The sequence below is a fragment of the Symphodus melops genome, assembly GCF_947650265.1.
Source record: "Symphodus melops genome assembly, chromosome: 11".
In the NCBI taxonomy this organism is placed as follows: domain Eukaryota; kingdom Metazoa; phylum Chordata; class Actinopteri; order Labriformes; family Labridae; genus Symphodus; species Symphodus melops.
In genome coordinates, this window is record NC_136701.1 from 9983521 (window position 1) to 10092197 (window position 108677).

Sequence of the window (108677 nt, forward strand, 5' to 3'; positions counted from 1 at the left end):
TGCTGTAAAAATGCCCTCCCTATTTGTACTTTTGTGTTTTGAAAATAGATCATGACAATTTAAAATTTCGAGCTATATTAAATTATTTCGATAGAAAAATGGAAATGACATGAACATTTTTAGTGGGTAAAAATTATTGAATGAATATTTTTTTACTTTCCATTACTAAACTCTAAACTAACTATTCACATAACCTGCCTTTAACTGTTTTGCTGAAAGGAATATATACATATTTCATGTAGTCAACTCAATCTCATCTGAAAAAATTTGTATTAAGTATGTTGCCCCATTGTGCTTTTAAGTTCCCTCTTGAAAGTATAAAAATAAAGTATGATGTAGCACAAACAAATGAAAAGTATCTTTTAAAACTTTCCTAAACTTTTAAAGATGTGCAACATGTTCCCCCTGATTTACACAGGGAATAAAATAGAAGATTTAATTGTCCCTCTGTGGACCAACACACTGGGTATTACATTACATCAGTGTGCAACACAAACATGTGAATAATTAATGTGTTATTAGGTGTGACTGATGTTCTCCAAAGACGTAGTCTCTGAGGTCATTAAGAGATAAGAATCTGTAAGCAGATCAGACGCGTTACCATCCAAGTTTTTAGTATTAATGAAGGCCGAAATAATTATGTAATAAGCCTGCATAATATGTAGAGAATGACCCTTAAAAAAAGTTTGTCAAAAAAAGGTGCCATATGAAAAACTTTGATTTGATTCAATTTAAAGACGTAATCATTAGAGTACAAGAGGTGTCTAAATGGATACAAGACTAGCACTATGAATATGTGGCTTTGTTTAGGTCTTATGATGGCATTGTCCATCACATTTGTAAGACAAGAGTTAAATACTGTTTCTTAGAAACATATTTATGAAAACATTCATGATGAAAAGTGGAGAAACATTGGAAATCCCTCATTTATCTTTCACCATTTAGACATTAACCTTTTCAACTGTCAAACACTAGTTCCTGTTGTCAAATAGACTATTCCTGTAACCTTGACACGTACTTAATGTCCAGCTGAAGTTGCCAAAGTACCCGGCACAGACTGATGATTGTAAACAGCCTACAAACAGCTGAGCCTGACAAACTGGGACTAAAGTGATCACTGTAGAGAGGATAATCCAATATGACTGAATTAGGGTTAAATACCTTTTTGTTTGTTTTTTAGCACCAACAGGTCAACCAAACACAATACAAATTTGATCCTCATCTGTATAAAATCATTATAACTTACTTTGCAAATAACAGCCCTGACGTTACCTGTGTCATGTTTAATAAGCAATGTAAGAAAATGCTTCCTTTGCAATCGCCAAGTTCTAGGTGTTGTTGATTGCCCTTGTTGGGTTGATATCAAAACCCACAACTGTTAAAACCCAACACTGAGATTACATAAAATCCAAACTTTTGGGAAAACCCTAAATTGAGGTGGAAGCTTTAAATCAACACTGGGTTGAACACTAACTCTCATGCTGTGTTGACATCAACAATGATGAAATCCCCCTCCAATGTCGGATGGATGAGGTATTCAGTTAAGATGAACATGGGGACTGACATCAACCTGCAAAACTGGACTTTGACATTTCACTAAGCTCCAATTTAAATGGAAAACTATTTTAGGAGGAATATAAAGTTTGGGTTCCAGTTATTGTCAAAATGAAATATGAAACTTTGAAAGCCAGCCACTAGTTGATGTCAAACATCAAAGTGGAGTTGATATCAAAATCCGACATCCAGTTGAAACCCAAACCAGATATCTAAACCCGTCATTAGACTGATGTCAAAACCCACCATAGGGTTTGATGGTGTTGAAATCTAACTTCCAGTTTAGGTCGACAGCCAACATCTTGGTGATGTCTGACATCAAGTTGACAACAAAAACCCAACATTAAGTTGATGACCTCCAGTTGATATCAGAGAGCCAATGATCAGTTGATAGAAGATGGCCAATTGCAGTCAAAAGAGGATGTCAACTTATATCAGGAGTAGATGTCCAGTTGGAATTTGGCAATTCAACTGTGCTTTTAATTGTTGGGAATTAAGATGAGTATAAAATAAAAAAATAGCTGTATCCATTGTTGTGTAAACAGGCAGTTAAAAGTATTCCCAGGTAGTAGTTCATGACTTTATGCCAATTCTGTTCCCTGGACCTTCTCCATCAGCCTCACTGTTTCCAATGTTTGTCACTTGTAACTGTTTCAATTCAATTTTTTCACACTTTAGTACCTCCGCAGGTGTACAATGATCAGAAATGGCCTTTGTGAAACACTAAGGTGGACAAAACTGGATACAGGGGGTGCAGCAGTACGCCCTGAAATCCAGCATGTTGAAGTGTTGTACATGGGTTTCTTTATTTTTTTACTTCCATTTATATTTTTCCTCTAATACTTACACGAAAGGGATGCAACTCTCGACAGGTCAGAGATTTTGTATAGCTGTTGTGAAAGAGGGTTGGAGTTTTTTTAATGAATCCAACCAACTTTTTAGGAAGTACTTATTGTTCTTTGCTAAAGAAGTTGTAAACAACTGTTCCACTGCTCACAATTATCAGTGGAGGGTTTTGACTTGTTATGATAGGCATGATGTCATGTCACAGGTTGCTTATAAAAGTGAGATAATGAGCTAGAGGTTAGATCACTGCTCAGATGTTTAAAACTCCATGTCAAATGAAATAAGAAGAACTAACCATTAAATTGTAAGTTGTCTCAATATACAAAAGAGTACTTTATTACACTTTTAACTACATTGATTTTGTCAATCTCTGAGGTATTTCTTTTTTGTTATTGTGATGCTTTTTAATCATTGTGTTACTTTTCAGGGGGTTTTCAGAATTGAAAAGTGTATTCTTTTTAGTTCAACATTTATTTAAAATATTGTGAGTCTTCATGTAGTTTATTTTATCTTCTCCTCTTTGAATTGTACATGTGGTACCTTTTTTGTTACCCGTCTTGTTGGCATGCCTTGCTATTACCTATGATGTGTGGCAGTATTAATTTGCCATAAAGCTGTGCCAACAACTTGCAGTTTGGAGGAAAAAAAGTAATTCAGCTTTTCATGATGTCAGTCTGTTTGTGTGACTTTTACAGACACTGTGTGAAGCTGTGGCCATGAATGACTCATCAGAAGGGACTCAAGTGATACAGTTTCACACAACTGTCAAAGTTCTGCTCTGCTTGCTGCCATGTCTGCTCTTTCTCTGTGTTAACCTTATCATGCTTTATGCCCTACTGAAGACTCCTCTCCTCCTGGAGTCTTCCCGTTATGTCCTGTTTGGTCATTTGCTCTTCACTGACTCCCTGCAGCTTTTTCTCGCCCTGTTGATGTACCTCTTCGCTGTGACTATGGTCACAATGTTCAGTTATGTTTGTGTTATTATAACTATGCTTGCAGCCATCACTTTAAGAATGTCGCCTCTGAATCTGGCTGTGATGTCTTTAGAGAGGTACATTGCCATATGTTTCCCTCTGAGGCATGCTGATATTGCCACCACCAGGAGGACAGGCATTGCAATCGCTGTAATGTGGACTGTTGGCTCAGTTGACTCATTCGCTCAGCTTTTCCTCTTTGTCAGTCTGGAGAACACAAGCGTCCCCTTGCAACGGTTCTGCTCCAGACACAGTGTCTTCAGACTGCAGATTTACTCCACTTTAAACAAGGCCTTCACCATTGTGTATTTTTTATTAGTGAGCATTATTATCATCTGTACATACATAGCTATCATGATAACTGTGAAGTCTGCTTCCTCTAAAGTTCGTCATGCCAGTAAGGCCCATAAAACTGTTTTGTTGCATCTGATTCAGCTGTGCATCTGTCTCACCTCAACTCTATTTACGACGATAAATTCCAGCAGCCAGTTAAACAGTCCTCCTGCAATGGTTGTTCATGCTCAGTACGCACTTTTCGTGGGTCTGATCATTTTCCCCAAGTGTCTGAGCCCTCTCATATACGGCCTCAGAGACAACACCTTCAGATATGTCTTGAAAAACTGCTTCACCTTTGGCTGCAGAACTACTTTTAAGCCATTTCCAAAGGGTGGATTTTAATACAATTATTTGTCACTTACAAAGTCATGCTGAATGTCAACTTTCAATTGCATCGGGTAAAGGCCGCTGCTTTGTCTTGTGTTTATTATTTGAATGAGAAATGTGATAGTATGTGTAATTGTGATTAGACTCAATTGTGATTCACAATTGAGATTAGTATTTATATATTTATATTATAAGTAACAAGAATAAATAGCAGAGCTGTAAAGTCTAAAAATAACATATTTTGTACAGGTTGTCACCCTCAATTAAGTGTTTAAATTATGTTTAATATTAAGTTAAATACAATGCAGGCTTTAACTTAAAGGGGGGAACCCTGCAAACATTAACATTAAGCTAAATATTTATGTACAGTATGGCTGTGTTGCTTCATAGTAGGTATCACAATGGACAAATAAACAAAAAATACGTTTGTCATCAGTTCAGTCATTTAGAGAAAAATAACACAAACATCTAACAATTAAAGTTAATTGGTTAAAATTTTAGAACACATTTTCTGTTTTATCCTTAAGGGGAAACAATTTATTTCCCAGATTTTACACACACTCCTCTGTTTGCTGCCTTATTGTTTATTTAATGCACATCGAAGTCCATGTATTGTGATGCTTTGGAATATGAAAAAAATGTAATGTATCATATTTTGTTCAAAAACAGTTCAATATTTGATTTGTTTGTAGCAAATCAAATGCAAATCAAAAATGTGAGAACTGTTCAAGTTTGATTTTTTAGGATGAAAATAATTCATCTGAATGCTCAATCATAGTATATACACATTTTAAACAGCTTGAAAAAGAGCGTTAAAAAAGCGTTTATCTCAAGAAATTTAACAGAAATAATGTGTTTTTGTCGGCTGTCAAACAGGACACAATTAATTACAATTATAATGTCTGCACTTTTTGTACAATAAAAACATTATGTCTCCCTTTCATCTCTGGACAAGTTTGATTGCCTCACACGCATCATGTTTGTTAATGATTGTTTTAAAAGTTAAAAAGTAAGTGTTAAAGTAAGAGTAGTTAAAGTAATTCATCATAATGTAGTTTGAATATGTATAGTTCATACTTTCAGCCAGCAGATGTCACTTTAGGTTTATAAATCAACAGGACAAACTTCAGCTGTTGAGCTGTGGTATATACATGACAATTGTGCATAAATGACAACTAAAAAAAAGCTTACATGTAGTTTTAGAGCAGGAGGAAAAGGAATGTATAACATGTGATATTATGGATCGCCCCTTCTTTCCCACAGTCTAGAGGGACACTTGTATAGAAAAATATGCTGAAGATAGAAAGCAGAGAGAGACCAATTTATGTGTGTAAACAGAGAGGGAGGCTGAATAAAAGAAGGATCTGAGCGGGAGGTGGACTAATTTAACCGATCTTTACTCTGCCACAATCTTGAAGCCCTCTAAATACCTCTCGGGCCTCGGTGAATGAACACTTGAAGGGTTGAAAAACATTCCAGAGAAAGAAAGTACCTGGTGACAGAGAGTAGCTTTAGTTAAGAGCAGATTCTTCACGTACTCTTCCAAGAAAATGGATTCTTGTATTAAGACAACTTTATATATGCCAAAGGATTATATGCCTTAGGTTCAATAAGTGCAAGTTTCATATCCACAGATTTTTTGATTTTTGGTTTCAAAGTTTATTTCTCAGTCAAAAACATAAACAAGAGGAAGAAACATAAAGGCAGAATAATTATCTCTGCCTGTGTATTCAGAATGATATATTCAGGCATTTTAAAGCATTATCAGCTGTGTACTTTGGGCTTTGTGCAAAAACTCAATAATATTAAAAACATTGCTCTTCAAAAATAAGATTCTTTTACTAGTATAAATATTGCACAATGGAGGGGATAATTCCACAAATGCAAGGAAGATATAAAGAAAAACAGTGCAGTAACCTCTTAGAAAAGTATGTTGTTACTTCTTAAACTGTGTAAATAAGCATTCAATCTGCATTAGAAACTACAATTATAGTTTAAATAAAGTCTGCAAATAAAGGACAAAGAAAATACGAAACGGAGTCAAATATTACAATATAGTTGAACTCACTATGTACAAACCCTTTTTAATGGAAAAGTTAGGGGGGACACTATAATGTCTTTATATGTCTGTGAAGTAGAAGAAGTCTCCATTTATGTCTTTTTGTCCTCAACTCTCTCTCCATCATCAGAGATTCTGTGTCATATCAGCATTCAGCTTTCATGTTGCACTCATAAGATGCACTTCTTCCTTACATCCTTACAAAAGGCTCATGCACACAAATATTTGCATTTTTACAGATGAATGGGACTGTGAGAGAGTAATTGTATCCCTGCTGGCTCTCCAGAGAACAACACTGAGATTCAAATTAAACCAGTGACCCGGTTAGCTTTCTGTCAGCATGAGGGGTGATATACCCAACCCCCATTTCACCCCAACAAAAATGCTTGACAAAGATGAACTTGTTACTGACCTCAACCAGCAACTCAATTTGCATTGATAAAGTCTTTATTTGGCTAACTACCAAGAAGAATGACTTAGGAATTACCAATTTAAACATAAAAAGAGAAAAAAATGTTATTTAAATCACAATTTGTGATAAGTGAGAACACTAGTGATCATGATGGACCTCACCAACATGCATTCCTAAATACACGTAACACTTTTTAAACCTGGGATCTAAATGCAGTAATCTTATTTTATTTTTCTCAGTGAAATTTTACCAGGATGAATAGTGCAAAGGTGACCTGGAAAAGGGTAAATCAATAGTAATAGAGTCGTCTCAGTAATGTTTGTTGCCATAGCGCCACCTGTAGGCTAGGTAAACATGCCTTGACAGATTTCTCAAGAGTTGACAAGGACATACTCATGATTGGAGTCGCGTAATGGTCTCACATGGGATCAGACACTTATTCCAACGTTTTCCTTTTTTTTTTTTTCATATATTCTATTGTTTTGACAGGGTTGCTCAAATGTACGATTTTGAGAATGACAATGTTTGTTGTCATTTTAATAGCCTGATGAATATTCAGCACTACAAAATAAAACAAAAACACTGTGACTGTTTTTTTTTTTTTTTTTTTGGACCATGGTTTGAAGGTTGAAGATTTTCTGAAAAAAAAGGTTTCTCTCATCGAAAGTTTAAAAATTAGCCTATAACAAAAAACTGGCCCCTTTATCCCACTTATTAATCTGTCCCTCTTGATAATTTATTCTAAATGTCAATACAATTTTAGTCTAATTGAAATTAATTTCAAAATAACCTACTAATTGACGGTAAGAAATAAAGGCTCCCTGTAAATCGTTTCGTACGCGTAAAATATTATATATATTCAGAGGTACCAAGCAAAGAGCTAGGCATAAATTGATTTGATTAATCAATCTATGTCGGGTTATCAACAGGGATGACGTAATGTGTATATTAATGGATTGATCCTCAAGGGTGACATTGCTGGTGGGTCTCGAAAAATGAGCGTTATGTTTCATTGTCAGGTGAGCTGCCTCTCCCCCGCTCTGTGCGCAGTAGATGGTATAGTCCACATGCTGGTCGGAGTTGTTGCTGAGGAGGTTCCTCCGTTCGGCACATACCGCTAAATTGGCGTGCAGCCTGCTCTTGTGTGCCGAGGCAGAAGACTGCACCGCTTTTGAAAATGCTACCGTCTACTCACCGGAGTTGCCCGAGACTTAAGGGCCGGGTTGCATTACTTTACCTTTTGTGCAGTATCGCAGGTGAGTCTGTACATTTTGTATGGCAGTTTATTTGTCCTACACTAACGGTTCAAAGAAGTTTTCTGCCTCGCGCATCCTGCAGACGTTTAACGTTGACGAGTCTGCAAAACCAACTGTCATTACGTGCTCAAATGGTGGATTATTTTGTGTTTTAAGTTTAAGAGGTGTGGCAGGTGGCATTTAAAGACCAAAGTAAACTTGGGAACAAGTTCACTTCCCACGGCTTGGGAGTCGTAGCTAGCCGGCGCCTCCACCGCGTCCGATGGTGTGACCAGAAGCTGCCATAGAAACCGTGGAGGAGCGCGTGCAATAGTATTTAATGTAACGTACGCTCAGCCTACCTACACTCGGGCCATTGCAGAGTCTGAGGCAGCCATATTAGCTCTACAAACAGTTTTAATCTTAGTAACCTGGCACAGGGATATGTGTGAAGCAGACTAATTTTGCATTTTTTAATAACTTTCAATTTATTTCAAGTTTCTTTCGTGAAGAAGTCTTCAAACGTCAGCAGCTCCCAGGTCGTGATGAATGAGGGTGCAGGGAAGCAGTGAAGCCCCAGTTCATCACTATCCACCCACAAACACGACAACTTTATACCTATTGTTGAATTAAAAGCTAAAACTTATGGACAGCAGTTAAGCTCTTATTCTTGAGACGAAAAGCATAATTGAAAGGTAGTTGGTTCAAATCAACCAGTAATGACTTTGGGGAACAGTGATATGTGAATTGTATTACCCTGGGTTTCCATGCAGCCATATTTCTCCTACAAAATAGGTGAATGCAGAGAGGAAAATATATGTTTAAGACCTGTGAGTTTAATGATGAGCTGCTATCAAGTATGACAGGCAAAACCAGAGCTGGCACTGTTCAACCACATAACCTAATGACATAAGAACAAATGACCCTACATTAAAACTTGCTATGTGAATGCTCATGATAAGTCTATAGTTAAGTTGTGCTTTTAACATGAGATAAAGCCCTGCTGACCAATGACTGAAGTGAAGGACAGTCTTGTTTTATCTGAAGATAGTACAAAGATCCCTAAATGGCCCAAAATTACTTCTTTTTTTTCACAGAAAGCTGTCGGCCTCTACAGATTTGAGTCAACTCAACTTTTATAAAAAAAGTACAAAGTTTTTATTTATTTATTCTCAGAGTCTCGGTTGCACCTTAGCCACTCGATAATGTAAAGAGTAGATAATTTTAGGACTTTTTTTTAACTCCTTTGGTAAAGTCTTGACAAGAACTAGTGACTGTTTACATCTGTCAGGGAGTTCTGGTTAAGAAGCAGAGAGAAAGGTGCACCTTATGTGCTTTCGTGTAAGACTTGGGTTCCTCTTTACAAGGAGGCTTGACATTGTCCGTAGTCACGCCCTCATAGCTCATCATCTTTCGGTCTTGACAAGAAACTCCCACAGTTTCCCTTTAAGATTTCATACTTCTCATCTAGATGGGAAGTGCCTTGTGGTGTATCAAAGCTACATGTACCTGAGACCATTCAGTCATACTTGGAGTTTGAAGCTCATATGGTTAAGTTGTATTGCCGTGTTTTTTGTATTGCTATGTTGCAAGTAAATGCAGTATGGAGTTCTTCATTGTTTCTTGATTGTTAAGCAAGTGAAATTAAAATTCTGAGGAAATTGGGCCATATTGCATGAATATGATGAATACATTTGGTAACTGATTAGATAAATCAGTTTGACCTCAGAAATATGGTGAGTATATTTGGGTTCTAAAAGTATGAATTAAAGTTATAACTTTATAGTTTCACTCATATGTTGAGAAAAACTCTAATTAAAATGCATACGTTGTTGTCGTTGCTCTTAAAAAAAAAACGTGTGTGGACTATACTTAAGATTGAAGAGATACTAGAACATCCAGCAGACCAGTGTATTCTCTATAATAGTGGCCCTATTTGTGATCCATTTAAATTAAAGTAATGTAATTTGATGGTTTTGTCAAAAGTCAAGTAGGTTTAAAGGCCGGAAAAATGTCAAACAAAAGTATCATCAAATCATACATAAACGTTGGTTTTAATATTGATGGCGGAGATTGCACGGTTTAAGACACTGTAACTTGTGTCTGTTTTTTTTTTCTTACTCTTTACCTCAAGCGTTTTTGTTTTTTTTAATTGTCTTTGAAATCTCATACAGCCGCTCTCATCTTGTTCATGTAGTTGAATGATCACTGTTCCAGCATCTTTTTATTGCTGCCCTCTGCAGTCAGCTAGAAACACGTTTTCCCAACTTTGTTGTGATGCACAGTTCAGGGAAGTGTAAAACATGTATGGGGGAAATGTTGATCTGCACGTCTGATAATCTGAATGGTTAAACTGTCATTCAGTCCTCCTGTCCTGCCCTGCACAGCTGGCTTTGCCACATACACCCTCATCCCTTATGTTCTGATTTCCACTTTTAACAAGACAACCTGCCCTCTGGCAAGACACCCGTATTAATATACTTGCTGCCACATAAGTGGTGCATGTGAAGGTAATATTGACTAAAGTGAGAACGAAGTGAGAACGAGCAGCACAGTGTCCCCAGGGAGCAATGTGTCCTTGATGCCAGGATATCTATAATCTGTTTTCTGCTCTGTGTGTGTGTGTGTGTTGGAAAGACACATTGTGTTGCATTTGCAAACCAAACTGAGTGGGTCTACTGAAGCAGCTCTCTTTGAGGACAGAAATATTGTAAGAACTTAAAGCAGTTTCTTCTCTTTGTCTGTGAAGAACAAGAGAAACGTTCTTCTTGCTATGTCAAGATAGGCTGAATATAAGATCAGATAGACTCTGCCCTTATTCTCATCACTTTCTTATTCTGAGTTAGAGAAAACGAGGGCATGCTTGTGTAAGGTTGTCGTCATGTCACCAATAAAAGTTTAATACAGTCCCTATACCTCTTCCATTACATATTCAGTGCAGTACAAATTCGGCTCTCCTTGCCCTTAAACTGCTGCGAGTACTGACTTTTACCCTAACTTAATGTTTACGGCGGGTCATAAAGTCAGGTTTCTTTTAGGCAGAAGACCACTCAAAGCATTGTGGTGTAGTACAGTGGTTGAGTCTTTAGCCACATTTCTTAAAAAATGCATTATTTTTAAGTGCAAATGTTATTGAAAGGAATTAAATGTTGATGATGTATTTGTTTCAGTCTGAGTTTTCCCCCCAAACATTTATTTTGTCACTGTCCATCAAGTACCTTTTGCCGTTTGTATTTTTGTAGTCACTTGCCTGGTTTATCAAAATGAAGTCTGTTCATTTGAATGAGTTCTCACCTCTCTGGTTCCTTACATGTTGCTATATAAATTTTAAATATAAAGTTTATTACATGTCCACTTGACTTGTAGTGGAGATTCTCTGGTTTTGGTTTTAGCTTGGCTTTTCCCCATCCCTTTTCTTGCATATTAGCCTCACTCCTCTTTTGTGGAAGTAGTGAGCTGTTTGCACAATATGTGGGTTACAAAGACATTCTTCAGAAAGATTCACCTCCTGTGTTGTTTAACCCTAAACTAAACTTTAATTTCAAAATATCATCTTCCATTTCTCTTCAACTAGCGTCAATCCATCCAATCATCCTTTCTTTTTCCGATTTGTGTTTTGTCAGTTATTTAACTCCACTGATTTGTGGTCGGCGATAAGTTAGCTTTGAATGTCATGTGACTTGATTTGCTGATTATCAGAATCTGATTTTATTGCTAAGTACACATACAAGGCATCTGTTTTAGTGTATCGGTGCAAAAAATGTATAAGGGAAATAAAGCCAAAATATCATGAACGTAGATAACATAAAAAATAAAACAATTAATGAATGTATAACATTTAAAAACACCAACCAACTCAAGCTGCATGTTAACATTTTGGGGTTGGATGACTTTTTTGGACTTTTTCAGCGAAAATGGTCTTTTTCTGATTGGATGGTTCATGTACACACAGTGTGCAGTGTATGGCTTTAACAATGAACTTATGAATGATGACAACTTGATCACAGAATAATGCAAAGTTTGCATATAGCTCTCAATTTTTCTGAATACTACGTACATACTAGTACCTTTTTATGGGTTTGGCATTTATCCCAGGAAGAAATTCAGTAGTTAATAATAACTCTACCGAATAATTAAAATAAAAGATTAATAGTTAAAATAAAATTGGTGATTGTTTACAAAATAACTTTGGGGGACGCATGGGAACCCAGATTTAGATGTGAGAATTATTTGTATTTTTGGTCTGAACACACTTATTGAAAGCAAACATGTTATTATATAAACGGGATGAAGAATGGTGGAGCTACTGAGAAGTGTCCTTGTCTTAGTTTTGGTTGACAGTTGTCATGCACTGATATATAAAAACCAGTGTTTGTTTAGCGTTTGCTTTTTTTTTTTAAGACATCTACGAGTTTAAATCACATTAACTAGCCGTAATATCTAGATCAGATTCAGTGATATCCATAGCCACATTATTATCAAGCATAGATTTATTTTTGCTGGAATGCACCATGCTGAATTTAAGTTTAGTTTTTTTGGTGCATGTGAAGGTAGTAGTTCATCTTTGTGTCGGATAAGCTTAGCATACGGTGTTAAAATATAGCTTTACAGTATTTCAAGTTATTTTGGAAACAATCACCAATTTTATTTGAACTATTTTCAAGCAAATTTCTCCTTGGGATTAATAGTCTTTCTGCTTCGGATTTTTCCAACTGTTATCTTCACTTCATGTAACGGTTTCATAAAATCTGTTACAGGCTTCACGGGTATGTGATGGAGGACAGACTGTACAGTCCGTGTTCACTGGAATAAATGCACTTTATTTGATGCTAATATTAGCCTTCAACAGTGCGAGTTAGCCAAATTAACTGGGTGTCTTCCAAAGATGGGCCTTTAGTGCAGAATTCCCTCCGTGAGTTTCCACAGTCACACTGAAGTTGGCAAATGAAAAGTAAGAAAAGAAAGGGAGAATTGTGTACTGTATGAAGAGCAAGTTAAGATGAGAACGAGTTGATTTGGTGACCGCGGACTGTTGAACGGTCAGAATCTTTTCAGGTGTTTTTGCTCATGATGTATGGATCTTATCTTACAAGAAAGTGTGAGAGGGAGGGATCTTTTAAGTGTAAATGCGCACAATGATAACTGCTTGCTTAAAAAGCTCATTGGCATTTAAATTAAGTTTTCAGACGCACTGACAAACATGTTAGGATCCTTCAAATTGAGACATACCGTATGAATTGTGTAAACTTGTAACTCATGAGGACTTCATGTTTCGGCCCTCGCTTTTGTTTGTGTGTATTTTAGTGAAACCGGTGCACAAACCTAAATGGCACATGATTCAGGAATAGTGCCTCCGCAACATTCACAGCTGAACATCTCCTCATTGTGGCACTGATATCCGCTGCCCTTTCTCAGTATGAGCAATACGATGACTCATGTTGCCTTCTGTGCAAACACTATGCTATCAAGAGTTGATTGAAGAATTGGCTTGTATATACAGTAATCCAGTCCCATGTGGGCCTGACATATAATCAGTGTGGAAAACTTTGTGACTCATTACATTTAAGAATTGGAACAATAAATAATGAATTAGAAGATAACATTATGACATAATTAATGGGTCACACTTCAACAGTTAAGTTGTTACACCAGTTTGTTTTGTCATTAACTGGAAGTCCTGAAATCCAATCTACTCTCTGAATCAGTAACAAACACAATGAAATGTAACCAGAAAAAGCTTTTTCCTAATGACAGGGTTCTCAAAAAATGTCAGCGTTTTCTTTTTGCAGAAACATGAGTAATATAAAATAGACATTCAGACTTCATAGGCTGGTGGTAAGGAAACAGGCTTGGACCAATATTGGAGGACATGGCCTTTTTAGAGGGAGTTTGGCCTGAGAGAGGGCTGTTTCTGGCAAAACTACAATAGAATATTTGCAGTCAATTGCCAAGAAACGCAGCAGGTTTTGATTTATGATGATGTCTTCCTGCTGGCAGCTTGTAGCAATTAGTGATCTGGTTGAAGACTTTGGCAGCCGAGCAGTGTTATTTTGTCTTTTCTAAATCACAAACATAATTCCGCAGTTTTTGTGCATCGGCATCCTGGGGATACATTTCCTCTCACTTGTGTTTCATATGTGACTCTCCTCACTCTCAGCCCTCTTTCTCTTCTCTCAGCGATGATGTCATCCTCTTCATGTTAGCATATCTCTTCCCGTCTATTTTTTTTTTCTCTCAGTCTGTTCCCTTCATCTCCCCCTGACTCTCCTCAACACGATGTCGAGCTCTCTGCTCTCTTTTGAGATTTGCTGTTTCTCGGACAAGTGCGGGTGACAGGGTGCAGGGGGTTAGTTATATTTGGACAAAGGATCTACAGACAGTTCTTTTAATAATTTAATTTAGGTCAGAAGGAGGAAAGCAATAAAGACCAAACAAATTCTCAGTCACTCTGTCAGCTGTGTGTTATTTGTGGAAAACCCAGAGCCTGCTGTGCTGGTATCAAGCTTTGATCCCAGTCTGATTCCTGCAGATGTCACATAGTATTGAACTTTAGAGATATGAAATTGTCTTAACGATTGACGTCAGATGCAACACCAAAAATACTCACTGATGCTGTTTGTTGATCTCTTACTCAGCATTAGATTGATCACTCATCCACTCTGGTAATCCCAGCCAACATTTTCAGAATAGCAAATGTAATCTGTGCCACGTCTACCCCATATGATCTCTCAGTTATTCCGAATTGTATTTTTTCAAATTACGTTTTTTTTTTTTTTAAATATTTTTGCAGTCTTTTTGTAATAGCAGAAGTCAGAGGGCCCTAACAATGACTTGATCAAAGCAACTGATAATGAATTGCAGATGTATTCTATTTAAATCCGATTCGGTCTGCACTTTGTATTTGGACTTTTTCATTACATATGAAAACTGATCTAATGATTATTTTATTGGTTTTTAAAATGTGAAAAAGAAAGTTCTGAGACATGCACAGAACCCAAAGATTGGTAATGTTTTTTTCTCTTTCTTTTATAATGCACTGCCAAAAAAAGGAACTAGCATTCATTTTTTTGTAAATAAAAAAAAAGAATGCTGCCACAGTCAGCTGTTTGAACTGAGAAGAAAGTAATTAGCAATGTTTCTAATAAGTCAACGTTTCTTCACTGAGTCCACCTCACTTGTTTTTATGCTACCTATGATCATTTGTATTCACTGCTAATTGTGTCTGTCTATCCCGGCGTTGAGAAGGCGAAAAACGAGCACGAGAAGGATTACATTTTAAAGATATGACCATAATCCAGTGTCATTATTTTTTTCAGTGCCATAGTGTTTCCAAATTACACACTGAATACCTTTTGTTTGAGGTTAAAGATTTTGCTTTTTGTGCATGTGTCCTGCAGGTGTGTGGGGCAGTCAGGTTCTGGTTCCTCAGCGAGTGAACGCTGTTCTTGGGAAGAATATGACATTGGACTGCAGAGTGGAGGTGGGCACAAACCTTACCCTCACACAGAGTTCCTGGGAGCGCCGTCTGCCTTCAGGCTCCGTCACTGTGGCCGTCTACAACCCTCGGTTTGGCATTTCTATTCCTCCAGAGTTTATACACCGCCTGTATTTTCGCTCCCCCTCCTCCCATGATGCCACCATTGTCCTGGAAAACGTGGGCTTTGCTGATGTCGGGATCTATACCTGTAAGGTTGCTACATTTCCTCTTGGAAACACGCAGGCCTCCACCACAGTCAATGTACTAGGTACGTATAAATGTTTGAACACATTATTCCTCATTTGTAAGTACAACTCTTACTAGAATGTATTCCAGGTGCTCCGGTAGCTCACCTGCCAGCAGGACTTGAGCCGAGATGAGAGGCTTAGTAGGTGAAAATATGTCTCATTGTGAGCATCTATTTAAATGTGCAGGAGTGGGACAATTTTCTTCTGGATCGGTGCCTTGTATCCGCTGTTTGTGGGGTTGAATTCTGTAAACCTGGAATAAGAAATGTGTGAATTGGTAGGCTAATGTACATACCATACGTGTGACCTTGTACAGCATGGGATACTGTTGTTTGAAAGTAAGTGCACTTCAGTATCGAGGAAATTTAAAGCTGGCTATTGCAGAGCTGCTTCGAGACTCCAGCTGAACATTTCAAAGTAAAAAAAAAATTTCACCCTGCACGGTATGGTCAAGATCCCACCACGGAAAGGGTGCACGTTGTTTTTGGCTCCACCTGTAATAATGAGTCTTTATCGCAATGACCTGGCTTCCATTCACACACACACTGTTGCAATCATGCTAAATTACAGTACAGGACAAGTTTACGAGTGTGAGTGCATCTTGAGTTTGGGAGGACCAAAAAATCTGACTACATTAATCTCAGTGCATTAACAGAAGTATTTAGTAAAATATCAGTAGTTGACAAATGCAGAGAAGTTACCAAATTGTTTTGCTCCACTTTACTTCTTTTATTTTTTTTAATTCGAGATAGGACAGTGGATAGAGTGGGAGACTGAGAGAGAGAATTTGGAATGCTGTATCAAAACCCAGTCTGCCCACTTGAAGGATCATACATTGGCGTGCGCTCTGCACCCCCATCCACTTCACATTTAAAACGAAAAGGGCAATGACTCAATACATTCATAGAAACAATAATATTGAAATTTGAAAGTGGGTTTGACCTCCTTCACCTTCTGGCTTTGAAAGGATTTCCCTCTGAACCTTGGGTTATATAAGATTTTCTAACATACAGAAGGTGTTGTGTCGTTAATTGCTTTGGTTTGCTTTGGTTTCCAAAGTAATCAGTAGAAGAGAACAAAGAGAAATCCAAAGAAAGCAGCGGTAATGTAATAAGTTAATCATCAGCAAACAGAGATTATTTACTGGATTACATTAGTGCATGAACTAACAGACCTGTAATCACAACCAGGGTGAAATCTGAATTGTAATGCAAATGTTTCTGAAAAATCCTCAGAAGAGTCTTACCATTTTACAGTGCCATCTCTGTTTTTCTCCGGTTACCTTTGCTGACTCACAGTGGAGCCGAAGGTGTACGTGTCTGCAGGTTCAACCGCCCTGATCGATGGTGGAAATGACACTGTGGTGGCCACCTGTATAGCTGAGCGGGCCCGTCCCCCAGCTGAGGTGTCCTGGGAGTCCAACCTTTTTGGCCAGTCAGAGGTGCAGCTGCTTGATGAAGCCAACGGCACAACAAGCACACAAGTGCGTTACCTCTGGCAGCCCACGCGGCACATCCAGGGGCACGCACTCACCTGTGTGGTCCGGCACCCAGCTTTAAACAGTGACTTCAGGATCCCTTACCAGTTAAATGTACAGTGTAAGTGGTGTGTATGTAAGGGGGGGGCTATGTTTTGGAAAGCCTTGTGGTAAATGTCAGGCCAACAGTTAATGTGTGCATAGTCTACATGATGAGATGGAGAGGAGGCTCTCCCTATTCTTTTTCTTCGAGCATAAAGCTGTGCAGAAAGTCAAAGAGAAAAATCTCACAAGTGTATATATATCTATATATAAGTATATATGTCCTGAAGTTTTCCTTAGGCTTTTCTATGTCAGTACATGGCTGAGTATGCCCTTAAACTGTCAAAATTAAAAATGTATTCTGTCAGTGGGTACATAGCACATCGGGGCAAAAGTGGAGGTCTGGGAACAAGCGGCAAATAAACTTGGGAAATGAGTAGACGTGCTCTTTGGAAAGTTTTTTTAATGCTTGACAAAAGGACATTCACTTGGGTTGGACTCGTTCAATGCACAGAGAAAAGCAGAGGAATCGTTTTACAGTAGATCAATATCCATCAGTCTGTAACGTAAACATCCTCATGTTAAAGCTAAAGTAAAGCATTTTGAGTTTCATACCCAGCTATCATCAGGGAAACGCCACAGAACAAACGAAGCACAGTCTACCATGCCTGTTAATATGGATGTCTCAATGTTTCTCCCTCTTTGTAGTTCCTCCTGATATCTCAGTGGTGGGCTATGATGGAGACTGGTATGTAGGTCGTGAGCATGTTCAAATGACGTGCAAAGCCAATGCAAATCCACCATCTCATCACTTCAGATGGATCAGGTGTGTATATGTGTGTATTGTCTGACAGTTTGCTTTTATTATCTGAGCTGAAGTGGCACCGAGCCAAATAAATACAGATGTCTCTTCTCAATATTTAGGAAATATTCTGAAAGATCTTCCTTTTACACTAAGTCAGTCAGCGGCATAAAGCATTTAAACATCACATTTAGTAGTTAATACTACAAGCAAAGACTACACATAAGATTGACAATTCAAACCATGTTTAAGATCTCATTTTCAAATGAGCTTTACTCACTTGAACCATTAGGTAATCATTCCAGATGAGCATTTATCATACTCAAAACGAGGGTGTAAATGATGATGCATGTATCGGGGTGTCCTGGCATGTCTAAATGATTCTTTCTTGTGTGCCTCGTAGATTGGACAGTGAAATGCCAGAGGGGGTGGAAATACTGAACAGCACTTTGCTCTTCCTGCGTCCCCTCCAGCGGAATGACTCCGGAGTTTACAGGTGTGAGGTTGCCAATGACATCGGCCTCCGCAGTCGGGATGTGCGCATTCTCATACAAGGTGAGCAGAGAATACACCGCTGACTCCTACTGCCATCTCATCCCTTAGGAAGCTCTGTGCGTGCACATACGTCATACAGGGTATCTCTGCTGTGACATTGTCCTTCAAGCTGAAATGTGACACTGTATCACTCTGGTCCATACTGTACGTATACTGACAGCCTGTCAAGCATTCCCTTATGGTGCAGTGTTAGCACTGATCATATTTGACCCTTTTATTTCTCCTTAGTCGTATGCTGCATAGCCTTGATTAACATTAGGTCTCCAGATGTTGAAAAGGGAAATTCTTGCTGCTACATACAGCTGCTAATATTTAAGGTCTCTTTACATCAGGGGACTCTGCCTCTGATCCCGTCTTTGCATCTGTAGTCTTTTTCACATGTTCTCTCCTTGAAAATTTCAAAATAATTTCAGGACAGACACCTAAAATCTTCCTGGGTTCTTGTGATATGAAGGCCTTCACCCCAACCCCATACATCCTGAATTATCCTGCTCTCTCATTGGTTAACCCTGACTTCACACAAACATTTCCCTAGAGGCTGGCAGGAAACATTTGGGGATAAGTCAAGGTTAAAAATGTAGCCGTTTGCGTTAACTAATGCAGCTCACCCTGAACTAAACATCAGGAGTTTGGTGCAAGTGTGAACCCCCCCCCCCCCCCCCCTTAAGTGTGCAGTCTCTCTTGTGCATGATGAGCATGTTCCTCTTGTTTCACAAAATCAGCTTTGTCTGTGCTCTCTTTAAATGAAGGTTTGATTGTTTCTCTTTTACAACTCTCCCTCTTCCTGTCTGTGATTCTTTTATTTCTGCATGTGTCATGCAATATGAGGCAAAGCCTGCAGCCTAACTGTGAGATGATGTCCCAGATTCATAAAACATTAACTAGTTCTTTTCAACTCCTATTTATTATTTATCATCCATATTTCCTTTTCCTTTGAGAGGACCTGTACGTGTGTTTGTGTGTGTGTGCGAGTGTACACATGTTGATGTACTCTTGGTTGTGCGTTTGTGTGTTGCTGTGGTTGTGTTCACATATGTTGGTTCATTGCCTCTGCATGGATTACTACGAATCTTATACGAGAGACTACAAACCTTGGCTTTGTGTTGGTCATGCCTTAGATGCTAATCTTTTCATCACATCTGGCCTGGCAACAAGGTTAGAGTGGCAGTGTAATTCTGCAGCACCATTAAAGCTTTTAGACTCAGATTCTTTCCATTACTCGAGCTCCTTGTGATTATGGCTTTTGGCTTTTCTGTTTTGTGGGCATCACCACTAATCCAGTTCAATTTAAGGTTCCAATACTGGTGTGCAGAGATAGCGGGAAGGCATCATTATACTTGCAAAACAGGGTGATAAATGCATATTCTCATGCAATTTAAGAATGCAAGATACATTTTTTTTTAACATGGAATTCAAAAGTCTTGTTTTGGAAGCATAACCCTAACCCATGAAACCCTTGGATGTTGTGATCCTGACGGCAAAGTTTTAACGTTTGACAACCGTTTTAGTGCTTTTAATAACCAACAGTTATTTAGATTGTAATTGTGGTTATTAACTTTGACAGTTGCACTTATCTGCATTTTTAGGGACGTTGTGTTACACAGATAAAAGATTTTCTGCTAACCCAGAAATAAATCCCACCTGTAACAAAGCTGTGCTCATGTGTTCACAAGCCGTGGTGAAAATCTTCCCTCAACATTTCTAAACAGGCCCTTAGAAGCTCTAATGACTTGAAACTAACTGGTAGAGTGAACTTTACTAACATAATACTCAAAGTAATCCTAAAACGCTTTTTTTTTTATTCCAGTGTGAGTCGAACACTGTATGCCCCTCAATTACAATATGTGAGTTAACTGTTGGAGAGCAGCGATCACGCCCGCACACCTTGTCCTAACAGCACGCGAGCATCACCCAGCTTCAGATATCGGCTAACCTCTCTGCATCCGTTCATATTGACCTCTTTCCAAACAGTGTGACGTGTTGCGTTTGTATTTAAGGTGGACCAACAAAAAAAATCTGCTGAACAGTATGGATGAGCATCGTGAGAAATCACAACGCTCCAAGTCTCGTCAGTAAACGGCTCGCTCTGAGCCTTATAAAGTTTTTCTCTGGAGTTAACATAAGTCAAAGAACACAGATAATATTTAGCAGCACAATGCTAACAAGCTCTGCTGAGTGAGAAAAGTGTATGGTGAAGGAATTCAAACAGAAATGGACAAACTGATGTTGTCCCCGATGTTGCTCATCTCACCGGCACGATGTACCCGTGAGATGATCTGCTTGAAACACTGGCTCGACATGATGCAGGTGTAATGCGATTCTGTAACTCTACTGTCATAATTTACAGTAAACATAATAATACGTGAGGAGAAAAGATGAATAACACTGCAGCCCTAGTAACATTCAAAACTTTGCATTATTCAAAACCTCTTTTATGTGCAATCATTCCCAAAGTTAAAAAAAATCCAGCCAGGCAACTCTTTATTGATACATGTGACTGCAACATTCAGTGTGCAATAATAAATGTGACAAGATAGAAATGTAATGCCTTTTTTATAATAAAAAAAATTATAGAGTATGTGAGCTTTTGTAGGTCACGTGACTTTGTCAGTTTGATTTCTTGAATGCGTTTATAATGACATATCATGGAACACAGCCCTGAGTCTTGCAAACTTCAGAGAAACAATAGTTTCAGTTGTTTGTAGTTTTTTCCCTCCATGTTTGAGAACTGTTTTAGTTGTAGTCCCAACCCACTCACTCCTGTTTCTAGTCACAGATTTCTTCAGCAGATGTTGGTTTGCTCTTGCCTTGCCTTAAATAAATCACGTCTATTATTTTTCTGCGAATTAAGGACATTGGACACCCTTCACACAGTAACTTTATAAACCCTAACAAGGATATTTAGGGTTTGATCAATTTGTCCATTTCCTCAATCTATCAGGAAAAATTCAATAATATAAACAATATAACAAAATATATATATATATATATATATATATATATATATATATATATATATATATATATAAATAAGAGTGCATATTTCAACCAGTTTTAAAGAAATTGCAATGCAAACCTGAACCTGCTGCAAGAGTCTGTCCTTTAGATGAAGTGGTAGTTTAGTTTATGGTTTCTCAACCTGTCCCTACTTTAGTATAATGCTGATATAGTTGGCATTGACGTTCTCTGCTTTTCTGTCTGTTCGTCTCTCCCTTCCACCCTCTTCTCCCCTCTCACCCTGCTTCCCTCCATTAGATCCTCCCACCATGCCTTCCACCATTACTGCTCCTGTCCTAACTGGCTCCGCCTCCTCCACCGTTGTGGATGAAAAGGGGCATGTCCTCCTCAGCTCCCCCACACTTGAAGCCCTACCAGAAAGTAATCTTGGTTCCATAGTAGGTGGAGCTGTGGGCGGGGCCTTGTTCCTGCTGCTGCTGCTGTGTTTGGTGGGTGTGTTTTACCTACGGAAACAGCAGACCTTCCATGGGGATTACTACACCAAGCAGTATCTGGGAAACAACGACCTCCAGAAAGCCCCCGCACAACACGAGCTCCACCCTACTAAAGCCGGCAGTAGCTCTCACAAACGGGATCAGGATCGTGAGGAGTGGGGCGACCGCCATCTCAAACAGGAGCGTGAGCGTCATCTCCACAACAATTATAACGGAGAGGAGTATCCCGCCAATGGATACACAAGGGCAATGAGGGAGAGTAGTCATCACAACAACCATCAGCAGAATCACCACCGTGAACACGCACAGTATTCTAGTCCTCGGCAGGCCAAATGCACCAGATACCCTCGATCACCTAAACCTCAGGGAAACGGCTCCCCATACATGTCAGATGACTGCTATGATAGCGGCCCCGAAGGCGACTATGTCTCCCACAGAGATGGGTCCGTCATCTCACGTAGGGAGTGGTACGTTTGATAAACTACACGGTCCTGCCGGAGCAGAAATATTACAAACGTAGGTTTAGTTTATGAAAGTGTGTGTGTGGGGGGGTGGGGACAGTTTCTCTTCTGTAAGCACTTGCACACTTTTACTTCTCTCAATTCAGTAGTTCCTGTGTTTTGTACAAATGTTTTGGTCGATACTTGAGATATAATGTTTCAGTTCTTTAGAGACTGTGGACTGCACGGCCACTTTGACTTTAACATTTACATGCCTGGAGACGCTGGCATGTCACTAGTTTTTGTGTGTGAAGACTAAAGATCCTGATGTACTGTCTCTGCCTTACTACGTGGACTGCCAATGTATTTAGTATAACTAATGTCTTACCTTCAGTTACTTGGTCTCTCTGGGGAGTACGGATCACATATTGCTGTGGTCCAAAAAGGTTTCGTTGTTTATTTCTACAAAATCCGCCTTTTCAGACATACAAATCAAGTCTCATAGATTTGTTCAAAAGACCAGGAAATATGATTGGCTGACATTTAGGAATGTTTGAGAATCCATGACTCGAAGTAAATGCGGGATTTTCAAACAGGTCTTTTTCTTTACCCTAACCCAGACGCAGAGGCACATAGGCTTATTCTAATTCACACTAAAAAGATTAATCTTGCTTGAAAATCTAAATTTTCCTTCACAAGTAATGATAAGAAAACATAATCAAAACTTGATCATAAACATCCACTTAGTTTGTTTTCCAAGGCAATGTCTCCACTTTGCTTTTCTATCCCAGTTTCGGACTTTTGTAAGCTTGAGGATATGGCCCCTAATGTCCAACCAGTTTTCTTTAAAACTGATGGACTAGAGCACAAACCTTAAAAGCATTTCAACACCATGTCCTCGGCTCATCCTCTCTTCCCAAGAGGGAGGGCAGAGCAAGAACAGGCAGGGAGGCCCAGGCACAGTCCTCAAACAGGCTACGTTACGTAACAGTCGAGACTTGTTATGCAAATGTGTTACAAATTACTCCAAGTCTAAAAAAGCTGAAATATCAGGGCATTCGTTTACTTTTTCAGTGGGGAAAAAGTTTCAGGTGAGTGGTCCTGTCCAGTTCGCCATGACTCTCCAGTTGGCTAGCAGATCATAATGGTTGCGTTGAGATGTTGCTCTCTGGCACCATACCAGAACTCTTGGAGGTTCAGGAGCGGGGCCTTTGTTAACAGCAGGCTACAGTATGACAGCCACCATACGCTGGCCTCCTAGTCACAAAGTATTCTGTTACACAAAGAAATCATTGAAAAGTGTGGCCAGTACACACATACCACTAACAACCACCGATGGACTAATTTCACTACTCTGAGTAATCCTTAGAAACAAGACACGACTGTGTCACGATTACAATCTGAAGCATTAACAGGCTTACTGTTGCTTATCCATGATTTCAGCTGCACTCTCTAATCATGTGCACCCCCTCTTTAAACATTCATAATTACTACCATTCTGTCATAAACAAAATGTTTTGTAGACATATCAGGTCAATGGTGACAGACATTATTGTTGCACTGATCCTTAAATCCCACGCTCACAATTATCTACTAAGTTACTATGATTGAATGCCCCCGTGTTTATACTTGAGAAAGAGGATTTCAGGCTAGTTTTATAATAAAAAGCTGTAGACGTTTGTAATCAGCCATATTTTGTAGCTAATCATGAGATCACATTGGAGGACATACTAGTGCTATGATTGTACTGAGGGAACAGTGATAGAGTCCTTGTGTTAATGTGCCCCACTACTTTACTTTGATGAAGTTTCTTATAGACTTGAAGATGTCTTTCAGTTTTATATGTGATCAGGGAAGGAAAAAAAATCCTAGTATTTCAACACAGCTTGGACTCCCCTCATGTATTAACCAGACAGCATGGACGAGAAACGACAACTTCTTCCATGCTTACCAGTATTTGTGAGTACATGCCAACTCTAATACAACCGACATCTACACAATATTTGCAGCCAGATGCCAAATATTTGTTCAACTTGTATGTATAAATATGATGACAGTGTTGCTGACTAGCTAAAAGCATACATCTATATATATCAATGGCTAACGTATCACTGGTGTGTACAGCGTCTTGTAGACTGAATTAGGAGTGAAAAGATGCTTTATGCCACTTTTTTAATTACAGTAAAAGATGTCAACATGGGAATTTGTTATATTATGAACTCTCAATTCTTTGTCAGGGTGTGACTTGTGTGCAGTGAATAGGCTGCTGTTCTCATATAGCGAGATATGATAATGTGCCACTGTTACATGAAGAGAATATGACCCCTTTACTACAATCACTGTTGTTTCAAAAGGTGCAGAACAATAATTGATTTATGTTCCAGAAAACTGCTTCCCATTCCTCTCACTATCTCTACAATGTCTCACTTTTTGAACCTGCTGATGTGCACAGGTTTTGAGTTTTCCTTCTGCATAAAGCAACATTTCTGTGCAGATCAAAGTTTCCTGGGTGAAAGCATGATATAGCTTGCCTAAAGAGATGCTTGTTTGAAAAATTATTTGGGGGGAATAAAAAGAAAAAAGTTTTCAAATGATAAAATCAAATTTAAAGATCAACCATTTTTTGAATTGACATCTCAGAAATGAGATACTGCTTCATGCAAGCGGGATATCTACTTCTTAGTGACTTGTGATGATTTAATAGATGTGTCCATCTTTCAGCAACCTCATGAGCGTGGAATAAAAAGCAAGGTGTTGGGGTTTCATGTGCTGCTGTTATGTTGTTCTCAGCCTCTCTGCTCACTTTCACATGAGTGCAGAGACAAATGGGAAGCACAGCCGCTAAACTCCTTCTGTTTGCTTCCCTGCCCTAAAAAGGAAACGCCACTAATCAATATCCTATTTTTGCCTGACACATCAGTTTAAAGCCCCACTACTGGGTAGATGCAGTTCTTTTATACTGTCTGACATTTTGTTTTAAGATCAGTCATCCATAGCTTTATCTTCACAAAAGTATTCTTCACTTTGGGTTCAGTTCAACTAGTGCCTTAGATACCTAGAAGAATAAATGACAGTGTTATTATTGTTTACTTAGGGATGTAAAAGCAGGTTCTGTTGCTTGATCAGATGTGTTCTTGTTTTTTGTTTTTTTCACTGCATAATAACGTGCCATATGTACTTTCCTGGAAAATATCTGACGCAGTATATTTGCAAACCTAGAGGCATTAAAACCCAAAAAAGAAAAAGCTTGAATGAATTTTGCTGTAAAATGAGTTAAATCATGTCTTCACAGGTGTCTGTGACAGCTTCTTTTGTTTCTGTATTATCACTGTTGTTAAAAGGAGTCACATTGTCAATGATACGCACCTTGTGTTCATGTATGTTCTTTTTGTATATACAGAAAAAAAAATGTAAGTTTGGAGAGGGAGAAAAAATATTTATGTGAGTGACAACAGTGATCATTATTTTGTCATCTTTTTAAGATCCTTTAGTTTAATAAAGCACCTTAGCACCTGTGAGTTATTTTCTCTGGAGCTTTTTAAGCTTGCAATTACTCCGGCTGCTCGCTCGCTGCTCCTCTTTGTGCTTCTATAAATGACATCATCTCTAACTCCCTAATGCATAAAGCCTACCGCACACACACACACACACACACACCCCAATCCAGTGCGCACATGTGGAACGCCGCAAATGACGTAATCCGAATTCATGTTTCCTTGATTCACCTTATCTTCATTAGTCTTTAGTGTCCAGAAATGCTGTCACTGTATGTGGCGCTTTCGTTCCTCTCTACTGGTGCTTCTATAGTCGTGGGAGATCTGACGCCTCGTCACAAGTCCTAGTTTGCTTTGTTTCAGGGAGAGAAAGACCCTTGATTCTCCCCCACAGCTTGTCTCCTTTGTCAATCCCCCCCCCCCCCCCTTTCTCCCACTGTCTACCAGTTGGTAAAATTAAACGCTGAGTGTTTATGTCTGGCCCAAAGTCCCTACTCTGGAGCCCATTGACTGTCCCCATGGCAACAAGCTCATCTGGAGCTGCTGATGGAGGCTGTCTCTTCCTGCAAGCTTTACCTGGACACAGAAAGCAGAGGGAGAAGAATGTAGCTGACGGGGGGGGGGGGGAGTTTGAACTCTGCAGCTGTGAAAGGCAGAGAGAGAGAGAGAATTAGCCACTGGAATTGAAAATGGCCCATTACGCTCTGCTGCATTCACACAGCTCTTCAGGCTGTAAGGACATAACACGCCAATGTGACCTTGACACCGTTTAGCTTGGACTCCAGGTCCTCAAGACACGTTTCCTCTAAAAGTCTTTAGTTCAGCTGACCTCTGTGTCTTCAGCAGTTCAAATGCTGGTCAGAGCAGTTGTTGAGATTTTGACCTTGAAATCAGGGAAGGCTGAGAAAAGGGAAGCAGCACAGAGTTATGATGTCATTCAGCTTGCTTAAAATTAGTTTGATACACTCGTGTAAGAGATCAGTGGATTTGCTTTCTGCCTGCAACACAACAGTTTCCAAGGATACTTTTCACAACACACAAAGGAGTGAGCAAACGTCTCTGTCAGCGTGGAGGGACGCAGCGCTGAGACTTTGATAATAACTCCTCAGCACAAGTGGGATCAAATGGTCTCGGCTGTTGAGCTGAAAATATTGAAAAAGATATCGGGAGGGGAAAATGACATACCACCCACTAATCTAACCTTCGTCACCCGCTTTGCTGCTACACCAGCATCTGCTCCCCGAGGGATCTGCTGCTGGGCAATAGCATGACCCCTTGACCCTGCTGTTAAAGTTGTTGGGGAGGGCGGGGGTTTTGTCCTGCCGCCACGAGCTCCCTCACTTCTCTCTACAGTGAGATGTGTGCTGTTAAATTCATGATGAGCCCGTCTGCTGCACTGACCTCCAGTGCATCAGCATGCACTTTCCTTTCCACAGTGGTGATGTGCATGTGTGATAAAGTGCTGAAGTAAGAGACATAATAAAAGAGGTTTGCACTGGAGCCAGATCTCCATCTGGGGCCAGTTGATCCACCACTAACGCCACTAATCCCAGTCCCACTCAGAGGGGATGAAATTTGAACCAATGAAATGTTTATGCTTTATTTTGACTCCTTCCCTTCAGTAGGTTATATTTTCCCACATATTAAACACACGTGTAAGACACTTGTGCTTAAACCTTAAGATGCTCCTGTGCATGCATGTGGTGTTTTTTATCCCCCTGTGCAAAAATCTGTCACAAAGCATTAAAGTCGCCAGCTTCATGAACTGCATTTTTAAAGGCTTTTTGATCAACTTGAGAGGCTCTTGTCATAGTTGAGCAGCTATCAAAGGTGATCGAACGGTTATTAACTGTTAGAGGACAGCTTGAAGGGAGAAGAGAGGTGCGGGGGAGGGGGAGAAACAAAGGAAGAAGTGGCTTTGAGGGAGCGGGTGCAGAAGTCCCAGTTTGTTCAATCTGCATCATAATTGAAAGGTTATTTAAGATTCTCATCCAAGCACATTATTGATTTTGTTCTCCCACCTCAGCAGCTAAATCAAGTGGAATTGACCATCACGCACTTTGATTTTTCTTTACTCTATCACCTTTCGTCCTCGTGTTCCTTCAGTCCTACAATCACAGTTTTTCTTATTACTGCTGAATAGCCAAGGCTGGTTGTTCGAAGAGTTTAATGCATCTTAGTCACAATTAATCCTAATCCTCCTCTGTGAACATGGCGCACAGGCAAGCATATGGTCTAACAAAGCTAGTTTTCCAGACTTCACCAGAGCATCTTGACACACACAAACACAAAGCATGTGGAGGACAATAGTGACACAGCGAGAATGGAGGGAGGTGATGATTTGAAGTGATTGATGAGTGAGTAATACGGTTTTAAGAAGCACCACCTCCATGTATGTAGATTGATCCGCAGCCTCATACTTAATCTTAACTAACATTTACCTCGACAGACTTTGACACTCCATTCACACGTCCATTCAATAAACAAGTTTGATGACGATTGCATGACCAGATTACAATGTTTTATTATGTCAAATGTATCATTAGAATTTGTGTTTTCTACTTTATTAAGTAGGTGACTCAGGTAAGATACATAACTACTCTCTGCTGGCTGTAGTGTTTGACAAATATGAAAGTGGTATCAACCTTCACATCCAAATTTTAGCAAGTTTCCAAAACTATCAAACTATGTTCAGTTGAAGGATGTTTGTTTTTTAAGTGGTGCTGTACACACCACTGGACAAATCTTTTGATTCATCTTATTTGAATGCATGTTTATTTCTAAAATACATTTTTATCTAAAGAATAATTCTTAAATGATTGACTTGTTTTGTTTTAACTTATTCTAAAATGTGGAAAATAGTTCAAATAAAGAATAACTCTTCTGTTAGTAGGTGTAACCCAGATACAGCTTACAGTATCTATTATAATTATATAGAATATTGTATTATTGATAATTCTGTTACTGTTGTCTAAACTTTTGCACGGTAGTATAGTCAGTGTCTGCAATTCTACATGGCAGCTTGTATAAAAGTGCACCACCTTCAGGAGAGGAAAATAATAGCAGCAGTTGAGCCCTCGTGGCATCTATTCATAATGTTTCCCCCTTCAGGCAAAATATTTAACAAAGGGTACATCTTAAACACTTGGAGCTTTTTTCATTTTTACTGTGTGTGCATCATAACCCCTTTCCCACAGGCTGCTGGAGTTCAGACTGTTATACTCCCCTGTCTTTGTGAAAGGTAGGGCTGCAGAATGGTGGAGCAGTGGGTCTCCCCTGGGCCAGATGTAAAGGCGTAACTGACATGAAATGCACATGGAAGAGGTGGCTTGTGTGGCTTTTGTGTGTGTGAATGTGACAAATGCTATTTACATGACTTCCCCCTCTGCTCTTGAAATACTTCACCCACTGGGACAGTAATTAATTCATCAATATACTGTCAAAGGCAGATCCACTTGACTTTTTCGTGTGTAATTTCCAAATTACACACAAAAAACGTGGCAGTTTGGCCATTAAGTTCATATTTCTCAGTATTTCATAGATGTATTCAGTTGCATGCCCATGGCTTTAAATAAATAAAGTGTTGGTTAATCATTTTAATGACAGCCTGGTGTAACATTGAAATATTCAAAGGCTTTCATGGTTTTGGTAACTGTTTCCCCCGTCCTCTCTCTGTCCAAGAAATGTAAAAGCTGGTTGGCAGCACTCTTCTTTTGTCTCCAGGGTAAGAAAACGAACAAAAGACAAATGCATTCAAAACATTTGGTACTCTTCAGGACACGCGGTGCTCCACTTAACAAACTCCTGCATATTGCAAGTATAAAACGTAGGAAGTCCAACCTCAATAATACCTTGTTCTCCCAAAACAAACAGGTTCAGATTCACAAAGCACCATCTGAAACCTTGTTGCCTGCTAAAAAGTTAAATTGTGACTATTGCAGAAGCTGAACTCTCCTGTGTATGTTGACAGTGATTCAGTTTGCCCCATCACTTACCAAAACCAAAGCTAAACATGACGGCCTACAAATTCATAATGACCTAAACGAAAACAGACCTGACTCCATTTGTTTATGTTGGCTTCGTTTGGTTCGTAATAAACTAAATGTCTCTCTCTTCTTGCTCACAGAGCAGTCCCAGGCGGAGAGGTCAAGCTCAATCACTGTGGCTGGAGCGGTGATGGGCGCGGTCCTCGCCCTCTTCCTCATCGGCATCTTTCTCATCGTGATCCTCACAGCTCGCAAGACTCCACCCAATGCCTTCTCTGACAAAGTGTAAGTCTGACAAATAATTCATGGTGCAGAACATGCTCAGCTGGTTAATTAATGACATGATACCTTGTGAGGTTGACTGAAGCCCATTTGTTGAGTTGCTCGTCTCTCCCATGGAGCGCACTGTCGTGGTGCGAGCACGGAGGCTGCAGGACAAGGTTGAGGGGTGGCAGATAATTGCTGTCTTGGCAGCAGGCCGCTTGTCCTATTTCGTTCAGAATGTCCCTATATACACCCGCTCTTGTTTTCATTTTAGAAAGATCAAGTATGTTTGAGGTTGAATTATTCAAAGCAGGAGTGACTGACTTTAAACTCTTTGTCTCCGTTAGTGTGTGTACTCTTTGTGCTCTCTGAGCTGTGTATGTTCTGAATAACAGAGACTGCGGTTGAATGACAGGACAGGACAGGATCCTTTATGTGGTCTGGTGCACATGAATGGAACCTTGTGGGGTTTTTTATTGATTACCTCTGTTTCTTTTTAACATGTTTACATGTACAGTGCAATACTTTTCCTGGATAACTAAAGGTTAAATTAAAAAAAAAAAAAAAAGCTGTGCTTTATAAGTGTGATTCTGCTGATTAGCCTTGTGCCACAAACATACCAATCCTCATTATAAACCTGTGGAGCATATCTGCAAGGTTGCAGGTTGATCTTCTCATCAATCCTTGTTAGGCACACTGAGCATGCTCAGTACAGGCACACACAATTACAAGTAAGTGCCCACCTTGGCAGGCAGCTGGATCCTAGTTAAATGTTTTTTTAGTCCTTAAACATTTTGCTCAGGGACTCCTGAAATACGAGGTACATGTACCAAATAAGTAAGTCAGTTAAGGAGTGTAAAGCACAAAGCTGAGATCATCCAAGAATGTCCACGTGAATAAATTTTGTTTTGTCTTCAAGGTTTTGGATTACCTCCTCTATTGTTAGCGCTGGTATTCAGTCCAGTCTGATACTCCCTCCTCTGTAAAATTTAGCATCCTGATTTTACTAAGAGTGACCCCTTCAGTGAAATCTGCATGGCTTTACTTTCCATTTTTTATATCTTAGTAAGAGTGAAATGGCCCCCCTTTGGATCCTGCTGACTGAAAACAGCATGAACTGAGGGGGGGAAATGTTCAACATCTGTGCATGGGTGTGGGCCCTGCATCACTACACTGACACTCTACAGGACGGGGACTTACAGGACCACGTGTTGGTCTGTGGTCAATGCCACGACAAACTTAGCATCTTAAGTGTGACCGTGGCTGGAAGTCCCAGTGGGATGACGGAGGGGGGCGGGTGGACACGGGCATCATCATCACACAGTGACACATGCACAGGACATCAAGTCACCGAGAGCCCCAACTGTAATCTCTTACTGCCTCTCATCTGAACTAAGAAAGAGAAAGAGCAGCATCAGTGATATACAGTGTTAGAAAATCAATGTCTGTCGGGACACCATTTTATAAATGGTCAAGGTCAGTTTGTAGGTTTAGGTTTAGTAGTGGAGGAGGATTTTAATGACTGACAAAATCGCTCTGAATTTAGCATCTTAAAATGGTTCAGGGGAATTCATGCAGTGAGCGATTATATAGCAACTGTTAAATTATTTGAGTTTTCTGTCTATGATGTAGTTGATATGGTCATTGTCAGGGGATCCCTTGACTTAAGGAGACACTGGAGAGGTTTACAAGTGTACTTGTATAATGCTGGTAGATGAACGGGGGGTAGATTTAAGAATATGTGTATCCTGGTTTATCCAGGTGCATTAAAAACACATAGTACTCTAACTTTGCTGTCCCATTTCTAAAATTCCAAGGATAAATCGTGCCAATATATTCTGTCAGAATATTACATCTTTATTTAGATTTTATTTAGAACAACTTTTATAAAAGACTGGTCACCATTGAATATGTAACATGGTGGTTACAGTTATAACACCTATATATTTCTATTTGTTTGATGAGGTTTACATATATTAAATGTAATGTATAAGATGTAACTAACATTTACTTTTGGTTCAAGTGTACCTTAAAAACAGTTGACATTAAGCTTTGGGACATTGGTGCTCATCGTGAGCCGGTAACTTTGCTAAATGTTGTGCTGCGTTCATGGTGGATAGCAATTAGTAGCACTATACAAATGAAGAGGGATTCGTTCATTCATTACTACTACTTGTCTCACATGGAGAAAGCTGGTTAAGATAAAATACTGAATCTTACCTTTCTTGTAATTCTACAGGATATCATGGTTTGTTTGGGTTTTTTTGTTGTTTTTTTTAGTTTGTTCAATGCTGATGATTATTGATTATTAAAATGTCACACCTCACATTTGTTTCACATCATTATTGGTACAAAGTTATTAATTTTTTAATTGCTCAGATAACCCAGATGGCATCACTATAAAACCATCGGTTGTAGTATGTGACTCAGAGGGCTTTTCATTCACCAGCCTCTCTGAATTTATCCAATAATTGGATTTTCACCCAGCAGAAAATATCATTAAACTAATTGTTTCATGCTGCTTCTTTCTAATTACACACTTTTCTCTATCTGGGGTTCCTTCTGGAGATTCTCTCTTCATTATTATTTCTCTTTCTCCTGCTCTGAAGGATTGACCTTCCTCCGACACACAAGCCGCCTCCTTCCCACTGCGGGAGAGCACCGGCTGTTCCTCTGGGTGTCCACGCATCACAAGTGGCCTGGCTCTGTCAGGTAAACCCCCCTCTTTCATGATATCATGTCAGTACAGCTTTATCTGAGTCATGTTGTATTTTTTACTACACCACAAGGATAAGCAAGAAAGAGGTAAAAATCTATACTCTCTGATGAATGTAGGCCTACTGATGTCTTTATGAAGCAGGAACTGTCATAGTTTGACTCATTTAATATGTAAGATCGTTCAAATTTTAATGCGTGTACTCAGCTCAACTCGAGTTTTCATCAGACATCACTTTTTAGTCTCACCTAAGAGGTCTAAAGAAATATCTTCATCCTGGTTCTACTCAAACTGACATGATAAATCAGATGAAGATATATGTAATCAGTGTTTTCTGCCTTGAAAGAGCAGCTAGCGGATGTTTGATAAGCTGTCTTATAATCTCTGGTGATTTCTATCCTGCAGAATCGTGTGGCGGAGCGCAGGTATGAGCTAACTGAAGGGCAGAATCCAGCCGCTTCAAGGCCAGGACCACCGGCAGCAAAAAAACCACCCACTCAGCAGCTGTCCCGCCTGGAGTGGGTGTGTCATCAGAGTGGGACGGACCGGGTGTTCATCAACCACCGGGAACATTATGTGTGACAGACATCCTGAACACTTTACTCTTTCCGAGCAGCGTTGAGTGTAAAGGCTTCACATTATTCACTGATCCAGCAATCCAGATGCTCAAACAAATGGTAGCACTTGGGAACAGTGTCCCCATTCAAGCAGTCTTCACACATTTTCATTTCTTTACGTTAGTAATTCATATGTGTGTTAAAGGATTAGTCCAACATTTGAAGATATATGGGAATCACTCTCTTGCTTAGAATAATGTGAAAAAAGATATTTTGTTTGTCTGTCAATTGTGAAGTATTATCTCAGCTTAGAAGACTGTGCCAAGAAAACCCTAACCAGCAATCCAACAAGACTCCTTAAAGTTCTGCTCCTGTCCAAGATGTAGTCCAGCATGTATATATACATTTTCAAGATGATATTGTCGACAGTTTCGATTTTGATTGAAAACTTACAGGTGACACATAAAGAGCACATGTGACAATCAGTGTAAGGCATATGTTCAGGCCTGTTCTATTAATTGGTAAGCTTTAATAGCGTGAACATTTTTACACTTTTTAACCTTGAGACAGAGCCAAGTATGTTGTTTCCCCTGCTCCCTCTTTTTGTACTAAGCTTAGCTAGCTGTCTCTAGTTTAAAATATCCAGTACAGACATAAGAGGGGTATCAAGCGTCTCATCTAATGATTGGGGAAAAAAGGGTCTCCTGTTATTCCTTAAATATACCGTATTAATCCATATTGAGGTAAGACACTCACTGCCCTCTAATCAGCTTGTCCGCTGTACATAAGTAGACGCTAGAATAATTTAACTGAAGGTCATAGTAATCATAAATACACCAACACTATTTTCCTTTCTCCTCTGTTCGAGTCAACATGTAAGACTATCCTCAGTCATATCATCAGACTAAACTATGACAGATCTGAAACTGTTTTGGTCCACTGAGACCAAATGTACTAACTGCCACACGGACCATGAAGGGATTAATTAAGGTGTTTCTGTCCCAGTTCTGTTATTTGCTGTTTTAATGTTATGACAAAATGCTTTTTGACAGCAGAAATTGCAGATTTGTAAAAATGTAAGTGTCGTCGCAGCGTCAATATAATATGTAGAATTATAACCTCCTACTAATCAGAGAAACTAGTATAAAGTTTCATCGTGTCAACTGTAGAAAATGTGGTGAAAGACTTGTGGCAAGTCACATATTCACTATTTGTTAAAGTTCAATGGAAGTGTATTATCAATACTTCTGTCAATATACCATGTGTGACTTTTATTTTGAAGATCTTGAGGACTAACAGTTTGAAGTGCCATATTGACATTTTTGTGGAATTGTCTCTTACAGTATGAAGTCTGCTGTAGCTTTACTAGATTTCAGCTGTTTTTTGGATGTAAAATAAAAAGCATGAACGCACGGTCCTAATGATGTGCTGTCAGTAGATAAACAGAGCTGTTCTCACTCTTGAATTCAAAAGCTCCAAATGAAGGTGTTCAGTAACCTTGTGAAAGTAAACGGTGTAGGAGATGGGAGCTCTGAGTCATCACATCCACATGTGGAAACAAGAGGAAGTCCTTGAAGATTTCAGAGAGTTTGAATTGACGTGTGGAGGCATTTTGAGAAGAATTCGTCTCAAGGTCACAGTCACATTGTATCCACTGTGACTCTCATTTCAGGGACTTTTTATAACTACAAACAGTTTGTGTAGATGATACAGTGTACAGCATGTATTTGAGGAGGCAGGGCTTTTGTTATGTAGACACTAAAGGGATGGCGAAGCTGTTTGTCCGGATTCTTTTATTCCTGCACATCAGTGGGTGATCAACCAAGCCTCTCCATCATCCTGAGCGTGCACAGCTGATACTCTCTTAGAGTGACACCTAGTGGATAAACATGTTATTACAGCCCCGATTGTGCATTATAATTCATTGATTTATTTGGGCTTGTAAGGCCTTAGTTTGTTTTTAAAGATAGGATAAAGGTAGAGAATTAAAGTAAGCCTCTGTACAAAGGGCATGTTCACTAACCACAAGGCTACCAGTGCCCCAATATTTAGATTCAAAGACAGTAAATGTGTGTTGTCCAGACCAGAAGATGTATTCATTCATTGATTATGTCCAGTATGTCACAGAAAGTTTTTCATGTTATCATATTTGTCACTTGAGTGACCCTTTGCTGTTAAAATGTTCTTAAAACAAGAGTGTTTTGATCGCCTGTTTATTCAACTCTATAAGGAGTTTTTATCAGTTTGGGTTATGCTACATTTCTCAGAGGTTAAATCATTGTGGCATTAAGGAGAATTTAACACAATGAAATGAACATTCCGGCAGATTTCCCCAAAGCTTCAGGCTCCTGATTAAGTACATGCCTCTTCAATGCTAACATTGTTAAACGACACTTAGCCTCTTCTGTTTTAACTGGTCAAACAGCTGCAGGTAAACAGATTCTTTCACAAAGGTCTCTATGAAGGTAACACATAGGCTAACAAGTGTGAGGTGGTGATTAAGATAATGTAGGAACAGAGTGCAAATCTAACTCGTCTTCACTTTTCGTGAATCACCTTTTATTGGGGCAGGACATAAGAATAGTAAACGATGATACAAAATAATAAATAAGTTTAGACAAAAGTCAAGCTATAACAAAAGATAAAAGTCAAGAGAAAGAGAATGAAGTTCAACCTCATATTTCTCAACTGAATTATGATTACAGATTTATTTTTCTGCACATATTACAACTGTTTTAAGTGACACTTTGAAAAAAAAAGTCACAGATGCCAACTCCACATCAACAGCAAACATAACATGAAGTGTTTCTGAAGTAAACAGTTGAATGGACAAAACTTTGATGGACCAGTTTCCAAAATTACAAAAAAAAAAAAATGTGCTTTATACTTTTATAAGCAAACTACAGTATCTGAAAACTATCTGAAGATGTGTCTGTTTGCATGCCCTTTGAGCTGGTGTGTGAGGTTTACAGTATCAAAATACGTTTAATAACTTGTAATTCATTAAGACATGTTAGTATGAATGCAGCAGTGTTATAAGTACTGAAACATCGGCCACTAGAGAGCACCACATGTTCACTCGCATCAACATGATATGCTGCAGCAGCTGGCTGCCAAACAGCTGCATTAAAACAGCTGCTTGCAATTTATTGGCTCAGGTTTGACAGTTAAAAGGAAACAATTAAATAAACAAACAGTTTACCAAGGATTGAAGGTTTTATCACATCCTGTCCTTATTCAATAAAATCAAATTTATAGTTACCTACTTTTTTTAGTCTTTGTTTTTTTGTTTTCTAGTGTGGACTGACAATATATTTACATATAACCTCCATGTTTAATAAATAACTTATGGACACTTCCATGGAATTCTTGAATATCTTATTAAATCTTTCTCAAGTGGATGTTTTAGTAATTGTTGTTGACCTTCATTTCCTTGTAAATTGCCCTTCAAGTACTTTCTCTTAACAAGCTGTCGGTAGGCTTTTTAATATTTAAGATTGTTATTTTGGAAAGACATGCCCCTGCAACTTGAAGACTTGACCCTTTTTGTTGAATAACCAGCTTGTCTAATGTCAGTTTATTAATTTTAATAGCCTATTTTACAATTGGCAATGAAATCTGAAGATTGTCATTTTGTCTACTTAATTGTCCTTAATTGAGATTATAGCTGAACTGGTTTACACAGTTATGCAACCAAGACAGTGTCGCTATTACCCACTTTGCCCTGTCAGAGGCAGGACTTATGTTAAAACCAACTATAAAGTATTTTTGTTACATCAATAAAGCATTTTTATTTTCTGAATACTTTAAATAGTTCAATTTTCATAAGACAGGTGCATAAAAAAGTAATGGACATTTGCATGAACTAACTGACAAATGGGACCAAAACGTTACAAGTTAGACATGTAGGAATTTGCATGCACTTTTTTAAGTACTTAAAGTACTTTGAACACAATCTTCTTTGTGTGTCTATAAAATAGCAAGCTAACGTTGCCATTTTCTCATTTTAAGTAGATATGGTTGGTGAAATGAGGGAACATAATAAATAAGATATTTGTTTGTGAGTTTTGTGCACACGTCACACTTTAGGCCAGCCCTGCACATGGTAAGTCATAATTATGCAGGAAGGAAAATATATGTAAGATTTAGGCTCAGATAAAGGAGGAATACAAACTCAGATAAAAGTAACACAAAACTACTGATCGTTGCATTAACGTTTCTAAACGCAACTTGTGAAATAAGAGATAACTCCCAGTGAGATTGAATCAGCCATAATCAATATTTTTGCATTGACAACAGTTTAGGACTACTTCTTGTGAAAAGGGTGCTTAACCAACTCTATTTGACTCTCAGCACTCAAAAGCGTTGTTTTCAGATGCCGTTAACCTTATTTTCAGCTAAAACTTTTAAAAAATCTCACTGCACACTACCTGTTCAGCACAGAGCTGCAGAAAGAGAACATTTAGCAGACAGAGAGAGATTTTCCTCAGGAGTCCTTGGTCACAAAAGGAAATGGATAAAAACATGTGAAACAAGTGAACATTTGATCAAACAAACGCTAGGTGAGCTCCTTGTTGGCTAAGTTAGCTAACTGTAACAACTGTGTCACGTTTGCATGTTTGAGAAACAGTATAGGCCTACGGCTCAGTGCAGAAAGCTGCTACTCTTATCGACAAAAGATTGTGACATAAAACAGTGTATTTTTTTGTCACAAACAAATGAATGGTTGGTTTGTTTGGACATTTTGCATCCCACTGGAGCTTTACTTCGCTAAAAGCAACAGGAAATACCTGTTGTTTTTTTTAAACTTTAAATCTAATTAGCTTTATCAGAAGAAAGGGAATCTTAAAGTGTCATATTTAGTAGTTGCTGCTTAGAAAGTTTTGCTAATACTTCTGTTAATTAACAAAACAAGCTCAAAACAGTTACTGTTAATAAATGCAGGACATGTTATGTCGATTTGATTGTATGCAGCTTCTAATGCTCGATGCTAAATCATAAAAGGAATAACGCTTCCTTGCTTGGTTATGAATAATTTTGCAGCTCAACAGGAACACAGTGCTCACCAGTTATTTAAAAATAGACCTGTTATTAAAGAGAAAAAACATTGTTATTCTGTGCTGTCCCTGTTTGGAGTACACAACAGTGTGACTGGTTATATGAAACGCAGCCCATAAAAAGCATGTCTGTAAATACAATTCTTCAGCTCATACACTCTCTTTTCTGGGGTGAATGGCAGCTTTGTTTCAGCTGTCAGGAAACATTAAACTGTGCTCCGGTAAACAAACATCATGGTGGAGAAACGGAAATGAGTGGCCCCTCCATCGGCCCCACAAAGGATTAATCATACTAACATTTTCCAAACCCTAAATTTCTGGGTGCTTTAAGGTGCAAAGAAGTTACTTGGACTTGGCTTTCTGTTTTGGGGCAGGGGCAGCAACTGGTGCAGCTGATTCAGGGGCAGGGGAAGGTCTTACTGAATGTATCAGACCAAGGAACCTGCATCAAACAAGACAGTATGAAAAGTCGAAAGAAAATATATGAATTTATAAAGCATAGGTATTATTAAGAGCAAATAATAGAGGAGCAAAACATGAGTAGGTTACTTACATGTTTTTGATTCTTTTAACAAAAGCTTTGACCCCTCTTACCATCCTCCTTATCCGCAACTGTGACAGAAAAGACCGAAATGTCGGTGTAACCAAGGCCTTAATGTATCATATACGGTAACAGAAAAACATTTTCTTTTTCAATTTCCCTCCATAAAAATGTTTTTCCTGATCACTAGATGCCTGATGTATTTGTTGTATAGGTATACAACAACTACACTATAACATTTTTATAGTTTCTCTAAGATCAGTTGATGCTTGACAAACAGTCTAATGACAATAAAAAGTATCTGGGAGAGCTCTCAGAGCAGTGGCAGACCTTCAACACATATAGTGAGGGAGAGCAAAACAAAACACAGCCCAGTAAGGACATAACACTCACCTTCTGCTTTTTGTACAGAAGAGGAATGGAGAAAACTGCAATTACAGCTGGAATACAAAGACAAATGGGGAAACAAAAGTTATGATATTGTGATCTGTAGAATGAATGGTTAGATTTGATGAAATTGGATTTTTTTTTTTTTTGGGGAAGGCGAAATCACCTGTTATCACCAAAGTCAGTCCACTGGTAAGGACGCCAACATAGCTCAACAGATACAGGAGAACAACAAACTAAAATAAAGAGCAGACACTCATGTTGAATTAAACAAGAAATGAATGAGCCCCTGTGATGTTAATGTGTTGATAGTACTGCTGATCCTATTGTGAATCAAAATCACACTCTATTGTTTCTGTCAATATTTCATCATCACAATCAGACCTTAATAGAGTCGATAATGCTCTCGATGAAAAGCAGGCGTTTGATCTCTGTGATGGCGAATGCAATCAGCAGCACCAACTCCTCCACCAGCATCACTGTTTCCTTTTCTGTCAAAGAGCTGTCATTGTCCAGGTAAGACCTGTGGAGAGGGACACATATTTACTGTAGAGCATGTACATTATCAAAAACTCTCGATGTATCTGCCAAATCTATACTGCACGTTATCCAAAGACAATGAGGCCGTAGATTTAATAAGTGCAACATCACTGAGAGTAAAAGTGCAGACGCATTCAGTAGTAGCTTCTTGATGGAAAATATTCCTGTGATTTCTTATTTATTGTGGACAGACTCACTGGAAGGGGTGCACCCCAGGGTTCCAGCGCAGCATCTCCAGCAGTTTATAGTAGAGTCGGAGGAAGAAGGTAACACTCATAACACTAAGACAGATGTATGAGAGCACCGTGATGGCACTAAACTGGAACACACTGGCCAAACTGATCACCAGCCCTGTGAACACCACACCAGTCCTCCTCATGTTCCGCCAATACACCAGATCCACAACTGGACAATGTGATAAACACAGAGGAGAACGATTAATGATCATCTTAGTCATTTTCAGTCAATCTCAGTTAAGCAACATTTCTACATTTTCAAACATATTATATTGAATGTAGTTCAATTATTATTCTAATGTCAAAAGTTTTTATTCTGAATGATCTCCGAGCAAAGCAGCTCTTTTATTTATCATCTTATATAAGTCACAATGACTATCTGGTAACACCATGTGCTAGCTCAAAAGTCTTCTTTTGTTAAGAATAAAACACTTTTTGTTGAAATGTTATCATTGTGAAAAACTAAGCCACAACATGACATAGAAAAATAACTAAAAATCCACAATTATTGATTTTAACAGTTTAAGCACAAATTATATGAGGCTATTTTCTTGGAGTAAAAGAAGATAATTCAGGTTTAAAAGTCTTTGAACGCATGCACTGCTTTTGAAAATTCAAATTACTTTATGAATAATAAATCAAGGAACAATTACATGATGAGTGATATGAATGATATCCCACAGTCAATCTCTGAAATATCACAGGAGACTCTTTGTTCTTGTGTGAATCTCAAGATAATTTACTGGTTAAATCAAACACTCAGTAATGTTACACATAAACAGACAAACACAATAACATACATTAGTCAGCTTTCATAATCAGCTTCCCAGGCTTTTTTTTTTATAAATGGTAATATTTATTATATCAAACTTGACTGCACTCTAAAGATAAATAAGAGCCACTCATACTTGTGTTGCCACTGTACACCTATGAAGTCATTTTCCAAGCATGGAATGACCATAACCCAACACTCATTCAAATAACAACAAGAATATATAATCAATATAGCTCTCATAACACACATCAATCTTTCTTATTGCACTTTAAGAATGGACCAAACATTATTCCGTCAGCATTAGGGTCTCATTTAGTCGAGTCCAAGTCCTTCCATCTGTCCACAGAATGAGAGACATGCTGTACTCAGTGCTTGACTGCTCATCCTATAAACATTCACACCTCAGCCGAGAGGAATAAATATATCTACAGCTTCACTCTGACTGACTCGCTGTCTCTTTGAATTCTCCTGACTTAAAGCTGTCTGTGTTCATTTCCTTACATTTGTTCGCCATTTCAGCTGCAGTCCTGCCCGCGCTCCTCTCCTCCTTCACTTCCACTGTAAGCTTCCACTCAAAGCTTTTTTTGGCCACACAGCCTGGTCAGCAGTATAAGGCCTGGCTGGCCTAATTTTATCCTGTATTGGATACCCCCTGTTTGGATTCACAACACACACACTCACTCACACACGCACACATACACACAAGCACTCACAAACACTCAAATTGGGAACCTGAGACATCAGCATGTACTTTCAGAGACTCTTAGGGTTCCTCAGCCCAGTTGGTGGCTAACCTGCATCTAGAGGCCTCACATGCAGCCAGGTCAGAGAAAGAAACAGGTTTTTTATTTCAAATTTAAACTCAACAGGGTCAATCAGGAAGAAGAACACCTCTGTCTGCATGCTCCTTGTGTATGCCACAGTATTCTTGACTGACTAATGAATCTTTAATAAAGCTGGATTAAAGATTTTTATTTGTCACATACTCATACAGATGTGCAGTGAAATGTAAAGGCTGTTCCGCAAGGTCAGGCAATAACAATTAACCCTCAATTGAGTAATACACATATACAGTAAAATAGAATATATTGTAAAAGATTAAAAGGAATTATTTAAATGTACAAAATACAAAATATAGAATATAATACTGTAAACGGTGTAGGGTGCAAAGTGTCAGTGTGTAAAGTGTAAAAAGTGACCAGGGTCTAGTAAAATGTAATTTAAAAAAAAAAGGATTATTGAATGTACAAAATGTAAAAATATAAAATAATGTAAACAGTGTCCGGGGTTACTTCATTCGTATTATTTAAAAAGCATGCATCAAAGGTACAAAGGCCTTTTTGTCCAAGACTAATTTAAATGTATCTGATGACACTTTTAGAGTTGTTCAGAATAAGACAGGGAACTCATGCCTTAGAGTCTCAAGACGCAAGATGCATTTTGAATCTGACCCTTTTTGTTTTTGACATTACCATTGAGGTAGATATTCCTACATGGCTGGTTTATGTGTTCAGTGCAATGCAGAAACAAATATTGTCTTGTCTTTTACACACATTCAGGCACGAGTGTCATGCAAGATCACTGATCAGCAAACAATTCTCGCACATTCAAGCACTGGAGGCTATGCAGTTAAGTGTTCAATATCTTGCTGCATGAAAACAAAAACTGTCTTCATCCATGTGTAGCTATAGGAGGAGCTGAATCACACTACTAACTATTCCATAGGAGGATTACTACATTACTACTTGGATGTCCACAGCCATCCTGGAAACAGGTGCATCTATAACAAGCTCTCTCAGGCATTTTTTTGTGCTTGGTCACAGATGCTATAGAAACAACATTTTTCGGTGGGGAATAACAGAGAGAGCTGTGGTGTGATCGTGGTTGATTTCACACATTTAATCAGTTATTTGGGCAACTGTGCCAGGAAATGCTATAATTATATTTGTGGTAACACGTATAATCATGTAAAACCCAAAATCACATTTCTGCTTGTTCAAACAGAAGAAACAGTTTAGACATGGAATACGCCTGATGACACAAGCTTATAAAGGGATCCATCTTTACTACCAAACAAAGTAAATCTGTAATAAACTAATCAGAACAAGATGAGATTTTGATGAACTGTTAAAGACGTTTAATGAAGCATTTACACAGATTTTAAGAACTTTTCATTCAAAGGCTTTTTGTTAACTAAAATAATACAAACGTTTTACAGTGCAATAAACTTGACAGACATAGTCTGTCAATGAATGATGAACTGGGAATGACTTATTGATAATACCAGCTTTTTTATACCCCCAGAATGTTGAAACATGTGCCACATTGAAAAGGGTTGTCTTTTTTTGGTATTGGCCCCAATATGTAAGGCGCACTGTACACAGTGAGATCATTACGTGGAAAACACAAAATGAGGTGCGTTTCTCACTCTAATACAATTGCCTCCCTATCTCAAAAATCACCCACTGAGGACCTCACAATGTCCCTAACTTATGGTGAGTGGTGTATTATTTCCACACAAAATATCGCTATACTATACTGTATTGATTGTTTTCCCTCACCTCTACAATATATGCTATATAGCGTGTCATAAAAGCTGTTTAACATAATGCATTATACTATAGTTTAACCTCATGGCTTCAAACTAGGTTTCATTTAATAATGGGATCTATTTGAAACCTGCAGAGGCTCACAGTTTATTGTCTTTATTTGCCTTCTTCTTCTGTTTCTTCTCATCACACAATCAGCCTCACACTGCATGTTAAATGGCTGACAGTCCTGTAATCCACAGCAGTCGCAGCCCATAATCCTGACTGATCAAATGTTGAGATTACTGAAGAAGTGGGAGGGGCGGACAGAGAGAGAGGGTGAGCTCAAACATGACAGAGACATTGTAAACCAGGCAGGGATTGGTGAACATAAATAGCCAGCCAATCAGAGTACAGGAAGGGGGCAATAACAAGGCAAAGAGAGAGCTGGTGAAACAGGGACTAGCGATGAAAAAGCGAGGGAGAAAGTGAAATCACAGCAGCACGGAGGAGAGACCTAACAAGGAAGAGAGCAAGGATGAGTGAAGGAGAGAGTGCTGAGCAGTGAGGTCTCCAGAGAGGAAGAGGAGACGAGAGGAGATGAGCTGGGAGAGGAGGGTGAGCAGTCAGCACTGAGAACATCCATCAGCTCAGGCAGCCATGCTCTGAGCCCTGGAGCAGCAGGGCTACGCAAATACAGCTCAGGCCTACCATCAGGCCTACATCAGTCCTCCATCCCAGCCACAAACAGCAAGGCAGGGATAAAAGAAGACTCGCCTCACATCAGCTGAGCATCACAGCCATGAGGACAGCCAGGAAGGGCAACGTTGAGATGCCTGCTTTCATGCGGCAGCTGGTGAAAGAGACGGAGAAGAGGGTCAGCTCTTTCTTCAAGGGGGGACGTGGAGGAGCAGCAGAAGGGGAGCATCCAGGGGAGGGGGAGAAAGACGAAGTCATCCCCAGCCCTTACCTCGACCGTCCTGTTCTCGACAAACTCGCAGAGGAGGGCTGTGCCCGCTGGGGTCTCACCTACGCCCTGGGGAGCATGCAAGGCTGGAGGGCCAACATGGAGGACTTCCACAACTGTGTTCCACAGCTGGGAGGAGAGCTGGCCGACTGGAGCTTCTTCGCTGTGTTTGATGGTCATGCAGGAAGCACAGTGGCACAGTACTGCTCCCAGCACCTTCTGGGTCACATGCTGGCCACAGGTGAAAGAGATGCAACTGGGAATGTATTCTTGTTCAATTAAAGATTGTACAGTGTTGTTAGAGTTCATGAAATAATGCAATTTTCTGATCTTTTGTAATGATGCTGGGTTACGTTAAAGATATGTTATTCCTGAAACTGTTTCCTTCCTGATGAAAAGACTTCAACAGCGATCAGGACTGATCGTTTCCGCAAATATGTTCCCTGTTTTGTGGTGGGGGTTTTTATTTTGGGGGGGGGCTGCTGGGTGCAAAAGTAACGCTGTGTCTGTTTGTGCACACAGGTGGATTGATCCCAGAAGACGACCCTGTGAAGGTGAAAGGAGCCATCATCGAGGGCTTCCTGCAAACAGACAAGCACCTACATTCAGTGGCCCGTCGAGAAGGTTGGGAAAGGGGGGGCACCACTGTGGTTTCCACTCTTATCTCACCGTATTACATCTACTTCGCCAACTGTGGGGACTCAAGGGCCATGCTCTGCAGGTCTGGGCAAGTTTGCTTCTCCACTGAGGACCACAAACCTTACAGCCCGCTTGAGAAAGAGCGAATAGAAAGCGCAGGAGGCTCTGTGACCATCCAAAGGATCAATGGCTCCCTGGCAGTGTCCCGTGCTCTGGGGGACTTTAGCTACAAGGCAGCCGAGAACAGGACACCCAGCCAACAGATGGTGTCACCAGAGCCAGAGGTGTGTGTGGTGGAGCGTTCACCTGCGGATGAGTTCCTGGTGCTGGCCTGCGACGGCGTGTGGGACACCATCAGCAATGAGGATCTGTGCGCCTTCATCCACAATCGGCTGCGTGTCTGCACTGACCTGAGAGATGTCTGCACTCAAGTCATTGACCTTTGTCTCTACAAGGTCAGAAACCTCTTCCAAAATTCACAGAACATGCTAAATGAATTCATTCATTTAATGACAAAGCGACCCAGCACTTTATGTATGTCTACATGTGAAGTCATTTAAATGACAAACTTATTTAACTGATTTTATCACAAAACATTATTTCACAGTAAATCTGTGTTACATCATTTTTAATGGGCTGTGGATTTTATGTCACAGTTTAAGGGATTAACATAATCCTTTATGGTGTGACTGTGTTGACTTCATTTTTGCTGAATGCGAATGATGCTTGGGTCGCTCCGCTCTCAAGAAAAGACCATTGACCATTTGACCATTACTAAACGCTAAATCTTCATCTACATGCATGTTTAACTTTTACAAACTCTTTGAATAACCCAGTCCAGACACGACTTCTCACGTCTCTAGGAGTTACAAGAAACGTTCATGGGATGGGACAGGAAGGCAGAAAAAGATTAATAATCAGAGTACACTCTCAAATGCTGTTCTTAAAACTTTTTCAAACAGAATAAATTACTGAAGTTAACTTTGAGATTGATAGTGGTATTACCTTGCCATATTGTTTACGCTAGACTGCTGGAACAGTGATGAAATTTGAAATTTAGCTTGTTTTGAAGTCTAAGTTTATCAAAACTTTTTTTTTTTTTTAATTTATCTGAAAAGAACCTCTTTTGTGGCAAAAAGCAGCTGATTTACTCAGGCCCCATTGTCCGTCTGATATAAAGCTGAAAAATGCACAAATGAGAGTCCTGATAATGAACACTAACGTGTGAAGTTGTGAGCTGGGAAACAAAACAAGCTGGAAATGAACTTTGAAGGGGAGTCATCTGTCACTGTGTGTACACCCTTGGGGGGCTGTGACTCAGAGGTAGGGTTGGAAGGTTTGGGTCTTGATTATTGCATATATTCTGCTTTAGTGATTAGTGATACAATTCCCTCATTCGTTCATATTCTGTTTACAGTTATGGCTCACAGAACCTCAAGAAGAAGGGAGAGGAACATACTGTACATTGTTTATTGTTTATCTAGAGTCAAATTAGAGCACACCAGGATACACACGGGCCACATGTGCACACTGTCCTCTGTTTGGCTATCATGTCTATCATGCCCCTCTTATGTAACGGCGCTTCAGCCTGGATATGCTCAATGACCTCAAAATGTCACTGCTTCTTCCACACTCCACTTATTTCTTCCTGCTCTGCTGCGTCTGTGTGACAGTGCTGCACAAACCTGCGGTTGAAAATGATGTATTTCTAAATCTGTTCACCTAGGATGAATTAATGTTTGCTCTCTTGACATTTGTAAGGTCAGCCATCATTACTCACCTCTGCTGACGCCGTTCTGCTCCACAGGGCAGCCTGGACAACATCAGCATCATCCTGCTGTGCTTCCCTGGAGCCCCCCAGCTGTCAGCAGAGGCGTTACACCAGGAGGCCGAGCTCGAGGACCTGCTGGAGTCCAAAGTAGCAGGTGTGCGGGGCGCAGTTGACACACAAATGCTGCTTGTTCTCCTTAAAGAGTGCTGCATACAGCCTTCAAGGAAATTCATTTACTTATTGTATCAAATGTAAAAACAATAACAAACAAATATTTCTCCTTACGTTAAATATTTGTAATAGGTTACTTTATTCTTGTCAACATAATTCAATGAAAAATTCTAAATCTAAAGGATTTATGGCTGACAACAAAATCAGATACCCTGTTTTATGCATTTTGTCCCGATTCAGTAAATATTGCATAAATAAATAACCCGAACAAATTCTTAATTTAACCCTATTTGAGAGATTTTTTTCCAAATACTGAAAGTGCCCTACTGTGTACTAAATCCTTTTGAAAATGAATCATTATTATACTGTTAATTTTGGACCTTCAGAGGTTTAGAGGAATTGATTTAAGTACATAATGACTGAAGTCCTATTCTTTAAACCGTCTGTGAAACATAAAAGCCAGACCCTTTAAACTCGATTAAATGTTTTTCTTTTTATGACCAACAGAGATTTATGAAGAGCTGTGTGCCAGGGGTGAAGATCCAGACTTGTTGTCAGTGCTCACTGTCCTTGCATCCACTGTCATTCCTGGATTACCACCAGGGGGAGGCATACAGAGCAAGTAAGAGATACAGAGCAAATGATTGTGCGTGCTGTGTCTCTCCTCTCAGTAGTTGAATTGAAGTCACGGTTCTTCTTTTTATTACAGAAGGAACTGCATTATTTCTGCTTACTACCAACAAAGAGAGATGCACAACCCCACACTACCAAATGTAAGTAAAGCTACACATAAATACCATTCTGACCATTTGAAGATAAGTAATTGCCTTATTTATGAAACATCTTCAACAGTATTTTCTCTGTAACATGTCTGTCTAGGGCCTGTAAGGATACCGAACAGGCTGCCTGGGATTTAATCTCCATGGATCCATGGAGGGACTATTATTAATATTGAAAAAAAAAGTGTTTTCTTCATGTGTGCAATTTAACAAAAAGGGAGATTATTTATAGAAACCGTTGCCAGCAAGCAGCATCTTGTTGTTATGAATGCAATGCAAAAATAGATGAAAGCCTGTTACATTTTATATTTCTAATAGAAGAAGATTTTGTAAAACTAACTCAGAGACACAGATCCAGCAACAAATCTCTGCCTCATATTCAGTGAACAGAAGCAACAGATGATCATTTCAATGAAAGTCTGTTAGATTTACACACTACTGTGAAATGGCATATTTCTGTTGGCTAGATAAGGTGTATATATATATCAGTTAGTATATTACATAGTGTTATATTTTAAAGATGATGTTATGAGAATAGATTTAAAAGAGTAGAGTTTAAGAGTACTTTAATGATTTTGATGATAAAAGTTTGCCTTTCCTTTACAGGAAGGAAAAATGTCTCAGTGCTAGCTAAACATGAGCATGTAACAACACATACCCATTTGATTAAGCAGGGAACGCTAACAGCTGCTCAGCTGACTGGAAAGCACAAATACAAAGACAAACAAACACTGATTAAATGTTCAATTTTAGTCATTAAATCCTGACACATACTCACACTCAGTCCAGAAACAAATACATTTCATGCAAACTATTAATCCTCTGGAGGATGTGTTTTTACCTTTAAAAGTGCTTGTTAATGATAAACATGTGGATTAAGATTCAATTGGTCAGAGTGATGTTTCAAAAATTATAAATCAGAATCAGAATTAATAGATTGTTCAAACAAAGATTTAAACCACCTCTCAGATTTCTTTGTGAATAAAAATGTAACTAAATTCAACCAAAATCGTAAAAATACCGTAAAATAATTTTCGCTGACCAATAAAAAGAAACATTCAACACTGTAAGTTCTACATATATATACATTTATATTAATATAAAAACATATTTCTAAAGACATTCTTCATGATGGTGTGTATAAAAATGTGTTCTTTCCATAAGTTGAATGATGTACTGTGATGCCTTATTCATATTTTATATCGTTGATAAAACTAACAGCATCAGAACGGGTCAGTTTACCTTCATTGTTACATTGTTTCAGTTATTTCCTCTGTATAGACATGTTATATGTAAGTCAAAACTTAAATAAAGATTATTTGACTGATGACTTGCAGTACTATCTTTACCCAAATTAACGATTAGTCCTTTTCTTTTGAGCAAAGAAAGTTACTGAAGCGTGGTCACTAGAGGAAAAAGAATATCACGTCCATAATGCTGTAAGGATGAAGCATTTTACAGATGATGCATAATGGATTGAAATGGATTTTCTTGCAAAGTAAAGGATCTCCTCCAGCTGACCGAGGAGAGCCTGAATATGGCACTTTGTTCTGTTGACGTTATCGAGCTACTATGTGCACACCACTTGTTGACATAAGGACATCCTTTACACGTCAGTTTGATTAGACGCGCTCCACTAAAAACCCTGGATCGCTACTCTTCCATGATTACCATGAATTTCAATGACCTGCATTGATGAAACAAGATGGGTGACTCGTGAGCAATCAACAAATTAAATACATCTCTTTTCAAAGCTTGTGAGCTCCTTAAGAAGCACTGTTGAATACAAATTACATTTTAGATCTTTTATAGATGCAGCTAGTGCTCTGAGAAGAGACTGTATATATTTGATTTCGTCCTGCGTGTTCTCTAACATCGACTACCACCGCACATCCACCATGTTTATTAAGGAGCACAGAGGAAGTGTGTCGCTCTCTTAAATCAGCATTCTCCTTTAAGAGCTCCTTCACTGCGTCTTCCATCTGATTGCTTTTGCATAAGCCAATCACTTGAAGACATCAGACCCCTCTTCACAGTGATGTTGAATTCTTTAAACTGTGGTCATCTCGTTGCTCTCGCTTTCTAAAAGGAACAAAATGTAGTCAGTTATTTGATGTCCTAAATCGATGCTTGGGATCTACTATTTTGGACGTAGACTTCCACTGCAATGAGGTGCTAACTGGAGAAAATAGGTGGGAAAAGAGTTGGGTTTTTTTTGTCTTACTAAGAGGATCTTACACAAGATTAAATAGGACAGAATAAGGAACTAGATGCCAAAGCAGTTTACACAAGAATAACATCTTTTTGGTGCTACCTATCGACACTGGTTTCCTGTAGTCGATTATTCATAATTGCCAAAGCCCCTACTCCACCAGAGAATCCATTGTGATGTCCGTAGCTCTGTCGTGGACCCTGATGAGCCGTTTCGCTCAGCTGTTTCTGCAGCAGAGCGAGAGATACCTTATTGGACACCATGAATTCATTGACCGAGATCATCTCTCCTGAAAGACGACGGCCCACATTAACCCCATCATTCACTGCTCCCGCCTCTGTCTCACTGTCACATACCGTGTCCACAGAACCCTCCGTGTAGCGGTGTCTTCCAGTGGGGAGGTGGGAGGAAATGGGCTGCACAGTGTTACGTTTAAAGCGTTTTTGCCTGAGGTGTGCAGGCAGACGTCTGTGGTTGTGTTTTTTCTTGAGTGGGCAGAGGCAGCAGAGCCTCCAGCAGCTTGGTGCAGAGCAGGAGCAGGTCTTGTGCCGACTCTGGCAAACAAATTTACCCACAATCCAGTTGAGGGTCTGCTTAATGATAATAGAAATTACATTGAAAAGTGAGTAGATGCAACACACCCCCATTAAGATGAAAAGGCAGTTCCCAAGACGGTAAGCCTCCTGAGACTCGTACTGCTGTCTCTGACTGCTCACCAGGTCACCAAAGCCAATGGTGCTGAAGGCCACGAAACAGAAGTAGAGTGAGTCCACGTAGCTCCAGTTCTCCATGGAGCTGTACAGGGTGGAGGCGCTACATGCAATCACAATTGATGCCACACCCAGAATCAGCATAACATAATAGACTGACGGCTTCCAGCCTTCAAGACTGTCCTCCTCACTGGATGATTCCTCCCGGCTGGCCACCACCCCGACTCCAGCACACTTCAGCCTGCGCTCGTGACACCAGCGCATGATGTAAGCCAGCATGGTGATGATCCTCTCTAGGAACAGATTGAAGAAGAGGATGGTGGCAGCACAGCCGATAAGACCGTAAAAAATTAGGAATATTTTCCCAGCGATGGTGGCAGGTGTGGTCATGCCAAAACCTGGAAAAGGAAGGTTAAAAGGTCATGATCAACAAAAAGCGCCATTTTGGAGTTGATCACTTTTAATAGAATTGAACTTTTTTAATTTGCATATAAAAAAAACAAAATAACTTTAACACTTACCAATAGTGGAGACCACTGTGCCCACAAAGTAGAACGCTCCGGAAAAGTCCCAACGGGGCCTCAATGTGTCCACTCGGATCCCAGCTCCATTCGCCTCCTCATACTGCCGCAGCAGTGTGTGCAGGGCACCCGGGTGCACCCTGTATCTCCTGGTGAAGTTGTCCAGCTGCTGTTTCCAGAGGTGGCGGGCTCTCAGTTCAAAGGGGTGCTCCAGGGCAGAGAAGATGGCTGCCCCACACAGCAAGTAGAGAAGAATGAGCCCGGCCAACAGGCAGAAACGGGCATTGTCTTCATTCATGGGCGCCCGCGGGCAGCAGCAGCCGCCTGCAGCCCTCCTCTGAGCCATGAGTGGTACTGATATTCCACTGCAACAGCATGCACGACCACTGCCAGTCACACACTCACAGTATGTGTTGCATGCGCAACTCTATACACAACATACACATACAAGCACTGTTTCAATATAACACTCTAGGTTTAAATGCAAAATACATTTGGCTATTGCACAGAATTGAAAGCAAAAGATCTCTTGAAGACTAATTGTGCAGCTTTTAAGACATTGTTGCCTATGAGAAAACAAAATAAAACATATTTTAGTTTTATGTGTACAAGAATATTTGGCCTATTTTATTTGCACTTTTATAAGTTGTATTATATCTGTCTTTCTATACATAAAAATAGGTCTCAATCTTAATGAAAACAAAGTAAGCTTTGGTTAAAACATTATTTAATAAAGAAAATGTATGATTACAAAATTATTTCTTGATAACAAGTTTATGATTATCAGTTAATGTACACATAAAATAGTGAAAGTACAAGAGACATAAGGTATTACCTGGTGTTGTCCCCCGAGCGTCGTATGTCTGCTGCTCTCCTTCCATGGGTCTGATCAACAATGACCAGCGAGAGGAAGCCTCTTGAGGATTTTTTTTTTTTTTTTCAAACTGAAAGGCTGACTGATGTTTCATCTGTTACACAGTGACATCATAAGTCCCTGCCCACCCCCTCTGTCTTTGAGCTTACTCTGGCTGGATCAGTCATCTCCTCCACTATTCCTCTCTATTTAAACTTAGTTTCACTCCACACTAAAAAAAAAAAAAAAGCAACAGGTGTCTAAAGGTTCACTTTGTATGACTGCTCCTTTAGGAATTGATTTACATCCACAAATTAGATTTACAAGATTGTATTAAAAATCAGCACTAAATGGGATTCTCTTCTGTTGTATTCAGTGATGGACAGTGGTTTAAACAGCAGCTAGGAACAACAACATGATGCTGGATACATGTAAGAGCAGAAATGTTCCCTTTGGTTTCATTAGCACTGACGCTCCCAAGAGCAGGGCCCGAGACCCGCTGTGGTGGGGTATGGTCTCAGAAGCTATCAGACTGTGTTTGTACTGTGCAGCTCACCTCAGAGGGCTTTTTGTTGTTGCTGCAGACTGTGTGGGAGGAATTGCTGAGCATGACTCGCCCTCTCTGTCTGCTCGTCCCTTTAATCTCACGAGGGGCTGCAGGTAAGGGCAGGGGTTTCCTCTGTCTTCTGTTTGATGGCTGAGTGACAGGAGTCGACAGGTGTGGAGGACAGAGAACACATCTGGCTTCATCTCACCATCAGCTCTGCATCAGGTGTTGAACTTGAGTGTTTTTAATATTGGGATTGTTCTGATAAAGCTTTAAAACAGTCATATCCATCTCTTTAACGTGACATTTCACTGACTGTATATTCTCATGTAGCTGGCTGAGGCACATCAGTTAACTGTTAACTACATTATTAATTTACTTTTTGAAAAACAGAACATCTCAGTGACAGTGAATACAAGATAAAAATTAAAGTAACAGTTCATAGTAGTATCATCCTCTGTTCAGTGGTCTTTTAATTGATAAAAGTACATAAACAGTAACTATACATCCGTGTTCTGACACTTCTTATCAAATAGTATTCATTCATTATTAGGTTGTTCCTTCCTTAATAATTAAATTCCAGCTTTAAAAGCGAGCATCTACATTACATATTGTACCAGCTGTGTATGAAGTGTCACTGTTCACATGCCAACATTGTCAACACGATTTCTGTTTTACCTTTTTTTATTTAGAATACAAACATTTATTACTTTGTAGCAATCACAAAGTTCAACACGAGATGATGGGAATGTGGCAAAGTTGTACATTTTCCTCGAATGTCAAAATCAGGGTGACGTTGGAGTAAAAGTCAGAGGAGGATTCTTCTTCGCGTTGGTACAAATGTTTGTAATAAAACAGGAGTTTGAAGTAGTGTAATGACAGGCTCACATTGCCATCCTTGTTGCTGTGCTGCGAGCTTTGTTAAAACAATTCCCATATTTTAAGCCCCTCCTCTAAAAAAGCAAAAACACAAGTTTGAAATTCATTTTAAAAAGCTCTTAAAATAAAACCTTTTACCCAATCATTTTAGATAATAAATGTCACTTATTCTACAAAATGTGCTCGATTTAAGCATTATCAGATAATAATAAAAAATAGTGGGGCAGAGGGAGATATATTTATCTCCTGAAATAATGACTACCTCAAACCAGCATGGTCAGAAGTCTGCTGCTTTGGCTCACAGTGGAGCTGGTTGTCAGGTTGGCTGGACGCGCCACGCTAATGCCCTTTTGATCATTGTTGTGTGCCTAATAACTGAACTAATGTGGAATGCATTTTTTTGGAATACAATTTTGCTAATGTGTTATTGCAACTAATACCATCAAATCAAAATTACATTTCTAACATCCTCTTTTTTTTTCTTCTAAATATTAAGTCCATTGTGACAATTCTGATAAGTCAATCATTTTCTGCAGGCTACCCATCTGCAATCAATTTGGCCTTTTGAGTGTTAATGGAAGGATTAGGGGATCCAATTTCAACAGATTTCCAGACCGGAGTTTAAGTCACTGGCAGCATATTGGACAGTATATCAATGAGGTTGTCCAGACCCCAGAGGTAGCCATCTTCTCGATTGCCCTCCACCCAGGGAGTGCGATGGTCCAACGTGCGCTGTGGCGGCAAGGCGGCTGTCTTCCCGAAGTCAATCATCCACACTCCTGTACTGCCTGTCCAGTCATGAACAAACAACAAAGAACTGCCCACAACCTGCACAGATACAGCCGTTAGAAAAAGGGTCTACAGCTGGATAGATGTTTTTAATCATAAGCCAAGTCAACGAACATACTTCAAAAACTAATGACTTGAGAAATCATGTTCTTAATCTAACCTCATGTGATTTAAAGAAGTCTGATGCTTCCAACACCTGCCGCAGCTGCTTCAGTCGTCTCAGATAGCCCCACTAATAGGACAGGAATGAGAGTTTTATACATGAGAAAAGAAAAAACAAATGCAAAGGTTCACTGAAGGTCTCACTCACCAAAATGGTTGTATTGGAGTCAACAAAATTGTCAAGAGCTTTGATCACTTGTTCTCTGCTTTTGGTCCTTTTGAAGTTTGTGTGGCATTCTTCATTTGCCTTCTGTAAATGAAACACAGAGATACATCAATGTATGGCATGCCAGAGGAGAAGCCATGCCTTGTTGTTTTTATATGACTGTGAAATCACAGGGCGCTGATGGCCTAGTGGTTAAGTAGCGGCCCATGTATAAAGGCGACAGTCCACGAAGCGGGCAGGCCAGCTTAAAATCCGACCTGCGACTCCTTTTACAAACAAGTCATTCCCCGTTCTCTCTAGAAATGTTCCATCCACTGGCCTATCAAAAAAAGACTGTGAAAACACACTTTTTTGTATCATACAAGCATCAATGACCTGACACAACCTACCCTGAATCCTTCGATGCGGAAACCCAGAGTTGTAGTGGAGCTCAGTGTCTCCCTCCACTGCATGTACCTGGTCTTCAGAACAGCTTGCTGGGCTTTTTCCTGAACGGTTGGCGCCTCTGGGTCGACGGCTACCATCTTCTCGTACATGTCTTTACGAGGCTGGGGCCGTTCTCGAGCGATGACCAACTCCTCCTCGAGGTACGTGCTGTATGAAGGTCAGTTCCTCATTATTGTGCAGGAAGCATATTGATGATGCTGAAGACTTATTACATCAATGAGGAACATACTGCTTTAATATCCGCACCATTCATTTCAACTAAGTCAAGTATTTTCATTAAAAGTTTTTTTTTCTTTTCTGTCAACTGTAGCTTAACCAACCTTATACATAATGTGTATTTAGGGAAGCGTTTTCTGTGTTTTATAATGTTCTATAAGTTATCAAGCCAAGCAAGAGTGAAAGCCTGTTAAACCACAACTATTACTTAGATGAAAGTTTTTCTGTACAATTAAGAATTGCATAACTCTGTTTGCTACTTTAGCAAAGAGGGAAACTACCTTTTTTTTTTTTTTTTAAAGGACTTTTAACGGCACTCAGCTAAACACACTGCCGTGTTTGAACATACCGAGTGCCCATCTTGCAGTCCATGATAGCCGGTGTGTTGAAATGAGTCAGCAAGTTGTCCATCATGTTGTAATCTTGCTTGTCCCGCTGCACCACACCGTGGTAGGCTGGAACAAAGGGCCTCAGAGAGTCCTCCATCAGCCTGAGGTAGCATTGCTGCTCCCCTTCACAAAACCTCTTCAGCAAGGTCCCATAATCCCCAACATGAAAACTTCCTGTGAAGACAAGCAGAACCAGACACACACAACTTAATTGTGGTATTTCAATAAAAAAGAAAATGTATTATATCAGGATAAACTCCTTGAGGAGTATGACCTCATTTCAAGGGGCTCCTAATAAATATAGGGATACAGCACATTTAGGGGTAACATTTAAGAAAAGTGAGGTCTGAAAACAGAAAAAACTAACCTGCATGTCCAACCACTTGCAGCCACTGCTGAGGTTTCTTTGGAGTCATAGGAGTTATAGCTGAAGTCCTGACACTTTGTTGTTTTGTCCATGCAGAGTTCTGCATCAGAAGAACAGAAAACCTCAGTCAGTCATTCTTTGCACACAGGCAATCCAGGACGCTCGCCTCGGTTACCTGTGTTTTTACACACAGGCAGCAAGAATCTCAGACTTCAGACCCTGTCACTCGGTTTTTTACCTTTTGAGGGAACAACGTTTCCATGGAAACAGCCCTTCACTGAAACCAAGGGAAGATATGCAGGGGGCAGAGTTGGCTCTCAACTTGTGAGTTTATTAAACATTTACAGGACACACTTGTTTTGAACTAAACATGTATTTTTAGGGGCGCAGAACAAAAGGACATCAAAAACGGAATCTTCTTACACAAATACACAAACGTTTTATAGGTAAGAAAAATGTGTCGGCCATGTGGTGCTCTTGATAAAACAATATGATTAAAAATAACAAACTTTAGAAGTTAGCTGACTCATTACAACAGTGAATTATATGCTTATAAAAGACTACACTTCTTTATTACAACTAAACTCGCATCTAACACTATTGTTTGCGTTGCTTCTTTTACTGTAGTTGTTGATACTTCTTTATCCTCCATTATTACATTCCAGGAAAGCCTTTCCAGGCCTTGAATTAAAGGTTGTTTCCATTCACAACCTGTAGGTGGCACTATTTTACTTTAGTGCTGTCGAGTCCTCATCTGATATTAGTAGAAGAAGAAGAGGCGGGAGCGCTAGACCAAACAGGAGAAGAAGAATTTAACGGTTCCCGGTTGTTGAACCGCTCAGGTTTCTCCGGTTCAAGTAGTTTACACTTTATTTGAGATTTATTTAAATCATCAAATAACCGGCTCAGTCAGCTCCAACTTACAATTCACCTAGCTAACACACCGCCGTGTGTTTCCAAGGAGACGCCATGTGTTGACATCCTGAGCCGTCTAGGATCTTTAAGTCATCAGCAGGTGTACTACAGGTGAGTTTCACATCCAGATAGTTTAGGTAGCTGACTGTAAGTCGAGGTAATGAACCGTCTCTAACGACATTATCCAAGATAGCTAACCTTAGCTAACTCTCGCGAGCTCAATGATGTTGAAGATACTGCAGAGTCAGTTATTAAACATTTTATATTTATATATAATGATTATCTTCTTAGAGTGGACACCTATATTAACATTGGCGGTTTCCAAAACGAGAGTAAACAGATACCTCAGCCCTGTAATGTTACAGTCAGTCTCTCTCTCTCTCTCTCTCTCTCTCTCTCTCTCTCTGTCTCTCTCTCTGCTCGGTGAAGTAAAGAGAGAAACGTGACAGCGTTACAACATAGATAACATCAAACTCTTACCTCGAAAAACATTACTCAAGAAGACATTAAACAGCAGAGTCCTCGACACGTGATGTGATCCACCTCACTAACAGACAGTACCTGTTTTCAAATAAAAAAAAATGATGATGATTGAAAAGCACCGTGTTAACTCTTCAGCGCCCCTATCGGTGTGTTTGTGTCAGGACAGGCTGTGTAGCTCCATCAAGGTACAGAGAAGCACTTTGTTCATGTAATGATCATAGACGGTAACGATAAGATAAATATCAATATAAAGGGGTTATGCATGCTTTTGTTTGTTGTTTTTTTAATTTAATTTAACTTTTATTTGTAAAGGGGTCATGAACAATATTAAACATAAATGTTTCCATTTAAAGTATTGCAGCTTAGAGTTTACATCTGCAGTGTCTCGGCAGGCTGTACTTCTTGTGTATTGTGTAATCATATTCACAGATGATTTTTATGGTATTAAACAAAAAACGTTAAATCTGTAAATGTAATGTAACTAAATGTAATCTTGACGTCTCTTTCTGGTCTGACATCCACATTATTTAAAAATCCACTGTGTTTACAATGAACTGCTTTTGGTTCTAAAAGGAATCTGATTGTTGTTATTCAGATCAGATTGATGATCAAGCCTGAAGCAGCCTCAGGATTCGCAGGATTGTGTTCCCTCGGACTCGGAGGGATGGAGGAGGTTTCTGAGGTGGTGGAGGAGATCGTGTTTCGAGGAGTGGAGTTTTCTGTGAAGATCGAGGTGGAGAAGAGTGTGCTGATAGTTGAAATCTCAGACTCAGTGACAGCTGATCAGTGGAGGGGTGAATTTGATCCAGCATGTAAGTAGCATGCATGTCTTATTGATTTAAATTCCTTTGCAGACGCAGATACTCTCTCAAACACCTACATTATTGTTCCAGACATTGAGGACCTGACCCGCAAAACTGGAAACTTCAAGCAGTTCCCTATCTTTTGTAGCATGTTGGAATCAGCTGTCAGAAAGGTATGTTTAAGGAGCAATTACATACTAACACAGAGGTGGATAAAATTCACACAAAGTCAATCGTGAGCTGAAAACGGACACAGATAACGAGACAGTCATTCCAGTTCAATGTTTCCACTTGAGTGAAAAATGCCCAGTGTCCCGAGCTGCCTCGTTCCCTCTCTGCTAGTCAATGATGCACAGACACGAGAGCCTGCAGGAAAATATAATAAAGTGGTGTCAATCTGGGTAGATTTAGAGAGAGATTGTAACTGCACTTTCAGGTCACTATAAGCACAATATATGCACGAGACAAGTTGTTCATCCAACAGGAGTTTTGTTTTGACAAAAAAAAAAAAAAAACACAGACCAAACTTTTGTTTCTGAGCAGCCCTTTATATCACATTTGATTGTTTTTAGAGATTTTTCTGGAAAAGTAAAACATAAAAATAGGATTTATCCATCATAAAAATATTTTTAATACTTAAAATGAATTATGTTAGTAAAGTCTCACTTTATCTCTTCTATTTTTTTTCTTTCTTTTTTTTTTTCCTCTATTTTTTTCAGATGAGTGATTCTGTGACTCTTGACCTGTTGACCTATGCAGACCTGGAGCTGCTGCGCAACCGAAAAGCAGGCGTGGTCAGTCGTCCTCGCAGCCATCAGCAGCCCTCCGCTCTTACTGCCAAAAGATATCTAATTCTTATTTACACTGTGGAGTTTGACCGGTTGGTACTTCAGCTGAAAACATCAAATATTGGATATGTAAAGATTTTCTTCGGTAATCGTTTGTTTTGGTTAACTAAAAGGTTATAACTGTCGAGATCTGCTTTTCTAATGAAGGATACACTACCCTTTACCTCTACCTTATGCGGGGAAGCCGGACCCGGCAGCTCTGCAGAAAGAAGTGAGAGCTCTGAGGGCTGAGCTCAGCGCTGTCGCCTCTCATGGACTTAACAAATCTGCAGAACTCGAGATCCAGAGGCTACGGAAAGAGTAGGTTCTATTTAATTTCAATCACTGTGACCAACGTGAAGGGATCTTTTTTTATTTTTTTATTAAACGTGTTGTACTGGTTCAAGGCTTGCCCTGGTGAAAGAAGAGAAAGCGGCTTTGGCTAAGGTTGTGGAGCGACTGACGCTTGCAGGAAGTGGTCCAACATCTGGACGAGAGGACTGGAGGGTTCGAGACGTGGTGACGACACTGGAGGAGCAGCTCGTTAAGGAGCGGGCCAAAAGTCAACGTTCAGCGAGCAAGAGAGGCCAAGAGCAGCGCCTGCTGACTGAGCAGGTGCAGCCTCCTGCATTTCGGAGCACTCCACTGAGCTCACTCGTTTTCTTTTTCACTCCGCTGATTGAACATTTTCTTTTTCCTTGCTAGTTGGAGGAGCTGCGAGCATCAGAGTGCGCTCTACGCGTTCGTGTCAAGAGTCTTACAAACGAGCTGGCTTTACTACGGAGAGGGTTAGACAATCTAAGCGTGTACTATATCTTTACTTTTCCTCTCTCTCCATTCACTTACAATGTTAAGTAAAGATTTGAATTGAATGTTCCCACTTGGCTCACACCTTTTATCGTTTATCCTGCAGCAGAGTGACTCCTGCGTCTGGCCGCCTCAGCTACCGAGTCGACGGGGAAGTCTATCGCTCGGTCTCCCGTGAGAGAAGTTTGGGGTACGGGACAGTCAGGGCTCGCTCTGGGTCCAGAGATCGCATGGAGAACAGAGGTCAAAGGTCGGAGGAAAGAGGAAGAAGAGCGGACTCCTCGGGACCACATGCTCGTATACCCAGGCCGTCACCTTCTCCCACGGGTACTGTCAGCTTTGCCCTGCGCGTCTCATATCATTCTCTTTTTGATCTCACGTCTCCAACCATGTGTCTCACAGGGTCCCGGGGACTACGTTTTGACCCAACCGCGTACATCCAGGACAGACAGCGCAGACTTAAAGAGGCAGAGCAGAAGAAGTTGGTTTCCATTCTTTCTGTTTTGTAGTTTGCAGGTGTTTGATGTCGAAGCTGCTGAGATGAACAGTCTCTGTTTTTCTGTCAGGCAGAGGAAGGTACGTAGAGAAATGCTGACCTCACCTATTGTCACTGAGCGTGGGCGTTCACGCTCGAGGGAGGCGTATCCTCTGATGGGCCGGGTCAGCAGCAGAGGCAGGAGTTTATCTGTGGAGCGCAGAGGGAGCAGGAACTCCTCTGAAAGCTCATTGGTGGATATGGAGGAAATGGCACGAACTCTGTTCAGGTAATGGGGATGTTTTCTTTTTTTTGTTTCAGGTCTGTTGTTTTAGCTGTCTCTTCAAATGTCTGGGATTTTGTGTTTACAGGGGAAGAAAACAGACCTACAATGGACCCAGTGCAGTGAGTGACTTTGTCAATAATGTAACTGTGCTACACCTTTTTATATCTGCTCTATCTCACATCACATTACAAACGAAAGTTGTTTATTTCCCCCTGTATTTTTGTTTAAATCCAACAACATGATCGAAACAAACATTTTAACAATACCAATTTCTCTGCCTTGTCCAAAACCGCTTACCGGTACTTTCATACCATTTAAACGACGTCACATTGAGCAGCGTTCTCTTCTGTTGATGTAGGAGGGGGCGGCGGCCCTTACTAAACTGCCATGTTTATGAGGACATTCTTTCTGTGTGTTTGAAAAATGTCGAACTTATTCTGCTCTGATTTTTTTACTTTTTCAACCAGGCATCAGCACACAAACAAAAACTCCAGTGGACAATGTGAGCTGTAAGGAACATGTCCTCAGTGCTGATGTGTTGAAATAGTTTTTGGATAACAATGGCGCTCTAAGGCACAGAGGAAGATGCTGCTTTATAACCAGCTTCCGTATTACAAGCTGGACTAATCAAGCTCACTTTATTGTGGGTTTGGGGGGTTTTCAAAGGAGTTTGTTGGCAGTAAAAAAAGAAAACCATAATACTGTCAGCTTTATCATCAAAGTGTGATTTATCTCTTTCCAGTCAAGAGACCCTCTAAGCAGAAAGCCAGTATGCAGCACTCCAACACAGAGGATGAAAGACAAAGGTAGTTCATTACAAGTTTTTTTTTTTTTTTTTGTGGCAGTAAAATGATTTTCATTTCTGTAAACAAATAAAACCCAGCACAAAACAACTAAACATCCGTTTACATGTGCAAGCAGCTGAGAGCTCCATGGATACAGGTGCTGAGCTGTCAGAGATTGATGCCAGACTGCAGGCGCTCCAGGACTACATGAGAGACCTCGATACCGGACACTAACCACCTCTGCACAGCACGCTGCTCAAAGCAGTTGTGGATTCAGGAAATCTTGTTTGTTTTTTTTGTTTTTTTTTTTGTCACATGCACAGACTGAAGAGGACTTTGATCTTCAAACATGGACGATGGATTTACTGTTGTAAATCAGACGTTTAAATAAAACGACAACAGCCGGAGGGTCAGACCTGAGGAAACAAGAGCCATCCCTGTGAAGGACTTCTTTTTGTGGACTGAAATATTTTTTTTAATATACAAAGTTTTTATTAACTTAAAATTGTAACTGTGTCTTTTCCTTTTACACACCTCACCAGCCCTCTAAACTTGTAACATGGATGTTAAATCTGCCAGTACCTAACTCACTTGAAGTATCCCTATTTTTAAAGCACATTGAATTGACACTAAGAGTTGCATTCTTTCAGGTATGAACACCTTTTAACGGGGGGGTAAGGGCATGAGCTCTCTCCTCTGTAAACACACGCAACACATTGCAACAAAAAAAGTCGACTTGTGAATCAGTGGGATTTTGCTTTACTGTGCCAACATTTTAGCTGTTACACCTGATGTGATAGTCTGTTATCCTTTCCCCCAGTGCATGCTGGGATACACTCCAGCTCCTTGTGTTTTAGTGCACTTTCTCACTCCTCGCGTTGCCATTGTATTTCTAGCATTTTATTTGATGCACCTTTAAAGAAGTTGATTCTCACATTGAAACTGTAGAATTTTCTGATGTTTCAAGGTACACATTAAACTGGAGCATAAAAGTGAATTATCCTGGACCCTCAAAGATCAGGTGTGAATCACACACTCCTTTGTGTTTGTGTTCATGAATCCCTTTCAAAGTGATTGTGCATACATGCATATGACTGTTGAGTGACACTCCCCAATTCTGTATGAAATGTCTCATGGCCATGACTGTTAACTTTCTCCACAGTAATGCCCTTTTAACAACTACAAATATATTTTATTATAAACATCCTGTGTGTACAGATACTTGAGTTTTTTTACGGCTCTAAAATGGTTTGAACAGTTCTCTGATCGAGCTTGAGGGCAGCCTTGAAGTGTTTCCAGCTCTGCAGCTGGCTCACTTTCATTAATTAACCGATCAACTTCCGGGCCACGAGCTCTCCTCCCAGGGGAGCGACTCTGTGTCGGAACAGCTGCTCTGCTTCTGAGCAAATCGTTAGGGAGATGTGGAGGCCTTGTTCTAAATATCACTTATTAACAGACTGTCATCCCCTAACTCCTGCAATCCTCATTCGTGCACGGCCTGCTCCGACCTCCGTGGAAAGAAAGTGTGGACAACAGGAATGTGAGGACTACAAAGGAGAAATCCTCCCTGCATCTGCGAATCAAACTCGTTTTTATTGACAAGTACATTTATGAGGAATTTGTCTTACTTTCATCACATCTAAACTCGATGACTGCGACAGCATTCCCTACCATAGATCATTGGCAAGTCCTCAATAAACATCAGTTCCTCAAGAACTCTGCTTAACGCATGCTTACCCACATCCACTCATTTGATCAAATCAGACCTTTCATGCTAAATTTTCATTTGCTTGCTGCCCCATATTAAAAAAATATTCAAATTTGGGATTTCTGGCTAAATTTACAAAAGAATAGATTTCACAGAATTCTCAATGAAAATTTAAAACAAGAATTTCCATGTTTCAGAAAATGTCCTGGAAGAATTGTGAGCATCAAAGTTGTACTTTACCCAAAGTTTAAAAAAATTCTGATGGCAGTTTGTGAAAGTTGTCAAGAAATTTGTCTCGGTGTATTGGTGCAAAAGAAGAAAAAGGCTAAAATAACAAGTACGTAAAACGAGAGCAATTACCAATATATACAATAGAATTTTAAAAATGTTAAAGAATAATTTAAATATAAACAAAGTACAAAGAGTGCATGAGAGAAAATAAATTTGAAGTCCAGTGGGTCTTATCCCATCTCTCCCACTATCACAGTTCTGTTAACATTGAGTAAGGTCTTTTACCTGCTCTTTTAAAAAGAATGATTGAGAGAAAATTAGAGCTAAAAATATATATTCTAAAATACTGAAACCTTCGGCTGTGACGATACAGGTGGACTGATGAACAGATTGAGCTTCATGGATACTGGTTGAAAATGTCGAACTATATTGTATATTGGAAGTTAGAGCTTAATTTTTACATTTCAATGGCACTTAAGTCTCATTGTAACTCACATAGGTTCAAAATTAGAATAATGTGCATATGATCAAATGTATTTTCCCTTTATCAAAAACAGTTTAAAATCTCATCTAGGAAATTAATATAATACTGTAAATGAAACTTTGCCCCTAACATGGCCGAGTCTTTTTGATTGTTCACAAACATGGACAAAGAAACAAGAATTTTTCAGTTGGATTTATTACAAACATTTAACAAAAACATTTAAAATTCATAAATGTAGGAAATTGAAGTCCAGTCATTGGTAAGGCATAAAACTTCCAGAGTGAACTCTGACACGGATGTTCTTCTTTTAGCATGATGCAGCTGAATAACTATGTTTCTAAGAATATTTGCATACCCTTCCAAAAGCACTTAACCCTAACCCTAACTTTTCTACGTATCCTTCGTGTGTTAAAGTGCACATAGCGTCACATAAAACATTCAGTGCATTCTACCTCTGCTATAATAAAGTACTAGAAATAAAGTCTAATATCATCTGTTGTGTTGTTTGAATCACATAGCTGCCCAGCATTACATACATTCAGTTGGAGTGTTAACATAAGGCCACAATTCTGAAGTGAAAAAACAAACAGCTCTCTCCTCCCACTGAAAAATGATTTTCTAGTTCAGGTCTGTCATCGCTGGTTCACTGTGTTTACGGTCGACTGCATCGCTTGTTGTCTTCGTCTGTTCAGGATGGCCTGAATGCTGAGTGTGAGCTGTGGAGGGATGTGATCAATGTGTGAGATTTGGTGATTTTTCACACGCATGTTCATACACGAACGCACTCAGACTCATTTAAGTGACTTACTGTTTGTTGTTTTGAAAGGATCTCTCGATAAAAGGATTGCCTGACTTGCATCTCGTTCTCTTCAGACAATTTCAAAGTTAGAGCTCTGTTTTGGATCACGGCTTCAGGCAGCTGAGGAAGCTCTTGCCGCTGTGGCACAAAGTCATTTTTACAAACACATGATGAACAAAGACAATTCTGATAAAGTTAACCGACAGCATAGGGCTTTGGTTTGGTATTTCGTTGTATTGTAGGAAATGTGACAAAATACACCAGAGGATTCTCATTGTCAGCTCTACTGGTAGCTTTTATATCCAGGAGAGAAGCAGTGCTTCACAGCCATAATGAAATTGATTATAACTTGCCCCTTAAACTAACTTTAGTTGTCAGTCATGTTCTTAAGACGATGTGATTTGTGTTTTTTTATTCATATTTTGCAGCCATCTGATTTCCAGAAGCATGTTATCTCGTTTTTTAAGAAAAGCAGAACTGAGAAGTTTGAGGTAGACTAATGTTCGTTTTTTGCTATTACACTGATGCCAGACTATTACAAAAATATATGTAATTATTATTTTTATGGAAACTTTTGTTGTGCTACTATTGGAGGTGTTCAAATATGTGGATTAAAAACTCAACTGTTCAAAGGAAAAGCTGGAGATCTGTCAGATAAACATGTATGCTGAGTTCTACTTCACTCTACTTGTGCTGCTTGCTGTCGCTCCACTATTTCTGTTACAATCGTTATTTCATCGAAAAATGAAATTAGAAACAACATGAATAGTGAACAATCTTTGTCTACACTACAGCTTCAACTGTATAAACTCAGAACACTCAATCAACTCTCTTGATGCAGTATTAAATCCAACTGTAGCTGTCAGGTGAGGCCTTAATGACCTTTTCCAAGATGTTGGTATTCCTTATAAAATCTGACATTTTAACAAATGTGTTACAACGAGACCTCCGGTCACTTACCGCTTGTAACATGTAGTGCTCAATAGTATGAGACGTCATCCTCTGCAGAGACAGGAAGGACGTCGACATGCTTGCTCTGCTCTCGTTCAGTCGTTCCTGCAGAGAAGTTTTTATGTTATGTACTGCATAAAACATAAAAAACTATATTTACATAAAATGATATTTATTAATACCAAAAGCTGTTCATTGGTCATCGTTTCCAAGTTTTCCTTGCTTAAAGTGACAGAAAGATTGGCGGTGTTTGACTGGGGAAGAAAGGTGAAGGCACACGTTAACGTTTGGTTAATACATATATATTATACATACATAACACTTTGCAGGAAGTCTAGAGATTGTTATTTCACTAGATGGAGTTGTGATTGTGATGATTGAGTGATTGAGTAACCAGTTGTAATTGATTGTTTGACTTTTTACCTCAGCCTGATACTCGGCCCAGGCAGCGTTGCGCTCCGCCTCACTGAGCTCTTCCTCTTGCTTATGGTCCAGCAGAGATTCGTGCTCGTGGAAAGATACTATCTGGTTCTTACATGTTTGTAAGAGCTGTTCCAGGACTTTGTCCTAGGAAACAGAAGCAAATAGCCAGTCAATCATAGCATGTATGTTCTGAGGCATCAAAGCACAAACCTGAAAATACAAATGGTTACCTTTGGTGACACTGACGTAGTTCTTTTACTTTTCTTAGAGTTTGGGTCATCCAGTAGATCTGGCTCAAATGTGTAGAGTTCATTCAGTTCAGAAAGGGTGAAGTGCCTCTTAATCTGCTGCTGATCCACCACTCGAGAGGACAAAGACTGCTTGGTCACCTGACGATCATAGATCTTCTCCTCCATGGTGCCCTGGAGCAGGGGAGAATTGAAGCAACTTTTGAATGAACCCTTTAAACCCTTTGTGCTCGTCAGAGTGTGACAGACGCAGGGTGTGTGTCAGCCCCACAGGGGGTGCTATACCTTCTGCACAGTGGACATATTTGTCCACACACAACTGTTATGAAACATGGAGAATTTGGATCACATTGAACAGTGTATATAAGAGTTACATGCCATGATAGAATATCAATGGGTAGATCTTGGAGATGCAGCGACTGGGAAATCAGGGACGATATCGATGTTTGAAATAACAATTTAGCCAAATGCAGATTGTTTCATGACTTCTTTTGGCCACCAATTTCTCTCATGTTTTGACAATGAAAACAAGCCAGTTTGTTCAACAGGTGACTTTATCTGCAAAACCTCTTCTCTGATTCAGTATTGAGGTGTACTTGACGCAAACATAACATTAATTTGGAACAAAAAACAAACACTGACGGTTTGAGTGGTTCATTAGCCGATAAGCATTATGATGATCTGTCAACAGGGCCGATGCATCAGTGCATCCTCGGTAGATCTGTTTAGGTAGGAACTTTCAAATGTATATGAAGACGTCTGTGACTCCCCTTCTCTGCTACGGAAACACTGATCCATGCTTTCATCACATCCAAACTCGATGACTGCGACAGCATTCCCTACCATAGATCATTGGCAAGTCCTCAATAAACATCAGTTCCTCAAGAACTCTGCTTAACGCCTGCTTACCCACATCCACTCATTTGATCAAATAAAAGCTTCCATGCTAAATTTTCATTTGCTTGCTGCCCCAGACTGCAAAAAAATTCAAATTGGGGATTTCTGACTAATTTTACAAAAGAACAGGTTTCACAGAATTCTCAATAATGAAAATTTAAAGCAAGAATTTCCATGTCCTGGAAGAATTGTGAGCATCGAAGTTGTACTTCACCCAAAGTTTAAAAAGATTCTGATGGCAGTTTGTAAAAGTTGTGAAGAAATTCCTGAACAGTGGAGTGGATACTTTGAGGATCTCCTCAATCCCACCGTCACGTCTTCCACTGAGGAAGCAGAGGCTGAGTTCTCAGAGGTAGACTCGTCCATCACCCGAGCCGAAGTCACCGAGGTGGTTAGCAAGCTCCATGCAGGCAAGGCACCGGGGGTGGATAAGTATCTTAAGTCTCTGGATGTGCAGGGGCTTGACATGTCTCTGTAACATTGCGTTGGACTGGCAGACCGGGGTGGTGGTCCTTCTTTTCAAGATTGGGGATCGGAGGATGTGATCCACCTACTGGGGAATCACACTCCTCAGCCTCCCTGGGAAAGTCTATTCCAGGGTACTGAAGATGAGGATCCGACTGTTAGTCGAACCTCGAATCCAAAAGGAACAATGTGGTTCTCCTCCTGGCCGAGGAACACTGGACCAGCTCTACACTCTCTATCGGGTGCTCGAGGGTTCATGGGAGTTCACCCAACCAATCGACATGTGCTTTGTGGGCTTGGATAAGGCGTTCGACCGTGTCCCCCGTGGCGTGCTGTGGGGGTCTGGGGCCCTTTGCTTAGGGCTGTATGGTCCCTGTATGACCGGAGCAGGAGCCTGGTTTCCCATTGCTGGCAATAAGTCGGACCAGTTCCCGGTGTGCATTGGCCTCCGCCAGGGCTGCCCTTTGTCACCGGTTCTATTCATAACTTTTATAGACAGAATTTCTAGGTGCAGCCAGGGGCCGGAGGGGTCCAGGTTTGGTACCACGGGATCTCGTTTCTGCTTTTCTGATTTATTGGTAAAAGCACAATAGGATCCTTGAGACCTTGAACATTTGGCCCTTGTAAAATTACAGCCTCTGCAAGTAGTCCATGTTCAACACCGTCTTTATCTGTATCCTAAAATCAAAGATTTTGGGGGGGCATTTTTTTCTTCTTCTCAGAATTCATTTTAAAACAGACTTCCAGTCGTCTTAACTCACACTTCAGTCTAGTCATATTTTTATCTTAATATTAAGATCAATAATACACAGACCTCTTTGTTATGTGACTTCTTCAAATACGCCATTTATTAGCCCTAACCCCGGGTGTTGCATGTCTCTGAGGCTCAGCAGATTATCTCTCCAAACATCTACGATAGTTTGGTGAGAATGTTAACGCTTACATTAAAAAATATACACAAAATATAATACAGGACAAAATGCCTACCTGAGCCAGGAAGCGGTAGATGAACACTGGTTTGAGCTGACCAAAGCGATACACCCTGTATATGCTCTGTATGTCATAGGAGGGATTCCATGAGGCATCAAATATGATGACTCTATTAGCAGCAACCAGGTTGATGCCGAGTGAGCAAGCTCTTGTTGACATCAGAAACAATCGGCCGCTATAAAAAAACACAATCCAAACTACATCATGATATTGTCACACATCGGCCCTCATATATGAATAAATATTATTTATTTTTGTACATAAGAAGCCCAAAAAAAATTAATGAGTCAGTTCATTCATACCGGACATTGGCAGTATCATTAAACAGATCTATCCATTTAGTCCTTAATGTAGCAGAGGTGGAACCATCAAGACGATAGTAATCGATGTTCTTGATCCAACTGCCTGCTGTGATATCAAAGAAGAGGAATCATTAAAGTTTAGGTACCATAAAGGAAACATCACAGTTCTATGTTACTCTCCATAAACAGAATACCTTTAGAAGATGGAGGGTTTCTTGCCCGGTGAGAGGCCTCCAGGAAATCCTCTATCAGGCCCAATGAAATCAGTGACTGACTGAACACAAGCCTGAAGCAGAAAAGGACACAATCAAGCGTCATCTTCTTCAAAGACAGTTACATTTGTATCAGATAACTGTTTTAACTTACACTTTGTCCTCTAGATCTTCAGCCATTCTGAGGATCTCGAACAAGAGCAACATTTTCCCAGAGTGCTCCATGATTTTGGCATCCTGTTCTGACAGCAGACTGTCGAACCAGCTCTTTCCTACACAGAGGACAGCACATGCTAAAGTGTGTAAGTGTGCATGCTACAGTGTATTAAGGATGATTAATGAATCAATACCTTCCACTGTTGGAGCTCCTTTGGACACACTTCCTCCTGTTTGGTTCACACCACTACATCAGACAAAAAAGAAGTGTCAACACTTTGTTCTTTCTTTCTACAAAATGATGCGTCCTGAGTTTTCAAGCTAACACAGCTTTCTGGTGTATGTGAAAGCTCAAGATGTGCGAAAAACGTCCATAATACACAAACAAGGTGAAATGTATTTGTAATAGAGAGAAATGATACATGTTTTACCTCTTAGCTGCAGTTTTAACTTTATTCTTCTTTTGCAAAACTCTTTCTTTTTTGATCTTGCTGAGCTCAAGGCACCACGGGTGAGACCAGATCCTGCTGAGCATATCGAAGTCCTTGAACAGGTTTGCTCCGACCTTTTTCATTTCTCTGTTAGTAAACGAACCAACACCTGGGGGGAAAAAAAAAACAAACCTTTAACCTGCAGAGCTCAGTGGAAGTTCAAGCAGGAGGACTGGTTATATCTTTCACACATTCCTTCACGTCTTCACTTCAACCTGAAGCGCTCCCCCGACCACTTCCTCTGTGTCCCTGCACTGCTGATCAGCTGACCATGGGCGTTTATTCGTTAAGTAACTAACCAATCAGTTTCTCACCGTGCTGTTGCTAAATGCTTGAACAGTTCTCTCTTCCACAGTTTTTCGGTCTTTTTAGTGCAACCGTTCCTCCGCCCCAGTCAACTTCCTCTCCGCTGGGTCCAGATTCAGCCTCAGAAACCCACCCGTCACAGCCTCCATTCCTCTTCACCACCACCAGTCTCTACACTCCATAGGAGGCTATCCCGCCCTGCTTTCATCCTCATGACTTCTCCTAGTACATGAAGTCGTTACGATGTAGTCTGATCTCAAAAGACTTTGCACATTTAATCCTAAATTGTTGCACATTTCATTGTTGGAAAAATAATTTTTCATTCTTACTTGAGTGTCTCCTGATTGACACTGTGCGAAGAATGAATGTTATTATCTTTAAATTACAACATGATGTGGCAGAAGGAGAGATGACCTATAATCAATCAATCAATCAAATTTTATTTGTATAGCACCTTCCAGTACCAAATGGTGCACAAGGTGCTTTCCAGGGTAAAAACAAGAACAAAGCAACACAACTAAAACATAATTAAAACACAATGGTGACATGAAAGAGCAGCAGACACAGCTGCACCACAAAAGGTGCACAAAGTGCATTGAAGTGTAAAAGTTATATAAGTGCAGTAAAAATGTAACAACTTGTCAGGTAAATGTAAGGTTGAACCAGTCAATAGTCTCTACCAAAACAAACGCAGGTTTCAGAGACCGAAATGACAAGTCTGCAAACTGAAGGTGCGAACAAACTTGGATTTGTTTGAATTCCCTTTTACAAATGTAACGTCGTTCTTTCCACTCCTGTAATGACCGACAATCAAGATTCTTACCAGAGATGTGTTCGAGGTAGAAGCGGTACAGCTGGTACTGAAGTTGGGAAATCCTCACTGCCAGCACGTACTCATGTTTTGGAGGTAGAAACTGAGTCAACTCTGAGTAATCTCTTCTCTGAAAAATCAAACAATCACGTTTGTAAGATCTGGACTATAAAACCAAACCGTTTTTGAGCATATATACGCACAGTCATCTTTTTTACCTGCACACATCCAGCCAACATAGCATGAAGCACGTGAGCACGCTTCTTCATGATGCGGACGTCTTTGGGTGTGGAGTCAGCACATTGGCCGTTCTGTATGGGGTTGATGAAACGGTTTCTGAATTCTCCCAGAGAGCCCAGAAGATTCTTCTTGATGAAATTCACCATGCAGTGGTCTGTGGGAAGCAAATCAAGTGTATCAAATCTATCAATATAAAAAATGGACTTTTAAGTCCACACTGAATTTACTCAGAGCTCAGTAATGTGGAGTAACTTGTTGCCACATTTTCAAAACAATATTTTTGCTTTTTTTAACTATGGAGAGGTATTACATATATCTGTAAAGATTTGAAACATAAAACTTTAATTAGACCAAACAAAGAAAGGTAAATCACTTTAAAAACTGCAATTAGCATCCCAAAATAAACAGGCAGAGACAAATTAAAAGAACAGAAAATAGTTTGGCATGGTTCAACAGTTTTGTTTACTTTCATGTCAGCTTTAGAAATCCACTGTGAAAAGTGAAAGTAACATAATTGGTCCTGTCTTTTAAATATCATCTATTTAAAAGTTACTGTGACATTTTTATTGAACTTAACTCACAAAGGAAACATTTGTTTTGCATATTAAGAAAATAAATGAATTTGACATGAAAAACAAAAACATCTGTCAACAGCCTCTTGAAAAAGACCCAACACGTCAGCTCATAGGCAGAGAAACAGTGACATTTTAGTGAGCTCAATGTGTTACAGAATTAACGGGTGATATTAATTCAGTAAATTAATTAAAATAGATCACTATCTCATAACTCTCTCCTTAGATCTATCATACTTTCAGCACAGAGTGACCGCATGTTTTAAGCCATGACTTACACTCAATCAGGTTGTTCTGTAGCGGTGTGCCAGTTAGCACCACTCTTCGTCGAGTCCTGATTGCATTCATAGCTTTGGAAATGTCTGTAGCTTGATTGCGCAGGGTGTGGCCCTCATCACAAACCACCATATCTGGACCTGTAAAAAAAAAAAAAAACACATGGTAGGGAGAAATCAGCAACAGACAGTCAAAAGCTAAACCAGGTCACACTTCAACAACATCATGGAGCTCATTGGTTACATACCTGGATCCACCAGGAGGCTTTTTAACACCTTTTTCGTTTCGATGCTTTTCCTCTGAGCTAATGACATGATGCAATACATCCTGTAGCTTATAATCATGACTCCTCCGTCCCTCTGCCACCTCTGCAGCGCGCAGATTCGTTCTGAAAGACTTTTTAATGTAGCCACTTCTGTTACCTGAAGTGTGAGAGGTGTGATCAAAGATTTATAGCGATGGTTATGTCATGAAGCCTCCGAAGTAAAACATGTAGAAATGCCCATTTAAACTGCTTTCCAAACCTCGACTCTATCCTGCCCCATGTTGTCCTGCCATTTCTTGAACTCGTTCACCCAGTTGAGGATGGTATTAACCGGACACACCACCAGAGCAGTTCTGAATTTGAGTTTCTCTGACAGCAGCACTGTGTGCAGGAAGGTTACCACCTAAGAAACACAAGTATGAGTATGAAAGACCACAACATGAAGGCCAGTTTGAAGTTAAATGATAGGGTATTTTGTGCTAAAGGAAATATCTAAAGTGTCTTAAATATTGTTTATCATTAATCAAGGATGAATCAAAGCAAACAAGGACACTGGGTGCAGATTTGTCCATGTCGTCACCTGCAGAGTTTTCCCCAGGCCCATACAGTGTCCCAGTATACAGCCTGATCCAGGGGAGGAGTTGGCCTTCTGCACAGACTCACAGCAACTGTCCCAGATGAACTTAACGCCTGTTGGAAGATACAAATACTTCAAGAAAATATTCAAAGATAAAAAAAAAAAAAAGATTCTTAACCAAAAACAAGAATTTAACTGCGCAGCTAAGATCTGAAAAAAAACGTTGTTTTGTGGCTTAATAGTTAAGATGATATACTTATTCAAATCATCTAAGGCTACGAACATTGTAAAAGTGGTTCAAGACAAGAAACGTGTAACTCAGTACTATGTGCGCTATTTTACTTTGCGCTGTACAAACGTCTCATATAATCTGTCATTACATTGTAATGTCTTACAATACTGCATGCACAGTATGTAAGGATGTTTTGTCTTCCACCTCTTTCTTCACCCTGGACGGATGTGGGAGTAGTCACCCAGGCTCTTTCTCATACAATTCCATCTCCTTCTCAGCCTTGGGAGATGGGTAAATAGTCACGTAGGCTCTTTTCTCACACGAGGGGATAGACTGTGCCCTGCTGGGTGGGCAGCGGCCCTATGTGGCGTGATGGAAGCGTGTTCTGAAATGTATTCAAGTTTGCCTTTTCTCGGGGCCTCTTTCTCTCCTCACCGTGTGAGAGAGGGGTCTTCGAACGCTGACTCTGCCTTCGAATAAATGTTCATTGAGACCAGTACGATCTCGGGGTTACTTTTTTGAATAGATCTTCTCTGTCTTTATTCTCACTCTTTGGTATTAGAAAAAAATCCACAACACATGTCTATGAAGTGCATACAGTAAATTGATGTCAACGTCAGTCAATTGTAGTAAAAGTACACACTAACCATCCAACTGGTGGGGCTTAAGTCTCATCACTAAGTTCCTGTGCACCTGAACAAGAGCTTCTTTGGTCTCTTTGTCTTGATCCAGGTCCAGCTTAGTGGTGATAGGGCACCTCACTTGAGACAGCTCATCCTCTATTTCAATTATCTGTGAAACAACAGCATCCGTGACCAACAGAACCAGAATACGGATGCAAGCATGTCACGAACAATACTTCCCTTAGTATGTGATCATTATCAACACAGTGCAGTTTCTACGTCTGCAGTACCTCTCTCATGGCCGCCATCTCTTTCTCCCTGTCTGCCAGTCGTTGGCGTCGCTCCTCCTCCTCTCTGAGAGCTTCCTGGGTCTCTGCATGTAGGTTCTCATCCTCGAGAATTTTGCGAATCTTTCTGCGTCCTTTGGGGGTCCCTTTACTGTCGCTCATATCCTCGTCTGCATCCTCTTTATCGCTCTGCTCACATCGATAAAAGATCCATCAAGCTATAAGACCGTCACATGACAAAGTCCTCATCTGAGAGTGAGGTAAGATAAAGAAGGAGAAACTGCTACCTTTTCACAGCTGGAGTCTGATAACCAAATGTAGGATTCTTTGGTCTGCTGTTCTTGACTGCTGGAAGCTTCCTTGTTTTTACTGGATGGTCTGGAGCCATAAAAAAAAGAGCGAAAATTATCATTAAAGATTAACCTATTTAAAGTTAATCAAGCAATTCTATCTCTATTCCTATACAAGTTTACAGAGTGACCAACATAATGCAAGTTTTAGTCAAGTAGTATAAAGATGTCATGTTTTTTATTCAGGAATTTTTAAAAAACTGATTTTCATATTCATGTTTTTGTTTACTGAAACCTCTCTTCAGTTGAGTCGTCTGAATTCAACTCAGCTCGTTTAGCCGCTTTGTTGAGTGAATGCTTCTATTTCATTCAAAGATTTCACACAAATACATTCAATCAATATGGATCATTATTGAAAACAAATGGTTGAGGTTGGTTGGTTGGTTCACTTCTATTTGATATCTCAGATTAACCACCAGGGCCACACTGAGGAGTGTGTTGGTGAACAGTCTCTGAGTCACTGGAGCACTTAATGGAACTGAACATTTATTGATGAATTGAGATGAACATGCTGTGGTGAGTAGAAAGGTTCAGTCTTCCACTGTAGTAATTGTGTGTTTACTTACCAGTAACTGCATGTTTGATTGTTTATAAAATGTCATTCATTCGATGTAGTAAGATTTTAAATCAAACCTTTTTTACAATACTACCTTGGTTCGATGTCATGAATGGAATCTAAAAAACATTTACCTTTTGACCTCGTCTTCACCTGCTTCATCCTCGGAATGACTCAGCTCCATGCTCATCCCATCTTCTTCTGGCCCGGACTTGTCGTCACCGTCACTCTCACTCTCACTATCAGCTTGGAAGAAATCAAAATCAGACATTAAGGCAGATCAAGTTCCCCCCTATCTGGCTACTTATTTTTAATGTCAGAGGCGTTCTTACAGCTCAGATGTATGCATTCGGCTTTTTTGTTCTGCTTTCCTTCTTCCGCCTTGTCACTTGATGTTCCTTCATCAAAACTGAGTTTGTGACGGAGGAGATGGTGCCTGTTGTTCTGCTTATCAGACGGCGTGTCAGACTGCACTGAAGAGTCTTCCCCTGAAGTACAAGTATCGTCTTTTATCATGTCTCCTTCTACCTTTAAGTCAGATTACAACTCAGATAACTCATTAAGTGCAGAAATGATCAATACTTGTGCTTATAAAAAAAATATGCACAAGAGTGAACCTGAAGCTCTGTTGCTTTTAACAAATGACATACCGTTTTCATCACTTTCATCTTCATTCCCCTTTTTGACCTCGTCGACATCCGAATCGGACTCATCATCTTGCGTTTCCTCCTCTGAAGATATTTCATCATCCGAGGAGAAGTTGGCTTTGATTTGGGCCAATAGAATTTTCTTAGCGATTCTTTCAAAAGTAGAAAAAAAAGGGGGGAAAAAAAAAAAGGTACCCGAGGTTCATTTCATGATCATTTAGTGTCTTCAGCTTGATATTTTTCCATAGTATGAAGGCAAACGAGTAATAACAGATTGAAGGATCTAAAACAAGATTTAATGACCAGTAGTGCTTCAGTTATTGACCTTTAAATCTGAACAGACTTTAAATAGAGTCACTGGTTTCTTGTGCTTACATCAAGGTCTGCAAGTGACAACTACTACTTATTAAAGTGAACAACACTTAAACAGATGAAAAAGTACGACAAAAAACAGACAGAGGGGTTTTCAAAAGTACGAATTTATTACAACAACAGGTTTTCCTTCACAGAAAAAACATTTAGTTTCTTATAGTTTGGGAAAGTGAGGGAGTGAGCACTTCTTTGTATTCTTACAAAGTGTTTCGTCTGCTTGAGTTGGACACACCTTTGGTCTTCTTTTTTTGACAGTGGAATTCAAAAATACGAGCTCGTCAGATCATTGATCACTACCTCAACTATACACAGCAGCTCACATTTCAAGAGCAACGCGCTCCTCGGGTACTATTCTCAATGTTCTGTTTAACCTGGGACAAAACCAACACTTAACTCATAGTTTGTAGATACGTATTTACACACAAAGAATTGGTTTCTTCATCAAACATAATGCACCAGTGACAGTTAAAAACTTAAGACAAATGATCATTGAAATAAATATTTTTTAAAAAGGTGGGGTGGGATTAAGTCTTTGATACCATCTACTAAACAAGACTTTTCAAACAAGTGCTTGATCTGTAATCATTTATGAACACCGAGTCCAACAGCTCAAAGTGGTTTGGGTAGAGACCTCCCACACCCAGGCCAACGTCCAATAAGATTTGATTTTCAAAGAAGCGATTCCAGGCGACAGCAGCTTCTACCAGGCAGAGCTTTGAATCTCCTTTGACACATTCAGACCGTCACAAAAGATGAGGAGCCAAACACTGAAGAGGAAACGTTCGGACCCCAGAAAGAATAGCTGAGCTCTCAGGTACAGCTAACTGGGATCCTTACAAATCTACATAATGCCACACATTTACATGGCATAACTGCCATTGGTAATCACATGTTCTCTATGTTTTAGCCCACTAACAGAGTCAACTTTACACTTTTGCTGACCATTATTCAACAGTTTAAGTTGTGCTACTTTTACAGTATAAAAAAAAGAAGAAAGACTCGTCATTAAAAAAAACAACTACTCCTGCCGAGAGGAGGCTACAATATCCAACATTTAAGTGATTGGGGCCTGACAGCACTGCAATCACTGCTGTGCTGTCAGAAAATCCGACCTGGAAAAAACATAAGACAGAAACATGGATGTCATTAAAAGCACAAAGGGAAGTCTGTGCTTCTTGCATAAGATGGATGTTGTTTCATGAGGAGCCCAGCCTCGATTCTCAGATATACAACCCTCTTGAATATGTCGACTGAAACTGACCTGGAAGGCTTTTCGCGCAAACTTATCTTTTCTTCTTCACTTATTCAAAAGGTGACAACTGGTTTCAAGTGCATCCGTTTGTGTTCCAGATGCACTGGTTGACTTGCTGACTTTATTCAATTTTAACATTTTCTTTTTTTCAGGAAATGTTCTGGTGCGTTCCAGCTGGGAACGATGCCACCACGAGTTAACCATATTCCAGTCACGAGTTTGCAACAAGTTGAGTAAGCCACATTAACGCTTCCGAGGAGTACCTTTGTTTGGTTAGCTCGAGGCGATAAAAGAGAGAACTTTCTCAATACCATGATGATGAGCGGGATCGATCAAATTACACTAAAACAAGACTGAGTTATAAATACACATTCAAGTGTACAGCTTAATCTTCACGGAGCAGAAATGTTTAAGCATGGGCTACTGAATTTCCTCTAAGTTTCCGAGTCGGAATTCTGAGAGCGTTCCAGCTGAAGCATCAGACTGAGAGCGGAGCAAGCTTCGAACATTACTGACAGCAAAAAGTTATTGATCCTGGGCGAAATACAAAAACCCCCCCCCAAAAAACCCCCAATTCTGGCCTTTCTTAAATCTTTTAAAGTACATTTTTTTGGGGGGACGCAGGGCGGCCTAGCGGTTTAGTTACACCTCCTGTACAATGATTATGTCCACTGAGTGGACATAATAAAATAGTCCACTGAGTGGACATAATAAAATAGTCCACTGAGTGGACATAATAAATATTGTTGATTAGGCTATTTGATCATCAGAAAGTCATTGTGTATCGTCCTGTGGGTCGATGTAGACGGGATGTTTGTGCTGCTGCGCACATGATATGAAACATGTAGCTTGTGCGTACACCTGAGTCCGACACAGAATATTTTTAGGCATCGAGATAATTTACAGGACCAGCTGGTCATCAGTCACGAACAAACGATCGGTACACCTCCAGTTTGTATATACAGTCAAAATCAATGAATCTGTTTTAAAGCTACTGTCTGCTTTAGAAAATGGTCAGCAAAAATGTATTCTCTGTGTAAAGAAAGTGGAATAAAACATACAAAAACACTGACATGGCAGACACTGAGGTCTGTAAATGAGAATGGATAACAATGATGGGTCTATGATGGTGCCAATTCCTTCCAGAATTGCACTAATACAACTCAGGAATCTCAGGTTCAGCTGTCAACACACTGGAGTCAAGGAAACAAAATGCCAATTCACCTTTTTTTTTGTACTAGAAATTAAGAGTACTTTCAGATTATAAGTGTATTTTCTCTCACGTTTTAATGCATGCTTTGTAACACTGTGTTTCAGGGAATGTCATCGCATTTCCTCAGCATCTGGCCCAAAGCAGCGATACATTTTTAGTCTCCATTATTGACCCGGGAGTGTTAGATAGACGTCTCAAAAAGTCAGGAAATAAATGTTGAAATATGTGAATGGTTACATGGAGTGCTGTAAGTGGTGGACAATGAGCCCCTGGGTGTTCTGATCTTTCTGAGAGCAGCACTACGCAATGACACGTCTCCAAAAGACTTCAAAACATGTCACCTCTCTGATCTTCAACACAGCAGAATAAATATACAAAAGGGTTCAGAACAACTTGACCATTTGAATTCACACGTCAGAGAGGATGACACTAAAACGTGTTGTAGAAAGACTGCTGAATAAACTTTGTGGTCAGTATTGACAAGGTCTGTAAAACGACTGGACTGTATCCCTGTAATGCTGAACAGCATAAAATGCACTCACAGAGCCAGGTAATCAGTCGCAGGACTTTTGACTAAAAAAGCCTTTATGAAATGTAGATTGTTATTTCCAGATTGAGATCCCCGTAGGATTAAATGAAGAATTAAAATGCAAAAATAGGATGTTCTGAAGGTGAAGCTCAACAACATCAAACCAATAATGAACACATAAAAAAGCTGACACTGCAGTATCAGTCAAAATAAAAATGAGACTTCACAAAAGAAATGTTTTCATGCTGTTTGTACAGATTCTGTTGGACAACATTGTTTTGTGTGTTCTGTGATTAAAAATAGTAGTAAAAAAAAAAAAAAAAAAAGTAAAGCAATACTGTCACTGAAAAGCTAAGTGTAACATCTGAACGGGTCGTGACGTGAGGCTCAGACCTCTACAAGGCCAAAAAGTTCAAGTTCAACGTTTCTCCATTTAAGTCAGTTGAGTTTGCCAAGGCGACGGCAGAATAAGAATCCTGACTAAAATGTCTCTCTGGTATTTACTAAAGTGCTTACTGGCACACTAAATAAAACACAGACAGGCACAGCATGTAGCCCACTCCAAACACGGTTCAGAGTCCCTGCTTTCTTTCTTTTTGGCCCTGTGCTTCCCAGTGTTCCTTCAGAACGTGTATTTGATTGCTGGGGCCCGACTGCAGCTGCGCTTCGGTCTCGTCTGAATCGACTGTAACTGGGTCTTAATGACACCACTGTTGCTAGATTTTTCAGAGATGTTGGGGTTCGTGGCCCCAGCTTTTTTCCCACATTTAGGCTGTTTAATAAACTCGAGATCTGGGCTTTTTGATCCATACCTATTTTCTGGGTCATCATCATCTTCTGCCGCCCACGAGGGCCCAGACTGCTCCTCATCTCCTACACAAACAAAACAAATGATTAGTGTTAGTTTTTCAGTGAACGAAATCATGTTTCTGCATCGTGAAAGACCAGATAACAGAAAAGGAGAAGCTACATGGTATCAATGCTCCGAGACTTTTCTAAAGGTAGAATGACTTTTTAAGTTGTTACATTAATAGAAGAACTGCCATAGTAGCAGGTGACCTAAAAGAAATCTTTCACATCCAAAATATGTCACGTAGTTGTCATGTAGGATAAACACTTCCACAAGACTGTTGTCTGACTGAATTTAGTAAACATGTTTAAAAAGAAACACAAACTGAAGAGGCATGACTGACAGATTTTTCATCATTGTTCACAGGAGAATATGGGATTACAGACACCTACCATAAAGGGTGATGATTAGTAAGAGCTATCAAAGTCTAGCAAATGTAGTTTTTCTGTAATAATCAGGCAATTAATAAAACTATTTAGGAAGTGACAAAAATACTGTGAGTTTGAACTCAAATACACTTTGAGCTCTACTTAGAAATCCAGTTAAAATTAAACAGAAGCAACCTCAACTCTTCAATCTGAACAGCTGAGCGGGCTGAGGCCTAGTTTACACGGAGACGCTGTGACAGTAAGACGAAATAGTTGAGTAACAAATTGGCCTTTCGTTCACATGGCGTTGGTGTTTCACGGAGGTGAAGACGCAAGCTTTGGATTGCGAGCTCCAGGGTGGGGCGATACTGATGCGGGGGGCGTATCGCAGCCATGTGAACAAAAAGGAGCGAACTCTCTGGCTGCGATGACCTCACCACACCTCCCCCCATAGATTTGGACATGCGCAGTAGCCAAGAACAAACAAACAACAATGGCGGCGGATCCACTTGTGCTATGTGTGCTTCAGCAGCTATTCGCGTTGTATAGTCTCTTAAAACAGAACCTTGATATGATACATCGTGTGTGTTGCCACCGAAAAGGCATCGAAAACTTGCGGTAAATAGTTCACCTATTAAATAGTGCTACTGTGAAATGAAGAATAAATGTGCGTGCGTTCTTTTCCGGTGGCCTGAGGAGATGTTGTGGAGGAAGTGGTTATACTGGCGCATGTCGCGTTGTAAAGTTCCACTGCCCACTACTGGCCAGACGTGAGAACTACATCGTTTTCTCTCAAGACCGAGACCTGCGGTATAGAAGATTTGTACTTTGAATCTGAAGCCTAATTAGTACCAGCCGTCAGTCTGTCTGAACTGCTCAGTGGACTATTTTCATCTTCTTTCCCCTTCTCCTAGCCTCCTTTCACCTCCTCCCCTCTTCCCACTCAAATGCAGGAAGTCCTGATTACTGGGGATGTTAACACCAAGTCCTATGAGCTGAAATCTAATCACGTCGTCATGGATGAGACTCACCTGAAGACTGATGGAACCCTGCTGCTCCCATTGAGGCCACGTCTTCAGTGATCGGCTTCATCTTCTGATTGCTCCCGTCACTCTCTGAGTCGTCATCTTGATCATCTTCACTGGACGAGGAAGACGACTCCATTGCGTCCTGAGGAGTTGAAGACTTTGACTTTGCAGCCTGCAACCTGCACTGCTTTCTAGCAACACCTTTATCCTCTCTTTTGACCAGGTGAGGCTTCCCTATTGGCCTGAGGGTATTCAAGTGCTTTACTTCCTTGTGCGTGTCTTGATCATCACTCGAGGAATCGGTCCCACTTTCCCTTCGAGACTTTGTTCGGTCATTTGAGTCAGGCTCGGGGGAACCTCGGTCCAGCATCTTGCGTTTGCGGCGCATTTTCTCAGGTGAAAGCGGCGTGTTCTTAGTGAGCCAAAAGAGACATTTCTTGGCCACCTTCGTGGACGCTTTTCCATCCTCATCACTCTGGGCATCATCAGAACTCTGTGGTATGGCCGCTCGCTCGAGCAGGGCTGCAGGGACCTCGTCCGAGTCCGAGTCGTCTCTTTCTCTGCTGAGACTTTGCCCTTCTGGGTTTTTGGCGGGAACGGTGCTGGAGGTTTCCTCGGGGTCCGAGTCACTGTCACTATCAGCAGCAGAAAGGGACTGTTTCCCCTTGACGTCACTTTGTCTACGCAAAGGTGTTGTCTTCACACGAGGAGATCTTCTATTGCCCTGTCCCTCCTCTTGGTGTGGAGATGAACTGGAGTTGTCGTTGCTAACTTTGCCGTCAGCTGTAGCCCCCGCAACACCGCTCTCTTCGTCTTCTGAAGCATCCTTTCCCTCGGACTTCTTATCCGTTAATCGGCTGCCCTCGCTCATCTCGGAGTTGTCGTTGGATTGCTCTTGCGCCATAGGTACAGGTGTTAGTTTCACCACGAGCGTTTTCGTCATGTTGACCCCACTTTCGGACGTCTTCTCACCGATTTTTTGTGGCTTCTGTACGGCTTCGCGTGAATCATCTGAACAGTTCTGGGTGGTTAGCACATCTGCGAAGCCCTTAGAGTCCGAGTCCTCGTCTTCTAAATGTTCGCCTGCCAATTTCTGCAAGACACCCAAGGATCTTTTATCAGAGACTTCCAGCTCCGTGTCTGCTCCCGGTGCAGCTTGGCTATTGCACTGATCACTGAGGAACTTGTCCCAAAGGCTTACAAGATCCAAGTCACTGAACTCTTCCTTAAGGCTTTCCTCGAGAGCTGTCAGGGATTTTCGCAAACCTTTATAAACTGACAAAAACGAGTTTAGATATATACTGCGGACTCCAGGCGTTTGTTTGCTCTTTGTGACAGAATTAATAAAATTGAGAAATATGCGGTTTAATATGTTTGTCGAGTCGACTAAGTGTTTGGCCTTTTTGGTTATCTCCTTGGATATCTGCAGCGTGTTGTAGTTGAACACAACACTGCCGTCCATACCGGTGTGATCCCATTTATCCAGAGGAAGCTTTCGCGACAGGCCAGGCAACATGGCGTACAGTCCAGATTTTTCCTGGCCTACTCGGCTCTTCTTGCGCTGCTGATGTAAAAGACTCTCCATGTTTTCCAGGACGTTGTCGCAGGCTACCACCAGGTCAAAGAGGGGCTCCGGGCTGCACACATAGCAGTACCATTTACTTTCCAAGATGCCCGACAGTTCCTTTCTTCCCAAATTCCTTAGAATGCACTTCTTGCAAAAAGCGTTGCTGCAGTAGTCGCAACATATCAAGTTGCCTCCTTCGGCACACCATCTATTGAAGGAAAAGTTAAGAGCTAGTGAATGCAAGAGCTTAGTATAAAGGACGTTAAGGATAGGTCTATTTTATAAGTTGACTTTTTAAATACTACAAATCCTACCTGCATTGCTCATCCATTCCATCCCCGTCCTTACTGATGTCATCACTTGAGTAATACTTGTAGCAAGACTGAAAAAAAAAAAAAAAAAATTAGTTAGAGTTAGTCTGAACTTTGATCTGTTAATTCTATAGTTTAAAAAAAAAAAAAGAGAGAAATGTCATCAAAGAAATGTTTTCAACAAATGTGGATTTCTTCAACCAAAGCATTTAAAATAACGTCAATATGTCAAATAGTTAAGTTGTTGTTGACTGGAAAACCTGGACACAATATTTTCATCTGTTTGAATATAAACCAACGATAGAAAAGCTCAGACGCTGATGCCTGTCTGTTACAGCCTAATGACAAACAGGTATCAGCAAGTGTAACAGTCCATGCACCTATACTATAACCGTCAGCCTGTATCAGTGGAAATCTGTTCTTCATGTCTCCAGACGTCTGCTTACTACTTTTAGTACTGTCTAACTAAACAATACTAAAGAAATAATTCTTCCTGCCGTTTAAATGCCATCTCCTCAGCCATGTCATACAACAACAAAACAACAATATACAGTTTACAAAAGGTTCAGAGTAAACGTTTGTTTTTAGAAGACCAACTAGAATGTACTCAAAGGCCCGACTGAACAGAACGTCCGAGGCTCTGTGGTGTAATATAAAACAATCCTTCTGTTAAACGGAGATGTGTCCACGTTTTGACTAAATACCAGAGAGACTTGAGTCTTTGTCAGGACATTGGTGACAGAGACAACACAGGTGTTTCAATATTATTAAGATGCATTGCAGAGGTCACAAAACCTCAGTTTGCTAGCAGGCATTTACAAATCATATATGAAGGCTGCTTTATATCTTAATTATATCTAAACACATGTGTCGTCTGTGTCGATAACATCCTCCTGACAAAAGAATCACAGAGACAAGTGCCTCTTGAACAAAAGGATTTTTATGCATCACAGGGCCTCGGACTGTCAGTTCAGACTGCCTTTCTTCACAATGAACTGTCTTTGTAATTTTTATTTTTTTTAATTTTCTTTATTGATCCCCTAAGGGGAAATTAGGCGTTTACACTCTGGTGAACATGCAGCGCACACACTGAAATATCCTCGTGCACAAAGAGGATCCTATGGACATGCACCGACAGAGAGACATCAGAGCGACGGAGCTGGCAGCGCTCTCCAGCTACCAGGCAAACATACAGATTTGGTCCGCACCCTGACTTGAACCAGCGACCCTCCGGTACCCGACCCAAGTCCCTACAGATTGAGCTCCTGCTGCCCCAAATCAGTGGCCTCAGGACAGTCATTTATTAACATGCTATTTGACTTCAGTCCCTGTTCATGAAGAGCATGATTACTATACTCGCTTTAACCTTTTTCCTCTAAAGTATTTTTCATTTGTGCTCAGCATCGTCATGCAGTGTAGATGAGGAATTAAAGGTATCTGAACATCTCTAAATCACAATGACTGTGTTACTTCAGTTGTTATAACATTCATCATATTCCACTACTGATGTCAGAATCATGCTTCATACAAAAAGTATGGACTCCTCCATTAAAGAAAGCTGTTTTAAATCTTTTTTTTTAACACAATGCATCAAATGTCTTTTGTTTTTTGACTCCTTGAGAGATGCCGACAGGGGTCATAGGACATTTAAAATACCTATATCTATGAATATGGAGGATTACTAAGAACACTCACCTTACAAATGAGCACTTTGAGAACGGGGTGGCGATAGATGCAGTCCTTCTGGAAGTGGTTGACTTGTCGGCCGCATGCAGTGCAAGACACTATTTCCATGTGTTCACTTCCTGAGAAAGAAGAAGACTGAGCTTAGCTAAACAAAGGTTATAAATGGGGCTTCTTCAACACTTCTCACTGTTGAGCCCACACTTAAACTCCACGAGCAGTATCAGAGGTTAGAACCAAAATGTAAAGTGTTTGCTTTCTGAAGGCTCATGCCTTCAATTGTTTCCCTCCATCAGATGTGCATCGACTAAAAAACACTAAATTATAAAATAATGGAAAATATTTCTTGAAATATTGTTTTGCCAATAAGAATATGAACCCAACTTTGTGTTGAACTTGACAGCTACTTCACAGTGTTTCTACTTTTTTTTACTATAGTGCCTTTTAAATTTTTTAATTTCGTTGTTACATTTATTATTCTCGTGTTTCAATCCGTCCTGCCACTGATATCTATCTATTCTATTTAGCCTTCACGTCTCTTTGCCTTGTATCCCAAGTTGTCTCTGTTGTTGAATGAATATATTTCCCCACTGTAACACTTTAGGACCGGGCTTTGCGAGTAATCCTGAATCCAAGCACAATCGTATGACTGCATTCATCAGCAGTGACTGACCTCCACGTCTTCTTGAAAACTCTTTCCGCAGAACACCTGGTTTACGGCTGCGAAACTCTGGACCCCTGAAGTCGTCTCTTCCATTCTCAACAGCCTCGGGCCTCACCAGCACAGTGCCTGCCATTAAAAAAAACATAGCTCCAGTAAACCAACATATTCTGTCATTACTAAATGTGTTTTCAATCATAAAGGTGTCTAAAGCCCGATCAACCTCAACCTCCCTGAGAGGATGAACACGGAATAGATGAAGACTGATTATTTAGTCTTGCATTTAGCACTAGTGAATTCCAAGTGTTCCTGACCAAAGTGACTCCTACATATTCACTGAAACACATCTTTAGACCACAACACAACTCAATGGATAGGTCATCATTGCATGTTGGCATACAGGCTAGGAGACAAAGTAACTCAGGGCTGACATTTAAGAACATGAGGACTTACCTTTGGGCAACCGAGTGATATCAGGGTGACCATTTATGTTGACTGGTAACTCCACATCTTCACTTGCCTCCGAGTCCCCAGATTCATCCAGTCCAGAGTGCTTTATGACAACAGAGGGTTTTCTGTAATACAGCATAAAGTCTGTTTAGTTAGCAGCTTTTCTGGAATGCCCAAAAAGATGCACAAAGTAACTTAAGTGTTTGAGTATGACCCAAGTATAAATTAAGACGCGCTCACAGAGCATGCATACCGCAGCTAGGAATAATGGAATAAGTGTCCGGGATGGTGTCTCAGAATATTATAGAAGACCAATTACAGAGATGCAATGAAACATCTTATGCAAATGTACAACTCTGGTTTAAGAGTATAAAGCTTCAGTGCAAACGAGACAGGCTCTGTATGATACCGCTTTCTGCAGAAAGTTATTCTATGCAATGAAATACCCAGAGACTAAAGACTTTGCTTTGAGATCGTCATTCAAACAGAAAAATCCACGACAACACGATGACGCTCCAGCTGCGGAAGAAGCTGCAAAGTTTTCCCATATACCGCGTCAGCCAATTGTCTCCCTCCCTTATTCCTCCGCTGGCCTGCACTCAAACTGCTACACAACGTCGTAATACAACGCATGTATGGCTTTACATAATCAGGACGCACACTCCGTTTTACAAGACAGGCTGACTCGAAAAGTGAAAAAATAAATAAAAAAAAGGGATGAGCTGTGGGTCTGTGGATCTGCACATCGGAGAACACAGAACAGGACAGCTACTTGACTGACTTTGAGGATCATTTTGAGTCATTTTAAATCAGATACAGCCAGAACACTCCAGGATTTCATGATAACGAAGGCTGTCTGCTCTGTGTGTCCATGCATGCATGTGCAAGAACTGTACCGTGCCACAGCACACCTCTTCCAAGTAACAAGTAAGTGTATGCTGCTTGAGCACAGACCGTTGCGCTCCCACTGGTCAAATGAACCGGACTTTAGAGGTGAAGCGTGCTTAGGCACGGTACAGATTGCCCAGAGTGACAGCGCCTTTAACTGCAGTAAATAATAATCCTGTTTTCCTTCAGTTTGAGCACTGATAGGATGCATCAGAGCTACAAAAAATATTACCCGTACAATTATTTCAGCAATGAACAAGAAAACAGTGGACAGTTTATTCTATCACACAACTTTTTCTAGGATTGTGGAAGTAATAATCAACTCACCTCCTCGATACTCTGCTGTCCATTCCTGCCTGAAAGTCAAGAGAGTTTATTAGTGAAGCCCTTATTTAGCGGTTTCACTATCAGTGTTAAATACTTCACAGTGAAGTCTGAAGGTGGGATGCATGTCCTGTTGTTTGCATTTTCTTCATGCATATTTTCTTTACAGATTGTAAGTATTGCAAATAAACTGTGAATTAACATCAAACATTTCAGTTAACTCAAAAACATTTTTAAAGGCTGAAGTGGGAACTAACCAAATTGATTCGATTTTTTTTTAACTTTGATTCAGCCAAGTTTTGTATTACATTTCTGTGTGAATCTTATTTTAGGGATCCAGTTATGAAAAGAGTGAAGACCGGTCAAGGTGATTGGTAGATAAAAAATGTACAGACTAAGTATATTTTTTCCTACTTTAAATTATAAATAATTTTTTAAGCACCATCAATTTTTAACTGCATTCTTGTCAATTTTTACACACCAATGTGTGCCTTTTCAGCACAACATTATTAGATTACATTAAATGTACTTTATTGTCCCCAGGGGAACATGTGTTTTGACAACAGTGCAGAGAAAACACACAGCTCTGCCCGACTTACGATATCAAGCATAGAAGACAGAACAGCTGTAAAAACACATCAAGAAAACATAAAAATAATAATAAAAACATAATAAACATAAATAAAAAGCATAAAGACTGAAATAATAGACACTTAAATATTGTGCATGACCTGGTTCAAACACTGATGAATGCATTCATGATACTTTTATAAAGAGTCTGTGTTTCAGTACGATTCTAGCCTGAGAGATTTCTAAACGTGATCTAATTATTATATTTCCCTGGGTTATTGTTCTTCTTCAGGCCATGCGTACACACAAATGATTGACCAGCTTTCTGGTAAAATGTTAATATATCCACTCTTTTAACTAAGTGAATGACATATTAAAAATACATCCAGTAAAAAATAGACAAACAAACTGTGGGTATGGATTCACAACAAAAACAGCAACAAAAGTGTATCCGAGTCTTGGGGGACTACATGCAACACAAGAAATGTTACTATAGTTAAGTTACTGATTGCTGAAGACATGCAGACAGCAGAGGAGAGAGAAGCTGCAGCCACACCAAATGTGCTTAAAACTCAGAAGAGTTTCTATACACGACTATCATGGTAAAAAAAAAAAAAAGAAACTACCCACAATTTGAACCTTGGCCGTCATCAATTTGTGAGCATTTAAAAAATAAAAACAAATGCAGACATCAGGGATGTTCTTTTACCTCTGTCTCAGTTTGATTTATTGAGTTTCCCAAAAAACAACTTCTGTTTGGCACACCTGTGGAGAGAAGATACGTTTAATAGACTTATAAAGCAGGATGATTCAATCTTTCCACCACTAGCGATCACTGAAGAGCTGTACCATCAACATCCTGTGGGTCTGAAGTGCCATTGGTGCCCTCAACGGTGGACTGGGCCAAGTATTCATGCAGTTTGTTGACCAACACATTCAGTTTGCTGGTCGTTGTACTGCTGTCAAACAAAAACAGAAAACAATTTAGAGAGAAGGTAGTTAGGTAGAGTTGTTTGATCAAATTAGTGGTTTGACTTTCGCTTCATATGGTTTATTTCTGCATTATTTTAAGCGGATGAACAATTAACTTATATACATAAATGTCATCGCTCATTTGAAAAATTAGAGGGCTTATAAACAAGTAGTGAGAAGCATCAAAGGTGTCAGTATCAGCACTGATGTTCAAACCTGTGCATCTCATAAGGATGTTTACATTTACAGACCATCAAGCAGTATTACATTCTTAAAGTGTAACTTTCTAATTTTAAGTCATTGATCTTGTAAATGTACAACTTAATTACTTCACTTTAATCTCGTTATAAAAAAAGAGAAACAAGTCAGAAGGTCTAAATTTCAAGACGTTATAATACATTTCGACTTTATACTGAACATTTTATGTTGACTTTTCCACGAAGATCATAAAAACCAAAATATTTCTCTATGATTCATTTTTATATAGGATAGGATAATACTTTATTGATTGAAATTCGGGCGTTACAGCAGCAGCAGTGCAGAATCAAAACAAAAAGTCAAAAACCGAATAAAAATATAACAAACATAAATACAATTCCAGGTAGTAAGGAGGGGATATATACATGTATATACATAGACATATATGTCTGCCACTCAGCCTTCTTCCTTACTCCGTAGTTGCTGCTTTGTTACATTTGGTTAATAAAACACATAATAAAGATGTTTCTTGCTCATATTACAGAAAGCCAGCCACGTATTTGTTTGTTTATATGTTTTTATGTATTTGTCTCAAAACATCAATAAATATTTGCTATCGCTGAGAGACGTCAACTACGCGCGCTTTTCAAACACACGTGACCTGTGTGCTTTACGTGAGTGAAAAAAATGCGTGCAGTAATTAATGTAAATAATTAATTATATCTGACAGAATAAGAGTTGTTGTTACTTAAGTTTACAGTTAGCGAACACAGCTAGCTGCTTGCTAAGCTAGCTCATCTTCGTGGTTTCTGGTGAACAATAATGATTTCAGAGCGCATTTTATACCTGAGCCTTTCCGCTGACATGTCGTCGAACAGCCGAACAACCGAAGTCGTCGAAGTTCTTCGTCTCTCGTGAATCTATTCAGGTAGAAACATGACGCCCAATATTTCTCTCGTACCCCCAACACAAGCTTGAGCAAGGAGGCTCTATGCTAACAACAACCAGCTAATGGCTTCCTCCTCCTCTTCTTCTATTTGGTTTATTGTCACTCGGCAACCAGTTTAAAGACACATTACCGCCACCTACTGGACTGGAGTGTTGAAAAATATAGGCGGTAACAAAAACAACAACAAAAACATACACTGTCCTTGTTTTTTTATTTTAGTTTACAGTATCATTGATTTAATAATCTTTTACAAGACCCAGTTCCCATTATATTAGATAAGATAAGATATAATTTATTGATCCTCAAGGGGGAAATTCGGGCATTGCAGCATCAATACAGAAATCAAAAAGGTAAAGACCAAATAAATAGTAACATAAATACAATTTGAAAAATAGTAGAAGAAGATATATAAAGAAGACTATACATAATGAGATGAACTCAACAGGACAATGAAGAAAAGATGTGCAGTGGATGGCAGGTTAAAGTGACCACTGATGATTTAAAGTGACGTGTGTTCAGAGGTCACTTTAAATCATCACCGGTACAGAAACAGCATAGTTAATCTATAAGTGTTTACATCTTTCCCTTAGCCTCTTCCTCTCACCCTCATAAAAAAATAATCCCTGCCTTTTCCCCTGGCTTCTGCACCCACTTGTTCTTCAATGTTAATAAAGATTTCTCCTGTATCACATAAATCGTTATGCTTTACTTATAACTGTGATTCAACTGTTGGTGATTTTCTGGTCAATATGTCTGCACCCTCATTTCCTCCTACACCTAGGCTTTGCTGTTTCCTACTCCTATGGCGGATGGCATTCAGCTATCAAGTTAATTGCCACCAATTACTGTGTTGGAGTCGGGTCTAGAGTTGTTAAACCTCCTCCTCGATAAAAACTCTTCCTCTCCAGACTTCCATATAACCTTGTTAAATGTTGTTTTTTTTCCTCTGGAGAATCTGGCATTGTAAAAGGACGTGGTCTACTAATTCATCTGCATTGTAAGCATTATCAGTGCGGTGTTTGTTTAATGAATGGTGTTTTAATAAAGAACAGTTTTTTATATAACTAGATTCAAGGAAAAGGCATATTTCTGCCCTCATCCAATCTAGACTTCATTAAATTCAACAGACTTTCAAAAGTATCTGCCTGAGAATGACAAATAAGACATAGAAGCACTATTACAAGACAACAAATAAATCAGAGAAAGAAAAACACAGATCTCATATACAGTTTTGTATTAAAGTTAGTGCTATATTGGTGGATGGTGTCATACCTTTACATACTGTAATCTGCTGACAATTGCTGTTATAGATAGATAGATAGATACTTTATTGATCCCGAGGGAAATTCAAGAAATACACCACCATGTGGCTTAACATGAGAAGAGACTGTCTACGTACAACACCTGCCATTTGGGAAAAGCTCGTGTCACAGGTTTAATGACCCTGTATGGTATATACCATTACATAAATGCATGTCGTCTGTATACTGCATTTCCACCCTCCTCAGGTGCACAATTGAACTGCTGTCTTTCTAACAATTTGCATGTGCCTGCATATGTAAAGGACAGACAGACAGACAGGCAGGCAGGCAGGCAGGCAGGCAGATGATAGATAGATAGACAGACAGACAGACAGATAGACAGACAGACAGACAGACAGACTTCTAAAATAGTTCTGACAGCCTTTCTTTTTCTTTTTTTCTTTTTTACTTTTTGTTCTTGTTTTCCTGCAACTCCCGACGTGCCATCTTTACAGCAATGAATCTTGTTTTATTTCACTTTACGAAGTATATGCTTTAACAGCGGTTGAATATCTTTCATGCTTTCCATCCCAGATCATTCAGCTCCACGCGCCTCCATGTGGCGCAGCCCGACGTCTGGAGGTGACGTCACCGACAGGGCGGGGCCAACATTCCAACTGCCATCTACTTTTGTCTGTACGTGGAGGAGGCAGGACTGCAGGCTGGACGCTGTCTGGACTTTCAGTCGCACCGACAGTGAGTACCAATTTCCTGGCAATTTTTCTGGAATAACAACTACCTAGAGCTGGGCTTTGTCTCTGAAGCTTTGACTTTAAAACACATCCTTGTCCTCGTGTTTGCTCTGTGTGTGTGAACGCGGTTATCCTCTGTTGTGAGAGGTTGGAGTAGACAGGTATAGTTTCCTGCTCATGAAACTTGCATGTCTGATGCTAGCACACTTAGCGATAGCTACACCTTCACTGTAGTTTTTGTCTTCACAGCGCAGGATGGCTGCTGCTAGAAATACAAATATTCACCCAAAAAAAGTTATTTAATTTTGTGACAGAGTAGCACAACTATGAAAAATAGTATCTGTTTGTTAAAGACATAACTCTGAATTCTTGTTAATCAGCATGTATTTTTTAGGGTGTATTGAAATTACGTGTCATGTTTTCTTTGAGGTTTTGGGGCTGGTGGCATTAAGTTTGAGAAAATAACAAATCGAGGAGTCTGCACTGTTTTTAAAATGTTCTCAGTTTACAGTGAAGATATTTAATGTTGATAATGATATATGACACACAGGTTGACATACCTGATGAACACACATAAAGCCTTTACTCAGGGTGTCGCTGAGAGGTCTTTTTAAAGGTCCATGAATAACCTCACTGATCATACACCTGATGACTGATTGTATAGTTTCCTGACACACCATGAAAGCTTTGATATATTCTGATGGATATTTTTTTTTTTAAATAAAGGGACTCAATAGCAGAGTGGAGCTTCACTGAACAAGTGAATCAACTTTTTGAAGTCAGGTTGATCTTAAAACAAAGCGGGTTTTTTTTATTTAAGTTTTTTTTTTTATAATACTGTAATAATAATAGTAAAAGTTTTTATGCACCTTTCTCATGACACATTGCTTCACAGCAACAACAAGATAGAAAAAAATAAAATGACCGCTGTTCAAGGTTCAGTGTAAGAAATGGGCTCGTCTGGTTCGTCGGTGTTTTTTGGTCGTCTATGTGAACTATTTAGCTGCTCTGATTGATTTTCCAGAGTTTTCCTGTTGAAACATCTGGGGCTGCAGCACTTGTACATCTGGCATCCTGATTGTGTGCTATTTGAACAAACTTGTTTAAAAGAGACTTAAAGCAAGAATATAATGTTATACAGCCACCATTCAGTAAAGTATGACATGTTCTCTGCCCTTCCTTCAGGTGGCGTTTTGCTTGTTCAGGGGCTTTGAGAGAGAGAAAACTGCTAAAGACAAAACCGTTTAATAATTTTTTTTTATGACTGGCGTCAGGACGAGCCATTGTTCTTGTGTCAGAGTTAAACATGTTCTTTTACACTAGTTTATTTATACAATGCCATTACACTTAATGGCATGGTCAAATTGCCCCATGAGTGTGCACATGTGGTATGTGAACTTTGTGTCACAGCAGCTGAAGTGAAATTGAAGTTCCTTTGTTCATGCTGCCGAACCACACACACACACACACACACACACACACACACACACACACACACACACACACACACACACACACACACACACACACACACACACACACTCGTGTACACAGTGTTTTAGACACAGACATTACATGCTGACTTTACCTGTGTTAAAGACAAACCAGATGACCAAGAAGAGGGCTGGGTGTGTGCTGGTGTTTAGTTTGAACACTTGCAGACGCTCACGCCTGTGAACAGGTTGGCCCACTCTTTGTGTTTGAAGATTTTCAGACAGGTGCCTTGACTTGTTTAAGGAGGAGAAAGCGATCAAGTCACTCTTTTATTTTTAAAGAGCCTCGTGGTTTTTAAACTTTATGAATGTTCATGTAACGTGATATAAACTTTATAAAAATAAGTGCTTACAGACTGAGGACCCTGCTGTCCCTGCGGGGGTTAATGCCTTTACATCAGTATCATTACAGCATAAATATCACTGAACAAATGTAGTTTTATTCTAAATGGAAGCGCCTTTTTTGTATATTTCACAGTAATGGGTAAAATATGTAATAGAACATATATCTTGTATTTGTTTTCTGAAGGCATCTTGCGACCTTCTCTTTGGGACCCACTGACACAGAGGACAGAGTTGAGTGAGAAGTAGTGGATCACCTCGACCAAAATCTTTTTCTTTATTCCTCCTCTTTCATAAATCGGCACAAAGACGTTGGTGCACTTTGTTTGAAGGTCAGGGGTCAGCTGTGACGTCCACCTCGGTGTGATGCCGTGTCTTGCTAAAGGGCTAACATCATGCTTGCGTGAGGAATAGGCGCCATGATGTAGTCGAGCTGTATCATTATTTGGTTTTTAAAAGATAATGCTTTAATGTGCTTTTGTTGGTTCCTGACCCGCCCTTATAGGTGTGGCTGATCCCAACTGATTCAGCAGCACCTCTGTAACCTGTCGAGTGACATTCTCCACTGATGATTTATGGGGATTCCTGCGTTAACCCGTTAGCTAGCTTAGGCCTCTTTATGACCTGCTGCCTTGTTTACTACGAGGTATCATTTTGTGAAAGTAATGTACTACTAAAAGCACGTTACCAACGAGAGACACTGTCAAGGGACCATTTCATTTGAATATTTCCATGATGACTCACCGTATGCCCGGCTTCCTGAGCTTTTATAACGTCCCGTAGCCCAGCCCGGGGCGTGATGCTTCCAGCTGTCGTGATGTAAGAGGTGTGTCAACTCCATGTACAGTATTTGTTGTCGTCACCTCCTCCTTACCTGTCAGTTTGTGTGGGGCCCATCTTATCCACACCAGCTTTACAGGGAATAAAAGGGTGTAAATATGACTCAGTGGCCTCACATCTGCAGCCGATTGTGTGACTGAGTCAAATTGCCCATGTTCCTTTTACAGACTTTGTTGGGTGTGTTCACATGAAGTTGACCACACATGGGAAGGGTGCCCAATCTATTTGTGTGCCTCACATTTCCCATGTAACTGTGTGGATGAAAACACGGGGTGTGTCGGCTTTACACGTTTTAACTCAGCCATCTGTGAACGGCTTTCGGCTTTAAAGCGACTGAAAGCTCCATCGAAGGCGGCTGTAACCCGTGTCCATGACTTGTCTCTTGATAAACAATTAATGCTGATGCTTTGAAAGAAGTGCTGGTGTGTGGCTGATATCTGAAGAAGAGCAAGAGAACTGAAAGGGAGTCTTGAAAATGAGTAGTGAAATGTCCCGGAGGCTACAAAGCTAGTCCTGTTGCTCTCGTTTAGCTGCTCGATATCATGTGACCTGGAGGGCTGACAGATATGTGTGGAGGCCTTTGTTGTTTATTTTCATTTCATTGTACTGCATCCCCCAGTTTACAGGGCTCAGCTGAGATCTTTAAAGATAGATAGCGATATTAGTGTGGACAAACTCAATAATGTCCGATAGAAAGATGTGATGAAGATAGAACTCTTCTTTGTTAAAACACCTGTTTAGCTTGGACATGACTGCAGAGACATAGTCCTCTTTGTCGGGATGCTTTTCATGTATTCTGTGAAGCTTTGAATCCCTTTGTTTCTGAAATGTGCCGTTTGAGTTAGTTTTGCTCGCCCTGCTGTCAGAATGTTGCTTTGTTGAAGAAATAACTTTTTTGTCAAACAATTAAACCAACGACCAAAGTCTACTGACGCTGCAGACAGCGCTGAGAAAAATGTATCTATGCAGTGTGAGTGTACTCTGCCTAACAAACAACATCATGAAGCCATTTTTAAATCAGCCCAATCAGACAGACAGACACACACACACACACACACACACACACACACACACACACACACACACACACACACACACACACACTCTATCTCCCCTTCTCAATATCAATCCACATAGCTGGACTGAAGTATCAGACAGACAGTTCTGTGTCAATAACATGAAATTCATGTTAATGATTAAACTTGTTGATCGCTACCTTTTTAACCAGCTTAAACTAAAATTATATTATAAAGTAATATTATTCTCAGCTCTCGCTGCACTGTTGTACTCGGGCTAAACAATCTTTGAAAAACTGACACAGTTGACTCTTTAGTGTTGTTTTTATGGTTCTTGTAGGACTTTTACACTTTTTTAAACTTTTTTTTTAAATGGAAGTTTTGTTATGAAAAAAATTTAAAAGTATCATCATGTTTCCTTCCTTCGATACAGTCATTTGAAATGAAGACAAACGACACCAGATGAATGCAGCGTCTTTCTTTGGACATCATTCAAAATAGTAATCAAACATTTGTAATTGTTATTATTTTTAACCTCGATGGGATTTTATTCTTTTAAATCTAAACAGCCCCACACACTGGGTCTAGGTCCAGGTCCTGGGTACCGGACGAGGACCTGGTCCAGGTCCAGGTCCTGGGTACAGGTGGAGCGACGTGTACCTTCACAAACTTTAACTTGTGTCTTGCTGTCGTGTAACTTGAACGTCAGCAAGCTCTTGTGATGATGTTCACAGTCATGTTCAGTCTGCATGACCAACCCTGTGATTATAACTACTAATGAAAGTTCACCGTCTTCAGCTGCCTGTGACTCGCACCACACCTCAGCGTGTGCTCTGCAGGTGAATCTGGTGATCGACAATCGGTGACACATCCATGTTCACGGTCCGTTCATGTGGCCGCAAAGTGCTTGCTGTAATCTTGAGTGTCTGCCTCCAGTGTCATGCTGTGGCAGCTATGACGGCAACAGAGTCTCCTGTGGCCTCTACAGGTCAACGTGCAGGGGACACGCACAGTCTGCACGCACAGTGCTCAGTTCTGATGTTTATAGCCGACACACTTTTATCGTCGATTCGTCACGGAAAAAGATCAAACATGCAGTTTTGGTTTGAATAAAACTCAAAAGTGGCAGCATGACATACTTCAGGTCACATGACCGAAATTTCAAGTCCTGCTTCGTACCTATTGAGCATGCGCACCTCACAGCTACCCTACTTCAAACTACTCCGGGGGACGGGTGGGTCCTGCTGATACTCTGCATTTCAGACGCTGAGAACATATCAGGAAAGCAGAACGTGTGCCCCATGTAAATGTTGTGACTGGGATGGACCCATGTAGGATTGCACCTATAACTAAGTAGGTAAACACATGCAGCGTCATAAAGAGGCTGGCGACTGCTCAGAGTGCAGGATCTGTGTCCTCTCGTGAAGGCAGCACGCGGTCCAGCTGTCAAAGACAACAACTGTCTTTGGAGCCTGACACTCTGAACTCATTTTCCTCCCGTACGCAGGATTTATTACCCGCTGTGTGTTTCACCATTAACAAACCCTCTATTCTTCTGTAGCACCAGTGATATGGCTCACATTTGTCCTCTGCCATCTGTGCCCTTCCTCTGTGTACTTGACCCCCCTCCTCCTCCGTCTCTGCCGAGGGTGGGACGGGACGTCGTGTTTGTCTGCCCTTAGTGTAGCCGGCCTGACTTCAGCAGCCACATTTCACAACCTTTTTGGAGGAAAGTTAAATATAGCAGCTGTGGTATCGTCATTTTCCTAATGGTTTAGTCAGGGCTTTGTGCTTGCCCTAATTTAGTGTTTCTTTTCCTGAGACAACACTCAGTTTTCTGTGATGCACAGAGCTGCATCTGTGACCTTGTTATTCTTAGAACAGGATTGTATCATATTGATTATGATTTCATTTAAGTTACTGTCTTGATTTTGTTCAACAGTGTGACTATTTTGTCAAAAAAAAAAAATTTCAATATAGTTTTAGGGGAAGTGAGTCATATCTCAGCAAACACATGTATACGGTTGAACCATCTGTCATGAGAACTATTAATAGTTTCATTCATGAAAGAGGAGGAACGGATATTGGACTTGTTGCTCTGCTGGTGTTTGTGCTGAGGCTGCTGTGGCCCCGAACACAAAGCCTTTGAGTTCACTAACACCATATAGAAGAAGTATTACAGATATTTCTGTGGGTTTTGATCCATTTTGCAAAGCAGACATTTGACATTCAGAGTTTGGTGAAACCTGTGGCCTTGCCTGGGATTTCTGACTAACACACTGTTAAGAAAAAAAAGAAAAAAAACCCATCACCAATCTGTGCTCCAAATCAGGAAATGGGACAACTTTTCTGTCTGGAAAAATCAGCGATCCCTCGCTACCCGCAGCACAATAACCTCATCTTTGTTTTCTGAACACTTGTGTTGGAGAGGAATGCCATCATACCAGTTTAGCCTTGGAAAACGAAGCAATGCGGGCCGCTCTGCTCGCTGCGAGTGAAGCTCGATCTGCCCAGGCCTCAAGCATTCCTCTGCCACACAAAACGGGAAGGAGGTACTCAGAGGAATTCCTTATTTTCACTCGTTTTTTGGGGGGGGGTTTTAGCTGCTTTCTCCTTTTTTTAGTTTTTTTTTTTTTTTTTTTTTTGGTCAACCATAATAACTCGGAGAATCATTCTGGTCGGCTGTTATGTGGCTTGAGTCTGTACACGGTCAAATGAATCTCTCTGCTCGGTGATGACACTTCTCTCCCAAAATACGAAAAAAAAAAATTCCAAACTGCTTCAGCATGAACTTCAGCCAGAAGCAGCCGGAAGTCATTACAGCTGGCTCAGTTAGCCTGAGAGATCATTTAACATGAAAAATAGGATAAAATACTTTAAAAAGGTCCGTGTTGGGTGGTGGAGGAGGACGTGCTGTGGCAGTTACCATGTTTATTATTATTATTAGCGTTGTGACATTTCATCCAGTCACCTACGATGCTTCAGTGGTCTCTTTTCTCTGTCTGTTTTTCTAACAGCATGGGCTTGTTGCTACACAATGGAGCTGGCAGGAAATGACTTTGATTACGAGAGAGAGGCGGTTTAGAGCAAGAAGAAGGAAAAGAGCTGAAGAGAGAAAGTAAAGATAGGATCAGCAGGGGTGGGGATCAACAGGGATCAGGCGGGAATACGAGGTCCTATTTTGAGAGTTTCTGTCAGAAAACGGAGTTTAGTTCCGACTGGAGAGAAAAAGGTCTTTTTTTTCCTCCAGCAGGCTGAAAAGCTGAGAGCTTTTGTGTTCTGAGAAGATTGACTCGAGTTAAGAAGGCCGGGGGAGATCCCGCCATGCGTAGCTTTCATACAGTTTGTGGTGGCCTGGATAAGCTGCGGCAAAAAAGTCAATTCATCAGTTAATTGATGTAAAGACACAAAAGTGAAACCAAAAACCTTTTCATATTTTCAGGGATGGTTAAAAGTCTTAAAAGTGCTGCTTCCAGCTTATTGAATGCAAGGTTTCTGCTTCCCTTTCAACCGTTTATGAAGATGACTTTTTTTTTTTCTTTCACATCTTGTCAATGAGAGGAAGAAATGATGAATCAGTTTGATTTAAGTCAAACTGAATGAAGCACTCTTTACTATTTTCATATCTTTATGGACATCTCGATTAAGTGTGAATATCATCTTCAGATGAAGAGAAAATGAAAAAGTCTGTCGCTGTGAGACCTTGTTAACCGTTCTTCTTGGTTTCCTCTCTACAGTCTCACATTTCTGAGTTACCCGCTCAGGTCAATCACGGAAAAATGTCTGCAACCATATCAAAAGAGGATATGGAGGAGATGAGGGAGTCCTTTGGGAAAATTGGTAAGTTAAAGCCACGTCTCCATGATTTTTGTTTTGTTAGCTTCACCAGAGTGTCGCTCTCCCGCCGGACACTGATTCACCGGCTGTTCTTTCCGAATCGACCTTGCTCAACGATCCACCTCAGAACGTCTCCCTGAGGGTTCAGACTCACTGTTTGTCCAGTCAGCGCGCAGGCTCATGGAAAATAAAAACAGATATAAAAGGAGTTGTGTGTTTAAAAAAAAAAAGAGCCTTAAAGAGTTGGAGTAATCGTTTTAAAAATCATACTGTTTGACAAAAGGTAGTGATTGAATTCAAAGAATCAAGTGAAAGTCGATGGGAAGTGATCGACAAGGCAGCAACAATAAAATATGTTCAAATGTGTCTGAGCGCTAACAGGAGAAGGAAAAGTGTAAATCGTATGAAGTCATTCTAACTTTGGTGTCAGCCCAATATTTACCTTACTTCCTGTTGTCTCATTGTAGATCTGGACGGCAATGGATATATCTGTGATTATGAACTCCACGAACTCCTCAAAGAGTCGGGACATCCCCTCCCGAGATACATGGTCCGAGAGATCGTTCAGAAACTCGACCGCAACAAGGACAACAGGATCAGCTTTGAAGAGTTTCTGGCGGTACGTTAAGCAGCGGATACAGCCCGGCATTTTCTGTTCAGAGCAACTTTTAAATGCAGGTCAGGCTTTTTTTGTTGTGTGTGTGTTCTGCCCACCTGCTCCTCCTTCATTACGCTACCTTCAGCAGTTTCTTTTAAGCACGGCGGAGTGGAAAAGGCCTCTACGAAGCCCACACAGGAAATGTGGAAGTGAGGTCAGCAAAGTGGTGTGAGATCAGGTATTCAGTTTTCCTGAGCGATGAGGGAGTAGTCACTCACAGTTCAAGAGTGCTAGGGTCCACCTCATCCACTGTGTTGAGTGTTTGATGTGTTCATTTAAATATCCTGACTTCAGCTTCCTGGGTTGTTGATGCCTTCGACATAATCTGATCATTTACAAATCAACAAAAATCAACGTTTTGATAAAAATGAAGAGATTTCAGATACTTTCCCCTGAATAAATGCAGACATGTCTAATGGCATGAAAAAATCCAAACAGACTTTACTGATGTCTGTTGCTGCTTGTACTGGGTCATATTTGATGAAGAGAGGAGAGAGAGAGCGTTTGTTTACTTTCCCTTGGCAAAGTTTCACAGTGAGAAAATCCGTAAGGCATTTAAAAAGTGGTAGGATTACATTTTCTTCAGAGTACTCCACACACTCCACACACACGGTGTCTGCTGGTGAGACAATGTTTTCATCATTTTAAAATCAGAGCAGGTTTTAATGCAAGCCCAACGCGTGGTGCTTTGTTTTGTGTCCTCCAGCCTTTTTCTGTCCTTTTAAAAACAGCTTTACTAGATGTTTAGTTAACTCCAAAAGTGAGCAGAGGTCAATCAAAAGCCCATTTAAAAATAAAAAATCTATTTTCTGAGGTCTTGACTATCTGTTGCTGTGTTTGTGTTCTTGTACTGAACTGCACTGGCCACTGTGTTAGAAAGCTGTGTGCTCCTCTATTATAGATGGATAACTTTATCGATCCTGAGGGAAATTCATGTTATAGTGGATAAATATATTTATGTATATATCCAAATGAATTTGAATCCAACTTACAAAGTGAAAATGACAGAAAAACTGATCCTTTTGCAGAATTGAATAGCTGCAGTTACCTTGTTGTGCTTACATCTTTTACCGGTTGTGGCCAAAAACAAACAAAAAAAAAAAGTGCCAGCTGGCAGTGTGTCCTTGATCATGAGTGAGTGAGTGTGGTAAATGGTGCTGTGCTGTCTTGAAAAGTTTCACAGTGCCAGGCTGAATAGCTCATTGTGGTCACAGCAGCGCCTGTGGGGCTGAGGTCACTGATGAAGCAGCGATTACTTCAGGTTCAGGAAGTATCACAGTTATTACTACAGAATATGTATTGTCTGCAGCTGCTCACGAGTTGTGCGCTAAAAGCTGTATGGACTCGCACCACAGAGCTCTCTATGGTCCCAGTAGTTTGATTTAATGTTCAGAGATTTGATTTACTCAGTCAGGTTGCAGGAACACGCCTATAGAGGAGGTTAACTGCTGTAGCTCTGCTGGTTTACTGTTACTGTAATACATAATACTACATACATAATGACACTCTGTGTGTTGAATGCTCAGGTTCACGTCAGATCACTGAGGTGTGCACTGTTGCTTTTCTGAACCCATCATCTGGATATTTTCCTGAAGGATTTTCTGTCTATTCAACGTGTCTTCTCAGCCCTGTAGCAGGTTTATGTTTTCATACCAGGCAGGGTGGATAAATTCCTGTTGCACTGCTTTGTCTGCACATTAGACCTTGGCGGTTACAAGAACCCTGACAACACAACAAAAGGGGGGAAAAAAGAGCTGGTTGAACAGAACAGGCATTTAAGACAGACGTATGAACACAACGAGGTTTTCAAGGTTTTCGGACGCGGGTCCGGCCATCTCCCCCTGTCTCTCTCTGGTTCTCAAAAAAATTTCAATCTGCGAGAGAGTTGGCTCTTATGAGGCCTTGTGATCAGTCTTTATGAAAACGACGTCGAAGCAGTGAGGTCCTCGGCTGTGATCATGTTGAGTGTGTTCTTTTTTTGGAGGCGTTTCTAACGTAAATATACAACCAAATACTCCCATGTCTGCAAATATCAAGAACTGAACGTCATTGCCTTTTCATGGCAGAGTTGATAGCAGTGCTGTTCAACTGACTGGTGCGAATGCGATGCTGATACTAATCACATCAGTTCATGGAGAATAAATACTATAATAAAATAAATACTATTTATTATTAATATATCATTAAAATGTGTCCATGTCAGTGTTATTTAAAGCTAGATAGAGAGATGCATTAAGGTCCTGGCTCATTATCTTAAGTGGGCCGATGCAGAAAGAAACTCAGCTATAATATGGTATCTGAGTAAACCTGTGAGTTACCAGCAGCCGCCAAACGATGCAGGTTTTTTTCAATGACTGTTTCATTGTCTGTATTGGTCTTGTTTCAGATCGTCAAGGAGTTAAAGGGTAGTGAAATAGCGAAAACTTTCCGCAAGGCCATCAACAAAAAGGAAGGCATCCTGGCAATCGGAGGGACGTCTGAGCTGTCCAGCGAAGGCACACAACACTCGTTCTCTGGTAAAGACCCATGGATGTTGTCCGTCCTCGATCCACTCACTTGTAATGTTTTTGATGTCTTGTGTTGAGTCTGTCATCAGCTACAGATGCTCCATTTACCAATAAAGAAACTGTCCTGATGAAATGTGACAGTGTGAGACGGGAATATTTAGCTGTCATCGTTTTTGCTTTTCACTGACACCTGTGTATAATCGACTTTCCAGAGGAGGAGCGATATGCCTTTGTGAACTGGATCAACACAGCTCTGGAAAATGACCCCGACTGCCAACACGTCCTGCCCATGGATCCCAACACTGACTCTCTTTTCAAGTCTGTCAAAGATGGTATAGTCCTCTGGTGAGAGTTCCTCTTTTCACTTTAAGCCCCCCTACCCAACTATCATTCTTAAATACATCAAGTACCTGCAGCTCACAGAAATAAATATGAAGCTGTAGGCTACTCGGGATCACCCCATAAAACATTCTTAAAATGAAGATATTGATATTAATTGATTAAACTATTGAAAGGCTTATTATAACAAACAACAAAGCTTAATTCCAAATACTTTCATGTAGCACAACTTACTGCCTGAGTTGGTGAACATTAATCTTCTACTGCTGTTTATCTTCCTTATTTTACTATGTTGGCTCTGTATGAATAAACACCTGATAAAACTTCATGTCTGGTTTTGTGTGTTTGCACAGCAAAATGATCAACCTGTCAGTTCCGGACACAATTGACGAGAGGACCATCAATAAGAAGAAAAAAACGCTGTTTACAGAGCAGGTAAATTCAACATCTGACTAGCTGCTGTTTCTCTTACTTTCAATGGTAATGCTCCAACCGCTGATGCTCGGTTCCTTACAGGAGAATCTGAACCTGGCCCTCAACTCAGCGTCGGCTATCGGCTGCCATGTGGTGAACATCGGCGCTTTGGACCTGAGCGAGGGGAAACCCCATCTGGTGCTGGGCCTTCTGTGGCAGATCATCAAAATTGGCCTGTTTGCTGACATCGAGCTCAGCAGAAATGAAGGTACCTGACAGTTTCATTACAGTACTCGTATTAGAGTCTGTGTTACCATCACGAGGGTTTCCTGGTCTGTTGTCAAGTAGCCTTACTGATCATTAACACCCCTGACAGCACTGGCAGCACTGCTGAGAGACGGGGAAACCCTGGAGGACCTGATGAAGTTGTCTCCAGAAGAACTGCTGTTGCGCTGGGCAAACTATCACCTGGAAAATGCTGGCCAGCCTAAGATAAACAACTTCAGCTCTGACATCAAGGTGGGCCTATTCCCCAACACTGTTAACAAAAGCTGCAGCCAATTAGAGTTTCTAAAACTATTAATGTATGAAAATAGTTTCTGTTTTAGAGCAACAAGGGATATCTATCAGCATCATAACTCTGTTTGCACGAGCACTTGCAAAAACTCTACTTAAAATCTAATTGAGTGGGTCGTCTCTCTTTGTGGTAAACACTGGCAAACGTGAACATGTTGATGATAAGCTAAGTTCAGATAACTCTGCATGTAAACTCTCCCAAACAAAGTATGACAGGCTGACTCAAAACAGAGTGCTTCAGATTTCCAGTCCCGTCACACTGAGCAGGCAGTTCCATATATGACACATGAAGGCTGATCTTATTAAATAGGCTATCGTGTATATAGGCTAACATTTAATGTCACTGGCGCGTACACTTAAGTTGCACAAATCTTTTTAAGAGAGAGGACAGCTGTGAGGAAAATTTCAATATTAACGTTAAATGCTAATAAAGCGGAATCCCACTCAATGCCATATGGGCCTAGTACAGTGTTATGTTAGCGACGATGGTTAGCTAACCATCTCTGTGAACATATCTTTTATACTTTAATTTAGTTTTTAAGGTTGCTGTTATTATGATGTCATAAAACCGTTGATCTCTATGGACGGTGGTAACGATAGAGCTGCTGGTAGACCACTTAAGGGGTCGATGATGATCTACATTAAGCAAGGTAGCACTCCTTACTGCAATGTGACCTGTGAAGAATTTGTTTTAAAATAATTTTTTTTTAAATACCGTCATTTCACTGAAGGGTGTTGTCTATGTACAGGTATACGAGTTCTTTATGCAACTGTGTGTTTCTCATTGCTCTCCGTTTATTGAATATGTATGAAGCTAAATAAAGTGGTCTGAGATAGGTTTTTTGCTTTAAGTAGTGTTTAGTGCCCAGTTTGTATTTAGTTTGATTTGATACCAGCAGAGGACAGAAGTAAGAGGATAGTATGCTGTGCAGAGTTAATGCTGCTTACTACAATGAGATTCATCATTACTTCACCAAGACTGCACCTATCTTAACAAAGTACAATGTTTGGGTTTTGTAAAAGGATTCAAAATCTAAGTGTATTTTATTATTTTTCAGGACTCCAGGGCCTATTTCCACCTACTGAACCAAATCTCTCCAAAAGGCACAGATGAAAACCAGCCACGCATAGACATCAGCATGGCAGGCCTCAGTGTAAGCATTTTGACAGTCAGCACTCATAGCTGAGTATCTTTACCACATGGTACCAGCTGTCCAGTGTCTCTGAACGGAGCATGTGGTGTGTGTGTTGTTCAGGAGAAAGACGACGTGAAGAGGGCAGAGGCCATGCTGCAGCAGGCCGACAGGCTTGGCTGTCGACAATTCGTCACTCCAAATGACGTCGTCAGCGGAAACCCCAAACTCAACCTTGCCTTCGTGGCCAATCTGTTCAACAAATATCCAGCACTGACCAAACCTGAGAACGAGGACATTGATTGGGGACTGTTGGAAGGTGAGTATTGTGAGCAGAAAAAAAAACTGCACGTCCTGTGGTGTTAAAGATTTTTTGGCCCCAACCGACTAAGTGCAAATGGTGCTGCTAGTTTTTTAATCTGTATCTTTTGCTGTCCAGGTGAGACACGGGAAGAAAGGACATTCAGAAACTGGATGAACTCTTTGGGAGTGAACCCACATGTCAATCATCTGTATGTGTAAGTACCACAAAGGTTAAGACCCCCTTAAAACAAGATGGGACATCTGAAGGAGCTTATGTATCCTAATATTCCAAAATTAAAAGACAAGCTACAGATCTTACATTCTTTTCTCATATCTTCTTTAAATAACGTGTTTCTAAATGATCTTGATTCGTAGAGATCTACAGGACGCCATAGTCATCCTTCAACTCTTTGAGAAGATTAAAGTCTACGTCGACTGGAACAACAGTGTCAACATGCCACCTTACCCCAAACTGGGATCCTACATGAAAAAGGTAAATCAGCATTCTGTTAATCCCCTCTAATCAAGAGAGAAAACACTTTGCCAGTCTGGTTTTAACCCCCCCTGCCCCTGTTTTATTTATGTGGTTTTAGTTGGAGAATTGTAACTATGCAGTGAAACTGGGCAATGACGCCAAGTTCTCCCTTGTTGGCATTGCTGGGGGCGACCTGAAAGATGGCAACACTACCCTGACTCTGGCTCTGGTGTGGCAGCTGATGAGAAGGTGAAACACAACATGAGGATGGCTCAGATAGAAGTACAAGGTCCAACATGTGTTAACACAGCAACACATATTTGGTTTGTACAAAAAAAATGTAGAACGTTTTGGCCTGGTTAAAAATCAATATGTACGGTTGTCTAAAGCTCAGTGACAAGATCATTTTATAAAAACATGTATTTTGTAATTACATTCATTGGGACAAGATGAAAGATGCGTACCTTCATTCACTGAGCCTGGGAAGAAGGAATAGATCATGAATGTGTTAGAACGTGCTGTTACAATGCAATACAGTCGAGTTGTCAAGAAAAATGTTAAAGTGTACAGTTCATATCCTTATAAACTCCTTGCCGCTCCTTCACTCTTCCAGATATACGTTGAATGTGCTGGAAGACCTGGGTGAGGGACAGAAAGTGAATGATGACATCATAGTAAAATGGGTGAACAAAACATTGGCAGAAGCTGGAAAAACAACAAAGATTTCAAGCTTTAAGGTAAGCCTAGTGTAGTTCTCCTAGATTCCTTTTGATTAGTTTGATATAAAACTTGAAGAGAAATAAGAATAGCGTGTCTGTTTTGTTATAACATGGTCTTATATGGGGGTTAAGTGTGATGTCATAGTTTCCTCGGTTAGTTGTTGAGAAGCATAATATGAAACTTACTTGTTTCCTCTCTCGTGTTGTTTCTAAGGTCCAAAATAAAATCCCATTTTTTAAATTAAATTTAGGTAGATTTAATTTTGAAGTTTCTTTTTAGTGCTTTAATATCACATGAGGGGAAGTTCAGTTCTTCATATCAGCCTGACCAGGATTCGGTCAAGCCAACCTTAAGTGTGATTTTTCATTTATTCGAGAGTATTTACACAAAAACTGAAACACAATGTTAAAGCACAAAGGATTAACAAATAATAGATTTTTGTTTTTGTTTAACAACCAACAAATAAACAATTTCTTTCAGTTATTTCTACTGTGTGTATGTCTACATCTTACCGCTGAGTCACTACTTTAGATCACTGACAGGATTCATGATGTTACTAGTTTGAAAAGAGTCTATGGAAGGTCTCTTTTGGTTTCATTAATCAATCGAGTGAAAGACCATTTTGCTAAGAAACAATATTCAGAACTCCTGAGGGAGAGTCAAGTTACTGTTGTAGAATAAAGGTAAGCTACTTGCAGTGTTATGCAAACTAAAATATATTTCATGTTATCATTAGTAAGATGCGTGTGTTACATCTTTTAATGTGTGTGTCATGTGGGGATCAGGACAAAGAGATCAGCAGCAGCATGGCAGTCCTGGAACTGATCGATGCTATCCAGCCAAACTGTGTCGACTACGATCTGATCAAAACCGGCAGCCTCAGTGAGGACGACAAGCTAGAAAACGCAAAGTAAGATCTTTCATTACAAAGAAAAGAAAGGAAGCCTTTCGCCGTGATTTAGGAAATTATTTGTTCTTATACCGTTAAATGCATCAACCCCCTCTGTCATTCCCAGATATGCTGTCTCTATGGCGAGAAAAATCGGAGCCCGTGTCTATGCCCTCCCAGAGGACCTTGTTGAGGTCAGATGCAAGATGGTGATGACAGTGTTTGCCTGCTTGATGGGTCGGGGAATGAAGCGGTGCTAAGAGACTGTCCGAGATCATAGTGACACTTCCCCAACTGCTCCCAGGCCATTAGCATTTTGAAAGAGCAAGAGCTCTTCCAACTGAAGGAATGAAGAGACAAAATGTCCTTTGAGAATAACATAATGATATGAAGTACAAAATCTGAATTTGCATGTATCCTACCTCTTTTGAGGTGTTTACTGAAGTATGTGCTTTCCTCCTATTTAAACGTGAATCCAAAATACTAAAATATCCAAAGAGATGTCTCTTGTGTTAAAGGACAACTTGTTACAGTCAATATGCCAACTTCCTGTTCGATGTATAAGAATACTGTTTTATAAAGCGAATATGCATATTTCCAGCTGCAAGGTTGTTTACATATTTTTATTCCAACTGATAAGCAAATAATATCCATGAATTAGAAACACACACATTCCTGATGACTTTAAGATTGATGAAATGCTTGACCAGTTAAAGAAAAATGTCACCGAGGTGGAATGTTCAGGTGAAGCACAGGTTGAAAAACACCCAAGCCTCCTCTCTCATTTAATCAAAGTACAAGCATGTCTTAATAACTGGCACTATGAACATATATACATATCGCTATACAGAAGCCATACGGTCAAGTTATAGTAATGACCAGCCTGATGTGCTGTCTGTATTCTTGTACTCGTCTTCTTTGTTTCTTGGGATTATTACATGAGGTAAACGCTGTCTTGGTGATCTGTCTGGTCTATGATGTAAGGGAATTTATTTTTGTTGCTGTCTGTTACATTGATTGAGGAGCAGGCTGACTGGACTCTGCTGGCTTCTGCTGTGCCTTTTTCTTATATCGAAGATGACTTGTAAAAGTGCTTTGAGGTTTTCTGTTTCATTATTGTACTCAACATTACCAAATATAAACAGTTACTTCATTCCAGGTAGTTTGATGATATTCAGTGACAGCGGCCAAATTGTATTTGGTGTCTTGTTTATGTCAACCTTTAAGTGCTTTACAATAAATATGAATTTTACAGCTAATCTTGTGTGCTATCTTTTTAAGTTTCAGAAAAGGCAACTACAATAAAAATATCTGACCACAGGTCAGCTGTGCTCCGAGGTCTGTGCCTGAATGCCTTGAAGTTTTAGAAAAACATTTTATAAGTAGGGCAGGTTCACGTGTTGAGCAGACATTTGTTGCAGACATTGATGAGGAGTTAACATTTTTTAAATTCAAGGACCTGTCGTAGCTCTACTGGTAGAACAGGCTACAGTCCTCATAGCACTGATCCTATGGTCGACTCCCAATCCTGATGCTATTTAGTGCAAGTAATCCCCTTCTGTATCCCCATGTGTC

General features: G+C 40.1%; 10 protein-coding genes across 16 annotated transcripts in view; 6 read left to right on the forward strand and 4 right to left on the reverse strand.

The window, feature by feature from the left end:
- ppme1 (protein phosphatase methylesterase 1) overlaps nucleotides 1-11 on the forward strand; it is an 8302-nt gene extending 8291 nt beyond the window's left edge. The window contains exon 14 of the mRNA XM_079355675.1: nucleotides 1-11. This exon is cut by the window's left edge and continues 327 nt beyond it. The gene's annotated coding sequence lies outside the window, so the exon portion shown is untranslated.
- A 2993-nt stretch (nucleotides 12-3004) lies between these two features.
- Nucleotides 3005-4208, forward strand: LOC306831527 (odorant receptor 131-2-like). Its single transcript, XM_079355681.1, has one exon. The coding sequence runs from the start codon at nucleotides 3117-3119 to the stop codon at nucleotides 4050-4052; it is 936 nt and encodes a 311-aa protein (XP_079211807.1). The 5' UTR covers nucleotides 3005-3116; the 3' UTR covers nucleotides 4053-4208.
- A 3289-nt stretch (nucleotides 4209-7497) lies between these two features.
- Nucleotides 7498-34665, forward strand: nectin3b (nectin cell adhesion molecule 3b). 2 transcript variants are annotated; one of them, XM_079355668.1, is made up of 8 exons: nucleotides 7498-7764; nucleotides 15141-15488; nucleotides 16767-17066; nucleotides 17696-17813; nucleotides 18193-18344; nucleotides 29857-30001; nucleotides 32590-32692; nucleotides 33102-34665. In XM_079355668.1, the coding sequence occupies exons 1-8, from the start codon at nucleotides 7686-7688 to the stop codon at nucleotides 33276-33278; spliced, it is 1422 nt and encodes a 473-aa protein (XP_079211794.1). In that variant the 5' UTR covers nucleotides 7498-7685; the 3' UTR covers nucleotides 33279-34665. The 2 variants fall into 2 exon arrangements, with proteins under 2 accessions (XP_079211794.1, XP_079211793.1); XM_079355667.1 differs by lacking the exons at nucleotides 29857-30001; nucleotides 32590-32692; nucleotides 33102-34665 and adding an exon at nucleotides 21600-25754 and having other exon boundaries at nucleotides 7500-7764.
- Nucleotides 34666-35916: 1251 nt separating this feature from the next.
- On the reverse strand, nucleotides 35917-41355 carry rtn2b (reticulon 2b). The gene is made up of 7 exons (XM_079355685.1): nucleotides 41291-41355; nucleotides 39976-40183; nucleotides 39623-39761; nucleotides 39405-39474; nucleotides 39245-39291; nucleotides 38864-38922; nucleotides 35917-38752 (listed from the first exon to the last, which is right to left on the reverse strand). The coding sequence occupies exons 1-7, from the start codon at nucleotides 41301-41303 to the stop codon at nucleotides 38653-38655; spliced, it is 636 nt and encodes a 211-aa protein (XP_079211811.1). The 5' UTR covers nucleotides 41304-41355; the 3' UTR covers nucleotides 35917-38652.
- A 2372-nt stretch (nucleotides 41356-43727) lies between these two features.
- ppm1nb (protein phosphatase, Mg2+/Mn2+ dependent, 1Nb (putative)) lies at nucleotides 43728-48972 on the forward strand. The gene is made up of 6 exons (XM_079355674.1): nucleotides 43728-44525; nucleotides 44807-45378; nucleotides 46731-46848; nucleotides 47373-47487; nucleotides 47575-47638; nucleotides 47745-48972. The coding sequence occupies exons 1-6, from the start codon at nucleotides 44120-44122 to the stop codon at nucleotides 47751-47753; spliced, it is 1284 nt and encodes a 427-aa protein (XP_079211800.1). The 5' UTR covers nucleotides 43728-44119; the 3' UTR covers nucleotides 47754-48972.
- Nucleotides 48973-49074: 102 nt separating this feature from the next.
- On the reverse strand, nucleotides 49075-52222 carry kcnk12l (potassium channel, subfamily K, member 12 like). Its single transcript, XM_079355673.1, has 3 exons — nucleotides 51923-52222; nucleotides 51088-51514; nucleotides 49075-50964 (listed from the first exon to the last, which is right to left on the reverse strand). Exons 2-3 carry the CDS (start codon nucleotides 51431-51433, stop codon nucleotides 49955-49957), a joined length of 1356 nt encoding a protein of 451 aa, XP_079211799.1. The 5' UTR covers nucleotides 51434-51514; nucleotides 51923-52222; the 3' UTR covers nucleotides 49075-49954.
- A 931-nt stretch (nucleotides 52223-53153) lies between these two features.
- itpkca (inositol-trisphosphate 3-kinase Ca) lies at nucleotides 53154-57432 on the reverse strand. The gene is made up of 7 exons (XM_079355684.1): nucleotides 57298-57432; nucleotides 55903-56002; nucleotides 55496-55709; nucleotides 54873-55077; nucleotides 54466-54567; nucleotides 54316-54387; nucleotides 53154-54194 (listed from the first exon to the last, which is right to left on the reverse strand). Exons 1-7 carry the CDS (start codon nucleotides 57307-57309, stop codon nucleotides 53988-53990), a joined length of 912 nt encoding a protein of 303 aa, XP_079211810.1. The 5' UTR covers nucleotides 57310-57432; the 3' UTR covers nucleotides 53154-53987.
- ccdc61 (coiled-coil domain containing 61) lies at nucleotides 56604-62487 on the forward strand. Of its 4 annotated transcripts, none has more exons than XM_079355670.1 (14): nucleotides 56604-56759; nucleotides 56838-56928; nucleotides 57896-58112; nucleotides 58194-58276; nucleotides 58823-58983; nucleotides 59099-59251; nucleotides 59338-59545; nucleotides 59636-59736; nucleotides 59844-60064; nucleotides 60140-60218; nucleotides 60304-60501; nucleotides 60584-60617; nucleotides 61241-61304; nucleotides 61420-62487. In XM_079355670.1, exons 3-14 carry the CDS (start codon nucleotides 57905-57907, stop codon nucleotides 61515-61517), a joined length of 1608 nt encoding a protein of 535 aa, XP_079211796.1. In that variant the 5' UTR covers nucleotides 56604-56759; nucleotides 56838-56928; nucleotides 57896-57904; the 3' UTR covers nucleotides 61518-62487. The 4 variants fall into 4 exon arrangements, with proteins under 4 accessions (XP_079211796.1, XP_079211797.1, XP_079211795.1 ...); XM_079355671.1 differs by having other exon boundaries at nucleotides 56864-56928; XM_079355669.1 differs by having other exon boundaries at nucleotides 56604-56928.
- Nucleotides 62488-63882: 1395 nt separating this feature from the next.
- LOC306831503 (transcriptional regulator ATRX-like) lies at nucleotides 63883-89673 on the reverse strand. Of its 2 annotated transcripts, none has more exons than XM_079355640.1 (34): nucleotides 89465-89673; nucleotides 88298-88404; nucleotides 88158-88213; nucleotides 86882-86910; nucleotides 85670-85791; nucleotides 85229-85345; nucleotides 84568-84677; nucleotides 82876-82943; nucleotides 80998-82769; nucleotides 79561-79621; nucleotides 75386-75534; nucleotides 75068-75223; nucleotides 74870-74981; nucleotides 74117-74207; nucleotides 73833-74018; nucleotides 73567-73711; nucleotides 72691-72800; nucleotides 72370-72513; nucleotides 72093-72267; nucleotides 71848-71985; nucleotides 70976-71151; nucleotides 70770-70887; nucleotides 69581-69749; nucleotides 69344-69396; nucleotides 69148-69265; nucleotides 68976-69067; nucleotides 68782-68887; nucleotides 68477-68654; nucleotides 66110-66301; nucleotides 65880-66023; nucleotides 65639-65710; nucleotides 65466-65561; nucleotides 64515-64643; nucleotides 63883-64422 (listed from the first exon to the last, which is right to left on the reverse strand). In XM_079355640.1, the coding sequence occupies exons 1-34, from the start codon at nucleotides 89482-89484 to the stop codon at nucleotides 64339-64341; spliced, it is 5595 nt and encodes a 1864-aa protein (XP_079211766.1). In that variant the 5' UTR covers nucleotides 89485-89673; the 3' UTR covers nucleotides 63883-64338. The 2 variants fall into 2 exon arrangements, with proteins under 2 accessions (XP_079211766.1, XP_079211765.1); XM_079355639.1 differs by having other exon boundaries at nucleotides 88298-88407.
- Nucleotides 74033-108361, forward strand: pls3 (plastin 3 (T isoform)). 2 transcript variants are annotated; one of them, XM_079355664.1, is made up of 17 exons: nucleotides 74033-74089; nucleotides 91403-91564; nucleotides 98989-99091; nucleotides 99556-99707; nucleotides 102133-102262; nucleotides 102466-102598; nucleotides 102946-103027; nucleotides 103109-103274; nucleotides 103383-103525; nucleotides 104641-104736; nucleotides 104839-105034; nucleotides 105155-105233; nucleotides 105394-105511; nucleotides 105612-105742; nucleotides 106107-106230; nucleotides 106999-107123; nucleotides 107230-108361. In XM_079355664.1, exons 1-17 carry the CDS (start codon nucleotides 74063-74065, stop codon nucleotides 107360-107362), a joined length of 2100 nt encoding a protein of 699 aa, XP_079211790.1. In that variant the 5' UTR covers nucleotides 74033-74062; the 3' UTR covers nucleotides 107363-108361. The 2 variants fall into 2 exon arrangements, with proteins under 2 accessions (XP_079211790.1, XP_079211791.1); XM_079355665.1 differs by lacking the exons at nucleotides 74033-74089; nucleotides 91403-91564 and adding an exon at nucleotides 91612-91721.
- The last annotated feature ends 316 nt before the right edge of the window (nucleotides 108362-108677 follow it).

Coding starts and splice junctions, on each gene's coding strand:
- LOC306831527 (XM_079355681.1), top strand. CDS start 3,117: ATGAATGACTCATCAGAAGGGACTCAAGTGATACAGTTTCACACAACT.
- nectin3b (XM_079355667.1), top strand. CDS start 7,686: ATGCTACCGTCTACTCACCGGAGTTGCCCGAGACTTAAGGGCCGGGTT. Junction 15,489..16,766: donor CACCACAGTCAATGTACTAG/GTACGTATAAAT, acceptor GCTGACTCACAG/TGGAGCCGAAGGTGTACGTG. Junction 17,814..18,192: donor CATCACTTCAGATGGATCAG/GTGTGTATATGT, acceptor TGTGCCTCGTAG/ATTGGACAGTGAAATGCCAG.
- rtn2b (XM_079355685.1), bottom strand. Junction 39,762..39,975: donor CCTGGGGTGCACCCCTTCCA/GTGAGTCTGTCC, acceptor CCCTCTCCACAG/GTCTTACCTGGACAATGACA. Junction 38,923..39,244: donor TTCTGTACAAAAAGCAGAAG/GTGAGTGTTATG, acceptor TTTCTGTCACAG/TTGCGGATAAGGAGGATGGT.
- ppm1nb (XM_079355674.1), top strand. CDS start 44,120: ATGAGGACAGCCAGGAAGGGCAACGTTGAGATGCCTGCTTTCATGCGG. Junction 45,379..46,730: donor TTGACCTTTGTCTCTACAAG/GTCAGAAACCTC, acceptor TCTGCTCCACAG/GGCAGCCTGGACAACATCAG. Junction 47,488..47,574: donor GGGGGAGGCATACAGAGCAA/GTAAGAGATACA, acceptor TTTTTATTACAG/AAGGAACTGCATTATTTCTG.
- kcnk12l (XM_079355673.1), bottom strand. CDS start 51,433: ATGGCTCAGAGGAGGGCTGCAGGCGGCTGCTGCTGCCCGCGGGCGCCC. Junction 50,965..51,087: donor CACAGTGGTCTCCACTATTG/GTAAGTGTTAAA, acceptor TTCCTTTTCCAG/GTTTTGGCATGACCACACCT.
- itpkca (XM_079355684.1), bottom strand. Junction 55,710..55,902: donor GCAAGTGGTTGGACATGCAG/GTTAGTTTTTTC, acceptor TTGTCTTCACAG/GAAGTTTTCATGTTGGGGAT. Junction 54,568..54,872: donor TCCGCATCGAAGGATTCAGG/GTAGGTTGTGTC, acceptor TTTCATTTACAG/AAGGCAAATGAAGAATGCCA.
- ccdc61 (XM_079355669.1), top strand. CDS start 57,905: ATGATCAAGCCTGAAGCAGCCTCAGGATTCGCAGGATTGTGTTCCCTC. Junction 60,065..60,139: donor GCCGTCACCTTCTCCCACGG/GTACTGTCAGCT, acceptor TGTGTCTCACAG/GGTCCCGGGGACTACGTTTT. Junction 60,219..60,303: donor AAAGAGGCAGAGCAGAAGAA/GTTGGTTTCCAT, acceptor TTTTTCTGTCAG/GCAGAGGAAGGTACGTAGAG.
- pls3 (XM_079355664.1), top strand. CDS start 74,063: ATGACAAAGTCCTCATCTGAGAGTGAG. Junction 99,092..99,555: donor GGAGTCCTTTGGGAAAATTG/GTAAGTTAAAGC, acceptor GTCTCATTGTAG/ATCTGGACGGCAATGGATAT. Junction 107,124..107,229: donor GACAAGCTAGAAAACGCAAA/GTAAGATCTTTC, acceptor TGTCATTCCCAG/ATATGCTGTCTCTATGGCGA.
- LOC306831503 (XM_079355639.1), bottom strand. CDS start 89,484: ATGTCAGCGGAAAGGCTCAG. Junction 86,911..88,157: donor TAAATCAAACTGAGACAGAG/GTAAAAGAACAT, acceptor CTTGACTTTCAG/GCAGGAATGGACAGCAGAGT. Junction 68,888..68,975: donor AAACCCTCCATCTTCTAAAG/GTATTCTGTTTA, acceptor TTGATATCACAG/CAGGCAGTTGGATCAAGAAC.